General features: G+C 43.8%; 34 protein-coding genes across 34 annotated transcripts in view; 18 read left to right on the top strand and 16 right to left on the bottom strand.

Moving 5' to 3' along the window:
• The window catches only part of INS49_004881 (uncharacterized protein), a gene marked incomplete at both ends in the record, with an annotated part of 9,112 nt that extends 3,252 nt beyond the window's left edge, over positions 1-5,860 (top strand). The window contains 7 exons of the mRNA XM_043165668.1: positions 1-3,499; positions 3,562-4,453; positions 4,813-4,828; positions 4,953-4,968; positions 5,270-5,469; positions 5,547-5,669; positions 5,741-5,860. The exon at positions 1-3,499 is cut by the window's left edge and continues 1,663 nt beyond it. Coding sequence (XP_043017797.1) covers positions 1-3,499; positions 3,562-4,453; positions 4,813-4,828; positions 4,953-4,968; positions 5,270-5,469; positions 5,547-5,669; positions 5,741-5,860 — 4,866 coding nt within the window. The remainder of the gene's footprint in view (positions 3,500-3,561; positions 4,454-4,812; positions 4,829-4,952; positions 4,969-5,269; positions 5,470-5,546; positions 5,670-5,740) is intronic.
• Positions 5,861-7,895: 2,035 nt separating this feature from the next.
• On the top strand, positions 7,896-9,180 carry INS49_004880 (uncharacterized protein; the record flags this gene model as incomplete). The annotated part of the gene is made up of 3 exons (XM_043165667.1): positions 7,896-8,344; positions 8,381-9,084; positions 9,137-9,180. The coding sequence occupies 3 exons, from the start codon at positions 7,896-7,898 to the stop codon at positions 9,178-9,180; spliced, it is 1,197 nt and encodes a 398-aa protein (XP_043017796.1).
• Positions 9,181-10,037: 857 nt separating this feature from the next.
• INS49_004879 (uncharacterized protein) lies at positions 10,038-10,629 on the top strand (the record flags this gene model as incomplete). Its single annotated transcript, XM_043165666.1, has 3 exons — positions 10,038-10,223; positions 10,302-10,427; positions 10,498-10,629. 3 exons carry the CDS (start codon positions 10,038-10,040, stop codon positions 10,627-10,629), a joined length of 444 nt encoding a protein of 147 aa, XP_043017795.1.
• A 2,584-nt stretch (positions 10,630-13,213) lies between these two features.
• On the top strand, positions 13,214-13,668 carry INS49_004878 (uncharacterized protein; the record flags this gene model as incomplete). The annotated part of the gene is made up of 2 exons (XM_043165665.1): positions 13,214-13,243; positions 13,309-13,668. 2 exons carry the CDS (start codon positions 13,214-13,216, stop codon positions 13,666-13,668), a joined length of 390 nt encoding a protein of 129 aa, XP_043017794.1.
• Positions 13,669-14,456: 788 nt separating this feature from the next.
• Positions 14,457-15,050, bottom strand: INS49_004877 (uncharacterized protein; the record flags this gene model as incomplete). The annotated part of the gene is made up of 1 exon (XM_043165664.1): positions 14,457-15,050. One exon carries the CDS (start codon positions 15,048-15,050, stop codon positions 14,457-14,459), a length of 594 nt encoding a protein of 197 aa, XP_043017793.1.
• A 1,120-nt stretch (positions 15,051-16,170) lies between these two features.
• On the bottom strand, positions 16,171-17,427 carry INS49_004876 (uncharacterized protein; the record flags this gene model as incomplete). The annotated part of the gene is made up of 1 exon (XM_043165663.1): positions 16,171-17,427. The coding sequence occupies one exon, from the start codon at positions 17,425-17,427 to the stop codon at positions 16,171-16,173; it is 1,257 nt and encodes a 418-aa protein (XP_043017792.1).
• A 4,313-nt stretch (positions 17,428-21,740) lies between these two features.
• INS49_004875 (uncharacterized protein) lies at positions 21,741-23,030 on the top strand (the record flags this gene model as incomplete). The annotated part of the gene is made up of 3 exons (XM_043165662.1): positions 21,741-21,778; positions 21,973-22,816; positions 22,917-23,030. The coding sequence occupies 3 exons, from the start codon at positions 21,741-21,743 to the stop codon at positions 23,028-23,030; spliced, it is 996 nt and encodes a 331-aa protein (XP_043017791.1).
• A 1,276-nt stretch (positions 23,031-24,306) lies between these two features.
• INS49_004874 (uncharacterized protein) lies at positions 24,307-26,436 on the top strand (the record flags this gene model as incomplete). The annotated part of the gene is made up of 1 exon (XM_043165661.1): positions 24,307-26,436. The coding sequence occupies one exon, from the start codon at positions 24,307-24,309 to the stop codon at positions 26,434-26,436; it is 2,130 nt and encodes a 709-aa protein (XP_043017790.1).
• A 1,045-nt stretch (positions 26,437-27,481) lies between these two features.
• Positions 27,482-28,624, bottom strand: INS49_004873 (uncharacterized protein; the record flags this gene model as incomplete). The annotated part of the gene is made up of 2 exons (XM_043165660.1): positions 27,482-28,285; positions 28,556-28,624. The coding sequence occupies 2 exons, from the start codon at positions 28,622-28,624 to the stop codon at positions 27,482-27,484; spliced, it is 873 nt and encodes a 290-aa protein (XP_043017789.1).
• Positions 28,625-29,894: 1,270 nt separating this feature from the next.
• On the top strand, positions 29,895-31,423 carry INS49_004872 (uncharacterized protein; the record flags this gene model as incomplete). Its single annotated transcript, XM_043165659.1, has 5 exons — positions 29,895-30,148; positions 30,210-30,459; positions 30,521-30,820; positions 30,872-31,019; positions 31,086-31,423. 5 exons carry the CDS (start codon positions 29,895-29,897, stop codon positions 31,421-31,423), a joined length of 1,290 nt encoding a protein of 429 aa, XP_043017788.1.
• A 1,683-nt stretch (positions 31,424-33,106) lies between these two features.
• On the bottom strand, positions 33,107-33,814 carry INS49_004871 (uncharacterized protein; the record flags this gene model as incomplete). The annotated part of the gene is made up of 1 exon (XM_043165658.1): positions 33,107-33,814. One exon carries the CDS (start codon positions 33,812-33,814, stop codon positions 33,107-33,109), a length of 708 nt encoding a protein of 235 aa, XP_043017787.1.
• A 975-nt stretch (positions 33,815-34,789) lies between these two features.
• Positions 34,790-36,731, bottom strand: INS49_004870 (uncharacterized protein; the record flags this gene model as incomplete). The annotated part of the gene is made up of 2 exons (XM_043165657.1): positions 34,790-35,984; positions 36,229-36,731. The coding sequence occupies 2 exons, from the start codon at positions 36,729-36,731 to the stop codon at positions 34,790-34,792; spliced, it is 1,698 nt and encodes a 565-aa protein (XP_043017786.1).
• A 5,088-nt stretch (positions 36,732-41,819) lies between these two features.
• Positions 41,820-42,672, top strand: INS49_004869 (uncharacterized protein; the record flags this gene model as incomplete). The annotated part of the gene is made up of 2 exons (XM_043165656.1): positions 41,820-42,047; positions 42,112-42,672. The coding sequence occupies 2 exons, from the start codon at positions 41,820-41,822 to the stop codon at positions 42,670-42,672; spliced, it is 789 nt and encodes a 262-aa protein (XP_043017785.1).
• A 698-nt stretch (positions 42,673-43,370) lies between these two features.
• On the bottom strand, positions 43,371-44,121 carry INS49_004868 (uncharacterized protein; the record flags this gene model as incomplete). The annotated part of the gene is made up of 2 exons (XM_043165655.1): positions 43,371-43,855; positions 43,932-44,121. The coding sequence occupies 2 exons, from the start codon at positions 44,119-44,121 to the stop codon at positions 43,371-43,373; spliced, it is 675 nt and encodes a 224-aa protein (XP_043017784.1).
• A 26,412-nt stretch (positions 44,122-70,533) lies between these two features.
• On the top strand, positions 70,534-75,416 carry INS49_004867 (uncharacterized protein; the record flags this gene model as incomplete). The annotated part of the gene is made up of 7 exons (XM_043165654.1): positions 70,534-70,830; positions 70,882-72,456; positions 72,518-73,198; positions 73,406-73,498; positions 73,542-73,557; positions 73,627-74,922; positions 75,265-75,416. The coding sequence occupies 7 exons, from the start codon at positions 70,534-70,536 to the stop codon at positions 75,414-75,416; spliced, it is 4,110 nt and encodes a 1,369-aa protein (XP_043017783.1).
• Positions 75,417-76,832: 1,416 nt separating this feature from the next.
• Positions 76,833-80,726, top strand: INS49_004866 (uncharacterized protein; the record flags this gene model as incomplete). Its single annotated transcript, XM_043165653.1, has 5 exons — positions 76,833-76,849; positions 76,906-76,970; positions 77,030-77,295; positions 79,195-79,813; positions 79,867-80,726. The coding sequence occupies 5 exons, from the start codon at positions 76,833-76,835 to the stop codon at positions 80,724-80,726; spliced, it is 1,827 nt and encodes a 608-aa protein (XP_043017782.1).
• A 233-nt stretch (positions 80,727-80,959) lies between these two features.
• INS49_004865 (uncharacterized protein) lies at positions 80,960-81,750 on the bottom strand (the record flags this gene model as incomplete). Its single annotated transcript, XM_043165652.1, has 2 exons — positions 80,960-81,289; positions 81,364-81,750. The coding sequence occupies 2 exons, from the start codon at positions 81,748-81,750 to the stop codon at positions 80,960-80,962; spliced, it is 717 nt and encodes a 238-aa protein (XP_043017781.1).
• Positions 81,751-81,903: 153 nt separating this feature from the next.
• INS49_004864 (uncharacterized protein) lies at positions 81,904-82,380 on the top strand (the record flags this gene model as incomplete). Its single annotated transcript, XM_043165651.1, has 2 exons — positions 81,904-81,931; positions 82,037-82,380. 2 exons carry the CDS (start codon positions 81,904-81,906, stop codon positions 82,378-82,380), a joined length of 372 nt encoding a protein of 123 aa, XP_043017780.1.
• A 1,407-nt stretch (positions 82,381-83,787) lies between these two features.
• Positions 83,788-92,044, bottom strand: INS49_004863 (uncharacterized protein; the record flags this gene model as incomplete). Its single annotated transcript, XM_043165650.1, has 11 exons — positions 83,788-85,535; positions 85,597-86,814; positions 86,969-89,212; positions 89,264-89,571; positions 89,846-89,881; positions 89,943-90,280; positions 90,345-90,457; positions 90,513-90,636; positions 90,699-91,074; positions 91,268-91,400; positions 91,576-92,044. 11 exons carry the CDS (start codon positions 92,042-92,044, stop codon positions 83,788-83,790), a joined length of 7,107 nt encoding a protein of 2,368 aa, XP_043017779.1.
• A 2,226-nt stretch (positions 92,045-94,270) lies between these two features.
• INS49_004862 (uncharacterized protein) lies at positions 94,271-96,140 on the top strand (the record flags this gene model as incomplete). The annotated part of the gene is made up of 7 exons (XM_043165649.1): positions 94,271-94,489; positions 94,551-94,670; positions 94,729-94,819; positions 94,875-94,943; positions 95,000-95,118; positions 95,174-95,660; positions 95,716-96,140. 7 exons carry the CDS (start codon positions 94,271-94,273, stop codon positions 96,138-96,140), a joined length of 1,530 nt encoding a protein of 509 aa, XP_043017778.1.
• Positions 96,141-97,059: 919 nt separating this feature from the next.
• On the bottom strand, positions 97,060-98,750 carry INS49_004861 (uncharacterized protein; the record flags this gene model as incomplete). Its single annotated transcript, XM_043165648.1, has 4 exons — positions 97,060-97,228; positions 97,344-98,038; positions 98,250-98,498; positions 98,604-98,750. The coding sequence occupies 4 exons, from the start codon at positions 98,748-98,750 to the stop codon at positions 97,060-97,062; spliced, it is 1,260 nt and encodes a 419-aa protein (XP_043017777.1).
• Positions 98,751-100,006: 1,256 nt separating this feature from the next.
• On the bottom strand, positions 100,007-100,858 carry INS49_004860 (uncharacterized protein; the record flags this gene model as incomplete). The annotated part of the gene is made up of 3 exons (XM_043165647.1): positions 100,007-100,061; positions 100,135-100,599; positions 100,659-100,858. The coding sequence occupies 3 exons, from the start codon at positions 100,856-100,858 to the stop codon at positions 100,007-100,009; spliced, it is 720 nt and encodes a 239-aa protein (XP_043017776.1).
• Positions 100,859-102,489: 1,631 nt separating this feature from the next.
• Positions 102,490-105,011, top strand: INS49_004859 (uncharacterized protein; the record flags this gene model as incomplete). The annotated part of the gene is made up of 3 exons (XM_043165646.1): positions 102,490-102,512; positions 103,575-104,070; positions 104,124-105,011. 3 exons carry the CDS (start codon positions 102,490-102,492, stop codon positions 105,009-105,011), a joined length of 1,407 nt encoding a protein of 468 aa, XP_043017775.1.
• A 137-nt stretch (positions 105,012-105,148) lies between these two features.
• INS49_004858 (uncharacterized protein) lies at positions 105,149-105,835 on the bottom strand (the record flags this gene model as incomplete). The annotated part of the gene is made up of 1 exon (XM_043165645.1): positions 105,149-105,835. One exon carries the CDS (start codon positions 105,833-105,835, stop codon positions 105,149-105,151), a length of 687 nt encoding a protein of 228 aa, XP_043017774.1.
• Positions 105,836-107,159: 1,324 nt separating this feature from the next.
• Positions 107,160-108,416, bottom strand: INS49_004857 (uncharacterized protein; the record flags this gene model as incomplete). Its single annotated transcript, XM_043165644.1, has 1 exon — positions 107,160-108,416. The coding sequence occupies one exon, from the start codon at positions 108,414-108,416 to the stop codon at positions 107,160-107,162; it is 1,257 nt and encodes a 418-aa protein (XP_043017773.1).
• A 1,068-nt stretch (positions 108,417-109,484) lies between these two features.
• Positions 109,485-110,881, top strand: INS49_004856 (uncharacterized protein; the record flags this gene model as incomplete). Its single annotated transcript, XM_043165643.1, has 2 exons — positions 109,485-109,553; positions 109,610-110,881. 2 exons carry the CDS (start codon positions 109,485-109,487, stop codon positions 110,879-110,881), a joined length of 1,341 nt encoding a protein of 446 aa, XP_043017772.1.
• Positions 110,882-111,077: 196 nt separating this feature from the next.
• INS49_004855 (uncharacterized protein) lies at positions 111,078-111,737 on the bottom strand (the record flags this gene model as incomplete). The annotated part of the gene is made up of 1 exon (XM_043165642.1): positions 111,078-111,737. The coding sequence occupies one exon, from the start codon at positions 111,735-111,737 to the stop codon at positions 111,078-111,080; it is 660 nt and encodes a 219-aa protein (XP_043017771.1).
• A 918-nt stretch (positions 111,738-112,655) lies between these two features.
• On the top strand, positions 112,656-116,178 carry INS49_004854 (uncharacterized protein; the record flags this gene model as incomplete). Its single annotated transcript, XM_043165641.1, has 3 exons — positions 112,656-112,745; positions 112,835-114,234; positions 115,290-116,178. The coding sequence occupies 3 exons, from the start codon at positions 112,656-112,658 to the stop codon at positions 116,176-116,178; spliced, it is 2,379 nt and encodes a 792-aa protein (XP_043017770.1).
• Positions 116,179-117,721: 1,543 nt separating this feature from the next.
• INS49_004853 (uncharacterized protein) lies at positions 117,722-119,624 on the top strand (the record flags this gene model as incomplete). Its single annotated transcript, XM_043165640.1, has 2 exons — positions 117,722-118,200; positions 118,274-119,624. 2 exons carry the CDS (start codon positions 117,722-117,724, stop codon positions 119,622-119,624), a joined length of 1,830 nt encoding a protein of 609 aa, XP_043017769.1.
• A 269-nt stretch (positions 119,625-119,893) lies between these two features.
• On the bottom strand, positions 119,894-121,016 carry INS49_004852 (uncharacterized protein; the record flags this gene model as incomplete). The annotated part of the gene is made up of 3 exons (XM_043165639.1): positions 119,894-120,223; positions 120,295-120,582; positions 120,651-121,016. The coding sequence occupies 3 exons, from the start codon at positions 121,014-121,016 to the stop codon at positions 119,894-119,896; spliced, it is 984 nt and encodes a 327-aa protein (XP_043017768.1).
• A 2,226-nt stretch (positions 121,017-123,242) lies between these two features.
• Positions 123,243-125,742, top strand: INS49_004851 (uncharacterized protein; the record flags this gene model as incomplete). The annotated part of the gene is made up of 9 exons (XM_043165638.1): positions 123,243-123,500; positions 123,636-123,676; positions 123,830-123,865; positions 123,961-124,187; positions 124,282-124,305; positions 124,360-124,431; positions 124,496-125,005; positions 125,114-125,271; positions 125,356-125,742. 9 exons carry the CDS (start codon positions 123,243-123,245, stop codon positions 125,740-125,742), a joined length of 1,713 nt encoding a protein of 570 aa, XP_043017767.1.
• Positions 125,743-126,168: 426 nt separating this feature from the next.
• INS49_004850 (uncharacterized protein) lies at positions 126,169-127,579 on the top strand (the record flags this gene model as incomplete). Its single annotated transcript, XM_043165637.1, has 2 exons — positions 126,169-126,686; positions 126,769-127,579. 2 exons carry the CDS (start codon positions 126,169-126,171, stop codon positions 127,577-127,579), a joined length of 1,329 nt encoding a protein of 442 aa, XP_043017766.1.
• A 547-nt stretch (positions 127,580-128,126) lies between these two features.
• INS49_004849 (uncharacterized protein) lies at positions 128,127-128,522 on the bottom strand (the record flags this gene model as incomplete). Its single annotated transcript, XM_043165636.1, has 2 exons — positions 128,127-128,260; positions 128,393-128,522. The coding sequence occupies 2 exons, from the start codon at positions 128,520-128,522 to the stop codon at positions 128,127-128,129; spliced, it is 264 nt and encodes an 87-aa protein (XP_043017765.1).
• Positions 128,523-136,156: 7,634 nt separating this feature from the next.
• On the bottom strand, positions 136,157-137,061 carry INS49_004848 (uncharacterized protein; the record flags this gene model as incomplete). The annotated part of the gene is made up of 3 exons (XM_043165635.1): positions 136,157-136,431; positions 136,496-136,551; positions 136,628-137,061. 3 exons carry the CDS (start codon positions 137,059-137,061, stop codon positions 136,157-136,159), a joined length of 765 nt encoding a protein of 254 aa, XP_043017764.1.
• Positions 137,062-140,388: the final 3,327 nt, after the last annotated feature.

The raw sequence follows: 140,388 nt of genomic DNA, 5'->3' as shown, positions 1-140,388 counted from the left end.
AAACATTGGGGTGATGAGCCAGGAAGCATGATGTTCTTGCAGGCAGATCGCCAGACCGTCGACCAAGCGCTGCAGTCGTTGAACGACCACAATGCAGATAGCTATGCTGAGGTCGCCTGCTGCAACGGCCCAAAGAGCCACGTTGTGGTGGGCTCTTCAACAGCGATTTCTGCACTGGAACAGCACATTGCGAACACGCCTGCACTTCGGGATACAGTTCGCACCAAGAGGCTTCAAGTAACGCACGGCTTTCACTCAAGATTTACTGAGCCCATGCTACCTCACCTGAGTGATTTGGCCAAGACGTTGGCATGGAGGAGGCCAGAAATCCACCTTGAAACCTGCGATGAGGACGAAAGCATTTCGGAGCCCGACTTTAGGAGTGTTTCGGAGCACACGAGACGGCCCGTCTTCTTCAAACAGGCGGTTGAAAGACTCAGCGACCGGTTCTCACAGAGCACATGGATTGAGGTTGGCCGCGGCTCATCCGTAATACAGTTGGCAAAAGGTTCTGTGCCAAGCGTCCAGGGGCACAGCTTCTTATCACCACAGCTGACTACGCCCGACGCGCCTGGCTCTTTGACGAATGTAACGGTCGACCTCTGGAAGGCTGGATACTCCGTGCAGTACTGGCCATTCCACAGAAGCCAGAAGCAAGAGTATGCGCACCTGAGCCTCCCACCGTATCAATTCGAAAAGACTCGCCATTGGCTTCCATTCACAGGAAACCGCGCCGAGAAGAAAGTGGAGGCAGTGCCTGAAACCAAGCCAGGAGAGGCGCACGAGATTCTGTCTTTCATCCGCTTCGATGACAGCCTGCAAAAAGAGGCAGTGTTCCGGATCGATCCCGAAGCCGAGCGCTTCAAGGTCATGCTGGCCGGGCATGTCATGGCCGGGCAGGGGCTGTGTCCAGCGTCCTTGTACTATGAACTTGTCTCCCGGGCAGCCATGTTCCTCGAACCAGAAGCAGAGGTGTCAACTCATGTGCCGACTGTCAACGACCTTACCATGAAGTCCCCTATCGGCGGAGATGCCAGTGTTGAGATCAGACTCAAGCTGAAGCGTGTCGATGGGCTTCGTCCCTCGTGGCAATTCTCAATCACCACCCGATCCAGCGTCAATCCCTCGGCAGATCCCTTCGAGGTTACCACGGGCCAAGTCTCCCTCAAGAGGAGAGATGACGCCCAGGCTGTCAGCGAATTCAAGAGGTTCGAGTCTTTGACGGGCAGTCGTCGAGTCGAAGAGGTGCTTAGGCACCCGGATGCCGAGAAGATGCAAGGCAAGCACATATATCGTGCTTTCACCACTGTTGTTTACTACGGACCAGATTTCCGGGGTATCAAGCAAATAGCCAGCGTGGGCATGGAAGCCGCCGGGAAGGTCGTCATCACCCCTGACATGGACGGCCCGGCAGACCAGCGTCTCTGTGACACCCCGATGACTGACAGCTTCATGCAGTTCGCCGGGTTCCTGGTGAACTACTTTAACAACCCAAGCCTGGAAGATGTCCTCGTCTGCGGGAAGATCGAACACATCGAAATAGGCGGTAGCTTCAACCCGGACGCAGGGGAATGGGTCGTGTACGCCAACATGACGGAGGGCGGCGAGACTGACATGTCTGCTGATGCGTACATCTTCGAGGCTGAGAGCAAGAAGATGGTCATGGCAGTGTTTGGTTTGCGATTCAACAAGATGCCGCAGGCATCACTTGCACGGATCTTGCGGAGTGTCAACAAGGCCGCAGAACCAACCGCAACAGGCCCTCACAAGCGTGTGGCAACTGCGGTTGACGTGCCAGTCACGCCTACTCCGGCTGCATCGAGCAAGAAATCTTCCAGCAAGCGTTTAGAGCTATTTCAGCTCCTATCCAGTATCACCGACTTTCCGCTGGAAGAGCTGAAGGACGGCACGACGCTGGATGACCTCGGGATTGACTCGCTCATGGCCACCGAAGTGCTCAACAATATTAGATCTGTCTTCGGTGTGACCATCGACCTGACCAGCTTCCTGTTCTTCGCCGATCTTGGGGCTCTTGCCGCTCACGTCGACGAGAAGCTGGGTCTCACCGGTCAGGACGATGCCTCGGACGCCGTTCCGACGCCCGCATCCTGGGACATGGTTTCCACGCGTTCCTCGAGTCCAGAGCTGATCAAGTCGGACGAAGACACGCCCAAGACAAGCTCGACCGCCACCTCATTAGCTTCCTCGACTCCGGCCAAGTCAGGGCCAGCGATGAATGTGGAACGGCCCACCATCACTTCTGCAGCCGGTGCGTTTCAGGAGATAAGGCTCCGCTACGACCAACTTGCCGAGGGTTCCAAAGCCCTGGAATTCTGGTCTCAAGCGTACCCACACCAGGCACGCCTAGTCCTGGCGTATGTCGTGGAAGCGTTTGCGAAGCTGGGGTGCGACATGAGGAAGCTGTCTTCGGGTGATGACATTCCTGAAGTGCGGGCATTAGACAAACACAAACGGCTCATCCGCCAACTGTTCCGGGTCCTCGAGCACGGGAAGCTCATTTTCCCGTCCACGGATGAATCATTCGCACGAACAGACACACCAGTGGATCCTCTCGATGCCGAATCTATTTACCAACAGATCATTGACCTCTATCCTCAGCACGCGAGCGTGAACAAATTGGTGCGTATCGTCGGATCCAAGTTAGCTGCCTGTTTGGTCGGCGAAACGGATGGAATACAGACGGTCTTTGGTAATAAAGAGGCCAAGAAGATATTGGAAGACATATACGAATTCTGGCCGCTGTTCCGGACGCCAACTCTGGTCCTTGGGGACTTCATGACCAAGGCCTTCACCAGCGCGACTGGCAGCGGAAAATTCAAGATCCTGGAAGTTGGAGCCGGAACGGGAGGCACGACTCGATACATCATCAACCATCTCAAAAGCCATGGGATCCCATTCGAGTACGTTTTTACCGATGTGTCGTCGTCGCTCGTGGCCGCCGCGAGGCAGCAATTCAAGGGAGTTGAGGGCATGTCTTTTGAGGTCCTCGACATCGAGCAGGCACCGAAGCCAGAGCATGATGGCGCGTTCCACTGCATCCTCGCCACCAACACCATCCACGCAACCAGAAACCTCGACGTTTCCCTCCGCAACCTACGGAGCATGCTCCGTGAAGACGGGGCGCTGACGCTCGTCGAGATCACGAGGCAGGTATTCTGGCTGGACGTGGTATTCGGCCAGTTCGAAGGGTGGTGGCTGTTTGAAGACGGGAGGTCCCACGCCCTGATCGACGAGCAGTGGGAGAGCCGGATGCGGGCGGCTGGTTTCAACGAGGTGCAGTGGTCGGACGGCGCATGCCCCGAGTCAAAGACGGTGCGTCTCATCGGTGCATTTCCGTCCAAGAAGGCTGTGAAGAAGACGGCAAATATCAAGGCCGCCCTCGAGACGGTTGTCTACAAGCGGATAGGTGAGTTGGATGTCCACGCCGACGTGTACTATCCCGCCGCCGGAGAGCTCCCCAAGGGGAAAATGCCAGTTGGTACGTATGAGCCATATTACCCGTCTGCATGCTGAGCACAACTCGAGTCTGACTTTGCAAAGCCTTGATGATCCACGGTGGCAGCCACATCATGTTCACTAGGAAGGACGTACGGCCACCCCAGACACGACTCCTTCTCGAGAGGGGATTCATCCCAGTTGCCCTAGACCACAGACTTTGCCCTGAGGTTTCGCTCTCCGAAGGTCCGATGGTGGACGTCTGCGACGCCCTCGAATGGGCCCGTAACACGCTGCCTAATATCCGACTGAAAAGGGCAGGCCTGCAGGTCGACGGCGACAGGGTAGTGGTAGTGGGGTGGTCGTCTGGCGGACAGCTCGCCATGTCAACGGCATGGACAGCACCCCAGCGTGGCTTGCGCCCACCGGAGGCGATCCTTGCATTCTACTGCCCCACGAACTACGAGGATGAATGGTGGAGAAATCCGATCCAGCCCGTCGGGGCCGAAGACACGGGGATGGAGTACGACGTGCTCGAGGCCGTGCAGGACAAGCCTATTACAAACTACGGCCTCGTAGGCGCCTGGGAACCACTCTCCGATCCACGAATCTTGACAGACGCGCGCTGCCGCATCGTGCTTCATATCAACTGGAAGGCCCAGACGCTCCCCATCATCACCGGCGGGCTTCCGAGCAGGAAGGAGGCCAACAAGTCTCCCGACAAGACCAATTGGCATGCTCTCCCCCAGCCATCGCTGGAAAAGATCAGGGCTGTCAGTCCGATGGCTCACGTTCGTGCGGGGAACTACAAGACGCCTACGTTCTTGATTCATGGGACAGCCGATGATCTGATCCCTTGGCAACAGAGCCAGGGCACATACGAGGCCATGGTGGAGAAAGGAATCCCCGTCGAGCTGGCCCTTGTTGAAAGCGCTCCACACATCACCGATCTAAGCAGCAATCCCGATTCAAAGGGATGGCAGGCGGCCGTTCGGGGGTATGACTTTATTTGCTCCTACGTGTTTCCATAGACTCTACCGTTGTCAAGGCTCGTTCATGATGGGTGGACATGAATAAGACCTCTAGGCGCCTCATTTTGACTCAAAGCAATTTGGATATTTCATACATGTTCAGCCTGGTTCAAGTTGATAGAGAAGTACCGCTCTTGGGCCTACCAGGATTGGATGGAAGATGTCTGTGAGCCCTGTCCCGGACTGGTAACATAAAGTCGGTTCCTTCTTTTGTTCCAATTATTATCACCTCTACTCTCTAAACGCTATTGGATATGAATACCAAGGCCGTAAAGTAAAAAGAGTAAAGGTCAGAGGACGACTTGGATGCCGAGACAACGAACAGTTCAACCCTCGGTTCTGTACGTGTTTGTTCAGTCTTCCAAAGTCCTGAGCAAACCTTTGGCACCGGTGTGAACATAGATCAAGAAGTAGTCAGGTCGGGAGGGACTATTTCTGACGTCCAAGTGTGACCAGAGAGCACAGAGTCCCATTGACTCAGGTTAGTGACACTGAGCCTGGATTCAGAAGCGGATGTGCCTGGAGGCTCTCCATATGATAGCCGTAAACACACAAGTGTTACTAAAAGTAGTAACTGCGCCCTCATTCAATCAATACCAGTGAAGCCCACCACATTGAATGGGTGTGGGGGACATGGGGACGTCAGTTCCCAACTACTTAAGGGCCGAATCTCTCATCTCTGCAACCTGACCACAACATCATCCTGGACCAAGACAACTTTTCGAGCTCCCCAGCATCTCATCTGTACTAGCAACCAACCTTCCATTACACACCAGACACAGCAAACGCAAACATCATGCAGTTCAAGCTCTCTCCCATCGTGGCCTTGCTGCTGCTCCTCTTCGCTGGCAACGCCTTGGCCAACTACGGCTGCTATGGCGGCGGCAAGACTTGGAGTGACATTGCAAACGACGATGAGGTCAACGACGCCTTGGCTACCCTCTGCGGGAAGCTTTCTGGAAGCTACATGTTCTACGTCGAGGTAAGAGAGGCACCAGCAGCCCAAAGGTTTCAACTTCCAACATGAGAATCACATTTCTAATCCACATCACCATGCAGAACGCGCACTGCCAGAATGTCAACGGTTATGGCATCCACGGCTCCATCCTCGTTACAGATGGCCCACACGGCAAACTCGGCGCGGACGTGAGCCGGGAAGCCTGCATGGATGTGGTCAAGCAGGTATGTCCTTTTACCCGCCTGTCAGATATCTTGATTCTTCGGGGGGGTACTAATACGATGGCGTGTATCAGGTCAAGGACAAGTGCCCACACGGTGGCGATCGTGGACGACTCGTGTCCCACCCCAACAACTACGGAGGTGACTGGTTCAGGGCCAATGTCATCCTTGATCCGGATTCGGGCGGCTGTTGAGCCAAGGCAAAGGGCACAGGGCGCCATGGACATGGATGGTTTGTGGAATCTGGAATGATCAAGCAGGGCAGTTGAATGCCTAGCTAGACAAGCATGCATCAACACCCAGGGAGAGAGGGGGCATTCTTTCTCTCTCTGTAGCCAGATGATTATGAGCCTGAAGTCCATTCTCCTGAGTATGACTGTAGCCGTGCCAAAATGGGACATCTGAGACACTCTGAACCGAGCAAAATGACTTGCACAGTAGGAAAAGCACAGGACAGCATGGCCAGAGCCTGACCTAGCTAGACTTACCTGTCTCCAGCTCGAAATTTCCAAAAGATCCGAGGGAAGAGGCATGTGTCTGCCTAGAAGAGCATGACTGCCGCTCAGAGGATGTGGGTGCATCCATTTTCCCTCCGCGGCCAAGCAAGCGCTGACCACAACGCCCCAGGCATAAGTTGATCAAGAGCAGGGGATCGATATGAGAGGATAGACACGGCGGACGTACGAACGGTAAATGGTGAACGAGCAAGGCGCAGTCCTAGGCACAAACGGGCCCACGAGTGGTGAGGAAAACAAAGTTGCAAAAGCAAAGCAGGCTCCGCCTCCGTCGCCGCCACAGCGTACACTACACTCGGGCGTCGTCCTGGAGTATTCAAATGCATGTACACGCCACTGGAGCCTGTAATAGCCACATGCAGTGTCGACGATCCACAGCGGGCTCTCAAGAATTCTAGTGGAAACGTTGAAATGACTGTTAAGCAGTCCAGCCCTTCCATCTTCTTAAGCAAGCGAGCTTCAGTTGCTTAGCACAGCTTCCTCCCCAGGCCGAACTCATTGCGTACGTGGCGACGTGACCTCTCCCCTCTTTTTACGTATTGGGGAAACATTAAACACCCTTTCACATAACTGGAAAACACCCAATATCACTCATCGTGCCTCTGTCCTTATCCTCTTCATCTGCCTCCGATCACACGCCAACCCTCGGTAATTACAAATCCTCCATTTGACGCCGCCAGCAATCAAGGTCAACAGCTTCACAATGGCAAATACGATTTCATGATCTACTAACTCCTCGTCAATGCTTTCGGATAATGCTCACGGCGACATCTCTGTCCTGCGTGGCTATCAAGAGCCGTTGTTGCAGTTTGAGAGGCAGAATAAAAAAAGGTTGCTCATACAAGCTTCCCACGTTCGCGAAGCACAGGCTGCAGCAAACAACGTACGTTTCGAGAGGGACACAATCCGTGAATACTTGCGGCAGAATCCGACAGAAAAACCACCAGGGCTTGGGTGGTGGCCGCCAGATCTTCGACTTGGACGTTCGGACCTCTGCACGCCATGCCATGCTGTCGATTTCGAAGCAGCTTTCACTGCACCCAGGATTTACCCCCTTCCACGTCAGCGGTGGATACACATTCACGAGCAGGATACTCAATCGTTTACCCAGACTGTGAGAAATTCGAAGGGCATTGATTGGCCCGTCAACTCACATTGTCAATTCTGTCGGTACCTGGCAAATGCAGTGCATGCGAGTCCGAAAAAGAGCGAATACACCGTTGTGTTCCACAACGAGTTTCAATCCCATCATGACGAGGTGTTGATCGAAGTTCTTCCTTTCAACTCGCGGGACGGCTATTGGTATCTTCCAATATCTCCGGAGTTTACGTCTTCCAGTCAACCAAACCAGTTCGAAGCAACCTTCGGACATTCACCAGGCACATACAGCTTTGACATGATTCGGTCAGCCTCAAATACTATTATCTGTCATCGAAACAGGCCCGTTAGGTAGGCGGGTACTACACAGATCGTCTCACCAGTTTTCGATGGTTCACTGGCCAAGTCACGGTTTGACATGTGCGTAGAGACACACACGCCATGTCGCTTGGAGGATGGTTTACAGATACCGAAGACATGGCTGATCGACTGCCACACCCGAAGACTTGTCTCAACGGACTCTCATTCTAATCCGAAACCTAGCTTTGTTGCGCTAAGCTATGTCTGGGGGACTGGCCAGAACAATACGCCTGAGACCCTAACAGAGGATCTTTCAATGAATGTACCCCTAACCATCGAAGATGCCATCACAGTCACCAAGGCCCTCGATTTCCAATATCTTTGGGTCGATCAATATTGTATCGATCAGGGAGACCCAAAGGACAAACACGGGCAGATCCAACAGATGGATCGTACATACAAATGCGCCGCTCTGACCATTATTGCTGCCGCTGGAGATGGTTGCAACTATGGCCTGCCAGGGGTGTCAGCCTGCCGCCGGGATGTTCTGGACCTCTTTGTGGTCGATGATGTCTTTACCTTTGGGATTCATCCTCAGGAGGACCGTCAATATTGGAAGAGGGGGAGGTGGCATACCCGCGGGTGGACTTTCCAAGAGGCTCTCCTTTCAAGAAGGCGGCTGGTCTTTTCGGATACTGCCATGTACTACGAGTGCATGGGCTACACCGACGGAGCATGGCAGAGTGAACTGTTCGGAGGCGTTGAGTGCGCACAATCCGAAGATTCATAGTCACCATACAGCCGTGCTAGGGCCGACGGTGCCGGTGTTCAGTCTGTTGTCGGTTCGAATACATTGTCGAATCTGGTTGACCTTGGTGAAGACAATTTTGAGCCGGTGAGCCACAAGGGTCTTTTGGAGTCATTTCTTACCTACATCAGCCTGGTGACTCAGTACACCACGAGAAGCTTGTCACACGACAGCGACGCACTTGACGCCTTTCGTGGCGCGGCCAATGCACTGCAACATTTCGACCATCCGGTTTATAGTATCAGCGGCATTCCTTTTGTTGTGCCGGATCAGGCTGGGGCAGAAGATAGCTTGGTCGAAAACAGCTTCTTGTGCGGACTTGCGTGGCAATCGACAGCCGGTGGCGTGGCTCCCAACCCGGGATTTCCGTCCTGGAGTTGGGCCAATCCCAGTGTGTGGAATGTGACTTGGATCCGCGATGACCAGGAACACGAGCCAATCTTGACCGAAGCTATTTATCATGCGCACGGTGTGCACATTGAGTTTGATCTCAATGGCAGTAAGGAGCTACATGCATTTGCTGAATTTGCAAAAGCATGCCGGAACCCGACGCCGCTCGCTCGGTTTGATGGGACCCCAACAGCCTTGTGTTTCAAGTCTCGCATTCTCTTTTCGCGCTTCACCTCGGAGTATCTGGATTACAGCTATGAGTCGTTTATTGGAGATGCTTACACCGAAATCGGTTATGGAACGTTGCGTATAACCGCACATGTCGACGTTGCCTCCACTTACCAACAGACTGATGAGAGTGGCCGCGCACGACACGTTCATGATTCTCAACCGCGCTGCTTAACTGAGATACCTAACGAGGAACTGTGTAGGGAACTTGTATCAGAAAGATGCAGTTTAGTACTTCTCCGCTTCGACAGCGAAGAGGCGTCGGTGCTGTTGGTCGAATGGCTGGGAGGTGAGCCGGGTGGGCACCAAAGGACAGCACGCCGAGTCGGCATTTTTAAAATTGGCACGTTTTATCGTTATGGAGAAGGAAGAGAGGGCCAGACCAATAAGTTATTGCGCTGCTTTTCCATTGAGACAAATTTGAGATTAGTATAAGGGATTCGCCTTGATCTCCAAGATAGCATTCAAAAGTCTAATCGTTCAAGCCTCACCGTATTCGGCGCACTTCTTGGCCAAAGCTTGCAGCTACAGACGTTCGAAAACGTACTTGCTGTGGCCAAGGGTACTGTTATCTTGGGGGTTTCGCCGTTTGCTCTGCATCTCGGAAGGCAGAGACAGAACCACAATTCGATTCAACAGATAGATCAGAATCTTTCGAAAAGAAAGGTTCTGCTCCGAGAAACTGAATTAATATGTTTGACAAAAGCAAACCAAGTGGTATCGGATGAGCAAGAGTTGGTCTGGAAGTAGCAGCGTTTGTGCGAAGCGGGTGGGTCGCCGGGCACCACAGCTACTGCTTCAACGACAGTGACTCAGTCTTCTATCACCAACTGCCAGTGAATGTTCAACACCGTCAATGGGAAGGGAGGGGGTCTCCATCACTCAAACATTTAAGGGAAGATCTACAACAGTATTTCTTCCTGACAACATCATCTTGGATCACATCGACTCAAGCTACCCAGCAAAGAGTTTTCTCCAATATAAAGGAATAAGACAGTCTTCTATCATACTCCAGAGACACTAAGAGTCAACATGCAGTTCAACATCTCCGCCGTTCTGGCCTTGCTGCTGTTCCTTCTCACTGGCACCTCTCTGGCTGGCGATGGCTGCTACTCGCAAGGCACCACTTGGGCCGACCTAGGAGATGATGCCGCTATCTCTGATGCATTTAACCGCCTCTGCGACAGGATGGCCGGAGAATACAAACTCCACGACAACGTAAGTCAAGCCAGGCCTGTCAAGGTTATTTGAGGACTGCTTCTTAAGAGCATCTTGCTAATTAGCAAAATCATCTAGATCCGTAACTGCGTCAACGTCAATGGCCACCACATCGACGCCGCCATCTGGCCCTCATCGGGCGACACCCACAACTACAATCACGTTACGCTCTCTTCGGGGGGATGCGTTGATTACATGAACCAGGTAGTTCTCCATGCCATCGACTTAGACACCGTTATTTCCTGAGAATCACTGACAAGATTCTGTGCACCAGATCAAGAGCCGTTGCCCCGACCACGGTGGTGAGATAGACAACCTCGAAACCAACCCTGCTTCCGACGGAGGCGACTACATCAAGTCCCTGGTCATGGCTGATCCTGAGGATGGCACCAAGAACCAATGCTAGTTTGACAGCAAGGCAATGGGCGCCGGAGGCACTGATGATGCCTGGATTTTGGTCGAGACCGAGCAGTACCTGGTAGGGTAGACAGAGGCGGTGACAGCGGATTCCTGAAATGGATGAGGAAGACCCTCGAGCTCATGGCATACGGCAACCGTCAAGCATGCAGCGTCTGGCCTAAGTCTAAATACTAAACGGAACGATCTCCCTTACAATTTTTCATGTGATGAGATGGCTATGTTCATGCGCAATTGTTACCACGGTCGCACGCAGACATGTGATCAGAATGATGTCTTACTGCCATGTCTGTATTTCAGCCTCGAACTTCTTGTCACACATCTAACAGCGTTCCATCCGCATAGAGTAATAAAAAAGGTTTCTGGAGAGCAAACCAGTCCGTGGCCTGTACTAACCGATTGAAGAAACCAGCTTGATCATTGAAAGTGTATCTCTTGTCACGGCGACAGGGAGAGAGATACCAACACGTGCTTGACGAGTTTGCTACATGCTGCCACTTTACTAGCAGTGGTTGACTCATCTCCCAAACTTTGTACCTGGCGACTAAGGGGATTGCGCATCGTGGGGTATGTGCGACATGTGCTTAGCCGGACAGGTTTGGCTACCCGCCCAGAGATAGCCCCACGCATTTCGCTTCTACAGCGCGGGAAATGTATTGATTTCTGCTGAATCATGCTCGTCTACGGCCTTGAAGAGAATCCGCTGTCACGTCTCTCGCCGGAATGCGGATGGTCATGTCGGCCGCAGCAAACCAAGAAAGGTGGATGGTGGCAGATTGGATTCAGGTTCAATGGTCATCGCAAAAGATCACTAAGGAAGAGGCATACAGTATGGTGTTCTCACAAATAGATCATTCCGAACAACTGAATCCCTCACCGGATCTAGAAGCCCTTCATCTCCACACCCAGGACTGCTCCACCAACAGCAAGCAATGCCGGCCCGGCCTCATGAACGCGCCCCTCCTTCCTGACCAGAACCCGGGTAGCTGACAGCTGCCTCCAATCACACCCATATGCAAACCGTGGCGTTTTGGTTTCAACGACCTTATTCCAACTGGTGTTGGACCTGTGTGTTGTAAGCGAAACTCCGGCGACCACCGGCGCTTGGGGACAACGTACCGAGGATCCTCAAGTTGATCCGTCATATATGTACATTTGTATCCGTACAGATAATCATGCATAACTGGTTCACATGATATGACGGTACCCATAAGTTTCTGTTGAGTATCGATGACTTTATCACCGACGTAGAATTGTTGGTTGGGCTGATTCGACATGGCGCCAATGTTCCGGGGACAGTTTCGGTGTTGTGTTGTCTGGTTTGTCTATGAGGTATTAAAGAGAGCAGTTTCTGTTGGGCTGGTGAGTTCTCAAAGATGCTTTGGCAGTACAGTGTTCTGGAATAAAGTAGTTGAAAGCGGTAAGGACGGCGCTTCATATAGTTCTCTAGAGAGGCGGTGACTGTGCTTGCAGAGAGAGCCAACATCCCTTCGTGACGGACTGTGTGCTGTGGTTTCTATTGATCGGGTGTAAGTTGCTATGCTCCGGTGACTGGCTGGAAGCCGGGACGTGGTAGAATGCTGCAGCGGCTGCTCGACTTTGCTATGTTGTCAATTTTCCGGCCCGTCTTTGCGCCCGCCCACATACACAATGTCACTGGCTAGCTGCATCTATCAGTGAATATTGGTGGACACAGAAAGCTGGATGTGTTCTACAGACGCGTTTTCTCGCAATCCAAGGTTGATGTGCAATGCTGGTGGCCGCGACTACGAGTGACTTGAGAGGTATCTGTAAAGAGGACCACCACGATCCAGAAGTAACGAGATTCGAGATCAGCCTTTGACAAGGTTGGCTCTTATATTTTCCACATGCCTTGTGGGAAACAACAGGCAATGATGGCAATGAATCAAGGATTGGCAGTCCCGACCCGGCCGAGGCTAGCTCATTTATGCCTTTTCTCTTGACACTCCAGGGCCAGTAGCCGGTGTTCAACTGTGCTATCTGATAGACGTCGTCCTCGCCGTGTTCCATATCACAGAATCCGGGCTCTTGAAAAGACAGCTGGTATCGAAGCATTTGTTTGCTTCTTGAAAAGCGCCAATGAAAAAGCCCGAGACGCAAGGCGGAATATTGAAGGAAAGGTTGGTCCATGGTCATGCATCTTCTTACACTGACCTAGACATCGCTCGCGATGGGCCCAAAGGCGACGCTACAGTGGTCAGTCTGCACCAGTAGTTCAGTACTTCGTGACTGGCGGAAATTTTCTATGGAGAATGGAGATGAGCCCTTGTCACCGAATTTCAAATTTAATAGCAGACATCCAACCCAAAGTTGCCTCCCCGCCCTAGCAACGCCACCATATCCAGCCAACGAACAAGCAGCAAGGCTTCATATCTTATACGCACGTACCAACCAGAGCCAACATACTTTTCAAGATTTTCATTACTTCTGCCGCGGCGCTGCTGCCCCTCACTGGAACTTTTGAGACTGAGTGCAACGGCAAGGACAGGTCTTGGTCTGACCTAGGAGATGACACCACAGTCGAGGCTGCCCTCAAAGACGCCTGTTCCGGCATGGCCGGAGATTGCGAGATTGGTAGCATGGTGAGTATAGACTAAGCAAAGTTGAACCCGGGAGATATTCAGTACATTTCTGATCAGCTATCGAGCAAATTTGTGGGTGCATCAATGTTGGGAAGAATCACATCGAGGCCAGGACCGAGATTGCGATGGAGCCCGAGAACGGCACATCAGATGTCAAGCTGGCCGAGGAGGTGTGCCAAAGGCTTTTGGACCAGGCAAGCTCTGACGTTCAACTCAGTTCTGCCAGCTCTGAGGAGTTGGGAGCTGACCTTTGTTGCCCGTACAAGGTGAAGAGTATTTGCCCGAAGAAGGGCGGCACGATCTGGGCCGAGGCCTATGTTGGCACAGAAGGGCACGAGTACAACTACGCACAACTACATCCACGGCAACATCATGGCTTATCCGGAGAAGAATCAATGCAAGGCCTAGGGAGGGGAACACGATAACTGAGGGTGAAAATGATTGATAATTTCTGGAGTCCGACTCACGGACGGGCTAGAATCTAAGTCATCCGGTACGCAAAGTTTGGTCATGGCAGCCTTGGAACGGAAGTCATAGCGTTAGTTGATCTAGCTGCTACGCAAGAAGAGAGGGAGACAGCTGACCATTTCCTTACCCAGTACTGTCATCATGTTGCGAAAGTGAATCAGGAGAGGGCGGGGCCTGAGGAATGCCAGTTTGTGTGCTGGTCATGACATATTCTTCGTTGGATAACCTGTCGCCGACGCATTGACCGGCGCTGGTATGTGAATCACGGACGGCGTCTCGCGTACTTCAGCCGTTGTATCCCATGTCCTTTACAAAGTGAAAAGTGAGTCTCGAGCATGCACCTTGTGGCTGATGCAATGAAATTGGGCCGTTCTTAGCTAGGTTTTCCCATCAAAGCACGGGATGTTTGAGAAAGAGCGTCAGCTAAGCGCCACCCGTCATCAGGAGGCATGCTCCGTCCTCTTGAGCGTCCTCATCTTGGGCTCTGTCCACCCCGGCACCATTCAAGTAATTGTGGGTGCACAGTCAAGCTCTGACGGCATTGAGGAGATCTCACAAAACGTGTTCGGAATCGCAGACGCTGCACAATGCTGTGACAGCAAGTTGAGATTTCATCGCCTTGGGATTCAAAGCACGATGCATGGGTTCAATCTGCCAGACGCAAGGACTCTATCCGCACTCAGGTAGTCGGCCAGCCAGCCGACTGTTGGGCCCATCTTGTTACAGGTACAGTGGCCAGGTGGTATTACCCGATAGCCCCATCCAGCAATGAATCCATCATCCAGTCTTTAGTATCATTCAGCTGCTCGGGGGATATAGCGCCAGCCTCATTGAGCCTCTCCAGCGCATGGAAGACGAAGTGCGCACAGTTCCAATCAGGCTCTCCGCCGACGGGCGTGGAGGCGATCACGTCCACGAGCTTTCGCGGCTGAGACGCATCCACCGGGACCCTCCCCACGACACGTCCGTGTATGAGGTCGATGCTCATTGGGTATCTCTGTTCCTCTTTGTTCTCCGTGTATTCAAATGGCTTCTCCTCGGTGGGGCGTTGGGCATGTGCCGTGATGTGGAAGTCCTCCACGTCAGGTGAGTCGAGGTAGAAGAGCACGTGTCTTCTGTTGTAGGTGTCGTACGGATACCCTCTGAAAATGAATATCCAGACATTCTGCGTCATTTCAAGCTTCTCCGATGGCTCCTCGTCAGGTGCGGTGCTCTCCGCCGTCCCTCTTGCTGTGTTGTCCTCAAGCTTGCCGCTGGATATCGCGTTTGGCTTGGTCGCTTCAATGGAGCTTGGCCCTGCTGAGTCCTGGCCGTGGACGGGCGTTGAGTCTGTGCGCATTTGATTGGTCGAGCGCTTTAGTAAGAGGAGCATGAATGGAGAGAGAGGACAGCTTCGGCACGAAATAATGCGAACGAGGTGATCAATCAGCAGCGAAACCCACATCAAGGTGGCTGTTCTGCCTGAAGTGGGTCGACTGGCTGGCCAGTCTGCACCCTGGACGGACTGGAAACCCGAACCCTGGAAGGACAGGTGGAGGAGGGGCGCACCTTGCATGCTGGAGGTTAAGATTCAGCCAGTCACCAGGAGCCCAGCGTCTCTTGACCCCGTGCAAACACGCCAGTCTTTCGTCTGGCTTTGAACGGATCAAAGCCAGACAAATACTGTCAGGTAAATCTTAACTCGACCGCGTAACTTACAAATCATTCTCACATGCTTGTGGCAGATACTATGCAACCGCCAATGGAACAAGTCTCTCATGAAGATGGGAGTCAACTGGGCCCAGTCAAAAGGGCGAGACAGTCACTCAGTAATCTTCTGCAGAAGCCCGCCATAGTTAGAGGTGAACATTTACTCGTGGAGTTTCTAATGTAGCACCCGTGACGAAAGTTTGACCTTCTTCGTCTTCCTGGGTCAATCCACTGGCCTGTGTTTACCTGACAATTCATCAAAAATCATTTCAATCGCACGAATACGAGGACACGACCCATTTACAGCAGGAAGCCCAGGATCCCAGAAACAGTGCGGTCAGGCAGAGCTGCGTCAAAGACTGCCAGTCGTCATGCAAGTCCTTTACCAATGTCCTTGACAAAATACGGTGGACGTTTCTCGCAATCAAAGTTTCAGTAGTCCTTTTCATTGACTAACTAGAGGAGCTTGACAGAAGCCCTGATAATTCCCTAGCCTCGACCTTGTCGGGTGACACTTCTGCCTATTACCAAAGCCACTACGAATCAACTCAGCCAACACGACCTGTATAATAATAGCTACTATACCTTGAGGAACTCCTCAATCCTACCATCCTATGGACTGCTCGTTACAATCAGCGGTCCGTCTTGCTTCCCTGCGAGATTCATTGTGCGATCGATCCTGCGGTCCATGTGCTGCCCACCACTGCGACCCGCCACAACCACAACATCTGCTGCTATCCCAGTCCTACAAAGATTATTAGAAGCGTTGTCTAGTGCTTCGTGGTGAAATGCGTACCATTGCGAATCTCTCTCCACCGTGCAATCTCCTGCCCCTCCTCGAGACACTGCTCCTTCCAGTCGTCGAATGCCTCCCCAGCGACCATGTCCAAGGCCAACCGGAGCATCGACTCAGCCGCGGCAGGAGAGCCCGACAAGTATCGATGGGCCTTTGCGTTGAGGTAGTAGACACCGGACTTCTGCGCTGGAGAGGGAGCCCGCTCGGCGAGAAGGGAAGCGGCCGCTTGGATTGCACGGCTGAGGTGCCACGTGCGGTCCTCCTGCGTCCCCTCCCACTGCGCCGCGCCATGCTCGCGGCTCAGGATGTTGAAGATGTCCCGTACCGCCTTGACGTGCTCATTTGGTCGGCCGCCCGGTCCGGACTCGATCCACGCGTCTGTGTCTACGAGCCGGTTGACCTCGACGAGGGCCTTCAGGCACGACCGTGAGAACTTGGCCAACCCTCTGCCCAGTAGCTGTCGCTGGCCGGTGGCATCTTGGCGGGTATATTTATTCAGCATCTTGGTGACATCGATCGGAGGCATCTTCCGGATCTCGGCCACTACCGAAGCTGCCAAGTTGGTGTCCACATTGCCAATGATGCTGAAATGTGCGGAGCCGCTGAGATAGTCCTGATACGGCTGCAAGAACTTGGTCTGGTTCTCGACGCCCATGTACTCCGGGTTACAGGTGGTGGCGAAAGGATCATGCACAATGATCTGGTGCCGAGTCTCAGCCTTTGCGTCCAGGCTGAAAACGTGGCCGCCAGAGACAGCCCTGCAGAACATGCCCAAGTCGCGCCAGGGCAGAGCGAAGCTCCAAGGCTGCGAGGTGCTCTCGGCCTCCGGGTCTTGCTCCCCCTCGATATTGTGTGTCATGATGAAACCAGGGTAGGTCTCCATTGCCTTCTCACTCAAGGGAACGATGTGAAGCAGAGCACCGATAAGGTGCGGGCTGAGCAGAACATTATTGACATTGATCCGAATGAGCTGATGTTTCTTGAGCATTACAACGTAGGCCTCGGAGCGTATCTGGCGGCATGTTCGCAGGATGGATGTCTCGGTGATGTTCTTGGTGGTGTCATAGACGGGAGGACTGTGTACTGCGGCATGGAGATAATCCGGGTAGGGCCAACAGACCACTTTGCGAGGTAGTGGGAAGTCACAGATGACGAAGCCGTAGATGTGGTCTCGTATCTCTCTGGGGAGACCCAGGAGGGAGTGACTGGTGACTTGGCTGTCGGCCTCCATGTTTGGGTATTCTGTGAGCGTGGTGATGGTATGGAGGTTGTCGGAAGGATGTGAGAAGAGCTTGTCAACTACAGTGCAAGTTGTTAATACAGTCTGCGGACAACACAGAGACAAGACAACTGGTAGCGGGGCCTAGCGCCATATACTCTCCGGAATTTCCCTATCAATGCTGTAGACAGTGAATGTCAACATGTAAGAGTGAACAAATGAAGAGGTGCCGGTATCTGCCGATGGCACAGTTTGGCTTGAAGTAGGGACGACAAACGCGCGGTTAGTCAGCCATTTGTGCCAGTGGATTTCCAAGAGAGGGACGTGTTCTGGAAAGTGAATTGACTGAAGGTGAAGTGCCTTTAGAAGTGTCAGGTGAAGGACACCAAATGAAGTATCCAAACCCCGCTTAATTTACAAAGATGATCAACGTAGTACCTGCTGTCTTATGCGATGAGTAACGTCCTAGTCACTCAAGAAGTATTTGTTTTCCACTCGATATTCATTAACCATCAGCCATGCTCCATGCTGTTTTCCACTTCAACATCATGAGCTAGACGAATTACTATATCGGTGATCTCCTCCCTTTATAGGCACAGAATCGCTCCACATCCGTCTTTGGCAAAATCTCCGCCCTCTCCTAGTCGATTGCCTTCATCTTCATATTCTCAACGAGGCCAAGCCACCGTGATGTCTCATAACCGGGGGGGGGGGGAGGGGAGCTTCTAGGGACATTTCCTTCCGGCATCCAGTTCACAACTTGGGTTAGTAAGAGTCCATGTTTCTCTCGCATGACCTGAAAAAAAATAGAACTTTCGAGGTCACAACAAACTTTCAGGTCACGCTATTCAAGAATTCAAGCGTAGGTAGCAACTGTTCTACGCCCAAATTCGGTGGAAGCTCAGCTGCCGGGTCGCCTTTACCGAACTGAGGACTGGTCGCAGTTGGATAGTGCGATGAGGAAAGGTGCGGCGCTTGCTCCCGAGGGCTTCAAGACTTCCCAGTTGCCTAACTTCCAATCAAGGCGTCACTTTTGTGCGACAATGGCATCTGAAGGCCCATACAAGGCTCTGCGCATGAGTGTCTCTGCTGCAACGTCGTGCATTTTGAATATGGTGGGTTCTCGCCATACCTGCTATATCTTGCACAGAAGTGCTCGGGCAATTGATATTCAAGCTCTAAAGCCAAGCCCCGTCGTTGGTTAGGATATAGGTCCCTCGCTGCATCAGAAACGGAGTAATTGTCCGCTCCCGGCTCGCGTCGCCACCGTGGACATTCGCCTCATCCCCACACTAGTGATCTGTCAACACATCTCCTGCAAGCCTCATTTTAGCCAAGTTATTTCACAGGCGCAGATCTTGCCAAAAAAAAAAAAGTTTGCTGTGATGTAAAATTGTCTTCATCCAGCAGGCATGAAAACCAACGAGTTTCTAATAACTCCTATATTGGTGATGGAGGGCGAGTAGTTCAACGAAACCTCGTGTGATATATTTAGATACGTTGGCAAATCCCGCCTTGCCACGTCTTTAATCTCGCCTCCGCTGAAGATATAATTGGACTAAGCTGTGTTGTCATTCCGGGTGGGGGTCAGGGGTGGATAATCGCTGGACACGGCAACACGGGTAGACTCATTATCGATGGGTATTTTCCTGGCCAAGTCTGCATGTAGTCTTTAATGCCATCGACTTGTTCTATGCGAATGGCCAGCTGTCCGAAAACGAGTCAAGTCATTGCCCACAATGTGTTGGACAGAGTCTATTCGCCAGGGTTTGGTATATTGTCGAAGAAATGAAAGGGTAATACGTTCCAGGTACCGTGCACCACATAGAGACTAACTCATCCATACTATGTATACGCTGATTTGAATCACAGGTATCAGAAACGACTCATTGCTGTAGAAGGCTGTTGGTTTGGTAGGAATGTCTAACCTGGGGATTGCATCCCGCTGGAACTTCAGGTTGGAAATATTCAATATTATAAATAAGTGATGGGATCTTTAGAAATTTCGTGTCACATTTTCGTTCGGGGATTGTCTGTTTAAGACATGTGGCGAAATGCCCCGAGCCAATCACACCTGGGTGCAGTGTGCTCGGAGTATTAGTTGCCAGCATGGCTTAAGCGTCAGCAGAGTGTCATTGCGGCATGGCGAACCCGAGCTCTTCAAATAGGACCCGGCCGTGGAAGATTGAACTAGGAACGCTAAGTCGTATCAATGAATGAACGGTGTTCTAAAATGCGTCGTAGAGTGTTCCATAACAGAGTCAACAAAGAATGGCAAGGGGATTGGCGAAGGCGTGCATTAATGACCGCTATATGTTGCGAAGCCGCCACGAGACATCACGAGCCGCATACACCAGGCAAGGCCATTGTATTACCGAGATATATTGAAATGAGTTCGGAGTATTCGGTTCTCGAGCCAAACTGTCCGAGAGCATGTGGTTGCGATAGGCTGCATGCAGTCTGGCTACAAGTATAGATGTGGACACCACCTACCTACCAGGGGGGAGGGGGGTTTCTGACTGGGTTACGCAATACACTCATGTTTTGATATTTAATTGAAATTTCATAATTCTAGTGAAATGCTAATAAAAGGCTATTAAAACACTATTAAAATAAAATTATATTAAAGCTTTAAATTATATTAATATTAACTTTATATTACCGTTAACTATATATTAATTAATATTATTATAATTCTATATTAAAAGCTTTAATTTAAATCTTATTAACTTTAAATCTATTTCTATTTTTAAATATTTCCGTAATTCCATAAATCCTTTTATAATAAATAATTAAGCTAATAAAAAATAAATAAATAGTTAGGTTGGAAATAAGGAAAAAAAAGAGGTTTTTTTTTACCCCTATGTTAAAGAGTTAACATAATATCATAACATATTAGGAACGACTATATATTAATGACATGTAAATAATGCAATGTACACATAAAAAAAGCATATCAAAACCTTGATTGCATATCACTATTATGTCGCTATGCCATTGATATAGTAGTGCGATGTTGACGAAAACCCCCCCTCCCCCTGGTAGGTAGGGAATGGGACTCATCACCTCATCATGTATCCTCTTGTAATCCACGCGGACATCTCTTTATCAACAACTTATCGCATTGCATTTCAATGACCAGCTTCACGCCTCTATCGTTTCCGGCCGTTGGCCTGGCGTCCCAGAACGGCCAGTTTGGCGATGATGTGTTGATGAGCGTGCGCAGATTCAGCAGTTTTGTCTCCAGCACATGGAAAGCTGCTGTGGGGGACTCAGGCCATACAAAGTCGATGATGCGCAGATTGAGCAGGATTGTGTCCCGAGAAGAAGTAAACGAAGAAACTTCGTCGGCGGAACCCAGCCCTTTGGAGAGGACTTGGGCACAGCAGGCCTCGCCAGAGCCAGGCCTTCGACACAGAAGATTCTCGCTATCGCCATCCGTCAGCGACACAGAGATGCGCACAATGAGTCCTGGAAATCATCCAGACGAGTAAGATCACTCTTGAGCTGGGATTACGATGTGTTTTGGTGCATCTTTGGTGAGTGTTCTCAATATAGGCCCTTGGGCACAATCAGGATTCCAATGGACAATTCTGACATCAACTTATCCCAAGCCATCTTTTCCGGCGTTGGGTCGCGCGATTGATTATGCTGTGAATTATAAGGAATGTTCCTGGCAACGGGCAGCAGGCGGATGTCTGTATCATTGACGTATAAACGACTGAGATAAACCATGCACATCTTCCTGTATCAGAAAATCCATCCTGTGCTTGCAGAAAGGGCGATGTGCCTCAGTGATGTGCCGCATGGCCTGTTCGTGCAGACTCAATGATTCGACTGTGTTGGTCGCATTCTGTCAGAGGATTTGTTGTTCGCCAGCAGGCTGCATAATGGCCGCCCGGATGCGGCATCGTCCGTTTATCTGGAATATCTAGTGTATTCACTGACCTTAAAGCATGTGCCCGAATCAGGCTGATGAATGGCATGGCAGTGATGGTTGGCAATTGCATCGGATTGGATCGAGATAAGGGTCCTCGTATCGAGATGCTCATAGGACAGTTTAGTGGCAAGTGGCGGCATGATGTATGCATTGTGCTCTAGATGAAAGTGGGTCAGCCCGCGGGTACAGGTCGCTTCAGGCCGCATGTCGCGCCAAACGCGCGCCTTGTTGTCTCACATGCAACCCCCTCATCGACCTCATTTTTTCACCGGCGTTGCCGGTGCCTAGTCTTCAATGATTTTCGTCTCTCAACCGTGTCCAATTTATAGATTGGCCAGCAGAAGAAGCAATCCCAGGCTGAGCTACCGAGCACGAAACCGCACAAATGGCATCGAGATACCGTGACGACTCCAACAGGAGCAGGTCGCCGTCACCGCCCTTTCAAGACACACCAACAACATTATTGTCGCAGTCGCAGCATCTGCCCCCGACACCAGGGCGAAAAGTGACATGCCCCCACAGCCAGCTCCTCTACAGGAAGCCTAGAAGGTAGCGCCATGTCCCTGGCAGAAATGCGATTGACTGGAGCCTCAAATTGACGGTGAACAACCCCTTAGATGGCCGCTGGTGCTCCGCTTCGTCAAGGGCGCAATCCACAGGGACATCGCGCTCCCGGTCTTCTTCCACGCCCTGTTCACCACCGTGATCGTGACCCTGCACGTCCGGCTGCAGCACAACTACGGCCTGCCCTCGAGCGTGGTGTCGTCGCTCTCCATCGTGGTCGGCCTGATGCTCGTCTTCCGCAACCAGACGGCCTACCAGCGCTTCTGGGACGGCCGCAACAACTTCGCCACGGTGATCACCTCGGTGCGCAACCTGATGCGGTCCTTCCTCGCGTGCTCGGGCGGGCCCGGCGGCAACGGCTGCGCGCAGCTGTCCCAGGCCGAGCGGGCCGACGTCGAGCGCACCGCCCGCGTGCTCATGGCCGTGCCCGACAGCATCAAGAACACCCTGCGGGCCGAGTGGGGCTCCCTCAACACGGCGGCGGACCAGTACGGCCAGGGCCTGCTCCCGCGCGAGATGCGCGCCCACGAGGACGAGGGCCTGACGCTGCCGGTGCAGCTGACGTTCCTCGTCGAGGCCTTCATCGCGAGGGGCCATGCGAGGGGGTGGTTCCACGCGCCGCAGGCCTCGCAGCTGACGGTGCAGCTCAACACCCTCATCGATGGCTTTGGCCGGATGGAGACCATCCGGCTCACCCAGTTCCCCGTGGCCATCCTGATTCACCAGAGGCAGGTCCTGGCGCTGTTTGGGTGCGTCCTGCCGTTTGCCGTGGTGGATGAGAGCCACTGGTGGTCAGTGCTGATCGTTGCGCTGGTGATGTTTACCCTCTATGGCATCGAGGGGATCGCGTGCCAGCTCGAGGACCCGTTTGGGTATGATCGAAATGATATCAAGATGGTAAGCATATTCCACCCTCTTGGAGCTCTGAAGCTCTGAAGGTGCCTCCTGGGGTATGCACATGTCGTTTCGATGGAAAACTGACCATAACTTCTACCAGGATGTCATCGTTGAAGATGTACGCGTTGAGCTGGGAGTAATGCTTGACGAGTGGAGATCGACAGTCGCCGGGCCAGTCAAGAAGTCCATGTTCTTGGGTGATATCGAGACTTGACCTGTCGGTTCCCGCCGGACTTGCGGATATGGCGCGATGTTCATGACTTACAGATACCCGATGCACGCACGCTCTTTTTTTTCCATGGCCCTATAGACCCTATAGACCGACTTTTGAAGGGAATGCTCACACCGACAAAATCGTGGTTCTCACATCTCCCCTTCGCAGCGGATACCCGTCGATCTCGTTCGGGGTGGACCGATGAGGATACAGGGTACCAAGGTTTACGTCGAAGAGGCAAGGAACCTTCCACACAAAAAAGGTAGAGATCAACACCAGTCAGCTGTTCGGGCTTACGCGACGCGGGGACTGTGATAGATCATGTTGTGGCCCTCTCGGGCTTGTGAACACCAACCAGCACGATAACGGCCCCAGGCTCGACACGAGAAACGCGAGATCAGAGTAAGCCGGCACCGCAGCTCGCTAGCATGGTTTGGCTGTATGACGCAAGCCATCTCGACTGCGAGCCAGCCAACCGCCCGCCCTGAAGATTTCGGTTTGCCTAGGATTACCTAGAAATACATCATGGCCCGCAATTGCACAATTACATCTTACCGATGGCTTTTTTCATCTGAAGTTTCCGAACGCCACGAGCAAATCACAATCAAAAACCATACGCCAAGCTTTGCTATTTTGGCCAGTTTCCCCTGACTACACGCTGCGTCCATCCCTGCAGCCGGGTCGCAGTCGGTCGCAGTCGGCATGTTGGCTGCTCGAATGAAGTGCCGCCAAGTGCCGTGACACGACCTCAGGGGTGGACCTGTGGCTGCATGCTGCATGCCGATCCGTTGGGATCCCGAACCTTGGTCCTGGGCTCCTGGGAGAGAGGGGCTGGGCGAGTCGTGCGCGCTCGCTCTGCTGCGGCTGTCGGTACTGCCCACATGCTTGCGGCCTGCAGCCTGCAGCCTGCAGCAAAACACACACGCCCTGACCACCTCGAATCGCCCGCAGGCCCTGGCAGCAGGGCGCGTGTGGTGGAGCAACCACATGCGCCGGTCGGTTCCCTAGCAACCTAGTTGCATACTATGATGACTGCACCGCCGACCTCCCCCATTGTTTCGGCCCTTAATTAATAAAAGCCCGTTGAGACCCATGGGAGGGGGCCGAAATACCCGGAGAATAAAGTAAAATAAAATGAAAGCAGATCTGCTGCGACCCTTCGTTGTGCTTGCTTGCTTCTGACCCAGCGAGCTAGTCCCTCTTTCGCTCTCTCTCTCTTTTAGTGTTCGTAACAAGTCTGTCGCTTCCGGACCAGCGGTATTCCAAATTCCTAATTATGAAGGCAGTCTCGGGCTCCGTCAGGGGCATTGCGGTGGCTGGTGCCGTGGCCGGGCTCGGGGCTCTTCGCACGGCCGCCGCCTTCCCCCTCTCTGAAGACCCGATCCTCCCTCCACTCTCTAGCCGGGACGTGACGGCAAACGGCGATGATCTGAGCGGCAAGACCTACGACTACATCGTCGTCGGCGGTGGCCTGGCTGGCCTCACAGTAGCCGCCAGGTTATCCGAGGACCCTGATGTGACAGTCGCCGTCATCGAGGCCGGCCAGGACATCTATGGCGCACATGAGTCGAGGTTCCTCACGCCATCGGCTGTTCTGTACGATTCGTTCCTCAACACCGAGTACGACTGGAAGTATGTGACGACGGCACAGGCTGGGCTCAACCAGCGAACGACACCATGGGCCAGAGGCAAGGTGCTCGGCGGCAGCTCTTCAGTCAACAGCATGTACATGGTCCGGGCCTCTGCCCGGGAGTTCAACTCGTGGGGCTCGCTAATCGGCGCGCCAGAGACGTGGGGCTGGGACAGCATGTTCGCGGCCATGAAGAAGTCAGAGGACTTCCAGGAGCCCGTCCAGGCCGTGCGGGATGTCGTGCCCAGCCTCAAGTGGAACCCAGCCAGCCACGGCACCGGAGGCAACATCAAGACGGGGTGGCCAGGCAAGAGCTACCCTTTCGTCCAGTCATTCCTGACTGCCGTTTCCAACACGGGCACGCCCGTCAACGACGACCCTGACGCTGGTGAGAACTGGGGTGCGTACCTGGCCACCTCCGCCATCAACGCGCAGAACTGGCACAGGTCCAGCTCGAGGACGGGCTACCTGGACCCCATCGACACGGAGCGCTCCAACATCCACGTCCTGACCGGCCACCAGGCCACCAAGGTGCTGCTCGACACCTCCGACCCCAACAACGTCAAGGCCACCGGTGTCCAGTACGCCCCCGACGCCAACTCTCCACTACTGACCGTCAACGCGGCCAAGGAGGTGATCGTCTCCGGCGGCACCATCAACTCGCCGCAGCTGCTGCAGCACAGCGGCATCGGCGACGCCGGCCAGCTGGGCCAGCTCGGCATCAATTCGACCGTCGACCTCCCCGGCGTGGGCCACAACGTCCAGGACCACGTCAGCGCCGCCCTGCTCTACCCGCCCAAGGACCCCAACCAGCAGCCGCCCGCCAAGATCACCGGCGACGTCGTGACCGACTCCTTCGTGCAGTCCGCCATCGCCTACATCAACCTGACCACCCTCGTCGGGGCGGCCGAGGCCGGCGCCCTCCTCGACAGCGCCCGCGCCGACGTCAGCGCCGCCATCAACGCCGCCCCGATCCCGGACGCCGTCAAGCAGGCCTGGAAGACCACATACACCAGCCAGGTGGACAACATCTACGACTCCCCCGTGGGCTTGGTCGAGATCCTCCTCGCCGACATCTTCGGCACCGTCAACATCCAGGTGGCCCTGCAGCAGCCCCTGTCGCGCGGGTCCATCCTCGTCACGAGCGCAGACCCCTTCACCCCGCCCGCCATCAACCCCAACTACCTCACCCAGGACGTCGACCTGCGCCTCCTGCGCGAGGGCCACAAGCTCGCGCGGCGCATCGGCGAGTCCATGGCGGACGTGCTCGGCGCCGAGTCGCAGCCCGGCGCGGCCGCCGTCGCCGACGATGCGGGCTGGGACGGGTTCATCCGCCAGAACGCGGGGACAGAGTACCACCCGTCGTCGTCGTGCTCGATGCTGCCGCGCGACAAGGGGGGAGTCGTCGACAAGAACCTGCTCGTGTACGGGACGTCCAACCTGCGGGTTGTCGACGCGAGCATCGCGCCCACGAGCGTTAGCGCGCACCTCATGACCGCCACGTACGGCATCGCCGAGATCGGGGCCGACATCATCAAGGCGGCGCGCAAGGCTGCCACGGCTCCGTCTGGCAAGCTGCAGCAGACGCAGAAGGTCAGCCCTGCTGCCGAGAGCGGCGGTGAGCAGGCAGAGGAGGACAAGGACTCCAAGACGGCCGCCGTGTCTGCTGGTGCCGGGACTGCTGCCGTTGGGTCGATCGCCGCGGCTGGTCTCATCATCGGCCGCACCGTCCTGCGGAGGTGGCAGGGTCAGAAGTACGCCAAGGTCGTTGCTTGAAGAAGGGGAAGAAGTGACATGTGTGCTGATCTTATGATAATGCCTGGGCTGATGTATCATTGACGCTTGGATTCGCTCAATGATGGCGGGATCTCTGCTATGTTTCTTTTTTTTTTTTTTTCTCCATGAAAGTAATGTATCTATCTAGACGGGTTTCCCATTTATGGAGGTTGGCTGGAGTGCGCTCGCCGATACCCTTTTGGTCTTGTATTTAATGATCTTCTTGGGGCGGGGCCGGCTTGTTACCATGGGCTTCACTTGGATGAAGCATTTTACCCTTACTTTCTGTACAGTAGATACTGGACAAAGGTCCTGGATTTCGCATTCAGGTCTATATCTCGGATATCATAGTAGGGAAGAAGTCACGATTAAATATGACTTATTAATAAGCACTTGTTGTGGTTCATATTGTGATGATATTAAACCGAAAACACTCGCCCCTGCTTCGTGTTCTGAAGTCGGGTAACCGCTGCCGGGTGCAGTAAGTCGCATCACATTTCGGTGACCTTTCACATTGGATGGTGAACAGTTAGTTGGTCATCTGACTTGAAAGGGGACAGGCCAGTCCTGTGGCTGTCAATGTTAGGATCAACATGAAGGGGCCGCCCAAGACTTCTTGGTCACTTGGCGGTTCGTACCGTGTGCATTGTATACTGAAATAGTTTGACGAGTCCAAGACCCCTTGGCATTAGATACCCGACCCGAGACGCCGGCTCGCGGGGATGTGCATCGGGAACAATAAATGAGAAATGCCCGTCGAGCCGCCAGGGACTGAGACACTTATGTCACTAGCCCGAAGTAACTCGTCGGAGATTAAATCAGTAGTCTAGAAGGCACACTTTCAAGCAGGAGACTGGCTATAAAGTTGAAGATGTCTCATTATTATTGGCCCCCAATATGCCCCGGGTATGCGTACGGGGCTAAAAGTAATGTAAATTCAAGCACGAGTCCAGTCTTGTAGTTGCCGGACGCCAGATTCCTTGGTATATGCTTCATAGTATCATGCAATGCTCACGCCTTCGACAGACCGCTTTTCGGAGACCCGTCACGCCTTCTCCTCCAAAGCGTCCCTGTTCACGTGCACCTCCCCCCGGTAGATTTCCAGGACCGTCATCAGCGGCAACGCCAACATCAACAGACTGACCATGGTAGCAAAGCTCCACTGCCTCTCACCGCTGTCCGACAGGGGCGTCGTGGGCTGGCCGAACGCCTGCGACGTGTATACGACGCGGACGGTGGCACCCACGGCGATGGCCGTCATCACCGCCCACCCCGCCAGCTGGACCCACTTGAAGGCCCTCTGCCTCCTGTCGTGGAGGTACCACGTGGACGCGAGGAAGACGATGCAGTTGCCCGCGATGACGGCGATGGTGCCCACATAGGAAAGCCCGACGTTGCCCGCCTTCTCGCCCTCGACCTGCCAGGCGCAGGTGGTCGGCAGCGTCGTGGTCTCGAGGTCCTTCTGCACGACCTGCAGCATGAAGATGCCGTAGACGCAGCTCAGCACGAGGTTGACGAGCATGAGGACCTGGCGCAGCCAGCGGAGGACGGTGTCGGAGCGGAAGGAGGCGACGAGGACGAGGAGGGTCAGGTTGTGGACGCCCATTGACAGCAGGGCCAGCATCCAGATGATGAAGAAGTGGTAAGGGACTAGGGTGTTGATCTGGGCGAGCCCCACGGCCTGGATGCCGATGCCGTACAGGATCTGCTGGTCTGAGAAGCCATAGAGCAGCTTCCGCCGGATCAGGCCGAGGGCGGGCTTGTGGGCGTTGAAGAAGGACTCCTGCAGGATGAGGGAGAGGGAGAGTGCGACGGCGAGCACGGCGGGGATGACGAATCCGAGTATGACCTTGGCAATGTTAGCATCTTGACCTTGAAGAAGTACGAGTGCAGCCCTATGCCCGAGGTATGGAGCAAGGCGGCGGGGCAGGATCTTCAGAAGGGATCATGTGTAAGCCCCGTAATATTCTGGAGCTCAAGTCGATGGCCTCGTCGTAGACCTGAACGGTCACATTTCGAGCCTGCATCTTGATCTTACGGACGGGGTGGGCGTGTGGATCTCAACACGCTCGTAACCAAGAGTGGCGACGAGAGGGACGGACGGTCAGGAGTCACTTACACCAATGCCTGCTACGCCGGCGTTGGACGGCGTCTCCGCCGGAGCATTTGTGCAGTTTGCAGAACTCATTTTGCTGAGATGACTGCTAAAAGAGTGACGCTAGTGAGTTGAAATTGGAAAAAGTGTTCACGAGCAGCGGCGCGGCCGCATCGCAATGACAGTGAACAACAGTAAGAAAAAGTCAAAAGTCGATGGGTTTGACAGCCCCGAGGTTGGGCAGGAAAGGAATGAGGGCGAGCTGGAAATAAGATGACGCAGTGCTGCCTGTGGCCTTTGGCCTCTTTCTACCTGACACAAGGGATGGGTGGCCTCTGGCAGGCCTAAATAAGGAGGGGGTAGGCATTGAATGTGGCAGTGATAGGCGCGGGAGGCGTGGCCCTTGTCTGCTTCTGGTTGGCGGTTGCATGGTTCTCGACTGTTACAACTTCATGCGCGGTCGCGCCTGGCCGGCCAATCGACTCGCCCAGCCGGCAGTTCCCTTCTAGTCAGCAGAAACAAAGGCTACGAGCCGACAGGCATCTTCAAAAATAGGGTAGCGTTTCGCTTTGTCGGTTCCTTTGCCAGGCGAGACATCGACCCTTTTATTTCAACTTTGTTATTAAGCGCCTGAGCCACGGTCACTTTCACTAACGCGGAACAACAACCGCGCTGTTTCAACATTTGGGGGGCAGTGAGACATCGATCACGGGAGCTAGCCACTGGCCGGAACTCTGCTGCTGTGCTTGCGAGCGGAAATAACAACATGAAGTCTATCTCCGCCGTGGCTCGCGAAGCGCCACCGTCAAAAGCCTGACCAGGCAGAATGTCAACGCCTCGACAGTGACAGCGTAAGGATTTCTCGACCCCAGGCAAAGTAGAAACAAAAAATGGTCCAGATTGTGACCCGCCGCCGAATCCGGACATCGTTATATCGTCCTGGAAAACCAGACTCCTGGCCGCAATGTCTGAGTACCAGACGCCCGCATTCCACACTGTTGGACGATGATGTACGTAAGCAATTGAGGCAAAGCTGATTGACCAGAGTAAAGTCGCCGAGGCCAGTATCAACAAAGTCGCCATTGCTCTGGAGGTTGACGTGCTGATGCACATCTGAGTGACCTCACCACTCAGGTCGGCCAGCTGTGCCGGATCTGACCCGATTATGGGCACCTTTTCAGAAATGGCCTCATGAATTCAAGAGCACGCATCAATGCGTCCATATGACGATGCCTCCGAGGCTCTCCAGTTGCCAAATGTCTCTTAATAGAGGCTGATATTGAACTGATTTTGAATTCAGATGTGACGAATGCTAAATTATCTCACTGTCCTTGCATGAAAATCGTATCGTCAGTTCTTCCGTATGGCGATCTCAACAGATACTCCTGTAACACCCCGGCTGCGCGTCGCCATCTCAGGCGGAGGACCCGCTGGGCTTGCAGCGGCCATAGCCCTTCTGGAAAAGCCGGGCTTCGAGGTCACGATATACGAGCAAGCCACAGAGCTGCGAGAAGTCGGCGCAGGGCTCAGGGTTGGCTACAATTCTTGGAGAGTTCTTGGCCTCCTGGGAGTCGCAGACAAGGTCAAGGGCCATATCAAGGTCGACCACCAACATCGGTAAGACCCTGGTTCACGTGAAATATACCAGCTGCACGTGTACCAGACTGAAAAGAACTAGGGACGGAGTTACTGGAGAGGTGCTGTACACGTATCCGCCCTATGAGGGCGACTGGAAATACCATGATACTCGAATCAGGCGAACTGTGTTACAAGACGCACTGAAGAGCCGCGTCCCTTCTCGCATAATTCAACTGAAAAAGCGATTGGTTGACTTGGTACAACAACCTGGAGGAGGCGTAACATTACTGTTTGAGGACGGCACGTCTGCACACGCGGACCTGGTTATTGGTGCAGATGGTATTCGATCTGTTAGTATTTACGCATTGCCTCTGAATGCCACGACTGTGCTGATACTGACTGATAATCAAGGCGGTCCGAAGAGCTACATTTCCTGACCACGCGACCACTTACAACGGGACTACTATCTGGCGGTGCTTGATACCACTGGACGCTGTCGACCATTTATCAATCACCAAGTACACTGCGTTTCACCATGGCCCCAAGAGAATGTTTAAATGCTCAGTGGTATCGACGAAAGAGGAGATCGAGGCAGGAAAGGGGCTTTGGGAAATGACCCTGCGTTCATATGAAGATCCGGCGCAAGCCAGAGGCAAGAAATACAGCTGGGGCATCCCGGCGAACAACGAACGAGTGGCAAGCCATTTCACGGTAGATTCATCTTTCCCCGTGTAAATGGAAATCAGCTGACCAAGTATGTAGGCATTCTCACCCGAAATCCGTGAAGCGATTGATCGAGTACCTGAGGGCGCCTGGAGAGAGTTCTCTGCCTTTTCCGGCCCGAGGCTCCAGCAAGTCATCGCTAATGGGAATACTGCGATCATCGGGGACGCGTCCCATCCCCTGCTAGGTATTATAGATCTTGTGACGTTTCTTTTGTGATGACATGAAGAAGCCCATTCTGATCGCTTCCCAGGCGCTTTCGGCACGGGAGCAGGCTTCGCAATGGAGGACGGATGGCTGCTTGCGCAGATACTTGAGCTCTCCTTGAACCAACACAAGAAGGACAAACCCCGTGCTCTTCAAGAGACTCTTGACCTGTTCGACAATATTCGCTCTCCATACTACCACAAGATCTACGATGTGCTCGACGCAAAACCGAAGGACGGCAAGGTTGATTATGCCGCGTGGTCACCAACCCCCGGAGGGCCGTTGAACTGGGTTTACTTCCATGATATTGAGGAAGACTGGAAACGGATAAAGAAGGGATTCAAAGCCGTGAATCAAGGCAGTGTTCCCCAAAACAATACCTAAGAATACTACTTCCCCATTAGATACAGTGGAATCGTTCAAAAATGTGTGTTGTTGGCTTCGACCTGTTTGATTTCTCCATGTTCTCATGGCTTGTAGAAGGCATTGCGGTCATTTGTAAAAATTGCTCGGAATTAGTAACAACCCAGAAATGAACCGATAATTCTAAGCCAAGGTGGTGTTGAGCCAGGCAGCACATAAAGGATGGCATATGGCTTGTAACTGGATCGGAAGATGTAACAAGTTGCTCTTGCCACGAAATTAGGCTCCTCACCTATGAGCTATGGTTTCTGCAAAATTTCATCTTTGCTGAGTCTAGTCTGCAGGAGACGGAAAAGCTCACTGATGCGTAAGCAAACGGGCAGCCCGTGTAAGGCCCACACACGCGACATTGTAAAAGTTTACGAATGTAGAACACTCTTCATAAGAGATATTTAGGCTCCAGTTGTGTTAGGCATTAAAAGTACATGAAAGTTATCTTCCTGGGTGTCTCCGAACAATGAGTACGTTTAGTGACTAGGCAACCGTTCAAGCCGTACTGTCTCAGAGTCACCATGCGCGGAACATTTTGTGAGACGCGGTTCTATGAGGTTTGTTATGCCACTGAGGTAGAGGCCGAAAAACTCCAGGAAGCCTACTGGGAAACCCACCCAACAGATGTATTTTAAGTAACTAGCTGAGTGACAACCACTTTACTTCCACGCGGATGTGATCTTCCACCTTGTCTACAACTACAACAGCTACACAGCGGAAACATCCCACGACTGCTGCAACCGCAAACCGTCTCCCACGGCCTTCGTGACTTTTCAAAGCCACTACGAGCAAATCATTCTCTCAACCGAGCATGAATTAATACAAAATCGTGCCAAGAAGTCGTATGACCTCTGGAGGGAGACCCGACGTTTGCTATACGGTTTCACGCCGCCCTCGTTGCGATTGGCATCCCGAAGCTAGCAGCCTTTTGTTGACAGCATCGTCGATCTCAAGCGGCTCCAAACTTCTGCTGACGACGATGACCAAAAGGTTGAGGTTCCGCCAGCTGCCCCTGCCCACTCCTGGTATGAGCAGACATACGCTCTTGGGATCGATTGCAATAGAGGGATGATCCCGGGGAGAGGACGTTTCAGGCGAGGTTAACCATTCGATTCATCACTGCGAGTAAGGGGACTACGCCGGATAGGAATGGGTGCATGAAGAATTGTTACTTATGCTCACTTTCCTCAAAGGCTAAGCGCTGGGAAATGAACTTTTGCAATGGAGTCTGACCTGGGAGACGAGCATTTTACTACGACATTTGGAAACTGCTCACTGTTCTTCGTTCTCGACCGCCAACCGCCTGAATCAAAATCACTTTGACTGGCAGAGCCGACGCAATGTGCACAGTGAAGAAGCGTGATGTGTTAGCTGCATCCCATCCCCGGAGATGGGAGGCGAGGCGGAACAATGCTATTGGGATGAAATGCACTGGGCTCTGGTGTCAAAGACGGGACCGTTGCCATCACTTACAGCCGCAAGTAGGATGACTTATTGCCTTTTGTCTGGCAATCTTTCAACTCCAATCGTCCATCTCCAACTACCGTAGTCATTCTCTGAATGCTCCCTCATCCCTCGATCGACCCCCATGGTGCTTCTCCTCAGATCTTCTCTTTAAGCCTCGCGTTGCGGCCGTTTACTTACAAATTGTTTTCAGGCTGAGAGCTTTGGCGTCGCACGGTACGCCGCTGGCAGGATACCCCCAATCGCAGCCTTGATCTGGAGCGACAGAGTACGTGAGTGCCAGCGGTGCTGCGACGTGAAACCACCCATGACCCAAAACTTCTCAACATTGAGATGCCGCTTCCACGTGCCCCGGATCTCACCCTCAGCATCAAGTCCCCATGTGGCGTCCAGCCGGGATGCAATATCACGGGCTTCATCGTTCCCGCCCAAGATCTCAGCAGAGGTCTCCCGCACGTCCTTGTCAGCGAACCCCGTGCACCAGATCACGGCATCCGTCTCCAGCTCTGAGCCGTCACTGAGTTTTAGTCCAGACTCTGTGTACGCAACGGGCTCCACATTCGCCTTCACGCTGCTCTTGCCCTCTGCAATCAGGTTTACGCCTCCAGTATCGACGTAGTGGCCACCGGCCCGCTCCACGAGATTGTGCAGGAGGTCCGCATCCGCATGGGAGCTATCGATGACGGGGAATCCCGCCGCAGCGAGGGCCCGGTACCGCTCTGGCTCCTGCGACGCGAGCAGCCCGAAGAGACCACGTCCCAGCTGGCTGTCGACAGCCGTGGGCGTGGTCTGGAAGAGCTTATCGCCTAGTTCCACGCCCAGGTCGTACGCGCCGAGACTGCGCTTGTCGCAGATGTATTCAAGTGGTACTATGTACGTTGGCGATCGAACAACCATGGTTGTCTTCAGGCCGGCGGCATGGCAGTCCTCGAGGATGTCAAAGGCAGTATTAGCAGACCCGACAATCACGACGGACTGAGCAAATATAATTAGTAGATAAAGTCAACCATAGAAATGTAAGGCAAGGTAAATGAAGTGCCAAATGCCCTGGGAACTAACTAGTCAGAGGGGAAGCTCCGTCCACGACAATGGGAGCAGGGATGTAAAGTCCTATTGTACAACAGCACTTGGGCTGCGACAACATTGTTATCTGGTCATGCAGTGGCAGGGATTCGCGGCATTCGGAACCAGTCTTGCGCAAGTCCAATGACATGGGTCTCTGTACATCATCACATCGGTGACTACATGTGTTGTGAACCGCAGCTTTCAGTAACGCGTTACCGGGAGATCTACTACACCTACGTTGCATCCCCACTTAAATTGACGAAGTCATTGGTCTTCGTCGTTACCTGCAAGGTGGGCTGTCGGGCATGTTGGACGGGGCTGGAATACAAGACAGCAGCTTGGCTTCAAAACATTGCTATGTGGACCGTGCTAGCCAGACTCTCCGTCTGTTGGTACAGGGCCCTGTCTGCACAGGACGAATCCTTCGCCTACACTGCCACGTCGCTTAACAAATGAGTTGTGCATTCCTGGTTTCATCACCAATGTAAGGCCCAACGAGTGCAGGATTGCAGGAGCAAGCCCCTCTACGATTGGACATCCGAGACACTGGACTCCAGGATCATCACCAACCGTATATTCGTGCACACGTTGGATTTTACACCCCTGGAACTTTGATGGAGCGAAATTCTTCGGACTAGAACAACAAGACCGAATGGCGAAACATCGAGAAATCAAATCATCAGAGACAATCACCTGGATTCAGCTCGGGCAGTGGTGGGCGAGGTGATGTATTCATCCCATGGAAACCAACTTTGCAGCAAAACGGGTATCTTCGTACATAGCCATCCATCACACCAGCACGGCGCTTCACGCCTTCTCGCCGTCAATAACTTTCTTTCGCCCAATTCCGACCATCTGCACCATCTCCTTCCAGAAGCTGCTGGGCGGCTCGCGGGCGAGCAGGTGCTCCTCGTACCTGTCGAGGAGGGGCCGGTCAAAGACGAGGTCGACGTCCTTGGGCTTGATGTACTTTGTGCGCTTCACGACCTTCCAGACGATGAACAGCAGGGGCGCCACGATCTGCATGGTGTAGTTTGAGAAGAATGTGCCGACGTCGAAGGCCGGGCGGAAAGAGGACCAGCCGTAGGTGAGGACGACGATGGTCTGCAGGAAGAGGGCGACCCAGGCGCCGTAGGGCTGGAGGTAGCCGTAGTAGGGCATGGTGCGGCGGTCGACGCCCTGGGCCTTGCACGCGGCGTGGTAGTTGAGGAAGGTGATGCTCATCACGATGTAGTTGATGACGCCGCCGCCCGTGATGAGCGCCAGCAGCCACTTGAGGACCTTGGCGGAGCCGCTGCCGCACTGGAGGAAGGACAGCATGGGGAAGATCATGGTGATGCAGAAGCAGTAGATGGGGACGCCGTTCTTGGCGGTTTTCCGGAGGAAGGCCGGGGCGCGGCCGTCGCCGGCGAGGGAGTAGAGGGACCGGGTCGCGCAGTAGGTGTACGTGTTACCGGCGGAGAAGATTGTCGTGAAGAGCAGGGCATTCACCAGGTGGGGCAGGCCTTGGATCTTGAGGTTCTCCATCGCCATGACCCAGGGGGAGGCGGCGGCGGTGCCACCGCCGGAGCCGCCGCCGAGGTAGATCTTCTGGAGGACCGGGTCGTTGTGGGGCAGCACGATTCCACATGTCAAAGCAGCGCCGAAGAAGAAGAGGCCGAATCGCACGTAGACGGTCTTGAAGGCCGACTTGATGTACCGGCTGGGGTGCTTGGCCTCGGCAGCGATCATGGAGATGTAGTCCGGGCCGACGACGGTGAAGGTGGCAGTGGCCAGAGCTCCCATGAAGCCTTCCATGCGGCCCGTGTCACCGGCAGTAAGATACGTCGCAAAGGATCCGGGATTGGTAAAGTACCGGAAGCCGTAGGCATCGTGGGCCGGGTTGCCTCCGACCATAGTGATGAACGTGAACAGGAACAGGATGAAGATGAGTATCACCTTGCCGCCGGACAGCCAGAATTCCGCTTCACCAAACACGCTCACAGCAGCCACATTCATGATACTAGAAGTCACACACGAATAGTTTAGCATACACACACACACACAACAACACAACACGCACAGATACACGCGGGGCAAGAGATGGGGCAAAAAGACGGGGTCACCCGGGGAGAGAGGGCGGGCGCGGAGAGCTCTAGAGGATTCCGGACGGTCTAGTTGGCTTTCGGGCCCTGGGAGAGAAAAAGTCGGAGCAGGATTAGGGTCGACCCAAGACACGGCGCACGTGGCGCTCGGTGATGCCTTACCCATATGCGATGATGATGGCCGCGCAGATACCCGCCGTGGGACCGGGCTCGGTGACCTTGTCGCTCCAGAACGAGAGCACGAGGTTGAGCGCGGTCACCTCGAACGGGATCAGCAGCGCCTCGTAGAAGAAGTAGTTCCAGCCGACCATGAAGCCGAGGGCCTCGTCGACCCACACGCCCGCGAGGCGGATGAAGCCGCCCGACACGGGCATGTAGGTGCACATTTCCGCGATGGAGTTGTTGACGAGCGCCACGACGCAGGCGTACAGCGTGTAGGCGAGGAGCAGGTTGCCGGGCCCGCCCTTGACGAGGCCCTCGCCGATGGTCACGAACAGGCCGGTGCCGATGGTGCCGCCGATGGCGATGAGCTGGATCTGCCGGTTGTCCAGCCGCCGGTGCAGGCCGTCCGAGTTGTGCCACACGGGGCGGTCATCGCTGGAGCTGGTGGAGACGCGCTGGCTGGCGGGAGCCTCCTTGGAGGCCTTGAGGTCGGGGGAAGACATCGTGAGAGGGATACCGTAGGGATCTGATCCACTCCGTTGAACGGACGGGGTGGTTCACTCAGAATCTCCCGGCGATGGCGAAGGTAAGGACGAGGTACTGCACCACAGATTGCATGTGGGACAGCGTAGGAGAATTTTTTTTTTTTTTGCTCACGAACGGTGGGACTGAGAAAGGATGCAGGAAAAACTTGGAAGTGGCTTTTCCAAGTCGCAGCTCTGCGCAGTCTTATACCACCGCCCTGGTTTGCTGGGAAGGATACAAACACACCGTACACGAAGAGTGGGGGCTTGGGTGGGCTTCAAGAGTGGGAGGAGGCAAAAGAAAAAAAGTTCAAGTTTGGCCAAGCAGCCCACAGGTACAATCGAGTACGTATTGGTCATGGATGCGCCAGTGCGCAGCCATGTGCAAGAAGACATTAGTGCAGATTTTTGCAGTAATACTGTTAGTAATGAGTCGGTCGCTCAATTAGACGGCGTGATTATTGCATCACAGGTTCAGGCCCAGTCAGGTCTCCAGCCGTATCTGTGGACGACAGAAGTCTATGTGGGGTTGGCTGCGGGTTTAACGAGTCAGCGTACGCCCACCCAGCTTCTACAGTACGCCCACCCAGCTTCCAGCGTTGGCCCACCCAGTATAAGGAAAATTAGCTGCATCCGCATTAAAATGCAAGTACTGCGGGGTTTTTAATAAGCCAGGGTAGCTATTTTCCAATTTAAGCAATACTTTAAAAATACAAGCCTAAAAAGCCCAGAGGGCCCCAGAGCGCCCAGAGCGCCCAGAGCGCCCAAAGCGCCCAGAGCCCCCAGAGCCCCCAGAGCCCCCAGAGCCCCCAGAGCCCTCAGAGCCCCCAGAGGGCCCCAGAGCGCCCAGAGGGCCCCAGAGCGCCCAGAGCCCCCAGAGCGCCTAGAGGGCTGCAGAGCGCCCAGAGCCCCCAGAGCCCCTAGAGCGCCCAGAGGGCTGCAGAGCGCCCAAAGGGCCGTAGAGCGCTTAGAGGGCGCAGAGGGCGCAGAGGGCCGCAAAGGGCAGCAGAGGGCGGCAAAGGGTAGAAATAACTTTTAAGTTGTAAATAGAGAGGTAGCTATGGGACCCCTTTAGGGTAGCTATAGGACCTCTTTAAGATAACTATAGCTATGCTTTATTAATAACCCCGCAGTATTAATATTTTATAGCGCATGCAATCAATTTCCTTGTACTGGGTGGGTCAACGCTGGAAGCTGGGTGGGCGTACTGTAGAAGCTGGGTGGGCGTACGCTGACTCGGGTTTAACTGGGGCCGTCCCTGACCAGGCGCACGGCGATCATTCCTAAAGGCGGACCTGCAGACAAAGGGTGGGTTCGAGAAGTCGGGGCGTGTGGGCGGCGCGTGAGAGCCTTGCTAGCAGATGCTCTAACAACCATAGCCACAAACTGTTTAGATAGCCTGATGCCACCGCTCGCCTCTTACATAAAAGGCCAAGAGTGAAATATTTTGCACCTTTTGCCAAGGCATATTCGTAATCCTGGCTCGATGAAAGGATCATGAATCCTCGAACTGACTTTGCCTCGGCAAAAAGCCATAATCACGCGTGGATGCCGTACCACAGTCTCTACTCGGGTGCGATTTTCTTGGGGATGGACAAATGCCAGGCAGTTCCGTACACTGCCTCCTGATACTGCGCAGAAGCGATCGACATCGCATGTAGACTAAGCGTTGCTGCAGGAAGAGCACATGACCTGCAATCTTTTGCCTTCCACGAGCCTGTCGATCAATGATGACCATCCAAAGCTTGCACTGCCATGAGACAAGGCAAGATCCGATGTATCAGCACAGAAACGCCGGGTTTATGACGAGGCAGAATTGCCCCAGACTTTTCTCAAATTGGTCACAAATTAACTACCTCGGAAAGCTTATGCGTATCAAGGGCCGATGCCATTAGCTCCCGTGGTTGGAGTATATACGTCTAGATCGATACAAGATGCACCACCTGCAGCAGGTTCAATGTGTGGGGGCGCACAGACATTTCTACATGAACATGATCTTTCTGTGTTCCTGGAATGACAGCCTCAAATTCACTACAGCTGTACGTTGTCATCGACATGTCCTCTTGAAAGCCCTCTGATTCTCTCCCTAGTCCTCCGCCCAGTCATCGCGATGTGTGCCCTTTGAAGAAAAGCTTGGAAATCGCTTGGCTATCACTCGCCCCAGAACTTCCTCCAAGGGTGCTACGAGATGGGGATCCGGACCCGGACGCGACGTCGCTGCATGGCCGGAGCCACTTGCGCGCTGATAGCGCAGCCGGCTTTGGCGGGCCTAGACGCCCATGTCTGCCGTCCCTCAGGCTGTTGACAAGCCAGGCACGCTGGCCACGTTTTGAGCTGCAACTTGAGTGATCACCAGCTTCCTCTTTCTCAGATCCCGAATCTGTTCCGTTGGAAGAGTCCGCACCCGGTTTGGTCTGCCTTGGGATCGCGATGGTAGCACATGGGCTGTGCGGGGAATGATTAAACTCCAATCTGTCAGCCTTCGTTTCTGTGAGGGAAATTCCGATTTTCGGCGCCGACAAGCTCTTGGAACTTAATTCCAACCCCTTGGGACGACGTGCAGGCCTCTCGAACCCTGTGGTACTACGTGTATCCGCCGTGATAGGACTCTTGGCTGCCAACGGGCTGGAAGCCAACGCACTCGACGATCCCTAGAAGACCGTTCTCGGCCTGCTGCCATCCTGCTCCCCTTGGCCGACGATGAAAAAGGACGCTCCGCAGATACCACGAAAGGAAGTATCCGAGACATCGACGTCGCTCAGGACGTCAGCGGCTTAGCTGCCTTGACTTGTGGGGTATACAGGCTGGAGGATGTGCAGTAGGGCAGCCTTGCCAAGGGGCGGAGTCCGGGGAGAACGCGTATCTGTCTCGGGGTCTCGCCTTTCAGCATGCATGACCGATTTTATGCTTGTCACAGCTTTCGTGTTCGAGATACTGGCGGCTCGCTCAGCTGAACTAGCGGCGACGGCGACGGCTGGACCGCATCATCCATGTCTCCTAGTTGTGCGGGTATGATACATACCCGGAATAACAGGGAGGAATACATACTGTGGATCGAGGCAGGAGACAGCTTCAACCATGCTCTGCTGCAGCTGGGCCCCGTTGGGATGAGGCCCCTTGTCCAGTGCGCCGACGACAGGGACCGGCGATGACGAGATGAGCCGCCAATGGCGGTACAGGCTTGTATGCGCGACCAGGGCATCACCAACGGCTGTTGGGAAGCCATCGCTCCTGCTGCTTCCGATGTGTACCTTCAACGGGATTGCAATCGTCAGTGGAAGACCCACCGTCCTACGTGTTAAATTGGCGTGGGCAGCAAGCATTGGGGACGGGGAATCGCTCCGCTGCCCGGTGGCTATCGTGGTGGACCAGAAAATGAAGGATGGCGTCTACCGCCATCCTGGAGTTCCTGATTATGGCCGTCAGCGATTGAAACAGATCACTGGGAGAACCGGGCGATGAAAATCAGGTTATGGTGTGACTGCAGATCCATCGTCGCCCGGGCTTCGACGTGGATGTCGGCACCAGCATCGCCAACGAGTTGGTAACTGTACACTGCTAAGTGCTATCATAAATGGTCGAGGCTCAATCGTTGACGTCTCGACCCTCAAGGGTTTCACATGCTGCTGGGGTCGTCCGAAACCTGGAGTGGGCTCGGCAGAGGGAATCAGAACTCACCAGTGCTGCATCAAAGTCTCTTCGTTACGTGACCATTCTTCCATCTGTTGCTCCATGACCTGCGAGTCGAGATGTGCTGGTACGGTGGCGAAGTGGAGGGAAAACTGCTGGGCATCTTCACCTCAACTTTATACCTAGCATGATGTCTCTGAGCTAGGAGACCAGGCAAGCCCGACCAGGTCAACCTTCTGATTTGTGGGGCTTGGTAATGAGTGATAACAAGTGGTCCAATTTCTGTAAACAGTCATCGGCAATTAGGTCTTAAACCAGGCCATCGTGAACGAAACTAGGCCCTCGATGGCAGCCTTCAGTGGTAGGAGATCCACGGCGTCTTACTGTTGAACTTTGGCTGGTTGGAGGCCAAAATTGTTTTAGCTGTGGTGCCGTGTCTGCTTTCCTGGTTCTCGACAATGTCATGTATGTTCCGCTTTGACCATTCTGGAACTGCTTCTAATTGCTATTTGCATTGAATGCTTGAGTTGACTAATAGCACAGCCTGCACTTGTGCAAGCCTCTAACCAAGCATAATCCTCAGATAGTCTCGCTTCCACGTTACAGACGTTTGATGTCGCTCAGACCTATTATTCCATCAAACGGAGTCACAGGTGAGACGAGCTATTTATGCACCAGTGCATACTGCTTAAGAAGCATATGTGAACAGACTAAAGAAGAACGAGACCACTTACGCACCGGTGGAGGACAACTCCATGCCAGTGCCTTCATACATCACGATCACAATCATATCTTGGGCCAGGCGTCGATGAGTCGTCGTTGTTCGGATGTCCCACTGCGCACTGGTTGCCCAGAAAAGGCTCCAAACTCGCTAAGATCGTGCATTTGCTCGCCCCTGAAACTCACCTCTACTTCTCACATACCTCCTTCCTCGTTTCTATCCCTCAGAAAGATTGATAGCGCAATTACGCCGCCTTTCAATTTTTTTTTTAAAAAAAAAAATCGGTGTCTCGACCTGGCTTCTCCATGGACCGGTCGAAGTTGTTCCGGACGAGTTGCTGTCGTCATGAAGGGCTGTCCTTTCTCAGAACTGCTGGAGGCAGACCTTGACTGAAATTCTTCGAACGGAATTAAACATTCTAAGGTGAACTGTCTCACACACGTGCATTGAACCGTATCGGGAGATCGTCATTCTCAGCCTAGAAGAATCTCACGTCTTGTGGCTTGGCTTTGCCGTACTAAGCTTAGTGTGCCGAAAACTTCACGAACATTAGGCAGGGTGACAGGGGGAAGCAAGTCATCCCACCTGACTGCCTGGCCCTCTGTTATTTATTTTGCAATGGATTCTCACCTTGGACTTGACCACTATCTCTCAATTCATCACCTATCAAAAAGACCTGCGCTCTTCGTGTGGAATTTTACACATGATCCTGAAACATGTCGTCTTCCAAGCTTGAATGGTTCATCGCCCAGGGCAGCGAATTCAACTGGTCGAGCCAGCCATTCGCTCGCACAACCAAAAGCATGATAGACACAGATTTCCATGAATGGGGATTTGTCATCTACCGCTGCGCCTATGGCGACGATGAGGCATGGCAACGGTACATGAAGTATTTCGAGGAAAATGTCCTTGACGGTCTAGAGCACCATGGCGGAGACTGGGTGGTAGGTGATTCCCTCGCGCACAGCCAGCTGATGCATTAAGCTAATGGACCATTCCTGCATAAAGCTGCCGCAATACGCCAAATGGACAGTCAAAGAAGACCGCGAGGCTCTCGACGGCGCGAGCATCGACGCGGTCCGCAGCATGTTTGTCCAGTGGCGCGACGAGCACGGCGTGGAACGCAAGCCGCACTGGGCGAGGCGGCTGGTCCCTCCCATGGCGAGAGATCCACCCATGCGTCTGCCGCGTTTCACATACTGCCTCTACGTCGACCAGAAGTGTCTGAACACCGTCAATGCCTCCGCCCAGTCATTTCCGCGGCCAAATCGCTCCGCGCCAGAACCGCCACCCTTGGTTGCCGCGTTGATTGACGGTGACTTCGACGAGAGCCAGTATGTACGCGGTGGGCCTCGCGCTGCCCCGGACGAGCGAGGTCAGTTCCCCGCCGTAGACGGACGGACATGCGGTTATGTGGGATGGGAGTGTGTGGATACGAATGGGCTGGGTTGCAAGTATGAGGCCCTACATGACCTCCGCTTGGACGATCCGATGGATTACAACCGGCCGCCCAAGATCTCGCCGCTGGGGTACGAGGCCTTGACAGACAATGGCGTTCAGAGAGTTTAGAGACTTGGTCCCCATTGACCTGGTGTATCAGGTCCAAAGCTAATTACACTTTGCCTTCACGACCCAAGCGAGTGAGTAAGTCAGCTGTCAACAGGAGGTAGAATGCATTACAAGCAGTCCCTTTCGAAGTAGATTAAGCAAGCCGGTATCGGCCGACTATAGCAATGCTAGAATTCTGATGGTACTTCAAGCTCGAAGAAATTAGGGCAGACCTTTTTGCTCATACCAGTGTAAGTGGGAACAACGGTTCACAATTAGTTCAACCGCGGTGGAGGATGCGGCCATATTGAGATGGCCAACGAATGCAGGCTTGTGGTGCAATCGTTGCACTATTCCAACTGCCGATAGCGGGCTTCGGGAGCACAGGTATAGAATGACAATCTCACAACCAGCGCATAATTATTGGGCTGTAGGAATTCCCTGGCAAAATCGAACAGCACTGATTCAAGAGCCACTCGGGATGATGCCAGGGTACACGCGTATTCTCAGACTGCAGAGCCTTCTGGTTTTCTCAGTTTAGCATAGCCCGACCTCAGATGCATATGTATCGCAGATGGTACTGAAGTGGGAGTAGCTCTAGCCTTTATTCGTGTCCGGACTCGTGCACATGTCCCACAAGGCGATACTCCACAAAGTCTTGCCCAAGACCTTGATGGATGCCACCCAGTCCAGCCACTGCACAGCCCCATCTGTTTTGCTTAAGTGATCGTGTACGACAAAACCGGGATCACGACGTTCTGGCCATCGGGGATTACACAGGTGGCATTGTTCCCCGAGTCCCGAGAGCAGGCAATCTCGAAGTCCACGCTTCCACTGGCGCGGATGGTGCTGCCATTGTTGCAGTTCCACGACTGGAGAGGGCTGAAGTCGATGTGGCCGGTGCTGACGTCGGTGTTGCTGTCCCCAGCAAAGTTAATGCGGTACGCGACACCGCCGCAGAATAGCATGCCGTTGCCGACCTCGTAGCGCCGGATGCTCTGCGGGTTGGACTCGAGGCACGACCCGTACCCGGGGACGTTGGTGCCGATGGAAATCGTGTCCGGGGGCCCGAACCCGGCTGGCTGCAGCGGGAGTCCGGTGTAGCAGGCACCGACGCCGCACCTGTCGCAGGGCCCGAGGTTGCCGTCGCAGGGTACCAGGACTCCAGGTGTGGATGTTGAGTTGAAGCAGACGCCCTCGGGCGCTGGTGCGTGATGGTGTGAGCAGTCCTTTTCTTTTCTTTTATTCCGATACGGAGAAACGTTGTTTCCAAAACTTACGAGCGTTGGCCTGGGTGACACAGTCCAGGTTGCTGCTAGAGTTGAACCAATTGAACGAGGTCACCTCCCATGCTGGAATCACATCGCATTCTGCAGGTGGAGTGAGAGACTGCCTCGCGTTGAGAACGGCAGCACCCCTGGCGAGTGATAGGAAAGGAAGAAAGATGGAGATGAGCGACGTTGGCGGCATGCTGGGCAGTGGCTTTCACGATGACGTAGGACAACAGGCTGACCAAGACGTGTGAGAGACAACGGATTCTCAACAGCCCGAATTATTGGTGATAAATGAACCGGGACAAAGCCGCTTTATACATGCGTATATAGGAAAGAGCGTACGATACTGAAATTAATACCCAAAAGGCCCTCTCCTCACCTCGCATCCCCGGCGTTTTCCTCACCGAATGGAATGTAGCTGCCTAGAGAGGGGGAATACGAGGCAATTTACAGTAGCTGTAAATGCAAGACGGAATTGCGGCCCGGGAGCACAGAGCCGAAGGAATGGCGTTAAGTTTACATAATGCCTGCCGTACTCATGCACATGGGAAATGTTTGCTGTCAAGGTGAAGATTTCTAAATACTAAAGCCTCTATATACCAACCGTCGTCTACCAGGATGAACGACAGTCTACGTTTAACAGTCAGACAGAAACTCAAGTTGACATTCCTTGAGGCAGGGCTCTGGCGAAATTTGTCTGAGTTCTGACGTTAAAAAGCAGGGACCAGCACAATTCTTGTACGCCTCATAATCACAGCGATCGCCAAGCTCTAGAAATCAATGTTAGCAACCAAACAATCCGTTATTGGGCAAACCAAGATGCGAATTAGAGGTAATTCTTTATGTAAATGGAGAACACACCGGCTGGTTTCTCGGCGCCATGAGGAAGTGCGACAGCAGTGGCCAGGAGGGCAGAGGTAATAGCAGCGATGGAGAAACGCATTTTGATGAAAATACGATAGTGGTGTATTGAAAGGAAAAGGCGGGGTTGGGCTTCAGTTTATTGTTTGGGCTTGGTAGGGTCGACCTGTTAAGACATTTTTGGACGGACATTGAGACTTGAGGCTGTCTTTATAGTTTTTCTCTGAGGGTTCGCGTCAAGACTATTTTGGTCTTCGCCGTATGACCAATTGCCTGACTTTCTAGTCTATGGCGCCGCCAGAAGCGGTTCTCGCTAGCCTCATCTGTGCGGTTGTCACAAGGCTGTCACTATTTTCTAGGCCATGTGCCATGACCATGTTCAAAATCTACTGTTATCAGCATCGTTTTTGTTTTAATTGCTGGGTGTTGAAGCGTTTACCACAGTATGAAGGGATCGCATGCATGCTGCTTAAGAAGCATATATTGACCACCCACTTCTCTAAGGCGACTCGAATGGAACGCCAAGTGATCACTTACGAGGCTGGGCATCAAGTCTGTACACCTTTAAAATACCCCAAGAGACGCATAATATAGCTGGTGGCAGTGTCATATTAGATCCTGTCAATCCTAAACAACTACCCTTGTAGTTTAGAATGACCGTCCACGTGCCAGCCGCCTTTACGAAAGATGCGCACGTGCTTTCTACACATTTCAGGATGCCTGATCTCGAGAGCACCTGTCGGCCTGTACCTTTGCAAAGCCTTAGAGCAGATCCGTCGAACTACCTTCCCTCGGCTCTAGGCACGGATCGAACCTACCACTTCAGACTTACAACATAGTTTAAGTGGCATCATATTGTCCCTCAACGCCACCTAGAGCTAGGAGCTCTGGCGCCTCCGTCTCAAAGATGAGCTTACTACCCCGCTGTGTTCACTCCTGCTCATGGCCCACGATGGCGAACCGTCGCTTCTAGTGTATGGACCATAGCCGCCCCGCAGGGATCCGATGTTTACAAGCGCATGGCAGGATCCGGTCTTGCCAGTGCATGTATGTCCGGAGTGGATTTGATCAAGGGAGGAAGAGGACACTCGGACTAATTACTGAGGAGTCTCCTTGGTGCGTAGTCGCTGGGTTATTTAGCATATGGCAAGCCTATCGGGTCTGCAGCCAAAGGACCAATGTGTTGATAATCAGGAAACCGTCGAGAATTGCTGTAATTGCTGTAATTGCTGCCATGTTAATCAAAGTGCAGAATATCCGGGGGAATCTGAATAACGTAGATGCCTAGCCTTCTCAATAGATAATCAAAGTGAAGTGAGTCTTTTAAAGGCTGTTCTAGCACTGCAATATGACTGGAAGCATTAACCTACAAATATACTCAGAAATATGCCTGCCCTTTCTTCAAGTCGGACTATCGAGCTCTTTCCCGCAGGACCTGGGATTTGTCACTCCACGGAGCCTTTACACACAACAGTTCCTCGCTTGCCCAACGCGTTGCGTATAGGAATTGTCTATTTCTGTGAGGGTATCCCGGACTCATTCACCAATGCCTTTCTCATCCCGGGTTCCTGAGCTTTGCAGATCATTCATTCTTGAGTCGGGCTCCGCGCTGACGTATTTGATTTGTAAATCTGGACGCAGTGCAGGATCATCGCGGCAAATTCCACCACCAGCGCGCATCAGGAGGAGCTGCCGCTCAGCCGCTACGGGTCTCCCACAGCTCGGGCGGGTCGTCGACCCGCCGGACGCTGATCATACTCCTCTCAACAGACGGGCCGAGATCTATCCCGGCAGTAGCAACCATTCGGACTAAACTGGGGCGAGATCACGACTTAGCGGTGGCTAATGCGAGTTGTGGCCCCTACGTGGGAGACGCGACTGGGATCGACCTTCAACAGACACGTGTTCTCTTGGGATCGCTTGGCCCTCGATCCGGAGGTTGCACAAGAATAGAGAAATTTTTTCCACTTTGGCTAGATTGCTGGCGTGCCACGGGTGCTTTAACAGCCACAGAAGCGCGCATGGCGGCCTTGTACTTCCTGCAAATGCGGCAATGGCCGAGGGGCAGTGAGATTGGTGATGCGGCCACTGGTAGTTTACAGAGAGGGTGAGCGGCAGCCTCACTTGGGATGGTGGAGCTGGGATGGAAGCCCACCTATTTACGTTAGAAAATAGGGCATGCGTGCAGATCGATTCACATTGTCAGCTTCGCTCTCGAATATCGAATAATTAAAGAGCACGTTCCATTTTGTTGCCCGGCTTTTGCCTTCCATATTGGCGTAGCATGAACCCCTCCAAGGTGGTTGCACAGCATGCGTCTGCTGGGGGCTGAGGTGGGGGGCTGAGCGAGAATTAATGGCAGGTTCCGAGAGATACATACGAAATACTGGCAGCCCTATGTTCTGGATCAGGGAGGTGGAACTGACACCATGCCGTCTTGATCCTAGATGGGACCTCGGGCTAACGAAACTCATTTGTTGTCAATTGTGAAAATGATCGAGCGGTGTTAAAAAGTCCCTGATTGATTGGGTCCAGGTGGTGTGTCCATCGCGCAGAAGCAGCGAAAGGTCGGGTTTCGGGGCACACCACAATAGTGTTTCTATTGGCAAGTACGACCCTCGCACTTGGAAGGCTACTTTAGTTATCCCCTCTAGGGTACGTAGCCTCTCAGAACTTAAACAGAACAACACCAATATATAATTGCTTTCCATATAATTATTATATATACGAGAAATCTATTAATACTAATTAATAATTATAGGCATTATAAATTAATAAAATAAAAAAGGCAACCTTATAAGGATTTCCCTAACCTAAAAATTATATTCTCCTTATTAGCAAGCATTATATAGCAATGATTGCTTCTTTAGGCCTTTCTATATTATTAAACTCCCTAAGTAAACATTATAAAGATTAAATAAACTAAGTAACATTTCCTATAATATTTATATATATATTATTGGCAGGTACAGGGAATTATGTAAAAAATGGTACCGCGTTAAATTCCAGCTAGCTATAAAAAGCTAGCTTTTATGCTTATTTTAAACATTCTTTTAAGAAATTAACTCTTTTCTTTTCTTATATATTTAATGCTTTAATTAAGCTCTTCTTATTTTTAAGAATTTTTAAAATATTTATCTTTTCCCTTTTTTTAATTCCCTTTTATTTTTATTTTCCTTTTTTATTATATTAAAGCTCCTCCTTAAGTTATTCTTAAAAAGATTTAGCAAAACTTATCCCTTATTATTTAAATAGCTTATTTTCACTAATAATTTAACCTAAGCTATAATTTTAATTTTATGCATTTTTAATTAATAATAAGAAAAATAGGAAATTAATTATAAGCTAATTATTTATTAATTTTATTTTTTTTTATTTTTATATTAAATATTGCTAAAATATTTTATATATTAACTTAAAGCTTTAATTAAAGCGTATATTTATCTTTAACTTATTATAAAAAAAAGTTAAGTATAATTAAACTTATAATAATATTATAAATGCTTTAAAATTATTTTTTAATTTTAAAGTACTTTTTATATTTTTAATATTTAAATAAAATATTATCTTAATCTTATATTAATATATTATTAAGCTTTAAACTTATTTTAAATTTCTTGCTAAAAATTATGCTTAAAATATAATAATAATATAAATTTAAGATTAAAATAATAAATTTAAACTTTATAAATATTATTTAATATTAATTAAAAATACTTTAAATTCTTAATTAATATTTACTATTATTATTATAACTTTAAGTTTAAAATAAAAAAGGATATAATATAAAATTAAAGCGCTTATTTTACTTATTTATAAGTTTAATAAATAATATTATATTATATATTTTTATATTAATTAAATTATATAAAAAACTTAAACTTAAAATATAATCTTACTTAAGCTTTAATTAAACTTAAATTTAATTTATTAAATATTTAATATAATATTATTAAGTAAAGTATTAAATATAAATTTAAAAAACTTTCTTTATTATAGCTTTATAATTCTTATTTCTTAATAAAATATTTTTTTATTAAATTTATTTTATTTATTATATTTATTAATACCTTTATCTTTTAAATTTTAATTTAAGTATTTTATAATAATATTAAAAATAAATTCTTTAAAAGCAATTACTTTAATTAAAAATATTATTACTTTTAAATTTCTTTATTTTGCTATTATTTTAATAAAAATTATTATAGCATATATATTATATTTTTAAGCTTAAAGCTCTTTTAAATTTATTTTTATTTTAAAAGTATTTTTAAACCTTAAAAATTATTTATTCTTTTTTATTTAAAGCTAAAAAAAGAATTTTAAGAAACTTATTAAAGAAAAAGAAAATTTAATTTTACTTATTATTAATTAAAGCATTAGCCTTACTTTAATTAAATCCTATAATTTATTATTAATAATAAATTAAAAACTTAAATTAATATTTTAAAAGTTTTATTTTTTATTAATATAATAATTTTATTATAAATAGCTTTATTTATAATTTATAATTTAAATATCTTAAAGGTTAATAAAATTAATATTATTAAAGTTTTAAATAATCTTAAAATTATAACTTATTAATTCTCTTATTTAAATAATTAAATCTTAAAATTACTTAAATAATATTATATTATTTTAAACTTAATAAAAGTAATTAAAAGCATTATTATTAAATAATTTATTTAAAAAAATTTTAAAAAAAAGCTTTTTATCTTTTATAAATTTAATAATTAAATTTATTATATAAATTTAATTATAATTATTAAAAATATTATTTATAATAACCCTTATTATAATTTAAAAGCATAAAAAGAAAAAATTATAAAATATAATTAAGAACTTAATAATATAAATAATATTTTTTTTATTATAACTTAACCCTTTTATAAAATGCTTTTATTATATTTAAAAAAGTAGCTAATAAGGAAAGGAATTACTTATAAATTAATAAAAAATATTTTTTAACTAAATTTTAAGCATATTTTATTAAAAGTTATTAATTAAGAACTTAAATATTTTAAGTAAAATAAATATTTATTTATATAAAATAATTTTAATTAAAATCCACTTAATTTAAAAAAACTAAATTTCCTTTAAGAAAATTAAAATAATTTTAATTTTCTAAATTATTTTTAAAATAAAAACTTATAAGCTTAATAATTTTTATTTAAATTTAATTATATTAATATTATTAAAAGATATAATTAAAATTTATAAAATATAAATAAATTTATTAAAAGATTTGCAAAATTAAAACTTAACTTAATTAAATTTAAAAATAAATTTAAATTATTTTAATAAAATATTAAAGCTTTTTTTTATAATAAATAGTAAAGTAATTTTAAAATAATTAAATTAAAAGTTATAAATTTTATTTAATAATCTTTAATAAAATTTAATTAAAATAACTTTAATAATAATAAGATATAAGCTATAATTTTAATACTTTTCTTTAAAAAAAATAAGTTATTTAAAGTTTATTATAGCTATATTTTTTTAAAATTATAATATATATTAATATAATAAGCTTAAATAACTTTCCTTAAATAACTTATTAATAACTTTTAAGTTAAAAAAATTATTAATATTCTTTAGCTTATTTAAAAATACTTAAATTAGCCTTTTAAAATATTTAAATCTTATTTATATTTAATTATATTATAATTAAAATAATTATAATTTAAAAAAATATATTTATAATTAATTAAAATTCTTATTTAAGAAAAAAAGGTTTAATTTATTTTATATAATTAAATATTATAAGCTTATTAAAATAAATCTTTTATTTAAAGAAAAGGCCTTATTAAAAGCTTTAAAAATAATTTAAAAGCTTAATAATTAAAAAAAAATTAGCTTAATTTTAATATTTATAAATTTTATAAATTATATAATTTATATTAAAAAAAAGCTTATAATTATAAGCAATAATAAGCTCCTTTAAATAAATATTATTATAATTAAAAGAAAGTATATAATTAAAAATATTAAAAATTAAAATAAAGTTATAAAAATTATAAAGGTTAATTATATTTAATTTAAAAACTTTTAAAAAAATAAAAAAATAATTAATCTTAAATTATTAATAATAAATTATAGCTATAAAATAAAAAAAAAGTAAGGAAAAGAAAAAATTTATTTATTAATTAAGATTAAATTTAAAAGAAAAACATTAAGTTTTTTATAATAAAAATAAGCTTAATAAGTATAATAAACTTAAAATTAAAAAAGTATATTTAATAACTCTTATTATTTAAAGAAAAAGCAGCTTAAGTAATTTTAATTATAATTATTAAAATAAATATTATAAATATTTTAATACTTAATAATATTAATTTAACCTTAATTAAATACTTATTAATAATATAATTTAAAATATATATTTTATTAAAAATACTTTTTAAGTTAATACATTTTAAAAATTATATTAAAAACTTATTTTTTAAAGTTAATATAATTACTTTTTTAAAAAATAATATTAAAGTTAATACTTTAATTAATTTATTATAAATTATTTAATATTAAGTTAACTTTATTATTATATTTATTATAAATATAATTAATTAAAAATATTTTAATTTAATTTATTTAATAATTTATATAAAAGTAAATAATTACTTTTTATAACTTACTTTTTTAAATATTAAAGTTAAAATAAATTTCTTACCCTTATTATATTATAAATATAATAAACTTTTATATACTTTACTTAATAATATAAACTTAATAATATATAATAAAAATTCTTTATTTTTAATTAAAGTTATAAAAAAATAAATTTATATTAATTTAAATAAAATTAAAGCTATATTCTTTATTATTAATAATAAAGCCTTTAATACTTTATATTATATTTTTTTAAAAATACTCTTTTTTTTAAATATAAACTTAATATTTAAATAATTAAAAGAATATTTTTATATTTATTTTATTTTTAATAATATTAAAGTAATATATAATTTAAAATAAAAAAATTAAAAGCCTTTTAAAATAGCTTTACTTAAGAAAGCTTAAGTTTTTTAAAAATATTTATTAACTTTTAAAAGTATTTTTTTACTTTTTTTAAGCTTTAATTAAAGCTTAATCTTAATTAATATATTAATTATATTAATTTATCTTAATATTAAAATAAAAAAAAATAAAAAGATTTTTAGCATTTTTTTAAATAAAAATATAAAAAGTTTAATCTTTATATTTATAAAAAACTTTTAAATTAAAATTTAAAAGATTTATTAAGCTAAAGAAAAAAGTTAATAAATATTAATTTATATTTATAATGCTTATTTATAAAAAAAAATTATATATATTAAAAAATAAATTAATAAAATTCCTTTTATTTTAATAATTATTAAATTAATTAATAAAACCTTTTAATATTTAATTAAAACTCTTTATAAATAAATAAGCATTAAAGGATTATTTTATAAATAATTATTCTTTTAATAATATTATTCTTAAAGGCATAATTAATTAAAAACTTATTTATAAAAAAGAAATAAAATTAATTATAAATAAAAATTATAAAAATAAATATAATACTTAAATTTAGCTTAAATATTTTTTAATTAATAAAGCATTAAAATTAATACTTAATTAATTAAATACTTTTTTATAAAAAAATTATAATTCCTTTTTAAAGTAAGAAAAAGAAATATTTATTTATTTACTTTTTAATTAAAAGAAATCTTTAGCATAAAATTAATTTTATATTATTTAAATTAATATTAATATAATATTATTATAATTTATTTAAATAATTCTTTATAAAGCATATTAAGTAAAGATAATTTAGCTTTTAAAAGCTTTAAGAAAAATAATTATTAAAATACTTAAAGATTAATAAATTAATAAAGTTATTAAGAAATTTTATATTATTTATAAAAATTAATAATTTCTTATAAAAAAGAAAAACTTTAATTATTAACTTATTAATAATATTTTAAAAGCTAATAAAGTTATAATTAAAAATGCCTTTATTTTATTATTAATAAATAAATTTATTAAGGAATTTATAATATATAAAATATTATCTTTTCTTAACTTTTTTTTAAAATATAATTAAATTAAATTAAATAAAAAAAGTTAAAATATTATAATCTTTTTTATTTTAATTAAATTATTTTAATAATATAATTTATTTATAAAAGCTATAAATTTTATTACTTAATTTATATAATATATAATTTATATTTTTTATAATTTAATTTTTATAATATATAAATTCTTTTTTAATAATATTATAATTAAGAGTTTAAAGATAAATTATAAAAATAAAGAAATATTTATTTTATTAAGGGTTTAAAAATATATAATTAAGTATATTAAGAATTTTAATAATATTCTTTATAATTTTAAATTAATTAAAAAAGTAATTAATATTATTAAATTAAAATAATATAAATAATAAGTTAATATTATTAATTATATTTATAAAATACTTAATTAATTTTTATTAAATAAAAAGATTATTAAAATTAATAAGTAAAATATTTATAAAAATATAATTAAGCTTAAATTTTTTTTAAATTTATTAAATTTTTATAAAGTATAAATATTTTTTTATAAAATTATTATTAAGTTATTATTTAATTTTTTAAAAAAGAATATACTTTATTAATAAACTTTAAATTATAAAAAGCTATAAAATATTTTTAAAGCTATAATTACTTTAAAGTTATATTTAATTAATATTAATTATTTTAATAATAAAATTATTTTTATAATAAATATAAATTTTAAGAAATAAAGTATATATTTTATATAAATTAAAAATAAATTATAATACTTAATTTAATATATAAATAATATTTAAATAAAGATTAATAAGCTATATAATATAATAAAATAAAAATATAAAGCTATTTTATATATAATTAAATACTTATACTTTTATATTTATAATATTTACTTTATTTTAAAAATAAATTTAAATATCTTAATTTAATAATTAAAAAAATTTACCTTAAATATATTAAGCACTTATATTATAAAGTAATTAATTATAATTAAAATATATAATTTTATTATTTATTATATTAAAAACTTTAAAAATATTATTATAAATATATTTTTTAAAAAGTTATTAAAATTATTAAATAAGGTAAATTATAAATTTAAAAAAGATATTAAAAATTAATATAATACTTCTTTTAATTAATTATCTTAATCTTAATTATTTAATTAAAAATTATTATTACTTAATAATTATTTTTAATTAAAAAAATTACTTAAAATTACTTAATACCTTTATTATAAAATTTATTTTAAAAATTTAATATTATAATAATAATTATTCTTTTATAAAAAGATTTATTATTTCTTTATTTATAAAGAAACTTTTTAAAAATAACTTAAAAAGGATTTATTATAATAATAAGTTATTAATAATCTTAATTAAAAATAAGAAATTATTAAAAATTACTATATTTTTTTTAAGTATTATAAAAGAAATGCTATTTATTTTTAAATTTAAGCTATATATTATTAAAAAGAAATATATATTAATATTAAAAAAGCTATTATTAATTATTTTTATTATAATAAATAAAATATTTAAATTTATAATAATAAAATTATTTTAATTATATTAAATTAATTATTTATTAAGATTTATATTAATATTTAATATTTATTTTTTAATTAAAAATATAATAAGTTATTTAAAGAATAATATAATTTAATAAAATAAATTAAAGCTATATTTATTAAAATAGCTAATTTAAAAAGCATTAAAAAGTTCTTTATTTAAAAATTCCTTTTTAAATAAAGGCTTTTAATAAAAATAATAATAAATAAGGAATAAAAAAATATAAGTTAATTTACTTAATATTTTTTAATAATTAAAGTTAAAAAAATTATAATTTTAATATATAACCCTTATATTAATAATATTATTAAATATAAGTATTTTATTATTATAATTATTATTAAAAAAATATTTAATAAAGAAATTAAAGGCTAAATATAAATTTTACTTTATGCTTTTTTTGCTAATTAAACTTTACTTAAAAAGTTTTATAAAAAGAATTTTTTTTATTTTTTTTATAACTTTAAATTAATTATTTTAATTAAAATTATTATTTTTATATAATATATTTAAACTTAAACTTTAAATATATTTATTTAAAATACTTTTAATTTTTAGCTTTAATTACTTTTTAATTTTTTATAAAATATAAAGATAATAATTAAATTAATTTTAAATTATAAAAAGAAAGCTATATAATAAAATATATATTATAATTTCCCTTAACTTATTTTCTTAAAAAAGGATAATTTAATTTTGCTTATTAATAAGTAAAAGAAAATTAATTATTCTTTATTTTAAAAATTAACTTATTATTAATTTAATTCTTTTATTATTTAAAAAATTTATTATAATAATATTTATAAACTTTAAATACTTAATAATATTTATTTTTTAAATATATTTTTATTAAAATAATTAAAAAGATTTATTAATTATTTTAAGATATAAAAATTTAAACTTTATTTACTTTAAGAAATTAACTTTATAAATATTATAAATAATAACCCTTTTTTAAATATTTTAATAAATTTTAATTTATTTAACCTTAATTTAAATAACCTTAATTTTAATTATTATTAAAATTAATTAAATATATTTTTATTTATTATTTAAATATATTAATTATTTATAAGCTTAAATTTATTAAATTTTTTAAACTTTAATATTTAAGATATTAAATTTATAATATATTTATATATAAAATAAAAAAATTTAAAAAATAAACCTTTATAATTTATTAACATTCCTTTACTTTAATTAAATAACTCTTAATATTTTTAATATAATTAGCTTAGTAATATTTTTAAATCTTAACTTAAGTATTTATTTAAAGGGGGGAGGTTTATTTTCTTTTATATATATATATATATATATTTATTATAATATAAAATTTCTTTTTATATATATTTATTTACTTAATTAAATTTAGCCTTAAGTTTAAATATAAAATATTATATTTTTAAAAAATATATTATAAAATTTATTATATACTTATTTATTATTTTCTTATTAAAATTAAAAACTTTCTTTTTCTTTTAATAACTTAATTTACTTTTTCCTTTTTTTTTTACCTTAATTATTATTTATACCTTATTAAAAGCTTATTTTTATAATTAATATAATAAGAATTTTATATTATAAAATTATAATTATTAATCTTAAATAATATTAGCTTTTTTATTTTAAATAATATTAAAGCTAATTATTTTTTTAAGTTATATTATTTTATTAATAATAATTATAAAGTTAAGTATATTTTTAAACTTTACTTACTTAATTATTATAACCTTTTATATTTTCTTTATATTATTATATTTATTAAAAGTATAATTAAATTTTTTAATATAATAAATATAATTAATATAAGCATTATTATAAAAATTATATAAAAAGTAATAATTAAAGAAGGGAATTATAATAAAAATATTTTTATTTATAATTAAGGAAAAGTTATAATTTATATGCTTTAAGTAATATTTATAAAGGAAAGCGTTTTAATAATAATAATTAAAATAATTATATATTATTATTATATATTTTTTATAAAAAGCTTTATTATTTTTTTTAATAATAATAATATTTATATAACTTTTAATTAAATTCTTAATATTATTTAAAAATTATTTTTTTTATAATTTATTAAGAAACTTATTAAATAATTATTTAATTACCTTTTTAAAAATAAAATTAATAAATTATTAAGTAAGGTATTAATTTTATTTAATATTAATAATCTTATATATATAAATATTTTTTATAAAAGCATTATAAAAAATAATTTTAATAAATTAATTTTTATTAAAAATATCTTTTAATTTAAAGAAAGTATAAATATTTTTAATTAAAATTTACTTAGCTTATAAATTATAATAAATAACTTAAAAAGGAAAAAAGAAATCCTTTTATATTAAACTTCTTAACTTTAATTAAAAAAGGTTTAATAATAAAAATATTATTATAAAACAATATTAAAAAATAAAAAGATTATAATATTTTACTTTAATTTTAGCTTAATTTAAAGGCTAATTAAAGTTAAAAAGATATTAAGAAAAAGAAGGAAAAAAAAGAAACTTAAAAAAGGAAAAGAAATTTATATATATAAAGTTGCTATAATAAAAAAAAGTAAATAATGCTAATAATAAGCTATTTTATTATTAAAAAAAGTAATTTATTACCTTGCTTTTAATTAAGATTAATTTATTGCTTTAAAGAAGTTACTTATTTTTAATTCCTTATTTATAAAATATTATTTATTTTTTTATTATAAAGAAATTTTAATTAAATAACTTATTTTAATTTATATTTAATAAACTTATAAATTAAAAGGGAAGTACTTTATAATTAGCTATTATTTAAGAAAAATAAAAGATTATATATCTTTTTACTTTAATTATTAATAAAATAATAAATTAATAGTTTTTAATAATAATTTATAAGCTTTCTTATTATTCTTTTTTTTTAATTAATATAATTATTTAACTTAAAAATAATAAATTATTAACTTTTATTATTTTAATTTATATATATTATTATATTTATTTATTTATAGCTAAGCTCTCTTCCTTTTTTTCTCTTTTTCTTCTTTTTCCTACCTTTATATTATTATTAATTAAAAATTAAAGATTAATTATTATTTAGCTATTTTAATAATAATATATTTTTAATATATTAATCTTTTTTTTTATTTAATTCTTATTTAAAAATAAGTAATAATTATTTATAAAAGCTACCTTAAGTTATAATTAAATATTAATTATATCTTTTTTTTATTTTTAACTTTCTTTATCTTAATTACTTATAATAATAATTTTTAAAAATGCAAAGCTTTTTTATTATTATACTTTCCCTTTTTATTACTTAACTTTTATTATTTATTCTTTACTTTATTATTTATTTTCTTTATCTTCTTTTCTTATAATTAAAAGTTAAAATATCTTTTAATTAAAAAGATAAGGTAAAAAAATAATCTTAATTACCTTTATATTATAAAATACCTTAAAATCTTAATATTTTAATTTTAATAATTAAGCTTATTAATTTAAGAAAAAATAATTTAATATTAATAATTATAAAACTTCCTTATTTTAATAACTTTAAAAACTTATTTAATAAAGCATTATAATTTTTAAATATTATAAATATTTAAATTAATAAAACTTTACTTAAGAAGTAAATATTAACTTTTTTAAAAATTCCTTTAAAATAAAAATTATTATAAATAAAGTTTATTTAAATAATATTTAATAATTTTAAACTCTTAATTAATTATTATTCTTTAATATAAAATAAATAATATTTAATAATAAGCTTATAAAGATAATATAAAAATATTTTTTAAGCATTAATCTTTACCTTAAGTTAAAAAAATTAGCTAAGTTAATAAATTTAATAAAATAATATTAAGCCTTTTTAATTTTTAATCTTTTTAATATAAAAATAATGCTTTATAAATATAAAAAATAAAAAACTAATATATTATAACTTTTATAACTTAATAATTTCTTAATTTTTAAAATATATTTTTTATTTAAAAAACCTTTATATTATAATTATACCTTATTTAAGAAATATTAATAATATAAATTAATAAAAAATTATAAATTTATTATTATATTTATTTATATATTTAATTATTAAATAATAATAATTTTTTATAAAATAAAGAATTATTATTTATTATAAAATAATATTGCATTAAGAAATAAAAAAAGTAAGATAAATAAGGATATTAAAATATTTATTTATAAATATTTAATAGCTATCTTAAAAAATAAAATATAAGATTTTAATAAAAAGTTTATATTAAAATTAAAATAAATTAATAAAGTATTTTATAAATAATATATTATTAAGTTTATTAAAAATTACTTTAAAAAGAATTAAAGAAAAAATAATTAAAAAGTATAAAATTAAGTTAAGGCTTTTTTAATTAAAATTATATACTTTAAAATACTTAAAGTTATTATTAATATTATTACTTAAATATTTAAATATTTATATTAATTTTCCTTATTAAGATTAATAATATAAAAGTAATTAAAGTAAAAAGTAAGCTTTTATTATAAAGAAATATTATTTAATAATAGATATTTAAATTATAATATATTAAAATTACTATTAATTATAAAAAAAAATATAAGGAAAATAATATTTTTAATATAAATTAATTTAATAACTTAATTTTAAATATTTAATATATAATAAGGTATAAACTTTTAAATAATTTAAAATTAATTTAATAAAACTTTAATTAAATAAGCTTTTAACTTAAATATTATATTATAAAATATTTTAAAATTAATAAAAAATACTTACCTTAATATATATAAGGATTTTTTTTATTTATTTATCTTAATAATAAATATAAATAAAACTTAAAGTATATTAATTAATTTAAAATAATTAAAATAATAATAAAGTTTATTTAAAAATAATTTAAAAAGCTTATAATTAAGTTAATTAAGTAATTAAATATAAAATATAAATATTAAAAGCAAAAATATTATAAAAAGTAAAAGTAAAAGCAAAAGCTTTATAAAAAGCAAAAATAAAAGTTAATAAAGCTAATATATTATATTTAATATAATAATTAAAAGAAAAAATAAATTTACTTTTTATTTTATAAAAGTATTTAAATTTTTAATAGCTATGTTAATATTAATTATTAAAGCAAACTTTAATAGCTAAAAAAATATAATTAATAAATATATTACTAAGTAAATTTTAAAAATATTTAAAGCTTTTATAAAAAAGCAAAAGCTATAATAAAATAAGTAAGTAAGGAATTAAAGATAATAATAATAATTAAAATTATAATAAAATAAATTTTAAAACTTAAAGGCTTAATTAAAAATAATAAAGTTTTATTTTAATAATCTTTATAATATTTATTATAAAGTACTTAAAAAAAGGTATATTAATAAGTATAAGGAATTATATAAGAAATAATATTGCATTAAATTTTAATTAATTATAAAAAGCTAGCTTTTATGCTTATTTTAAATATTTTTTTAAGAAATTAACTCTTTTTTTTTTATATATATTTAATACTTTAATTAAGCTTTTCTTATTTTTAAGAATGTTTAAAATATTTATCTTTTTTCTTTTTTTAATTCCTTTTTATTTTTATCTTTCCTTTTTATTATATTAAAGCTCCTCCTTAAGTTATCCTTAAGAAGGTTTAGCAAAACCTATTCCTTATTATTTAAGTAGCTTATTTTTAATATTTATTACTATTTAAGAAATATATATTTATTATGCATAAGACTTTACTAAAAACAAACTTATTTTTAAATCCTCTTTAAAACTTAATAAAATCCAATAAAGCTTTATTTTATTAATAAACAAAGCTTGCAATTATTATAACTGCTAAAGCTAACGCAACGCTACATTATAAGCAAGCGCAAGTTATACATTATACTTCCAGCTAATATAAAAAGACCTAATAATAAGAGAAAGCCTTAGCTTTTAAGGCTTAAAGGAATTAATAACTTCTTCTTCTTAATAACCATAACTTGCTTATTATTAAATTATTATTATTAACTTACTCTTAAATATTACCTATTTTATTATTTTTTCTTTATTTTATTAATTTTACTTTTTATAATATTTATTATAAAAACTTATAAACATAGTTAATAATATTAAAAAGCTATTAATTCTTATTAAAAGGTATATAATTAATAAAATGCTTGCTTAAACTTTAATTAACTTAGCTTATTATAAATATATTAATTTAAAATTATAATTTATAACCCTTATATAAAAAACATTAATAAAATACTTAATTACTTACTTAATAAATACTTTAATAAGCTATATATAATAAAATCTTTATAATAATAACCTTTTTATTACTTATTATAAAAATTATATAATATAAATATAAGCAATATTTAAAGCATTACTAAATCCTTATTAATAATGCTTAAAAGTCTTTCTTTAAATACAAAATATTTATATAAAATATAATAATTAACTTATAGCATTATAATTAATTATTATAGCTTAAGTTAAAAAAAGATTAAAATAAATTAATAATAAGCTTTATAATGCTTTATTAGCCTTAAAATTAAGTATAAATAAATATTGCATATAACTTTAAAAATAATAATTATAAATATAACCCTTATAAGTATTATAAGTAAGCTTTAAATAATAATAATTATTAAGAAAATAATCCTTAAAATAACTTTTATTATTGCTATTAACTTTAAATGCATAATTATAAAACTTAAATTTAATAATGCAATTTATTAAAAACTAATATAGCTAGCAAGGCTTATTATTATTAATAAAGAAATAAAAATAAAGCTTATATTAAAAATATATATTATACTTAATATAACTTTAAGCTATCTTAAAAATACCTTTATTAAATAAAAAGTATAACTTATATAAAACTTTTTCCTTATAATATATTCTTAATAAGCGCTTAAATTTAATAAAGTTAATATAATTTATAAAAATTTTTAATAATTCTTATAAGTATATTAAGGATTTATATTACTTATTAAATAATAAAATAAAGATATTTTTTAATATTTATTATTATATTAAAATTTAGCTAAATTAATTTTATATAATTTTTCCTTAAATATTTAAAACTTAAGCTAAGACTTATTACTTTTATTTTATAAATTAAATTAATATATTTATAATAATATACCTTAAAATTAAAATATATTTTATTATAAACCTTAATTATTAATATTATTATATAAATTAAATAATAATAATATTTATAAAAATAAAAGTATAAAACTTAAATAAAAACTTATATAAAATTTTATATTTAATGCTTAATAAGTTATAACTTTGCTAATAAGCATTAAGTTAAGATTATATTAAAAAGAATAACTTAAGGATAATAATAATTAAAGCTTATAAAAAAGTTCTTAAGCTAAAAATAGCTTTTTTTAAATTAACTTAATTATATAAAGAGTTATTTTTAAACTTAAGATTTATAATAAAAACGCAACTTAATTATATAATTATAATTTATATTATAAATAAAATTTTAAATTAATATTATATTAATTATAAATATAATAATTAAAAGCTAAGAAAAGAATAATAATTATAATTTTAAGCATTTTAAGGAAATTAAAGGTTTAGCTAATTAAACTTAAGTTATTTAAGCTTTAAGTAGCTAAAATTTTATAATATTAATTATAAAGCTTAAAATAATAATATTTATAAAAAAGAAAAAGAATAACCTTAAAAGAAAAAATATTATATTTATAAAAAAAAGGAATGCTAATTAACTAAATATTTAATTAATAAGCAATATTTAATAAAAAAAAGCTACTTAATATAATATAAATATAAAGGTTATGAAAATAACTTTAATACTTTTTTAAGTAAGTTTAAGGAATATAAGATAAATAATAAAAATAAATTTTATAAATATAAAGATAAATAAAATTAAAATAATAATTATAATAATAATATTTATATTATAAAAATAAAACTTAATAAGGAAGTTTATTATATAAATATTAATTTCTTAATTAATAAAGCGTTTATATATTAAATTATAAAAGATAATATCTTTTAAATAAAGATAATTATTATAATTAATTAATTTATTTTAAAGAATAAATATAATTAAACTAATTTTTAAGGAATCTTGTTAAATATTAAAGTATTATTAATATTTATAGCTAAATATAAGTAATTTTTTACATTATAATAAAAAAACTTAAAATATTAAATTAATATAATTATTATAAGAAAAGCTAAAGTTAAATTTAATAATAAAATAATTATTAATTTACTTAATATAATGGAAATTTTTACTTTAATTAATTATATTAATTTCTATATTATTTAAGTATAAATTTTATTCTTACTTTACTTAATAAATATAAATAAGCTTTAAATATATTATAATAATATTATAAATAAAATAGTTTTTTTTAATAATGTAATTATTATATTAATACTTAGAAAATAGGGTTACTTATGGTTTTTCTTAAATTAAATTATTAATGCTATATATTTTCTTTTAAAAATAAAAATAAGGAAACTTTATTATTGCTTTAAATACTTATTAATAAATTAATTATATTAAATGCTTAAAAAAGCTAATAATTTAAATATTAATAAATAAGTAATAATAAAAATTAAAAAGATATATTATTATTATTAAATAAATAAACTTATGTTTAAGCGTTTTAAGTTTATATTATATAATAATTATAAATTTAATTATAAAATCTTAATTAATATAATATATTTAAGCAAACATTTAATTCTTTATATTATAAATTAGGTTATAGCTTTTTAAAAAGCAAAATTTTTAAAATCTATATTTATAAAGATTATATAATAAATATTATAAATGCTTTAAATTAATATATATTAAAAATTATTAAATATTATTAACATGGTTTACTAAGAAGTAGCGGATATTAGGAAGTAGCGGATTTTTGCAACTTTAGCTAACTTTAGCTAGCCATAGCACCTACTTAATATAAACAATTTAATTAAATTTAGCACCAATTAATGCTAACTATTTTAATAACCTTATTTTTAATTAATTTAATTAATTTAAAGGAATTAATATAATTATATTTAAGTTTAAAATAATTAATTTTTAATAAGGGGAACTTATTTTAATGCAAATCATATCTTAGTTTTTTATATTAATCTTGCTTTAATTCGCTTAATTAAATATTTAATATATTAAAAATTAATAATTATTAATATATCCTTTATTTAAAAAAGATAAAATCCTTTTAATTATATAAATAATTAAAAACTTAAAGAAAAACAATATAAAACTTATACCTATAATTTAAGCTATTAGCATTTTTAATATTCCTAAAATTATATTATGCTATAAGATAAATTAATAATGCTTATATAAAGAATTATATATTAATAAGCATAAACTTAATTAAATTAAAAAGTAAATACTTATTTAATATATTATTAATTAAAATATTTAAGAATTTCCCTTATAACTTTTTAATATAAAGGATATAATTAACTTTTTATTAATATTATAAAATGCTAAACCTATTAATAAATATTAAGCTTAATGCTTTATGAATTAATAACTTAACCTTAAGATTAAGTTTAATTATCCTTATAATTATTAAAGGGCTCTTTATAAAAATTTAAAAATTATTAAGAACTAATTTAAATTACTTTGCAATATAATAGTTAAGTATTAAATTATTAATAATAACCTTTATAACTTTAATAAGATTAACTTTATAATAAGTATAATTATTATATTAATAATTATTATATATATTAATAAATATAAAAAAGCTAAATTAATTTAACTTAATAATTAAAAATAACTAATTATTATTAAATGCATTAATATAAATAAATTATAAATCTTATTATTTATAATTATTTAAGGCGCTTATTATCTTATTAGCTAAGTAATAAAGTTAAATTTTTTAAATAACTAGGTTATTAAGCCTACTTTTAATAAATAAATAAATAATAAAATTAATTTAAAATAAATTTAGCACTTTAATAAGCATATTAAATTAAAAAAAGATGCTAATTATTAAATATTAATTATAAATAATTATAAAAGCTATATATTAATTAAATTTAATTAATATTATAAAGATAATAAAATTATTACTATTAGCATATCGCTATATTTATTTTACTTACTTTAGCTATTAAACATTATATTATATTTACCTTTAAAGCGCGCATATAGCAATTAAATTAACTTTTTTATTTAAGCCTTTATTAACTATATTACTAAGTTTAAGTTTCTTTTCGCATTTAAGGCAGCTTATAATAAGACTTTTATAGCAAAAAACATTAAGTTTATATTTAAAGAAGTTAAAATTTCCCCTTAAAACCTTAATTTTATAATTTCTAAGCTTAATATCCGCTTATAAACTCCTATATAATTCCTTTTTATTTCCCCTTAAAAATAAAAGTTTTAAATACCATTAAATGCTTAATAAATTATTTAATAATTAAGTTTTATTAAGAGTAAGATCTTTACTTATTAAAAAAGCTCCCTTATATTAATTATAAATATTATTAATTAATTAGCAAAGAGTGTATAAGTAATAGCGCACTTATTTATTATAATAAGTAAGCAAATTTATATACTTTAGGAGATTAACATAGCGCTTATAAAACGCTAAAGAGTTAAAAGAACTTAAGTATAGCTTAAAGAAGTACTTATTATTAAAGAATCTTATGCTTTTATTTAAGAAAAATAAAAGGGAAAGCGGTTAATTAATAAAATTAATAATAATGCTAAGGAATTAATTCACGGCAAACTAATTAAAAGATAATATAGCAATTATAATAAGATTAAGTATAATATAAAAACTTATAAAAAAAATAAAGAAGGGTTTATTTAATTAAATTTTAACTATATTATAATAAATCTAGCTTAATTAGCATTAATTAATATAAATATATAGGTATTAATAATTCGCAACGAATTAACTTTTTAAAGATATAGTTAGTATTAAATAATGCTAAATGCATATTTCCTATTAAAAGTTAACTAATTTAAATTAACATTATAATTATATTAATACCTTTAAATTAATAAAATTAATTAAAAATAAGGGTTTAATTATAATTAGCATTAATTAATGCTAAATCTTATAAATCTTTTTGCATTAAGTAAGTACTATGGCTAGCTAAAGTTGGCTAAAGTTGCAAAAATTCACTACTTTCTAATATCCACCACTTCCTAGTAAACCATGTTAAATATAATATAAAAATAAACTTTATATTTTTAAAACTTTATTTAAAGGTATAAATAATGAAAATTAAATGTAAATAAATCTTTATAAAGGCATATTAATTTATTAAGAAAGTTAAGAAATATTATTAAGTTTTTAAATAAATATATAAAATCCTATATATTAAATTATATAATAATATAAATAATAATATTATTTTATAAATAGCTATAAAAATTATTAATAATATTATTAAATTAAATAAATTAATTCTTATACTTTTAATTTTTAATATTTATTTATAAGTATTATATAAATTATTATTATTATTATTAATATAAAAATAAGTAAAAGTTATTTTAAAGGCTATAAAAATGCTATAAAAAATTATAGCTAAATAATAAATATAAAATGCATTAAATATTAAGGTTAAATTTATTTTTAATATAAAATATTTATTATAATATAAAGTTTATATATAAAAAGAAAAAAAGAAATGAAAAGATTTATATAAAGTTATTGCTATAAATAAATATAATATAACCTTAAATATATTAAATAAAGTTATAATATTTAAATTAATAATTATTTAATTATATTATTAAGATAATAATAAGAAAATGCAATCCTTATAAATAAAAAATTTAATTATAAAACCTTAAATGCAACTTATTATATAATTATTATTATTAAAAATAAAAAATTATATTATTATATTATATATTTTAAAGAAAGAAAATAAAAACTATAACTTAATAATTAAATTAAAATAAAATAAAGTTATTATAATATTAAGCTTATTATTTAAAAAATTTAATAAAATAAAAATTAATAACTTTATTATTAAAAGTATCTTTTAAATTAAAAAATAATTAATAAAGCAATATAATAAATATTATCTTTTTAAGTTTTATATAATATAAAAAGTAAAAAGTAAAATTATAAAATTATATAAGAAATTTTAATTTATTATTTAAAATTATAATAATAATAAAAAGGGATTAATTTTAATATAAAGCTTAATTATTTAAAGAATAAGCTAATAAATAATTCTTATATTTACTTCTTTATTAATTTAAAAAAAAGGCATAATTTTTATATTTTAAGATATTACTTAAGTTTACCCTTAAATAAAGTTAAAACTATATAAGATAATTTTTATAAAGCTATTAAAGGAATTAAAGAATAAATACTTTTTAAGCATAATTATTTATATTATTTAACTTTTATATAGCATAGTAAAATTTAATATTTATTAATTTAATATATATTAAAAATATTATTAATAAAAGTTTAAAATAAATTGCTTTATATATAATCCTTGCTTAATAATTATAAAGCTTATATAACTTTTTAAAATAATAAGTATATAAATAAATAATATATTAATTTTATTTATATTAAAATTTTAAGATAAGAAGGAAATTAAGATAAAAGCTATAAAATTGCAAGGAAAATTAAAATAAAAGTTAATGCTTAAAAATTTAATAAATTATAATAAGGCTTATATAATTATAAATACTATTAACTTAATTACTACTTAATAAAAGGAATAAGTTAATAAATTTACCCTTATTAATATAATAATTAAAGATACTTTTTAAAAATATTTTAAATAAAAAGCTTATAAAATATATATAGCTTTAATTTATTAATTAAAAGCTTTATATAATCTTTTAATAGCTATATAAATGCAAAACTTAAAAATAAAAAATTATAAAAGCTTAAATATATAATTACTATAATAAATAAATAACGTTATATAAGGAATTAAATATATACTTCTTAATTTTAAAATAATAAAACTTTTTATATTTATAAATAAATTATTTATAAATAATTAAAACTTAATATTTTAACTTAAATATATTATTATTTTTATAAATAAAACTTATAAGGAAATTAAGGGATTTATAATAATAAATAATATTTTTTATTAATTATTAATATAATATAAATATATTACTTAAAGCATATTAATAAGCAAAATTTATAATATAATAAATAAAGTAAATATTAAAATTTCCTTAGCTATAATAATTAAAATAGCTATAAAATAATTCTTATTATTAAATATACTTTTAATTATTTATATAAATTTATATAGCTTATATAAATACCTTATAAAGCTAAAAATAATAAAGAAAAAATACTATATAATTAATATTATATTATTATAAAAATTATATAAAATAAGAAAAATTATTAAAATAAGATAAATAAATAAAAAAAATAATTTTATTAATATAATAATAAAATTAACTTTAAATATTATATTATAAAAGCTTATTAATAATAATAAGCTTTATATATAAATAAATGAATTGGTTAAGAAACTTAAAATAGCCCCTTTTTATTAAGAAAGGAGCAACTTACCGTTAATATCTTTTTCTTTTAACCTTACCGCTATTAATTATAAAACTTTATACTTTTTAAACTTAAACCCTTAATATAAATTTTAATCTTTTATATTTTAATTAATACTTTCTTAATACTTTATTATATATAAAAATAACCTTATAATTATTAATATTATTAATAATTATTATTTTAAAGTTAACCTTATTATTATTATTAGTTTTTATTATTATTTATTAATAATAATATTAAAATTAATTTTTATTAAATTTATTTATAATTTATTAATTTTTCTTATAATTAAAAAATAAATTAATAATTATTATATATATAATAATTATAAAGTTTTATATTATAAATATTTATTTTAATTATTAAATTTTTATAAAATCTTTTTTTTTATTATAATAAAGAATATTAATAATAACTTATAAAAATTATTTAATATTTTTATTAATTTACTTTATAAAAATAATAATAATAAGTAAAATTATTTAATAAATATTATATTTACTTTTTATATTAAGGATATATTTAATATAATTATTAATATAGCTATTATTAATATAATTAATATTAAAAGTAGCCTTATTATAACTCTTAAATAAAATTAAAATTTTCTTATAAATATTATAATTATAACCTTAATTAATAAAATAAATATTATAATTATAATCTTAATTAATAAAATAAATATTATAATTATAACTTTAATTAATAAAATAAATATTATAATTATATTTTTATTAAGTAATAAAATAAAGATTAAAATTATTATTAAGGCTATAAGAAAAGTTAAAATTGCCTTAATTAATAAAGATAAAGATAAGCTTATTAATTTTATTAATTCTTATAGCAAGATTATTATTAATAATGCTTATTTAATAAATATTAATAAGAATATTAATAATAATAACCTTTATTTATTTATTTAGTTAATAAATATTAATAAGAATATTAATAATAATAATTTTTATTTATTTAATATTAATAATAATTTAATTATTATTAATAATAAAAATAATTAAAATTAAGTTAATAAAATCTTAATAAAAATTATAAAAATTGCTTTTAACTTTACTTTTATGCTAAGCATTAAAAAAAGTAAGCTGCTTATTAAGATAAACTCCTAAGGAATTATTAAAATTAATAAATTAAAAATTATAATTATAGCTTAAGCTAAAATACTTTTTTTAAATAATATTATTATAATAGTTATTATTTAAATTATTAATAACTTGTAATATTAAAATAAGTAAATATTTTTTAATAATATAGTTAAAAAGCTATATATTTATATTAAAAGCATTAAAATTTTTAATATAAAACTATATAATATTTTTAATAATAAGAATTATTAAGGTAATTATTATTTTAAATATTAAATTATTATAATTTTTATAATAAATAACTTAATAAAAGTTTTAATTTAAAATATCTTTTATATATATTAAATTAAAAAGATTTAATTATTAAAGAATTAAATTATTATATTAACTTAATTTTAAAACTTTTTATATTAAATTATTAATAAGTATATATAAAGCTTATATATAAAGGAATTTATTAAAAAATATATATTATTACTTAAATAATTTAAATAAAAGATAATTATTAAGGAAATTAAAAAAAATAATAAAAACTAAGAAAAGGAAATAATAAATAATTAAGCTATTTATAATGCTTAATTTTAAAAAAATAAAAAGTAGCTAAAGGAAATTAATTTAAAATAATATTAAATATATTTTAATAATAAAAGTAAAAATAAAAATAATAATATTTATATTATAAAGATATATAATAAAAATAAATATAAGCTAAAGAATTTAGCATTAACTTTATAAATATTAACTTTCTTTATAAAAAAGAAATTTAAAATTAAGGCTATAATATAAAAATTAATAATTTTTATAAAAAAGCAATCCTAAAAGCTAAATATTAAGAATAATAAATATAATATTTAAGGAATAATATAATAATAATAATTATAAGTTTAAAAAGTAATATAATAATAAAAGTTATTAAAATTTATTTTAAAATTTATAAGTTATAATTTTAAGCTTTTTTAATAATATTTTTTTATAATAAAGATTATATATATTTAATATATAATAAATTATAATTTTAAGGTTAATTATAATAAAAATTATTAATTATAATAAAGATTATATATACTTATTAAAAAAAGAGAAAAACTATAAGTATTGGTAAGTATAATTCTTATATTTAAAAGGCTATTTTAGTTATCCCCTCCGGGGCATATAACCTCTTAAAACTTAGACAGAATAACACTAATACATAATTGCTTCCCATACGATTATCGTACGTACGAGAGACCTCCCAACAGTTTCCGTATAGAAGAATTGACCAGGATCGTCGTGCTTGATGACCTAAAGAGGCGCAGAGCCTTAATCCTCGTCTTCAGCGCGACCTGGAACAGTTCCTCATTGGTCAACAGTGTGATGCAGGCGACCAACCGATGAGCGAAAGAGGCTACGATCGTCGTGATAGAGTCTGCCTCTGTGCCCCATAGAATGAGTCCACCTATAGCCTGTCTTTCCTTACAGATAATCAGACCTGGCAGTCCTCGTTCTCTGTCAATCTTTTTGGCCGTTGCTACCTCAGTCCTACTTTCCATCTACTTGACTACCACTATTGTTACAAAGCAATGGCGCAGCAGTCACCCGAAGCGACGAGAAAGACGGCTTTGGGCGGGGAGATAGGCATGACGGCAATATGGGACGAAGCCATCGATGGTTTCAAAGATATCTGTGGCGAGTCCCTTCTCAGAGGTGACGTGAAGTCTTTCGACGATGTGCAGAAGAAGATTGAGAGCGTCAGCAAGGTTGCAGGTGGCTTCGACCCCGAGCAGGAAGAGAAGTGGGACAAGGCGAAAAGAGTCGGACTCGACTCGCTGAAGTACTTAAAGATGCTTGTCGGAGTCGCCTCCAAAGCTTCTTCGCTTGTATGTCGCAGTGCTTATTATCTGCAGCCAGGTGGAAGCTGACGATTCTAGGGGTTTGTCCCTGCCGGGGCCGCGGACATCACCAGTAACGCGCTTTGCTTTGTGTTCGACATTCCTTTAGCCATCAAGGGCTACCACGATGCCATCAATGACGTCTTCGGAAAGGTGTCGACGTCCCTGTCTCAGTTTCGAATTTACGATTCAATGGAAAGTATCGACGCGTCTCTCGACGGTTTACTCCTCCAGGAAATTCGGACCGTCATGGTCAGCTTCGTCAAGCTGTGCGCCCACGTGGTCAAGTACCGGCAGGGGAGCAGGTGGAAAAGGTTGCGACAAGATTTCAAGTCGATCTTTGACGATGACTCCGGCCTGAATGGAGAGATGACCAAGTTCAAGGACGCCCTACAGCGGAAGCATGAAATCGAGGGAACCATCACGCTCGCTCAGGTGGTTGACACGCGGAAGGACATGGTGCAGATTCTTGAGCAGTTCATCGTCTTCAACAAGACATTTGAGGAGACACAGAAAAGACTGCAGTCCTTCAAAGATGACACCGACCGGAAAAAGGCCCTCGAAAGGATCCGTGACAGCCTCAGCGTGCCGTCCACAGTACGTCTGGACACAAAGTCCACGCAGACTTGCACCAACATATTCGCGAAGTGCTTCAATGGTACTGGATCATGGATAACAGAACATAAATCGTATAAGTGTTGGACAGAGTCGAAGGATCAGAAGGAGACCTCTCACGTCCTCATTGTGTCGGGGCCACCGTCCTCGGGCAAGTCCTCGGTCTCAGCCATAATTACCAAGCGCCTAGAGGAGTCCAAGGACCGCACATACGTCGCACACTACTTTTTCCCAGCCAGTGCGAAGAGATCAGAAGATGAGAGAGATAGCGTGCGCTATGTCTTGAAATATATGGCCTTCCAGATCGCGAGGGTCGACGACAGCGTACGGAAGGCACTGAGCAAAGCATGCGATGAGGGTTCCGTCACGCTAAGGGGAACGGCGAGCCTTGAACGCCTATGGACGGACCTGAAGATTGGAGCAACGGGGTCGGGGGCCACATACTATCTTGTATTCGACGGCCTGGAGAACCTGCCAGATCGCCAGGCTGAAATGCTGGTCAACTTGATATTCAGCTCGAAGCTGGCGGGGCAACCGATGAGGCGTGTGCGCGTGCTTTTGAGCGGGATGGACAAGTCCTTGAGCGGTCCCAGCATGGGGAACGCGCTACGGGTCCGAATGGAGCAGTACAATGGGCCAGACATGCGCATCATCATCAATGAGCAGCTCAGCATCCGAGGGCTGCTGCAGCATGCGGAGCCCGGCTCGGACCGGGAAATGGCAAGGGAGAAGGTTCTCGACAAATTACCGAAGAGCGTGGGCGGAAGTTATTCCCTATTGAAATTCGGGATGGACAACGTGATTCGTATCTTGAGCACGCGTACGGCTATCAAGGACTTGGACAAGATGCTGACAGGATCAATCAACAGTCACGAGGTGGCTATCAATCAGTTGCAACGCTCCTTGACGGGGCAAGAGATCAGTGACCTCAACGAGCTGCTGAAATGGGTTCTCTTCAGCAAGACAGCTTTGACCTTGGACCAGCTGGAGTCTGCTATGGTATGTTCTTGCTGTCAGAGAAGCCTCAACTTGCACATGCTGATCGATGACAACCGTGAAGTATCTCTCCTCAGGCATAAAGTCTCCTCTAGCGTCGCTGGAATACATAATCACCAATAAATACTCAGCCGTCCTCAAGATCGACGGTGACTGCGTCTACGGCCAGGACAATGTCGAAGGCTACGTCAGAAGGAAGGCACCCGACTCTGGCAGGTCCTCGCGGCCAACAATCAGTATGTCGATCAAGATCAATGACGTGGACCAGGAAATGTGCGGGCACTTCTTCTGGGACCTTGCACAACAGGCGATTCGGCACAACTTCAAGTTTGATTTCGACGCCGCCTCGAACACCAGCCACAACACCATCGACGTGGACGAATTTGAGGCTCACCACACCATCGTGACGCGGGCTTTGGATTACCTGACAGACGAGCCTACAGGCCAAACCAAAGTTATTGGACCGTTTCTCGTCTTCTGGCTGCCGTACCACCTGGACCGGCTCCGCCACCTTGAGGACGAAGAGAAGGGTAGCCTGATGCCTGGCCAGAGGCTGGAGATTGGACGAAGTCTGTACAACTTGTTCAAGGATGAACAAGTCTTTACACGACACATGGAAAGTTTCAAGACAACATACTGGACCGAGGAAAAAATAAGGCAGGTCAAGACGTGGTTGATGGACTCGGCGGTTCAACTGCGGAGGCTGGCGCCGAAGTGGCTCGATGAGGTACAGGAAGCGAATCCAGTGAGAGGCTTTTTGAAAGCAGTGGTGGAAACGGTTGTGAAAGGTCTTCTGAGGGGAGAGGAGTTGGGATGTGCAGAATGCGTATAATTGGATCAAAGAGTTCATGAAGGTGGTGAGTTCTGTGTGGCTCCCGTTCGAGACCACCCCTCTGATCTAGAAGCCCCCAAAATGGAACACAGAGCTCTACTGACCATTCCCTCGCACCAGGACACCAAAAACCTCTCAGATAACACCACTGATGGTGATGCAAGTTCATCTAGCTCCAGTGTCAGCTCCTCCGCCGAGATCGACTGGGGGGAAGTGAGCAAGTGGTGCCAAGACTACCTGACTCTGCCCAATTCAGCCCTCGATTCCCTCTGGTACGAGCGACTCGCCGAGGTCGCGTCCTCACAGGGAAGCAAAGCCGAAACCGTCATGTCACTCTACAGACAAGCCCTCAGACAAGGGAGCCCCAGCTGGCTGCTACCGCGGCATTGGAGAAACCTATTTTTGCCTGGACAAAATCCCGGACGCCATCGCGCAGGTAGAAATGGCGCTTGATAAAGCGGACCAAGACGGTGCCACGCCAAAGCCCGACAAGCATGACTTCGCCGATTTGCATTTAAGGCTGGGCGAGTATTCTTACAAAGCCGAGGATACGCAAAAGGCCGCGCACCATTACCAGGAAGCGTGCATGAGTGACGATGAAGGTCAGGTGATGAAAGGACAACTGGGACACGTGAAAGCCGTGTTGGACCTCCCGGACCCTGAGGTGAAAGTGACGCTTTTTCAAAGCTTACTGACTCATGAAGATGGAAAGGGGAGCATGGTCAATGTTCTCAAGATGATCGCGCGAGACGGCGATCGTGATCATATCATGTCCAAGATATTTGCGGTGCCGAGGGGTCATCGAGATCTTTTCAAAGGCATCGTTCGAGCTCTGGAAACGGCGACGGCCAATGCTGAGCTCGGTGCGTACCGGGCATCAGAGCCGCTGAGCGATGCACGCTTTGCCGAAGACGAATCCCGCGGCGTGTTGCTTTACTATAGGGCCATTGCGGCATACAAGCACGAGGTCTCACCAGGGGATATCGAACCCGTCGGCGCGGCTGTGAAGCTGTGGTTGGAATGCCGGGATCAGCTCTCTGGCGTTGGAGGTTCCAATGCCTCTGTCGTGAGACAGGATGCCACCAGGGAGCTAGCCAAGCACTATTTCCACAACATGGTGGACGGAGAGCACCGGGACGACATCGGCACGTTGTCCGAACTGGCCGGCGTCGATTCTAAGATTACCATCACCGACCCCTCGAGCTATCTTGCCGCCTTGTACGCTCTGCGTCGTGACCACGTTCAGTCCAGGGCAATTCTGGGCCCACGGATCAAATTCGCGTTATGGATTCTCTCGGATGAGGTGCCCGAGAACGACAGATTGGGATTCCAAATCATCTCCAGCACACTGCCGCAATATGGCGACCTCAAGAACGCGGCCGTTGCTGTGTCTCTATCGGGCCAGCCGGATCTTGTGACTGAAGCATTGTGTTTCGAGCCACATGACATTGCCGAAGTCGAGGGCACGGAAAAGGATCGAGGAATGGACATCCTTACCAAGCTATCCCGAGAAACTGTCAAGGCTGCCCAGGCCCAGGTTCCGGACGCCTCGCAGCAGCTACGACGGTTGGAGGCCGCCAAATTGCATATCGAATCTGTTCTCGATGACATACAGACAAAAGTCAATGCGGAAGACCGTTATGGCACAGACGACGCGACCGCCTTGATTTGCATCACCGCTATCGCGAACCGCCTGTCCGCGCTGCAGCGATCGCACGCAGCTGGTCTAGATAAGAGTCTTATTAGCGCTACGAGATTCTGTGACGGTCGCCTTCCGGATGGACGACGATGTGACTTCAAAGCTGATTTCTACGGGGAGTTCTTTCACTGCATTTACTGTGTGGATAAAGACTTTTGCGAAGGTTGTTTCGGGCGGTTGCGCGATCCCCAGGACTCTGTGGTGATCACAACGTGCAGCCCTCATCATCGATGGTTGAGAATACCACCTCTTGGACGAGATATGTATGTCGGGCCGCGAGCGAAGACTGTACGGATCCCAAATGAAGTGAGAGCCTTGGAGAGCGACGAGAAGATCCTGGAGATTTTGTACGCGGAAGAGGGGGAGGGACAGGAGACTACGGTCGAGGAGTGGAAGGCGGCCTTAGCCAAAGAATGGGATATTCGAGACTAGGCCCTCAAATCTGAACCACTACACCAGCCGAAGGAAAGATCAACGCTAGGAGGAAACCAAAGCTACATGCACGTCGCAAGCAATTTAACATGCACTGTATTTAGAAGCTCGATTGTTCGTTATCACTGGAATATTTCAAACATCTAAGCTTTCTAACTTTCGTCCTCAAGCTGGGGGGGATGGCCAGATTACGCACCCATCGCTCGATTGACTGTCCATACCGCAACATGATCTGTGCACCCCTACTTTGTCAGGAGCTAAGCCTTCGGTCCGTCAGTCGCTAGCATGCCTTACCCAGAACGCTAATTTTTAGACGCCATTTCAAGAGTGTGTAACTGAAAACGAGCTTGTCTCGCTGTGATGTCTCCAACCGGACCAACCAAATCAGATACTAAGACAGACTGGGACTCGCCATTGCCGCAAAGCCTCACGGACCGATTCAGCTACGATGGAATGTCAACATGTGACAGGTCTAGATCTCCTTTGTTCATCGATTACTAGAAGACGCTGGACGATTTCTTCGTTCCCGAGGGACTGGTCAAGCACGTCACTCTTTTTCAACCTGTCAACTACCTCGCACCCCTTGAGGGACTTCCCTTGGTCTCCCATTACTCACTTCTTGACTTGTTTTCACTGTCTTCGACGGCAACCTTGCCACGATGGATCGCTGCACCTCCATGGTATTCATATTATGGCTACTGTTTGCCATTTCGGGCGTCTTCCTTGGACTCCGAGTGTACTGCAGGTGCCGTGGAGGTGGCAGGCTATGGTGGGATGATTGGGTCATGATTTTTGCGTTTGTCCGTTATTCCTCTTGTTTTTTTTTCGTACACGAGCCCGTGTTCCACCTTCTTGCTGACATCCGGATATCACTAGATGCTTTCAGGCGCAGATCATGGTTGTGGTACGGTCCTGATCGACCTCGGTGTCGGCAAGCACATCTGGGAGATAGACCCAGCGAACCTTCCGAAAATGCACATGCTCACCCGTACAGGTACAGCTTGCGCCATACTGGCCTGTGCTTTAACGAAGACATCTTGGGCTCTTACAATGCTGAGAATTGTAAGATCGACACGAGATTGCATGAGAGTAGTGGTGTGGTGTCTACTGGTATCCGTCAACGTACTGATGGACGTGGGAATCATCCTCAGCTTCCTGGAATGTGACGGGACAGGTCTCACTGTGTCGCCGAAACAAATGTGGTGTTGGACCAACCTAATTGCAGCCAATTATAATGTTTTCTCAGCCGGTAAGTGGCTTTCAGTGCATCAAACTCGTGTAACACTTCATTGACTCGCGCCAATTACCTCCAAAGCCTGGTCTGGGGTTGCGGATATCATTCTCGCCGTGTTAGCTTGGGTCATCATTTTACCCATGCAAATGAGAACGAAGGACAAAGTTGGCGTCGCAATTGCTATGAGTCTGGGAATCGTGTAAGTGTTGGTTGATACGAGACTGAAAGGCGATAGCATCTGACGCCCCTGGACAGTTCCGGTATAATGGGGCTCGCCAAAACAGCCAACGTACTCCTCATGGCCAAAATGGATTTCACCTGTTAGTAATCTCCGCAAATATTATCCTTCTGATTGTCTACCCTTCTCTAACAAACACAGACGAGGTTAGGAATCTCATTATCTGGACGGCGGCAGAAATAGCCAGTCTCATCATGGCTGCCAGCGTGCCATTCATCCGTCTTTTTGTGAAGGGCAAGCTCGCCACGTCAAGGTCGCATAGCAGCGGAGCTCAAGGACTAAACGAGCAGCCACAAGAAAAATCAGCCATGTCCAGCATGCCCACTACGGTTGGATCTAGTCGACCGGATTGGCGAGCACAGTCTGGAGACTCTGGCTTACTGGATGATAGTCAGCCGGAGACGGCTGTGAGTCATGGCACTCTTGGCCCGTAACCTTGAACCCGGAATTTTGATGCGTCACAGTTATTGGTAATACGCTTGTGACGCGAGATAGTCGTGGAGTCTATTTTGTTATGTCATATAGAGGCCCAGAGAATGACTGCCTAGATATGTCGACCATTGGAAAAGTTGTTGTAATAATAGAACTTTATCATATTGGTTTTACTCCGTTACTAAAGGTCGAGCCCAAGATTGCCATCCTGCACTAGCCTTTGGTCAGTAAATCACTGTCAATCCAAGTCTACAAGCTTTGTTAATATAAATATCAAGATGTTGTCGTGAGTTTCAGCTGCCCAGTGGCGCGACGTCGCTCACCGTTGGGGAGCGTGTTAGAATTCTGATCTTTCCGTTAGATTATCGGAATTTGTCGTCCGGTATAGCGGAACGAGCAGAAAGAGAATACTCCACAGCAGCAGCCAAACTTCTAGAGACCCAAGGTCTAGTTTTTCTACCCGGTGGTAATTCTCTATGGGACTTCGCAGTGTGATGAGATTTTCACAGCCTATCTCGTATCTCAGATGAATCAAGTCTAGGGCAATCCGGGGAAATCTGGGGTACCCCGCAGCAACCCCAGCCGCCCAACCCACCTCCAGGCATTTGCCCTGGTTGACAAGTACGACGACGCGGTGTACAAGGAAAACGCCGCAGCGACTTGACGTCTAGCTCGTGAGGCCCTTGCCGGGTACAATTGCCGACGGATGTCTTGGATTAGCTGGCAGGCTGGGCGGTGTCTCCCCCTTCGGAAAAGCGACAGAAACGGGACGAACCAGCGCAGATCGAGCACGGAAAGCTGCGCGCAGGGTATCCCAGCGTGTTTTTTTTCGTCGGAGATTGCGCCAGAGGGACGCGATGTATCCGAGCCTAGGGGAATCCATCTTGGGATCTCCCGTGTTGAGGGGTGGTGTTGACTCACCAGATATACGGCCGGTGAGCGACTTTCAGAACCTTCTCGGGCCCGTGGTCAAACTCCTGGATCTTTGTCTGGCCTTTCTCGTTGCGTCAAGCTCCTGGACCATCAAAATGCCTTCTTCTTTCCTTGCCAGCCTTTCTCCAGCCTCAGCGGGACTCACCAATGCGCGTGCCGTTGCCTGTGATCCATCGACCTTTCAATCTCTGACTTTGCCCAATGTCGAGGTATCATCCCTGGATGTGCTCGTCAACACCACGGCCTCGTCGGAGTCCTCGGCCGGGAGTCAGCGTACGCCCACCCAGCTTCTACAGTACGCCCACCCAGCTTCCAGCGTTGGCCCACCCAGTACAAGGAAAATTAGCTGCATCCGCATTAAAATGCAAGTACTGCGGGGTTTTTAATAAGCCAGGGTAGCTATTTTCCAATTTAAGCAATACTTTAAAAATACAAGCCTAAAAAGCCCAGAGGGCCCCAGAGCGCCCAGAGCGCCCAGAGCGCCCAGAGCGCCCAGAGCGCCCAGAGCCCCCAGAGCCCCCAGAGCCCCCAGAGCCCCCAGAGCCCCCAGAGGGCCCCAGAGCGCCTAGAGGGCTGCAGAGCGCCCAGAGCCCCCAGAGCGCCCAGAGCGCCCAGAGCGCCCAGAGCCCCCAGAGCCCCCAGAGCCCCCAGAGCCCCCAGAGGGCCCCAGAGCGCCTAGAGGGCTGCAGAGCGCCCAGAGCCCCCAGAGCCCCCAGAGCGCCCAGAGGGCTGCAGAGCGCCCAAAGGGCCGTAGAGCGCTTAGAGGGCGCAGAGGGCGCAGAGGGCCGCAAAGGGCGGCAAAGGGCGGCAGAGAGTAGAAGTAACTTTTAAGTTGCAAATAAAGGGGTAGCTATGGGACCCCTTTAAGGTAGCTATAGGACCCCTTTAAGATAGCTATAGCTATGCTTTATTAATAACCCCGCAGTACTAATATTTTATAGCGCATGCAACCAATTTCCTTGTACTGGGTGGGCCAACGCTGGAAGCTGGGTGGGCGTACTGTAGAAGCTGGGTGGGCGTACGCTGACTCCTCGGCCGGCAGTGAGCTCTGCCAGGTTACGGTGCATTACACACATCCTGGCCAGAATGACACCGTCAACGTATTGATCGGCCTACCTCTGCTCGCGGCTGACTGGAACGAGCGCTTCCAGATGGTCGGCGGCGGCGGGTGGGGCACCAGCTATCCAAACAACATGTTCGCAGCGGTCGCGGAGGGCTACTCCTCGGTAGCCACAGACGGTGGCCACGACAATAACGCGCCGGTGGCTGATTGGGGTCTAGTCAGCGAAGGCAACGTCAACTGGCCATTGTTATGGAACTTCGCTGTGGACGCATTGGACGAAGGAGCATCCCTGGGCAAGCTAGCTATCGAGCTGTATTATGGCACGCCTCCAAAGTACTCTTATTATAATGGCTGTTCAACCGGTGGTCGCCAGGGACATATCATGGCTCAGCAGCACCCTGAACAATTTGACGGAATCCTGGCTGGAGCCCCTGCGATCAACTGGCAGCGCTTCATCGTACAAGAGTACTGGGGGCCCCTTATGGCAAACCTTCTTGGTAAGTCGGTTCGTTGCTCACACCTGGGTGCGGAGGCTAATGACTGCCAACAGACACCATACCTCCTGCGTGCGTGCTGGACGCCTTCACTAACGCCGCGATCAATGCATGCGATGGATTAGATGGCGTCGAAGATGGAATTATTGCATTTCCAGAACAGTGCGAATTCGACGCGGAGTCCATAGTTAACTCCACTATCAACTGCACTGAGCCAAGCGGATCCGTTGTTATCACAGCGAAGCACGCCGAGCTAGTCAACGCTATATGGCAAGGACCGACATCCGTGGAGGGTAAATTTGAGTGGTACGGAATGGCGAAAGACGCTTCTTTGCTCAGACTCCTGAACACAACGTGCGATACCGCGGATAACTGCACGGTCGTCCCTTTTCCCATCGCCGCGGACTGGCTCAAAGTGTTTGTAGCGAAGAACACGTCGCTGGATCTAAGTAGCTTAAGCAGGGCGGACTATGATAAGCTGTACCGCGCATCCGTTGCGCAGTACTCCTCCGTCATTGGAACGGACAATCCCGACTTGACTGACCTGCAAAATGCGGGAACTAAACTGCTCACCTGGCACGGCATGGCAGACCAACTCATCACTTACCACGGAACGGTCGACTATTACGACCGAGCGACAGAGTTTAATCCAAACATCACGGATTACTACCGATTCTTCCTCGCGCCCGGAGTAGAGCATTGTGGTCTGGGCCCAGGTCTCGACCCTCACCTTACCATCTTCGATGCCCTACTCGCTTGGGTTGAGAATGGCACAGCCCCTGACACCATACCCGCTACAGGACCGGCTGTTGGTGATACGAATGCCACTAGAGAAGTCGGTTTATGCCTGTATCCTCGGCAGCTCACCTTTGTCGGTTCGGACCCCAATGACGCGACCTCCTTCACGTGTCAATAACACAGTACCGCGACGACTGGCAATCACTTCAAGATCGCACTGAGAACGAGCAGGATCAATTTTAATTCTACTCACCCGCTGCTCTCTGCTGTGCTACATGCCTATATGCTAATCATCTGTGGTCTATTTTCTATGTTCTATCTTCTATGATTGAAAACGCGTGATGGTCTTTCCATTCTCGTGATTTCTTGGTGTTGTAAAAACGTTGGCCCCCAACGAAAGACCAGACTCGGCTACTCGGCGTCTATGTATTCGGCACAGATCGAGTCTCCTTTAAGGTTCATGACCTCAGCGATGGTGTGTTTGGCGATAATACCTCCCATCCAGAGCACATGGTTGAGGGTCGTGTCGTTGCCTGCGTCCCCGTCGTAGTCGAGGTAGGCAGCAGATGGGTACAGCCACCGGTTCTGCTCCATGATGGTCACAGGTGGGACAAGCTGGCCACTCATGTCCGTCAGGCGCGCTGTTAGATTTGCCTCCTGCCACTTCTGCCACAGGCGGTCGAGGCTGGCGTGATGAAGGAAGAAGACAGGGTCTCCCGGGCTCGCGTTTTGGTTCTCCATCTAGAACTCGGTCAGCCAAATCTGCGCTTTCTTACTCCCAGCATTCTCGGGTTGAAGTCTTTGGGTAAGCTTACAGTTCCACCAGTGGCCAAGTGCCCACACGAGTACGGTGAGTCCACGTAGCAAAAGTTGGCTTCGTTGTAAGTGGTCATGGCAAAGCACGTATCGACGTATGATTGGTTTGCAAACTCCCAGGCGGTCTGGTTCCACTCGCGGGCCAGGCAGTACTCATCGTAGTAGTCCACGCCCCAGACCTGGTCCATGCGGAGCGTCGTGTTGGCGAAAGCACCGTCGATAACGCAGTTGGTCCCGTTGGTGATGTTCAACCCGTTGGTTCCGAAGCTGTACTCATCAGATCCCCAGATCGGGGCCTGATCTATTGTCCCATAAACCTCGAGGTCTCTCTGCTCGTCCCAGTAGGGAAGAGCGCCACGGTAGCCGCACTCCCCCTGGGGCAGCATCTAGTGCAGGCGCAGGAATAGTCGGTGCCACGGAAGGAAGGCTCTGTTTGTAGTCGGAAATGTTAGTTGGAAACAATTTGCACGAGCGCCATACAAAGGAAAGACGGCGCATGACACGAACCCGACGCCGTGGATGAAGTTTGATTGCTCAACATGGCAAGACTGGAGTTCATCCCATCTGGTATGTGCGCCGGTAATGCCAGACTTGGCTGGGGAATTCGTCAAGCATAGTATTATCTACCCAGGGATGTTTTACTGACATAGTTTCTGTCATCCCCCACAACAGTCTCGGAAACAATCGCCGGTGCCATCCTCCTGTCTGCCGCACAGTGCGCATTCGTTAATCAGATGCTTAAGACGCTGGCCGTCACTGCACCAGACGTTGACCCGGCCAAGCTCATCGCCACGGGCGTGTCCGAGATCCATGAAGCGTTCCCCGCCGACCAGATCCCCGGGATCTTGCTCGCGTATATGGACGGCCTCCGGATCCCCTTTGCAATCGCCACGGCTACCGCTGGTGCCGCATGCGTCATCACCTGCATCGTCGTAGGCGTCCCCGCCCGTCTCCAAAAGAAGGCTGCTGGCGGCGGCTTGGATTCCAGTGATGACGGTCCGGGGGGGGGGGATTGAGGTTGATCGGCCGGCTTCGAAATCAAGTACATGACTGCCGCTGCGGATTTTCTTAACGACTGTCTACACCGGGGTGATGTCTACTATTGGAATGTACATAAACCAAGGCGCATATTCTTTTGCCTTGATAACGGGCGCAGAAGGGGGCATACCTTCCATGTATTTTAAGATTCTATGGTGCTTTCTTCTAACAGCTCGCTCAAACCATCTGTGTTGTTAGAGTCAATCAGATTATGAGGAATTTGATTACCGGTCTTAATAGAAGTGTTCAGTCAGTCCGGCCTGGAGCTATCGAGCTAGCACGAAGCACTAGCCACCATGACACCAACCGGTCATTAGACCAGCATACATAAGGTCATTGAGATTGTTTCTAGCACCAGCTGCCCCATGAAGGGGGAAAAAAGAGGATAGTACAGTGGTCAAGAATCTAAATTCAATTTAAGAAAAACATTTAAAGATCAGGGGCAGCTGGGATCTAGCCTACCATCTAGCCTGCCATCTAACCTACCTATCACCATCTAACCTACCTGCCACCCGCAACCTGGAACCGAACCTACCACCCAACCTGGAACCGAACCTTCCCCACACAAACTGGAACCGAACCTACCGCCCAACCTGGAACCGAACCTACCACACACTGGAACCTAGCCTACCACCCAACCCGGAGCCCAACCTGCTATCTAAACTGCCATATAATAGGACGTAGGCCTCAGTTGGCCGAACCTTTTGCCTCTCGTAGGTCACTAGAATTATAGAGACATCCCAGAGATGTTACCAATTAATTTGGTCTGCCGTATATTTGGCTGCAAGAATGTATGCAAAGAAGACAGACGTCCTGTGCTTCGACCCATTTGAACATATTGATATTTCTTTCTTGCTCCCGTACAGCCTGGAGCACTACAACACCTCGCCAAGGAGCCTTGGCATTTTGTCCCAGTTAGTTACCCATCCGCTGTACATGCACATGACCGTGGCGAGGGATTGCTGACCTACTATAATCCCACAACATCGGGCATCAAATAGTGCGTGCAGATCCATGGCTCCTTGGAGTTGTGCGTGAGCATTGCCGACCCGGCACGCCACATGTTCTTGTCGCCCTGCAGGAACAATAGGAGCCTTCGGTAGCATCATCAACAGCGTCGTCATTGCCAAACTAAAACTTGATCGCCGAGTGGGACACTCTTCCACACCAATGGCCTGCAGTAGTCTCAAATATTGGGTAAGGATTCGGCAGAGTCAGGACCCATGGAAGAGTATACTGTTCATTGCGCGCGAAGTCAGCAGCATAAGCCTTATTATATATGGCAGTGAAATACGTACAGATTAAAAACGAGACCACTAGGGATCTATATTCTATTAACACAGCGGATGTTGCGCAGAAAGTCTGTCACGTGTCATGTCCGTCACTCATTTATCAGAGAACCTTTCAGCCAACCTCTTCGTGGCCAGCTCTCCAAGCTGCTCAATAGTACCTCCACTCATCAACTCCAGCACCGAAACATCAATGCCGAGGTTCTGCCTCCACCAATTGCGAACTTCAATGGCCACCAGGGAGTCAACCCCAACGGCTGATAGCGTAAAGCTCAAGTCAATCTCCTCGTTTCCCTTCATGAGGAAGTTTGACACACACCTTCCGAGCTCTTGGGCTATAGTGTCGGCGGACTCTTTGTTGCTGAGCTTGCTCGGATCGGCCATCACACTGGACAAGAACTGCTTGAGGTGATCGGCAACCTCACCCCCTTCCACCATCGAAGTCTTCTGAATGTTCCGGTAGATCGACATACGAGGATCTCGTTTCCACATGCTGCCGTTCTGAGGGTCCATGATCGGGATGCGGGACTCGAGGGCCTGCACGATATGACTTGGGTTCTGGTAGCCGGCCAGCGCGGACTTGGATCTCCGAGGGGCGTACTCGGGAGACGAGCGGGCGATGACCAATTGCAAGCTGTCCAAGAAGTTCTGCTCTGTCAAGAGGGTCTCCAAGGTCTGTAGCAAGGTCTCTCGCGTGCTAGCTGTCCGGCTGACGTAGCCGACGTCGTCGACTGGGCCGATGTCCATAACGGAGGCGGCGAGACCTGACTTTTGTCTGTATTGGACAAAGGAGTCGAGAAATGTGTTGGCCGAGGCGTAGTTGGACTGGCCGTAGTAGCCGAAGGTTCCACCGACCGAAGAGAAGAGGACGAAAAAGTCCATGTCTTTTGGAAGGAGATTGTGCAGATTCCATGTGCCCTGGATCTTTGGTCGCGTGGCGGTGTTCCAGGAGTCAATGTCCATGCTTAGGACACCAACGTCCCGCAAGACCATCGCCATCTGCATGGCACCTGCGATTGGGAGTGAGGCTTGGGCGAGGGCATTTCGGACTTCGTCGTGGTCTGCAACATCGCATGGGAAATACTGAGTGGAGCATCCCATCATGTTGAGCTCCTTGAAGAATGCCTGGTCTTCTTCTGACTTTCCGGCGGATCTTGAGAGGAACATTAGATTCTTGGCACCGTACGAAGCCATCCAACCGGCGATGGCCTTTCCCAGTCCGCCCAAGCCCCCAACGAGAAGATAAGAGACATCGCCTCTGAACTTGGGCGCTGGAACAGCGGGAGTCAGGGGAAGGGTATCATCCCCAGGAAACCTGATGACAATTTTCCCGACGTGAGTTCCCTTCTGCATGAACCTGAAGGCATCCTCGGTGTGCTCTGCATCGAATGTCGTGATTGGCAGGATGGGCCGGAAGTTACCCTCCAGGTATTGGTCGACGGTGAGTTTTAGAAGACGAGCTATGATAGGCTTGTGGGTGACGAGGAGACGAGCGACTTCACCTCCGATGAAGGTCCTGTTGTCCTCGAAAGGATCCAAGGCGAGTTGCCCCCGGCCCATCATATCTCGCTTGCCAATCTCGATCATGGCGCCGTGAGGGGCAACACACTGCCATGAAGTGTGGAGCAGCTCGCCGGACAGGGAGTTCAAGACCATGTCCACACCAACACCCTTGGTGGCCTGCATAACATCGTTCAAGAAGCTGCTGTCTCGAGAGTTGAAAATGCGGTTCCTGGGAATGCCAAATTCCTTTAACAGGAAGGCAGCTTTTTCTTCCGTGCCCACTGTCGCGTAAATCTCCGCGCCGAGCCACTGCGCGACGTTGATGGCGCAGATGCCGACACCTATGATCTATTGTCAGCACACTCAGGGCATTCCTATACAAGTTTTAGGGGTATTTCTTACCTCCGGCAGCACTGTGGATCAGAATAGATTGGCCCCTCTCCAACTTCCATTTCTCCACAAGGAACATGAGAACGGTCACGTAGACGACCGGCATCGTAGCCGCCTCCTTGTCGCTGAGCTGATCCGGGATCTTGACGCAAAGGCTGGCTGGCCTCTGGACGGTAGTTGCGAGACCAACAGATTCACACCCAATCGTCATGACGCGGTCTCCAACGGCGACATTGCTGACCTGGGAGCCTACCGCAGTGATGCGCCCAGCGCCCTCGAGGCCGAGGGAACTGGATCCTTTCTTCAAGGTGTCTCCGCCAGGGATGATACCCATTGCGATCATAACATCCTTGAAGTTCAGACCCACTGCCGACATCTTAACATTGACTTCATCAGGCGCAAGAGGGTCAAGGGCCTGGCCAGTCCAGTTCAGCGTCTGTAAGAGACCCGGGGTCCCGATATTGAGGACCTTGGTCTCGGGCGTCTTTGCAGTGCCACTCAGGGACTCTTCGACAGGGATCCAGTGGAAGCGACTGACATTGAGCACGCCATTGACCCAAGAGTACTCCATGTCGGGATCCAGCTCCGTGATATCCTCTTTTGACTCCTGTAGCTTCTGAGCGACCTGGACAACAGCGCCGGCCGCCCCCTTGCCGGTGTGCTCGAGCTCCAGGGTGGCAAACGACATTGCCAGTTCAGACCTGATGGTTCTAGCCAGGCCGAGGACCTGGGCCGCCTGAGGGTCTTGGGCGTGGATCTGGGCTGGTGGCGTCAGCCACAGAACGGCTGCTTGTGGGAGTAAGTCGATCATGTCCAGAAACTGGGTGAGACCCTCTTCTGTCAGATCCTGCAGCAGCGGCTTGTTGCCCAGGTCAAGGAACGAGATCACATCTTGGTCCGCAGGCAACTGTTGGCCCCAGATGCAGTGATCGATCTCGAAGCCCTTGGAACTGAGTATGTTTGCGACGTCTTTGGGCAGCTGAGACTCCTCGGAGTTCCGAAGCAAGGTAATCTTAGTTGGGCGCGAGGGTGTTGAGGCAGGCTTGGCGATGATATTGGCATTGTAGGTGTATGGTTGCTCATTGTCTAGGGTGACTGAGTCGCACCCTGCAAAGCCGGCAGCCCGTAGTCTCCTATCCCACTCATCGGGAGAGATGAAGGGACTGCCAACTCTGCCGTCCTCTTCACTGAGCCACCAGCCGGAGAACTGTCCCATAATGAAGCTCATCGCTAAGAAATAAGTTAGAACTTTATCTTCCAGACCTGCCCTGGGCGTGGGAGAGGGTAGGTGTAGTATTGAGTTGAAGCTCCGTCCGGCACCCTGAATCGAGCTAATGGAGCTCCCATTTTAAGGAAAAACAGTGAAATCCAGGCTCTTGCTTACCTCTTGTAATGGGGCACAGTTCTTGCAAGAAAAGCTGTCCTTTCGGCTGCAGCAATGTGCGAACATTCGTGAGGGTTTCATGCAGCCATGGGGTCGCATGCAGGACGTTCGAAGCAATGATGAGATCGTACTCGCCCGCAGTGAATCCCTGCTCCAATGGGTTCTTAGATATATCGAGAGCCTTGTATTCGATTCCCTGGTAGTCCGCAAACCGATCCTTGGCCTGGACAAAGAATCCAGAGGATATATCAGTGAACGTGTACTTCAGGTAAAGACGCTCTCCGTAATCAGACTTCAGCTGCTCGAGGAATTTGGCCGTGAGACCGCCTGTCCCAGACCCAATCTCCAGGATCCGCATCTGTGGCTGGGTATGCCCGAGAACCTGCATGAAGTCCTTGAAGTCCCAGATGTCGTTGTACCAGCTGTAAATGCCGGTGAGGACTCCGTTCTGGAGCAGGAGGTCAAGGTAGTCCGTGCGGCCTTCGTAGACGTTCACGGCCTGCTCAAAGGCCCTGACGATAGCGGTCGCTGGGGCCCAGCCTCCCGAGGCTTTGCATATCTCGAAGAACTGTGCGATAAGCTCCCGGCGGAGCTCTGAGCCCATTTCGGTCATCTTCATTGATTCAGGTACCAGCGGATAGGCTGGTTGCTGAAATCGATCGAACTGTTCATCCAGCCAGGCCCTATATTTCTCCAGGTGAGGCAGCGCAGTTGATCGACCAGACAGCGCATGCTTCGTCTCTATGGCGCAGAGAACATACAGCCTTTCCAAATGTTGAATCTGCTCTTTGATGTCGTATTGCATCTTCATCAAATCTCCTGCCTGGATGAAGTCGAAGTGCGGCTTCCATTGTAGCTGAAGAGACTTCAACTCAGGTGACTTCTCCACACCCGAGTCTTCCATCGCGGTGCCCTTGAAGGATTTGAGATAGAAGACCACCTCATCCTCGGACGTGCCGTAGGAGCTTCCTTGGACCGCGCCCGGCTTGCCGACAGCAGTTGTATTGACCTGCATTGTCTTCCCGGCGGCGCCGCCGATGTAGAGTTCGCCTATGAAGGTTGGGAGAAACAGCTTTGTGAAAGTCCTGTAGATGCCCTTGCAGCTCGCTACGGTCAACGACTGAAACACGAGATCGAGTGTTGAAGGATGGATCATATATGAAGACTCGGCAGAGCCTTGCTTGTCTGTGATATCGGCTGCAGCCATAGTATCGACGACGCTGGCGCGTATGTTCTTCAGCCCAGTGAAGTGTGGTCCGTAATTCAAGCCGACTCGAGACATGGTCGTGTACCACCGAGATGACGAGACTTCCCTGTCGAGGCTTTGAGTTGTCTTTGGTGGATTGGGCGAAGCGCGACCACTGCGGACTAGACCGGAGCAGTGCTTGTTCCAGGCCCCGCCATCGTATGAGACAAGTTCGAATTGGTACCATTCGCTGTCCAATGTCGAGGTAAGTCTCTGAGGACGAAGACTGGTAACGACCTCTGTGGGCTTGTCGTTGTGAAGAACCATAGCCTTGCTCAACTCCATATTCCGGATGGTGTAGTCTCGGACATTGGTAATTTGGTAAATAGCTTCACCAGCCATGGCAATGTAGCCGGCTCCTGGGAACACAATATCGCTGCCAACACAATGATCTCTCACCCACGGAATATCATTCAGGCGCAGGAGATTTCTCCACGTGGGCGAGACATCGCTGCCCTCAAGGGTTCGAAGGCCCAGAAGGTCGTGAGGGAGGTGCTTCCGGAATCGCCAGTTCTTCATGATTCTTGTCTCAGCCCAGTAGCTCCTGTCGTAATGCCATGGGTACGTAGGGAGATCGGTGAGTACTTTGGTTGTCTCGGAGGCAAAGGGGTAAGAAATTCGAACCCCGTGAGAATGGAGCTGGCCGACCGCGTGTAGGAAGGAATCGACAGCATCAGTATCTCTGACAAGAGTCGAAACATAGTTGATCGACGCTGAAGCTTCGGTGTAATTCTGTCGCAGAGGACCGCTTAGAGCAGCGTGGGGTCCAACCTCCAGATGTACGGAACAGTCCTTCGCCTTGGAGAGCATTTGTTTCACGGCAGAGTGGAACAAGACTGGCTTTTCCATGTTATCTTGCCAATACTTGGCACCAAAGTCAGATGCCTCGTGCAGTACCTGTGATTTGACACTCGAGTAGAAGGGAATCCTTGGCGCCACGGGGGTTAGGTGTTCTGCGATGAGTCTGTAGTAGGTGTCGCCAACCAGAGTCATATGATCTACCCCTGTTAGTCAAGTGTAGACGTTGATTGAGACATGAAGAGACTTACGGGAATGATATGCCATTTCAACGTGAAGTTTTCTGGCCAAGACGTCCGGATTCTGGATTTTGATCGTGGACATTGTCTTTTCAAGAGCGTCCAAATCCCCGGAGATGGTGACGCTAGATGCGCTGTTTTCACAGGCAACTCGAACACCCGGGAGGAGGTACTTTTCAACCACAGGTCTGCCAATACCTATGGCCGCCATTCCGCCCAGTCGTTGAGCGGTCTTGCAGACGTAGCCCCGATAGAATGCCGCGATAATAGCCTCCTTGGCGGTCAAGGCACCCGCAGCGTACGCTGCGGCAATCTCACCACTGGAATGACCAACCACTGCGGATGGGGTGATCTCCCAAGTACCTAAGAGACGGACAAGCGCAACCTGTAGAGCTGTACAAATTGGCTGTGAGTATTCAGCTTTGCCAAGGATTGTTCTGTCGCTGCAGTTCAAGAGGATGTCTGTTTTATGTAAGCCAGATTTTCTGGGATCAGTTCAGGTTGGGGACGGTATTACCTTCCATCAACCACGTTGGAGAATGTTCCAAATCTTGTAGAACATCATCCATCGATCTGATGCTTTCCAGGAATGACGGGTATTCAAGCATCAGTTCTTTGCCCATGTGCACCCTGGGTAATGGCGGTCAACATTGCTGCACATCTGTAAACTAGCAGGCAGGAAGAGACATACCACTGCGCACCTTGGCCCGTGAATACAAAGGCTGCTTGGCGCGGACCCTGGGACTTGAACTGTGCCGAGACTTGAAAAGGCGTTGTGCCATCTTGAACAATACAGTAGCTCCGTAACTTCAAATGTTCTCGTCTTTGCGCAAGGGTGTATGCTAGGTCCTCAACACGATCGGGATGGTTCTTGACATACTCCTCGATGTTTATGGCGCCCTTTTTCAAGGATTCAGGGTGGTTGGCCGAAAAGAGCAGCAAGTTTTTGCGGGGCTTCTTGGCTGCAACAGAGCGCGGTGGAGACGTGGGAGCCTCTGCACTCAGCGAGGCGGCAGAATCGATGACAAACTAAGTTATGAAGGGAATCAGCCCGTTTTCAATCTCACTTGGCATAAAAAGGGGGAGATCTCACGTGTGCATTCGACCCACCGATGCCATACGAGTTTATACTGATTCGCTCCCGGCGGTTTGCAGGCCATGGAGTAGGTTCCACGGGGACGGTCAAATTGCCGCTTTTCCACGGAACTTTGAATGGTCAGCCTGACTCCATCATTGAACTTCACAGGGATTCGCAGCTTACTTCCCGGGTTTGGAGTCGTGAACTTTATGTTTGGGATGATAGTCTTGTTCTCAAGAGATAGCGCTGCTTTCATGATGCTGGTGATGGCAGCAGCGCCTTCGCTATGGCCCATGTTGGGTTTGATCTATTCTAATGTTAGCGATGTCACGTGTTGCTGCGGTAGGGAAGGGGGATGGGTATTCCTACAGCACCAATGTAGACACCCTTATCACCGAAGCAGTTCGCAATCGCCTTAGTCTCGAGAGGATCCCCTATCTTGGTCCCAGTGCCGTGAGCTTCTACCATCGTGGTCTCCGACAGAGTCAGGCCGGCATTGTGGTAAGCCTGACGGATGACGGCCTCGTGGGCATCCGGGCTAGGGACGGCCAGCCCTGGAGTCTTGCCGTCAGCATTACTAGCTGATCCTCGGATGACTGCCCGAATGGGATTCTTGTCTCTGATCGCCTCGTCTAGACGCTTCACGTAGAGTGCGGTCACAGCTTCTCCTCTGGCGTATCCGTCGGCAGACGCATCGAAAGTCTTGGATGAGCCTTCGGGAGAGAGGGCCATTTGTAGGCTCATGCTGATTGTCATTCCGGGTGCCATAATTAGATTGGTCCCACAGACCATCGCAGAAGAGATCTCGCCCTGCGAAATGGCTTGCAAGGCTTGGTGCAGACCAAGACCACCGGAAGAGCAGGCCGTCTTGATGATCATACTAGCCAATTATTAGTGATTTGATTTATCAAATACGTTTGAATATTCTGCGCCCGTACCTGGGACCCCTGAGATCATATTCGTAAGCCACGCGGTTGGGCAGAGCAAAGTCAAGACCACCCAAAACCCTGTACGGGTTATACTCAAGGGTGTCTTTGTGTTGTAGCTCCTGCCAATCCTCGCTGAACATTCCTGGGAAGAAGTAAGTATTGGGTAGAATACAGAACGTCACATACGAGAAATAATAACGGCGCATTCGAAGGTGGACAATGGGGATTGATGATTACAGAGGCGAAATGTTGATAGTGGCTGCGTGCATGAAAATACGGAGCCTCCCCAGGGAAGGCCAAAGGGAAAAAGAACTTACCGACGTAAGTACCAATGTTCTTTCCTCGCCATTCAGTCTCTCCGGCACTCTCGAAAGCTTCTCTGACTACCTCGAGCACCAATCTGTGATTCGGATCAACCTGCTCGGCCTCAGCCGCGGTGAGGGTGAACATCGACAAGTCAAACATGGAGAAATCAACGTCGCTCAAGAAGTAACCATGCTTGGTGTTGATGGTGCCGTGCTTGCCATGAGGATCGTAGTAGGCATCAACATTATAGCGATCTTCTCCGATAACAGACCGAGCATCACCTTTGTTGGCGAGGAAGTTGTACAGGTCGCTGGCATTGTGGACACCTCCAGGCAACCTCATGCCCATGCCGCAAATAGCAATTGGAACCTGATTGGGCTTTGAAGAACCTGAGTCTTCGGTGGAAGGGCTCGACCACCCATTTGCATGGCCGTTTGTATGGCCGTTTGTGCCTTCAGGATGGTAACCGTTGGTGGCCATGTTCGATGTCGGGTATGAGGATCTAATTGATTGAAAGGTATATAAGGGAAAGATTAAGCTGTGTGGGCATTACTGTGGCCGAGAAATTCAAAGGTTACTGATGTTTTATTCAAAGCCTTGGTGTTAAGTCAGCCAACACCAATGATAGAAATTCGGCTTGGTGCAAATCAAGGGGGGTAGTGGAGTCCAGAGAGTTCATGAAATAGCTGGAGGAAGTTAATCGTATGTCTCACTACATATATGAGAGCTTTATGACCGAGGGAGTGACGAGGCTAACATGGAGAATGGGCACCTTGACACAAGGAGCAGTACCATAGCCATACCGCCCACCAGGTGAAGCACACTCTGTCCTTAGGCATGACATCAAACAGTGCACCTCGGGCATGTCTCAACGACGGATTCTCACTTTCTCGACATCTGTTGCAATGACGTCGTGTGCCACCAGGTCAGCCTGCAAGAGGGACCGACTTGCATCTGGATCAGAGGGCGCTTGTGTCCAGTGGGTGCAGTGAAATCGACCTAGGTAAGAGGCTGACATAGGCCATACACCATCCACGTGGAAGTTTATTTCGTCCAGGTACAGCTCTCTGAATTGTTCCTGTTCTGGCTTAGAGAAGTTGTACCGGTTTAACTCAAATTGACACATTGACGTCAGCGTTTCTGATTCTGGGTCGTGTTTTGACAAAGTACATTACCCACAACTTGGTATGCAAACAAAGAGTACATGGTAACATGAATGATAATAAATAAATTCATTATGATATGGACCTCGAATAATTTTTTTTTTTTTTAGTTTCAGGCGATAGTATTAAAGGATAGGATAATACTTTTTTTAACATAGCATTGTTGTATTTAAGCGTTTAAGCTAGAAAGAAAATCGGGTTCACAGTTAAAGTCGCAATTAATATGTAGAAAACTGTTTTTCCCCCTCCTGGTTCTGTGCCTGAAGTCTGTTGATTTAGTGTAAATTTAATACAAAATCCTCATTCGGACTTTTACAACCCTGCATGTCTTATCATATGCAGACAGTTGGGAAGAAGTGAGCTATCACCAGCAACAAATCGGGACAACCTTTTTAGGATGCACAGTGCAAGTAGTCTCGCCCTGGGATGGCTCGCAGAAAGTAAGCCGCCCCCAAGCTGATGATGAGACGAAGCGGGATCCATCGCCGGGGCACCGGGAAAGAGAAGTCGGGACACAAGGGAAGCAAGGTGGACTGGATGTCTGCTGTGCTGCACTGTACGTACCTACTTGCGTACCTGGCCAGGTAGACTTGTCAACTTTTGAGTAGTTCGTTACTAAGATTTCCCGAATGTGAATTAGCGTTGCTCTATGAAGTGGTGTGCTGCTTGGCCGGCAGCAGTCATGTCAGACAGATATGCCTCACACATGTGGGCGGACGGTCTATGCTCTGACGGGCCCGGGACACTACTTTCGGCAAGCTGGTGGCAGATCTCGGGAAGCAGATCTCGGGAAACTCATCCGTCTTGGCTCCCACGAGGCTGACATTGCCACACTTAGGAATATCAGTGGAGACAATGCTCAGAGCACTATCCTGTTGATGAAATCTGAGTAATAAGATGACTCTAAGGAAACAAATGGAGGATGAGAATAGTGGGGTGTCGGTGTCTGCCGGCAACAGTAGGTAGCTGACTACGATCTCCCTAGGCGGAATACCGCGGGGAGCGGAGCCCTCGAAACCCGAACTGTGCAGATTGAGGCTCGCTTGGCTACACAAGAAGCAACCAGCCTGCATTTGCGAGAGAAATGGTCGGTGTACGTGACGTATGATGGACCGAGTTCCTGCAGTGCCACGCATGTAATGGAAAGAATACAAACCACATACATGCTGACAAGTGTTGAAACTCCCACTGGTCGAGGGTTCGCAGTACAGGTGACAAGGACTGTACATCGGAACTAGACAGGTAAGCTGACGAGCCATCAAACAAAGATTTCTCCGATGGTCTCGCACACTGTCTCATTTTGGAAATGCGATTGTTCCATGTGATTATGGACTCCTCGGATCCTGTAATCACTCCACACCTCATGACCCCAGGCCGTCAATGGTTCCTGGAGATAGCACCATTTCCTGGTTAGCAGAAGGTCTGCTGTGTCCCAAGGCCGTTCAGTATTCATTCACGCACGCACCGCTCTTTTTGCCATCTAAGCTTTTGTTCTCCCACGAGACTACACCACAAGGAGACCATAATCTTCACTAACTACGCAATGGATTTTGATGGGCTATCGCTGCAAATGCCGCCGGCGCTAAAGCCGTATACGGCTCTGATTGCAATTTTGATATTGCTTGCATACCGTTTCGCTTCAAAGTCTAAGGAAGGCAAATCGTTGATACCAAACTTTGTACCGGGAAAATCGGCAGCAGGCAACTTGAAGAAAAGATGGCTATACGATTCTCCTAGCCTCCTTCAAGAGGCATACAACAAGGTTCGGGACCCACGAGAGGGCTCGTTGTTTTGAGCGAGAGCGTCTGACGTGCTAGTCGTAGTTTTATGGCAAGCCCTTCAAGATCTGGACGACAGAAGGAGATCAAGTTGTGATACCTCCAGACTACGTTGATGAATTGAAGATGTTGCCCGACAACAAGTTTCCATCAGCACTTCGCAATGTATGAAAAAGCACCCAGTTTCTATGTTTTTACGCCAGGCTCTGATGAATGACTCTAGTTCTTCTTGCAAGATTATCTATGGCCCATCGATTCGTCCAAACTCGACTTCGGGCATGTCGTTATGAAAAATGATTTGAACAAAAACATGGGTAATTGCGGGGCTTGAAACTTGGATGGAGTTTGCGACTGACCCGGCAAACTCAGGTTCCATCTTTCCGGACATGAAGAATGAGGTCGATTCTGTAATTCCTCTCGAGTTCCCAGGCAGCAAAGGTATGCGTTCTTGGGAGGAACTCAAAATGAATCTTTTCACTGATGATAGTATCTAGAATGGGAGCCTATTCAAGTATACCCCAAAGTGCTACGATGCGTGGCCAGAGTCAATGCCAAGATATTTGTTGGGAGCCACCTCCATCTTAACCAGGAGTGGATTGAAATAACTTGCTCTGTAAGTTCGTTCGAAATGAGATCGAAAAGCCTATGTCCTGACACCTGGAATGCAGTATGTTAGAAACATTTTCCTCTCTTCAGCAAAACTCAGGTTTTTCCCTGCTTGGCTTCGCCCTATCGTCCAGTATTTCGTTCCCGAGCTACGCGCAGTCTGGAGATGTAATTCCAGAGCACGAGACCTCGTCGCCCCAATCCTCCGGGAGCGAGAAATCCAGGAGGAGAGGGCAGGCTACACAAAGCCCAACGATTCCATCGAGTGGCTCAGAGACTTGGTCCCAGAGCCGGATAGAAGAGATGCTCACTTCCACGGCATTTCGCAGCTAGGCATCTCGGCAGTTTCAGTAAACACGACGAGCCAACTGATCACTAACGCCATATTCAATCTTTGCACTTGGCCCGGATACATTCCTGTGTTGCGAGAGGAGATTGAATCTGTGCTCAAAGACTATGGAGGGGAATGGACCCTGGAAAGCATGGGCAAGCTGCAGAAGCTTGACAGCTTCCTTAAGGAAACCCTGCGGCACAGTGGACACCTGACCGGTATGTCCCTTCCTCGTCTTCCCACACCTAGCATTAATTAATCCTGCGTCGATAGCGACCTTCCAAAGAAAGGCACTCCAGCCTATCACCCTATCCGACGGCACGCAGATCCCGGCCGGCACCATGACATTTTCGCCTGCAAACGCTGTCAACTTCGACCCTGACATTTACCCCGACCCCAAGACCTTTGACGGGCTTCGCTTCTTCAAGTTCCGCCAAGCTTCGGAGAGCGATTCCAACAGGCACCAGCTGACCTCCATCACCAAAACGCAGCTGCAGTTTGGAAGCGGTAGACATGCTTGTCCGGGGCGATGGTTTGCCGCGCACCAGAACAAGCTGGTGGTCGCGGCTTTGATTCAGCATTATGACATCAAGTTCAAGGAAGGGAAGGGGCGGCCAAAGGGGATTTTGTTCCAGACGAATCAGTTTCCCGATCCGAAAGCGGAGGTACTGTTTAGGACGCGAAACGTTGAAGCTTAGGGCACATGAGTTGGCGAGAGCCCCTTGTACAATCTAGTCTGAGTGAAGGTATTGATACCAACATGGGGGAGCACAGAATTAGTTGGTCGTTGATGGAGTGTTCCCAAGGCAAAAGAAGCCATAGTTGTCCAATTCATTTGCGATACCTGACAAACAATGTTTTTCTCTTCTTGACTTAGTGGACTTTGATTTTGGTCTAGTGTATGATGGAGGCCGTTCCGCTGGCTTCTTCTTTTGCGTGTGTGCATAGGTGTGTGTGTTCGATCCAAATGGCACGTAGAGGCATTAAAATTACTTTTCTTTCCTCTAGACTGGGTGCTACGTGGTCTCGTATATCTCAGTTGGAAAGAAAATATGGGGATGGGATGAGGAACACTGGACGCCGACATACAAATGGCATGCACGTTCTCGCAGATGTTAATTACAGCAAAAGATAAAAGTAATTGACTTTACAGTAGCGCATTTCCAGGGAAATGACTCATGCTAAACTGTTGATGCCTTTTTGTGCGCTGGTCTCAGTGCTTCCTATTCTAAAGTTATTACATAAATGCTGTACAGCACACCGTCTTCACCGGAAACCTTCGGCTCCGGCAATGACCATTGCGTCGCAGAAGATGATGTCAAGCAAGCCCTTCCTACGAGAAACATAGCTCAACCCAAGTACTTGAACTTCAGATTCAAACGTCGTCCCTCGCATATGTACTCCTCCTTCTCAAAGCCGGGCCAAAATACCGCAAGGCAACTGTAGCTGGAATTCCCACAAATATTGCGATGAATGCGAGGAGACTGTTACCCCAGCCATAACCCAAATTGTCATAACTAGACTCGGCGTTAGGCAATAGGTTCGAACCAGATACGAATACCGAGGTCACAGTGGTTGACTTTTCTAGTTTGAGCGGTGCAATTATTCATCGGGGACTTACAGCGGGGAGGCAACGAGAGGCAAGGCAAAAGCCAAAATGCTTCGAAGGACGAGAACGGATGCCATGGCGCTTGCTGCGTATTTTGGATAGGTGTCGATCATGTAACCCATCACGCAGAGGATTTCAAGACAGGTGCCGCCTGCGAATAAAGCCGAGCCAATATTTCTGTCAATCGCGGTCAGGAAGCCCAACGCTTGAAGAACGATTGATAAGCATGCCAGGGCTTCAACCGGGACTGAAAATGACGTCTGAGAGAAAAGAAAGAAAAGAGAAAACTCACGGCACAATCCAGTGGATACTAGCCCTCGCAGTCCATCCGTAAATGAACAAACCAATGGGCACTATACAAGCTCCCAGAGTAAGGACAGGAAGACGGAATTCAGGGAGTCCCTGTCCCCCATTCCCTGCGCACTTCTTGTTGTAGTACTCATCGGCAAGGCGAGTCCCAAGTTGTGAGGCCAATCCCATGCCCACGAACTGGGAGATGTAGTTGAGTGACCCGATGGCGATGGATTCCCCGTAGATTCCGGTCCAAACTTCTGGATACGTAGCAATGATGAGGTACAAAATACCCCAGATATATGCACAGTACAAACTCCAAACCTGCACAATAGGTTGAGTTGCCAACAGCTTGAACGGTCTGATCGCACTTGTGCGCAGAAGCGTTTGAAGGGAGACACTGTCGTGCTCAGTGTACAGGTCTGGATTATTGGTGGTCTTTTTCAAACGCTTGCATTTCCTCTGGAGGAGAACAGGGGCGTAGGTCTCGTGGAAGAAGGGAAGCCCAAGGACCTGGACTGCCCCACCAGCAATCGAAATAACGTAGAAGCACCACGGCCACGATACGTATTGATCGAGGAAACCACCTGCGATGGGTCCCACGAGACCTCCAAGGAGGGGCGCCATGACATAGACCGCGATGGCCTTGCCTCTCTCGTGGGGCCGGAAGAGATCGGCATTGACACCACTTCCGATCTGGTTTGCATCTGTTAGTATTCGAAGCGGGGTATGAAAACAGAAAGGAAGAAAGAGGTATGGGACTTGCAGCAAATGGACCGGCTCCGCCCAGCCCCGCGAGGAAGCGAAAAGTAATTAGCTCGTTCGGGGTCTTCGCACTCCCGCACAGCGTATTGAAGACAATGTAGAACAGATTGCAGGACTGCAACACGATGGATCTCCCAAAGACCTCAGATAGCGGAGCCGTGAACAGTGGCACGACAGCAGTACCCAGCAGAAACACTGATAGTGACAGTATGAGGAGAGTGGTGGACTGGAAGTGCAGTTCGCGGCCGATGGTGCCCAGCGCGGGGGCCATGGTAGAGGAACTGACCGAGGCCAGGAAGTTGAACAGCGACACCGGGACGATTGACAGCCATTTCCGGCTCGCTGTCCAGTTCTTTGGATGTTCTGGATCGTCTGGGCCGTTCCATGTTACCTGTCGTTTGTTGACCACGCTTAGCCAGAGCTCTTTTGCTGTTTTTGCCAACAAGAGCGACAGCAGGATGAATGCAATTTGCATGCAGGATTAGGTATTGCTCACCAGGTTTGGCTCAGCTTGCTGCCCGCTGTGATCCAGGTTCATGGCCGAGGTTGGTTGCCCAGGCTTGAGGTTGGGTGCGACAGGGTTTGCGGCTGACGTGATGGAGCGCGTCGAACCAGTCGCGGTTGCCACTCTGTCGTCGCCCATGATGACTCAGGCGTTAAGTTTTGAGCGTTCAAGAAAAGGGAGGACCGGAGGGTCGCGCCGTTACTCATGAGCCTCGACCGATTCGCGAACGGGCAGGATGGTAGGGCGCCCTACAGCGAAAATGCAAGCCTGGAGTGCAGATTGAAGGTTCAGAAGAAACAAACAAGTTTATTGAGAGACATTGGGACGGTGGAATTCGTTCGTATTCCCGCCTAATGCCGTCCCGTCGATCAGTGATTCAGGGGCCAACTTCTGATTTGGTCAGGTTGATAAGCCTGCAAGCACGGGAGGCCACAGTAACACCTACTGCTTACTGCTTACTGCGATTCGGTACAGAGGTACAGAGGTACAGAGGTACAGAGTGACAAGTACCAGTACAGTAACAAGTACAAAGTACTTCGGTGATTCTGATCAGCTAATGCACATGAAGGCTTGCTTCGACGTTGGATCTGCACACAACATGGTCCTTTTTTGCCTTTAGACCGAAACGACCAGATTTTCTGCAGGACTTCGCCGTGGAACCCGTCAGTGCCGTCAGTGCCCGAGCCTCACAGATGCATGCAACAAACATGAACCAATAATCCGAAGTATGGTGGTCAGACTTTAATGGATGGATTGCGCCGTGAATTCCCCATCAGTAAGAACACGAAATGCGCATGCAGTGACAAAAAGTAAGGCTCGGAACAGAGCATGTTTCCGCTCCGGCTACCGCACAGCCAGGAGCACATTACCAATCCGTACAGGTGATCAACACAACGTGCTGTTTCCCTCAGAGAACAACGAGAAGTGTGGTGACTGGAGAAACAAAGCTTTGCAGTTGACAACGAAAGGAACCGTGAAAGGAAGATGTAAGTTCCGTGATGGCCTGATAGCTGCCGATGCAGCCTGACACATTAGGGGTGTTTACTGGGCACTTGATCAGGTGCATACTGGACAAAGTCTTAGTAATAACACCGTCATTTTGGAAGTCCATGACAAGTGTTTAGTGCATATTTCTTCATAGCGCCTTCTCAAAATTAATTCCAATAATCTTTGATGAAGCTTAACCCTTCCTGAATCCATTCGTCTTCCGATGTGTGCATTACCTCGAAGCCATGATCACCAGGTTGAAGACTAAGTAGCACAGGCACATGTGGTTGGCTTTTCCTCAACCCGTCCACAAAGCCAGTTGCGCAAATTGGAGGAACCTGAATATGGTCGTCCATTAGTTTACACAAAAACAGTTCCTGACTTTGATTCTGAACGACAGAAATCGCTTACCACTGAGTCATGGGTTCCTTGCACCACCCAGATAGGAGGAAGTGCTTCCACCTTCTCAAGATTTTTCATAACGTCAGTGTGGTTGCTACGCCCTGTCCTCATCCCAAGCCAGCGCGGTAAATACGCCTGTTGCAGAACGCAAGTCAAAAGCTCCCACATCTCGACCGGATCTCCACTGGTTCTAATGGTCCCAGGCTTGATACTTTTCACATAAGCCCGGACAATGCTCTCGGCCTTGTGGGGCAGCGGAGCCTTTTTGCCAAGGATAGTCTTTGGGCCTGGGATACGGTAGTACGGGATGTCGGTATACAGAGAGCCAGCAATGGAGATGATGACCTTAATTTGGGACAGGTGCGGAAAGAGGAGGGCGGACTGGACGGCTAGGTAGCCACCGGCGGAGGTTCCCGCGCACGCGAGACGTGAAAGATCGGGACGTGCTTGCCATCCTGCGGCCAGGTCGGGAAGAGTGCGAAGCCAGGTCCAGAAGTCTTCGAGGTCGGCCAAGATATCGGCAGCATTCGATTCGGGGAGAAGACGGTAGTCCGGAGTGATGAGAATGGAAGGGGTAGAGAGACTCAGATCAATGATCCTGCGATCACTATGGCATCAGTAATGTCTCATCCGCGATCCAGGGTCTGGTATACTTACCAAGGACTGAACCATTGTTCGTACAATCTGTGGCCAACGACGAAGCCACCGCCATGCCAATTGACCAGAACTGGATATTCCGTGCTTGGGTTTGCTCGCAATGCCTTGGGAACCAAGACGGTAGCTTTGAGAGGCTGGTTTTTGACAGACTTGTAAACGAAGTCGAGCTTGTCAAAGGCATCAAACTTGCTGTTTGCCATAGTAGACTTCGTTGAAAAAACTCGATCCGCTAGAATTGGAAAAATCAAAAGTGTAACCGAAATATTTCCGTATCCAGAAAGCAACCAAAATGAGAGGATAAGGTCTCGATGAAAGGAAAAGAATGAAATGTGGACGTGATGTGACGTCCGCTGGATGAATTTCTGAACTACAACACCAAACCTATGATCTATACATGGCTTACTGTCTACTGACACTTCATGTCATCACCATCTTCTATGATTTGTGCGAATTGGGCTGAGTGTGTGAATCAATGGTCACACCGCATCGAGTGCTGATATTCATTGCAAAGGGTTTTGGCAAGAAAGGCTATGACCGCCTCGGTCGGGATCAGTAGGGTTCAACACAACTAACCCTTGCATCACAACCCCGGAAAGGAATAGTGTGAGAACAGCTGTGTCTGAAGAAGGCACATAAGATGAGTCTACTAGAATACGGTAATACTCAGATATTAATAGATTAAAACGAACGTATAAGCGAAAATGAGGTATTATTTAATGGTCTTCAGAGTACAACTAAGTAACAGATACGCTAAAGGCCTGAATCTTAGGTACCCCCTTTCGGGTAAGTCTATATGTGTATCACTAAATTGATAATCTTGTGAATCAAGTTTGCTTTATTAGGGACTAACTTAAAAGAGAAAGGGAAAGACAAAAAGACAAACGACATGTCGTTTTGGACTGACGATCCCGAATCTGAGACCAAGGTCCGAGACAGCGTTCGTATACGTATTGCAGCTTCACCGATGAAAAACTAGGCGGCGACTCGATCCACTGGCGTGGAGACAGATCCCTACTATATACATATCGAGTTTAAGAGTCACCTGGTGTCTCAGTCGCCTCATGGCTTAGTAGGCTTACTGATTGTGTTCATCGCAAAGTATCTGTATTTTAGGTTCATTGCTAGATGGAGTGGAACTTGAATGAAGTGGGAAAGCAGGTCAGCACATAGAAACCAGTTCAAACTCCGTATGGGAAGTAGGACACGGCAGGTTATTCCACTTCCATCCCCGGGGGACCGGTTGGCTATCTTGAGATTCTCGGGGTTGATCTACATTGAGTCTTTCTAGCGTGCCTTGCACAAGGGTAATCTGGATATCATTCTGCTGTACAACCAGGTGACGTACTTGGTAACTAATGCGACTGAAAGGGCTTGTACATGTTGAAATTGATCAGTAATCACACCCTCAAATGACAAAATGGGCAGGCCCAGATGGGAGATCATTACGCAAAGTTGGCTTGTTCGGGAAACTCATCAAGTGACTACTAAAGCTTACGCAAAGTGCAGAATTAACCTGAAGACGTCAGAAAAGGCAATCGCCGAGAGGTGTCACTGGCGCATTCGGCAAACGATGTCCAAGTCAAAGCCCGAAACACACTCGAAGCGGAAATCGTTGCAGCTCGAAGCAGAAATAATTCCAGGTACTTTACTTCAAGTACTTCCAGTCTGGACCAACAAGATAACAGTTTCCTGCCAGCCTTCCGAAGGATCCGTGACGATCTTTGCAGAAGGACCAACGCAAGGAGGCATGCCGTCAGACCATCGGCAAGGAATAGCCTTATTGAGCCGTCTGAAAAGAGCATTTTTGGGCCAAGCACCAACATGTGAAAACATGATTGCATTAGTAGACACACAGTACGTGATCGAGCGTGTCGATCAATCCTGTGTACTCATCAGCCAAGGGCATGAAAGCTTGTATGTAGATGTACTTGAGGCTCTGCGTAAGACCGAATAACCTGTCACGCCTTGGTGCGTCCACTAGAAACCAAGTGTGTCAGTAGGTGAGATTTACTGTCTTCCTCATTAAGCGATGAGAAACCGTTTCGGGTCAATCGTGTCTGACTGTTTCCTGTTAGCGTGGCTGACAACCGGGCCGAGATAGTGACACAGTATTCCATCTTTCGGCTGATCTTCATCTCTGCATACCACGATTAAGTTCTTTTGTTGTCCGGGACATCCGCATATTACAGCCGTTGAGAGCACATGCCCCTTCAAATCATGATGTACCTGATACGTACCTCGCCCGGGGACCAGTTGGGAGGGGAAGTGATGGCTGCGGGTCAAACGTCAGCTTAGGAATTATAGTGGTTGGGATCCATGACCACCCCAACACCTCATCAATACTGTATTGGTGGGGTCCGGTGTCAGATTGCATACGTAAAGTTCAGACGATCGTCTGCCATTTTAGTGAGGAGAATCGGTGTAACCAAGTGACGCAGCTTCGGGGCTTTCTCGTTGGCAGAACGACATTGACACAAAATATCGGGGTCGTGGGACAAACTCGTAGTTTTCAGCTCTCCTATATTCAACACGTAACAACTGCCAGTAATTTCTGTTCTTGTTCATACGGACAACTTGTACTGTTGACAGCGAAAACGACGGCACAATACCAAAAGGCTTCTTTTTCCAAATCAATATGGCTTTGGAGACTTTTTACCCTACCACTGTTCGAGATGGCATCTCGTGGTTAACTTGGATAGTTTTAATTGTGCCAACACTATACGTAAGTTGGGTAGTTCTGTCCACACTCGCTAATGGACTTCACTAATGTCCCCGTCCATAGGTGTTTTGCAAATGTGTTTATCAAATTACATTTCACCCTCTTGCACGTTACCCCGGCCCATTTTTGGCCAAATTTACCAACCTATACTCTGTTTACCATGCCTGGATTGGTGACAGACACTTGGACATCCACAGATGCCACGAGCGCTACGGTGAGATTGAGAAGTCCAGGACACCCCTGCCACTATTTTCTAACCAGTCTGCAGGTCCCATCGTCCGCTTTGCCCCCAATGGATTGTCTTTCAACTCAAGCACCGCATACCACACGATCTATGGATTCAAGGCAAACAATCGGAAATCCGACTTCTATTTACTTTTCGCCCCACCTGGCCACCCCAGCGTCTTCAGCGACACTAACAAGGATTCCCACGCCAAGAAAAGGAAGGTCTTATCGTATGCCTTCGCGGACAAGGCTATGAGGAATATGGAGGAGTACATGTTGCAACATGTCAGAACCTTCTGCTCGAAAATTGGCACCTCCAAGGCAGTCAATGTTGCCCAATGGACCGAATACCTATCATTTGATGTCATGGGCGAATTAGCCTTCGGCCAAAGCCTAGGCATGCTTTTGGGTTCTTCAAACACTTATGTGCTCGACCTCATCGTCAACTCTGCACACTATTGCCAGATGGTAAACGTTTCGAACATCCCGGTGTGCAGAATGAAACTAACGAAAAACCTTAGAGTGGCCTTGGCCGAGCATTTCACAACTTGGGCCTTGGCATGTTGATGTTTCCCAAATTGATGCAAGACAAGGTCAAGTTCAGGGGATTCTCGCACAAGTACGCCGGCGATCGCGTCAAGGTTGCTGGGGATCGGAAAGATTTTTATCATTATCTTCTCAAAGCCACAGACAAGGAGACGGGAGAGAAGTTTGGAACTCCTGAGCTGGTGGCGCAGGCAAATGTGATCATCATTGGCGGCGCCGAGACCACCGCGACCGCAATGGCTGCTCTGCTCTTCTACCTCGGCCACGACGCCCAAGCGCTCGCCAAGGTAACGAAAGAAGTGCGGGAGGCCTTTGCCAGCCAGGGTGTCGAAGCTATCCGCTCCGGGGCGGCTCTCAGCTCATGCCAGTACCTCCGGGCCTGCATTGACGAGGCCATGCGCTGCACCCCGCCGATCTCTGGTATTCTTCCACGCAAAGTGCTGCCTGGTGGGATGGTCATTGATGGGAACAAGATCCCCGCCGGGGTCGATGTTGGTGTCTCGGCATACGCTCTTCACCATAACCCCGACATCTACCCTGAGCCGTTCGAATACCGGCCGGAGCGCTGGATTGCATCTGACGACAACTCGAAACAAGACGTCGATGCGGCCAAGTCCAATTTTGCAGGATTTAGTACTGGGCCCAGGTCTTGTGTTGGTATGCCTTTGGGCTATCTCGAGATGATGATCACCACCGCCAGGGTCCTCTTCCAGTTTGATTTGAAGCTTGAGTCACCCCTGGGTGGAGGTTCCCCAGAATTACCCGTGGGAAGACGGCGGAAGGACGAATTCCAGATTCAAGATAACTTTGTGGCAGCCCACGACGGGCCGCTTATTCAGTTCACCCCTGCACAGGCTAGTTAGGTAAAGAGCACACAGTTTTAATATTCCTATCTGCCAATTCCACCCTTTGGCATTGCAAGCGCTGTGAAAAGATTCGATAGTACGATAGCCTTATACTGGTGCAAAGAATCGTCACCTGTTGCCCCAGGCTCAATTAGCTACTGGAGGGTGATGCTCGATGCACCACTGCTCCCGTTTCCTCCCGCCGCCGTATACCCTTCCGTCGCAAGGATCATGTAGTTGTGACCTCCCAACCTCAGTCCCACCTTTGCCCATTCGTCGAAGTGTCGTTGCATCGACACCGATCCTCCAACTCGCTTCTCCTGCCTTACAGACCAGTACTGCTGGAAGGTTCTCGTCCCCTCGATAGAAGGCTTGTTAACCCGCGTGCTCTGGAAGATCTCGTACGTGCCCTCCTCAAAGGTGAAGTTTCCCTTCGAAGTCCATGGCTCGTTCGGGGCCAGGTCGCCGTGAGACTCTATCACGTAATACTCGATCAATGGGTTTTGGGTCCACCCATACACGGCTAGATACCCCGGCCCGGTCGGGGTGTAGGTCCCGGTGTAGGTGACGACCCTTCCACTGCCTCGGCTCCATCCTTTTCCGCAGACAAACCCGCCTGTGCCTGACCATTGAGTTGAGTAGGATCCGCCATTCTCGTTGTTGCATCGGAGGTTGATGCCACCTTCAGACCAGTTGGACCAGTACCAGCCTTGGCGCTTAGCGAGGTGTCGTTCGACAACGATATCGGGCTCGTCGTTGTCAAGGGGCAGTGGCGATGACGATGTCGGTGAACAGATCGCCAACAATGGTCCAAGAATTCCAATCAAAGATGAGAAGAACATGGTGGCTGGAATAGTATGTTTGAAATTGTGGGCTAGTGACCGCAAGACAGATTTGGAATCAGCAATCCTGCTGGTGGCTCAGACACATCACGGAAGAGTTTGCATTGCTCTTTTAAATCGCAACGACTAAATAACGATGACAAAAACAGAATAAATCGGGGTTTGATCTCCGTCAATCGAACAAGAAGTATCATAACGTTGTGATCTCGGGATCCAGAACAGCGCCGCAAATATAGTGGGCACTCTATGGCTATTTTAACCGGCTTGGCCTTGTGCTCGACCGCATTTCCTGATTGCGACCGTAGAAGTATTTTACACCCCCCGCAGCCTTGACAATCCATTTGTATGGACTTTGTGCCGTTTCTAAGTTTAAAAAATGCTTGGCTGTCTTGTAAGGTGGTGTATTGGACGATGTAGCAGCCCATAATGGCTGACCTACAGCGCTCCAGGTTGTAAAGTTTTAGAAAGCTCGTGACCTTTCCCCACTACGCTTATATGCCAATCAACGGGTGGAGCCTTGTGTGATAGGGTCGGACTAACCTGTTGTTGATGCTTTTCCAAGGTGGATAGACCGCCGGCCACATGTTCTGACCGACTTCATTACGTGCGGAGAGGGATCTGGGAGAAACACTTGCCACCTGCAATTTCGCTCGTGCCAATCATTTTAGACCCGTTCGGCCGCAGAGGCCAAAAGGCCCAACACGCCAACCACGTCAACCATGCCAAGAGAGTGTGCATTCCTCAGGATTCCCGTTTGATGAGTTCCCTTCCCTTGCTGCCGGCAGATGTAATGTTCGAGGACCGGGGACCAATCGACGAGCGTGGCCAGAATGTTCAAGTCTTTTGGCTCGGTGGCTAGATAAGTAACACAACTACTCTAAAGCTAAAAAAAATAAAAAATAAAAATGCAACTTAACGGAGGCCTTCATTGCTGGTAACCGAAGCTCGTGGACATTAGGAGTAATAACAGGCCACAGAGCGATCAGACGCAACTAGAGCCAAGAGACCTGCTGTTTGGTATCTTAGCTCACTAATGGGGACATAGTCAACCTCTCGTTGGAGGCTGACAACCTTGGCTGTGAAGCAGACCAAGTGTTTTCTATTTTTCCGTTGCTTTTCGAATTGTAGCGGAGGGAACTGAACATACCTTCGGATCTTGAATATATACCTTAAACCCTCTCTCCATATTCCTATCCATTTCTTGCAGATTCAACGCAAATACACTAGCAGTGAAGTCCACCAATTAACTTGAAAAGAAAAAGAAATACTTTTGTAATACTCAGCACACCGTAAAGGTTAAAGTCTAATAGAACGATAAATATAGTCACGTAAATTGCATCTCCTGTAGGAAAGCTGTTATAACTCTTACTACCCATCTCTGTCCTCCTAGTTCAAACCAGCCTATATGGCCGCCTCGCTCCGTAATACATAGCACAGCGTACTCTGAAGCCTCAAATTCCTTCCTTGGCACAGCATCAATAACGGCGATCGGATCATCTTCTGAACAAATCGCGAAGTACGGGATTCTGATATCACGAAGAGAGTCAACGCTTGAGGTACCTCTATAATACGACCCGACCGTCGAGTATCCCCACATCTGCAATTGCACTGCTTTGTCGAATTCGTGTAGATACCTCGCTTTATGGACTTGATCGATGTCGATGGCTTTGTCGAGCGAGAGTTGGGAGACGTGCTTGAGGAACAGCGTTTTAAGCGACGAGCCAAGCACGCGGAGGTAGAGGCGACCGATCCAAGACCGCTGTAGGAGAATATTGCCGGTGTGAAGGTCGAAAGGATTCGAGATGGAGATCGCGGCGCGCAGGGGACACGACGTGCCTTGTTCGCCGAGGTATCTTGTGAGAATGTTGGCGCCTAATGAGAAACCGATTGCGTATAAGGGGCGATTGGGAAATGTGCGGGAGAGCCAGGACATGAACTGGCCAAGGTCATGTGTTGATGCGGGGGAGTAGAAGAGGTCGCTGGTGAGCTTGTGGCCGGAGCAGCCGCGGGAGATGAGCACACAGGCTTTCCAATTTCTGAGAGAATTGCCACTGGGCTGGCGTATGAGGGACACGATGAGGTCAAGAATGTAGGGTTCAGAGGAGCCGCCGGCGAGGCCGTGTATGATGATAAGGAGAGGGTTGCAATCAACGGAAGGGAGGCTTTGGAATTCCTTGGGTGTGAAATCTCGATGCTGTGGTTCTGGGTCCTCGACAACAAAGTCGACAGCGAAGGTTCCAGGGTATCTGGCATCTTGCTGTTCGAAGATGTGGCGTCTGTATGATATTAGGGCGGAGCGGCGAGAATACAGGTTCCCGGCTGTCTGGAGGTGCCCGTTGAAGAGGAAGGAGCTAAGATGACATGGCGATATTATGGATTTGCAGAGGTCTGCAAAGGTCCTCTGCGGCTCATGATCGCCCTGGAGTGCGATGCTGCTTTTGCTGTGGTAGAACGTGACTTTGCTTGATTTCAAAGCTCTCCAGACGAGATAGATGATCGTGGCAGCAGTTATCAAAAGATTGAGAAGTAAAGATCCACTCAGGCCTCGACACCTGTTTCTTTGGGTGCCTTGGTAGTCCATCAAGTCCGTCATTCAACAGCACGCAGGGACAGATTCCCCGTGTTTGTTACATTGAGATGAACTCATCAATAGAGCGCAAAACTCTCATCATCCAGATGTCGCGCAACACTTATCCCGAACTGAAAGTGCGTGTCGAAAAGCTGGTGATGGGCGGTATCAAAGGCGTACAAGGCCCCCTGGCCTTTTGGAGGAGGACATGTATTAGGTTTGGTTTGGTAGGAAGGCATTAGAAAATACGCGTATTGACTGACACAAGTCAGGGTCCCGCGCAGAAATATGAACTCCAGCGCATTATCCGATGCGGCATTCGACTCGTGAATCTGCCCACTACGTTGCTTAGCAGCCATCGCATCGGCTATCCATTCACCCGGATCCCAGATTCGCGATGCTGATGCCGTTACTCAGCGACAACGGCGGTGTAGACACAACCCGCGTGCGATAGTTCGGACGACCACTCCTTCGGGAATCCTTCGGAAATCCTTCGCGCCAGAAGCAGTAATCCCTCTGTGACCGTTACCTAGTTAGCAACTAGTTTACATGCCCGGCGCAGATCTTGTCCCACCCCTGTTCTATACCATCTCACACCCCCATTCATAACTATATTTATTCCTCTTCAGGCTCTGAATAAACTGAATTATTTCTTCATAAAAAGATATTAATGTAAGAATTATTATGTAAAGATTAAGACATAATCTTTTAAATTAATAATTATAATTATTTTTAATAGAATTTAAATCACGGATAAAATAATATTTAATAATGATAATTATAAAACAAAAGATAAGGAATTTAGCAATAAAACTATAAATTATATTATTTGAAGTAGTAGTGACGACATTAAGGTCTTTATACACGTGATGTCTGTGGAGGAGGGTGGCTGAGAGCGGGTGTGGGCCGAGATCTGGGCCGGGCACGTTACACACTCCGTGGGCTTATGCAATGCCTAGTCAATTATAAAACAAGCAATCGCTCATAACGGTGACGACTTTCTCTAAATCTTTGACAATTACTCTTTTGTAAGGCTTTCCATAGGCTTTCCATATTAGTACGAACCTACCACTAGCCGCGATGGAGACAGAGAGAACGGGATTTCAAACGAAGTATGAACCTCACCCATCACAGCTGGTTGAAGGAGGCGTAAGTAATGATTAACCTGTTGGAGTTACGTACTGTGGACTGAAAGCCTGGTACAGCATGTCAGCAAAAAGGCGGGCATCCGAGAGCTTCGTGATGCGATACCCGACTATTGCTTCAACCCGAACCTTTTCTGGTCCTTCTTCTATCTGATACGGGACCTAACTTATTCGGCCATCCTCCTCGTCACCCTTCACAAACTTCTAAACATTCACGCGGTCGTTTCATCCACTCCCCTCTACTATCTTGTCGTCAACATCTATGGTTTCTGTCAAGGCATAGTCTGGACAGGTCTCTGGGTCTTGGCCCATGATGCTGGCCACTCCGGTTTCAGCAACTCATCCACTCTCAACGACGCAGTCGGCTTCATCCTGCATTCATTCCTTCTTGCACCCTACTTCTCCTGGAAGTCGACGCATCGCCGACATCACATTTACGCCAACCACATCGACAAGGATCTCAACTACGTTCCTCCGCGACGCAAAGAATATGCCCGTAAGATCGGGGTCGCGGTAGAGTTTCTCGATGAAGTGGGTGAGGATGCCCCGGTGGTGTTGTTTCTGAGGATCTTGCTACAGCAACTGATTGGCTGGAACTGGTACATCCTTTCAAACATCACTTGCCCTCCTTCCGCCGTGATAAAGAAGAATATGAGCGTCTGGCGCCACTCGCACTTCGACCCGTGGGGCGCCCTTTTCCGGTCTTCTGAAGTCCTCTCCATTATTTTGAGCGACATTGGCTGTCTTGCCACCATTACTGGACTCTATTACCTCTATCTGCGCCTCGGCTCCTTCGAGACCGTGTTCTGGATCTACATAGTTCCGTGGACGTGGGTGAACCATTGGATCGTTATGATCACCTATTTGCATCACACCCACCCCTCAGTACCAAAGTACACCAGTGATTCCTGGACATTTATCCGCGGTGCCACAGCAACAATAGACAGAGACTTCGGTTTCATTGGCACCCATTTCTTCCACCACATCAGCAGCGATCATGTCACGCACCATCTCTTTTCCAAGATCCCGCATTACTATTCACCGATCGCCAGCAAAGCTATTATTCCGCTACTAGGTAATCATTACCATGGGAAAGGCACGTTTGGATATGATGATTTGAAGGTGGCTTTCTCATACTGTCAGTGGGTGGAGACGGACAGGGAAAAGGATGTGAGCCTTGGGCTGAGGAGCGAAGGGGAGCTTGGAGAGGAGGAGGAAGCCAAGAATGGGGCGTTGTGGTACAGAAAGGGGATCAGTCCAGGACCCGAATATAAGCAACGAGAGGCGAGGCTGTTTAGTCAAGGTGACGTGGACAAGACGGAGGCCATATGATTGGATGCGGTCTGCCGCATATGCTTTTAGCCACAGGTACAGTAGTTGAATCATGGAGTGCCAATGAACACCACCAGCATTCTGATGTACAAACTCAAATTTAATATCCTCAAATCCTGGGCGAGACAAATCAAGTCCGACTTGGGCGTCACCGAGAATTCGCAACCCCTAAAACTCCTGTATTGAAACGTCACCGCTATTTCATAAGCTCTTCAACTAACTTCAATATCTTGGCCTCCAACTCAGCCACTTTCAGCCTCAATGTCTCCCCTTCCGTTCCACTTGTCTCTTCATTCCTGTCTCTGTCGATCAGGCCCCCCGGCATCATCACAACCATCTTCGTCCCCCTAACGTTGTTCTCTCCCGTCTCAACAAACATACACTCAACCGGGACGTGGAGGCCCGCCTCGACGTCTTCTCTCAGGATATCGGCGGCGATCAGCGGGTTCCCGAAGATAAAACGTATAAGACCGCGTCCCCGATGCAGCACATTTTCGGCCGAGGGGTATTTTGATAACTCTCCAACAGTGTGGGATAACAAGGTGGACGCGTTGGGTTCGGTGTTGAAGTGGCGGATCCAGTGCGAATGATTCAATTCGTAAAACAAGACGAATTGTTTTTGATACTCGGCAAAATGTGCATCCGATTGTTGGAGTGTGGACTCGATGACGTTCCTGATCCCCTCGGCGCTCGTTTGCGACCTGAGATTCCTCAGGTCGACCTGGGGGACGAGGGTGCGGAAGCGCTGGATCACGGTTGCAATGGGCGTGGTCGTGTACGACGTCAGGCGGTGGGCTGTGATTGGTTCTGTTGTGGTGCCTGGCGGCAAGTTGGAAGGTGGTGGGATTGGCGCCATTGGCGTTCAGTGGCTGGCGGTGAGGGCGTAGCTGGGATTGTTAGTTGAGAGAATTGTTAGACTTTCTGCGTGGAGATTATTCTTGAAAGAAAGTTACGCGTGTTGGAGATTAAATTTCGGTCTTGCTTTTAAAGTGGGCAATTACCCGACTCTCTAATGTCTCATATATTCTAAATTACATACTAGGTCACTTTAAAGTACCACTGGCACCTAACTAATAGTAATGTCTCTATAGTATTTGTTATAATAAACCTAAATATTATATCTTAGATATTATAATTAATTATTAAAATGATGCATATGATTATATATTTTTTAATTTAATAAGAAAAAATTAAAGTGCTTAAGTGAGGGTTTCTTAATGCATTACCGTTTTTAAATAGTTTAATTTGTTAAGGCTATATAATAATGAAAATTTAAATTGCGTATATATGTGTTCTCTAGCGTATTTATATTCCATGGAATCTTGTTTCAAGTAGATATCTTGTTACTGCTGACACGTTGATGTAAGCTCATCCAGGATTTCGCCTTACAAAAACCAACCTGGAGGCGGCATCCGTGCGGGGAGCATGTCTCCACTGCTCGTAGTACGAAGCCTGGGTAGCGCGATCCTTCGACGACACGTTGCCGAGGTAGATCGGCGACATTCATTCTCTTCAAGCATTACGACCTCAGACTCTCGGCCGTTTCGCTGTAGCGTGAATTAAACTTCGGTCAACTTGGGAGAATCTTTACCCAAGTACTAGCAGCGGCCCAGTTACGATAAGGACCACGCTGGACTGGCCAGGAGCGAGTTCACACCCGCAAGAGCCGTGCTAACCGCAAATCGCAAAACGCAAACCGCTTGCTAGTATTTTGGTAGTGAATCTCAGGGTACAACCCAGCATTCGGAGTCATCGACAGACGCCGATGACGAGGATGAGCTCACTGTCGATGCACTTCTTCCTTGTCAAGGCCAACTTCCTCGACGCTCGCCCGGTTGGACTTCTCACCTTGGTCATTCTCCCTGTGAGTCAAGTCGGGAACTCTTCTTTGTCGAACCTGTTACCTTACTGTACTGTAACACTTTTGGAAATCCTGCTGAATGGCTTCTCAAGGTCCTCACCTTCTTGATCTATCGATTGTACCTCCATCCACTTGCAAGCCACCCAGGACGCATACTAAGTAGATTGAGTGCCTGGCCAAACTGGTATCATGCCGCAAAAGGGGACCGACATACTTGGCTTCATGATCTCCACGCCAGATATGGTCCCGTCGTCCGTTTTAGTCCCAACTCCCTATCTTTCAACACCGTCTCCGCGATAGATTTGATCTACAGGTCTCGCAAGGCCAACTCCCGCAAGTCGGACTGGTACCAATGTGTTCGAGACTCAGCTGGAGGCTTTGAGAGCACATTCACCGCCATGGATAAAGCAAGGCACGGTGTCAAGAGGCGTTTGCTGTCATATGCCTTCTCAGAGAAAGCCCTGAAGGACTACGAACCGGTGATCAATAAGACTGTTGGGACGTGGCTCAGCCAGCTGGAGCAGGAAGCCAACAGCACCGGAGGAGGAGCAGTCGACCTTGGGAGGTGGAGCGAATACCTCATCTTTGATATCCTTGGCGAGCTTTGCTTCTCCAAGTCCTTTGGATTGCTGGAATCATCAGAGGGACGATATATCACAAAACTGGTTCCGCAGGCCACGAGATGCTGGTACACGCTTGGCTACCACCCCCTCACTCACCCCCTTCGCTACCTCCTTTTCAAGACACGCCTTGGACCCTATCTCGGAGGTCAATCCTACCGGGACAATCAGAGATTTCGCGATTATTGTCTCAGCGCCCTGAAAGAGCGGAGAAGAAGAGACCAGGCACACCAAACAATGGTGGATAACGATATGTTTCACCACCTACTGAATGGTAGCGATCCGGAGACTGGGCAAGCATACAGCATCGCAGATCTAGCCTGTGAGAGCGTGCTGCTCATGGTAGCGGGATCCCAGTCAACATCAGGTGCTCTAGCAGCTACCATTCATTATCTGGTGAATCGGCCTGAGACTCTGGCGAGGTTACAGGGTGAGGTGCGAAATGCCTTCCGTGGGGATCAAGCGGTTCGCTACGAGCCCGGCGGCCAGCTCGCGCAACTTCCATACCTCAGAGCTTGCGTTGACGAGAGTCTACGGCTGACGCCTCCGACGCCGGGACATCTCCCTCGCGAGGTTCTCACCCACGGTCTGGAGGTCGACGGCGTATGGGTTCCGCCTGGAACTAGCGTAGGAGTTTCAGCATACGCGATTCATCGAAATGAGACATACTTCTCGGAACCCTACGACTTCCGCCCAGAGCGATGGCTCAATGATGATGGTAGCTATCACGCGGCGAGCACGGCATTCAATGCGTTCAGCGCCGGCGCAACGGGGTGTATCGGAAAGCAGCTTGCATACATGGAGATTTCCGTTGCGGTTGCTATGCTGATCCGTCGCTTTGATATACAAGTCGACCATCCCGGCGGGGCTAAGTATGAGTATCGAGTGAGGGATGTGTTTGTAGGAGAAGGAAATGGGCCCCACGTACAACTCAAAAAAGTGTAGAGTAAGTTGGGGGTGTGGCTATGCTATGGTTAAACCGTAGATAAACGAAGCACTCGGCGACGCTGCGGGTTAAGTTATGGGCTTGATAGAAGGGCGAGAGAATGTCAATTTGCCTGGCGCGGGGTTAGAGCTTGCGGTACTTGGCCGTCGGTGTACTTGGCGACGTGTTTTGCTGTGCGTCTCCCCAACTGAAAACAATGACAACCCGCGGGGTGGTCCGGAGACAGTTCCGCACCTACTGCCAGCTCTTCGGCCTCGCGGACGAAATTTGGTCGTTGAGGGCTGTGAAGCCCGGGAACGGGGCGGGTTTCGGGGCCATTGTTCAGCTCGATGGGGGTGTACGCAAGAAAGATGTGGATGAGTCAAGCCAAGTGTCACTGTAAGAGTCAACGGGTTAGAGTTGATATAAATGACAGTTATCTGTGTGTCCGGCAGGCTTCGGGAGATAGGCTTATCATGTCCTTGACAATGTGAAGAGGGGATTTCCGGATGACTGATATTGCATCCAGCTCAGCGATATGTTATTGGGAACCGACTCGCCGCGCCGTTCGTGGGACTTGGAGGATCCGAACCCCTGTGTCTTGGGTGGAACTTCCCCGGGTTCCAGCAGCGTGGGATGCATGCACTTGAGACTTGCCACAGATTCAATCGATGCCGTCTTGCTCCTTCGTGTTCGATTGCATCTGAGACTGAGGATATCCACCTGCCGGTTCCTATCGCTCTTGGACTGTCCAAGAACGGGTGGCCCAATTTGATCCTTGTCCCAATCCGACCCGCGACTTGCGCTCCGGAGCACTCTCTCCCCCTTTGGACATGGCGGCTCCCTTGTCTGAAGACCTGGTACCGTTGGCCGAGGCAGCAAAGATTACAAGACTAGATTCCAATGTCTATGGTGCCAATCTAGTGTCAGCCTGGTGCATAGGCTCAGGTCGGTGCATGACATTGCCGTGCGTCTCCAAGTTGCGAACCCGAGTTAACCCAGAGCTGGCACAGTCCCCAACGGCGGTTATGTCGCCTCCGTGATCCTGCGCGCGGTGTCGCTCCACCTCGCAGAGCGTGGGCAGCCAGACACCATCTCCGCCCACTTCGAATACGTGAAACGCACGGAAATCGGCCCCGCGGTCCTCGTCATCGACGAGGTGAAGCTCGGCCAGACCATGTCCACGGTACACGTCACCCTCCACCAGCACGATGTCCAGCTGGCGGCGGCCCCGTGGTTCACCGCCCGCTCGTGCAGGAACGTGCTCGCCTACGTCACCAACACCCGCCTCAGCTTCGAGAAGGGCCTCACGCTCGCCAGCGGGTGGTCCGCGACGCCCCCGCCCAGGCCCGTGAGCGACTTTGGCCTCCTCGCGCTGGACCGCGACCCCCACTGGGTCCGGAGGATGGCTCCCCTCGGCGCGCGCTTCACCTCGTTCGTCCGCACCCACAACAACCTCGAGCACTACGTCCCGCGCGAGGGCACAGGCACCCCACGGCGCGGCATGGTGGACCTGTGGCTGCGCCTCAAAGGGACGGGCCAGAGGTTCACGACCCACGACCTTGGTTACGTCGCGGACGCCTATCCCATGGTCGTCGAAGGGTGGAGGCCCCGCCGCGACGAGGAGCAGAGCCCCTTCCGGTACGACGAGACTTTTTGGTACCCGACGCTGTCGCTGAACCTCGACGTCAAGCGGGCGTTGCCGGAGGAGGGGGCCGAGTGGCTCTTTGTCCGGTCCTCGGCCAAGGTGATCCAGAACGGTAGGCTAGATTTGGAGGTCATCATCTTGGACCAGCACCAGAACGTAGTGGCGCTTAGCAGTCACGTCAACATTATCGTGTCGGCCGAGCGGAGTTTGAAGGAGCGGAGTCATGCCAAGGGGAATATTTAGATGCACGGAGAAGAGTAGATTAGAGAAATCACTTCTGACTCGAGGGTTAGCCTGGCGCCATTACATGAGCGTCAAGTCGTAGAACTATAGTTCCTTATGGAAGAAAACTACGTTTTGAGCTCAGATGCAGCCATTGTATACCCTGAGTTCTATTCGCTATAAGGAATATATATGGCAGGCCATTACTCTTACAACAATATAATCTCTAGAGTTAGAGTTGTGACTTGCTAGGCCAGAAGTGGCGGGCCGAGGGTGACGACTTGCGGGACATCCCGTTGATATAAATATACGAAGTGTCACAACATCCAGAACCCAACTACAATGAACCATCCCTTGAATTTCTCGTACAAAAGAATACAGCGATGTGCAATGTAGCTCCGAAGCATTCTCAAGGACTCAAGCACAATGTAGCAGTTATGGGTCGGTAGGTCAGCTTGCCAGCGAATTATGAGTGGCTTCACTGATAATCCAGGCTTCGTAGCTCAATTATGACCTGATCTCCCTGCCGCGTTTTCTGTAAATTTACGTGAGTTTTGATTTATGATTTTATGATAGAAAATCAATCAGGAAGAAATCATCCATTGCGCATCCATCTTGCAGCATACCCAGGCCTCCCTCATCTCTCCAATAGGCACCAAATAACACCACTCAATCGTGGCAGCAGTACATACCACTTCTCCATGCTGACCACTGCATGTTTCATCGGATGATTCAGGATAAGTGAGCGAGGACACTTCTCGTTCAGGCGTGATGCCCGTGTGCACATATTCAAAGCCGGGCTTAATTTCAATATCGACCGACCTCTTATAAGGTGGTCGGATTTCATTGCTGAACCAGGTTTCGGTCTTTCAAACAGCTTCCCAGGGAGTCCACAAGACTTGCGCCTAAAGGTGCACAACAACAGATATAGTACTACCATGTACTTCAGTGAAACGGTATAAACAATCTACCAGCTGTATTGGGCTAGCCTTTGAAATCCAGGAACAATGTCGATGCTACCCCTCTTGAAACTTCTTCGGCCCAGGTGCTCTATTGGGTAGGTCGAATGATACTACAGTGAATTGTACGGGTCGCCAAGACGAGATTACCCGGCAAGATATGAATTGTGTCGGCAATTGTTCGGCCCTACGACAGACTGCGGGACATTTGCGCTCATTCTGTGGGCGCGTGATTACTTTGGGGAATTGATCTGTCATTATCGGAAGACCGCTGGGCGCAGCAATGTGGGTTCCCACGAGGTATGCCGCATCGGAGCGCCACCGCGAGTGGAGGCCCCGGATGGTCAGGTCCGCCAATAGCGAGCATGTCGAATGCTGTAATTTGGGCCAAGAGCTGCTGTTTCACATTCTAGGGAATTGTACCGACGAACTTCCTAAAGCGTGCAGGAAAACCAGATACTCGCATGCGGGCGGGGTCAGTGGTGCGGTAGTACTGGAGGAAGATAGATCGAGTATAGAAGAGTAATGTCCGCTCTACCCGTCCACTGAAAACTGAAGTTCAACGGTTTGGAATTTCAGGATCCTACTCTAAAGCCATCCTCGGTATGTTGTTTCGCACTGTTGCACTTCTTCTGGGCCTGGGGGCCGTCTCAGATGCTCTCAGCACTCGTCAAGCCGGCGATGAATATGACTACATCGTCATAGGCTCTGGACCTGGAGGAGGAACCGTCGCCTCCAATGTGGCCAGGGCTGGCTATTCCGTTCTCCTGCTCGAGGCTGGCGACAATGCGGCAGAAGAACCCTTTGGCAACTACCCGGCATCATCAACATGGGACTTCTTCGTGAAGCACCACGAAGAGGAGGCCAAGACGATGAAATTCAGGTTCCTCACCTGGAAAACGACGGCTGGGCAGTACTGGGTCGGGAACACAGGCCAGCCATCGGGCGCGAAACTGCTCGGTGTCTACTACCCTCGCGGTGCTACTGTCGGCGGCTCGTCCATGATCAACGCGATGGTGACCTACCTGCCTCCTGACAGCGACTGGAACTACATTGCCAACTTGACTGGGGATACTTCATGGAGGTAAGCAGGACAGAACGTGCCTTCTCTGATTTCATGCCCGCGTTCGACATACTTACACATGATCCACTTGCAGTGGCTCCTCCATGAGGACCCTCTTCCAGAATATCGAGAAGAACAACTACCTCACCAAGGGAACAGCAGGCCATGGCTTCGACGGCTGGTTCCAGACCAACATGCAGGCTGGCTTTGCCCAGGACCTGGCACTATCGCGTGCAGAAGCAGCCGCACTCGGAAAAGACGCAAGCCAGGTGCAGACCATGATCAATGCCGACCCGAACTTCCTTGCCGCCGACCGTGACACGCAAGTTGGGATCTGGGGGCTTGCGATGCACCAGAACGGCCAGGGCCAACGCTTCAGCTCTCGCACTCGTGTACAAGAAACCTTGAACAACAAACAGTGGCCTCTGACGCTCCGCACAAACGCCCTGGCTACCAAGATCCTCTTCGACACCAATTCCACCAGCTGCGGCGGCGTTCCCAAGGCGACGGGGGTGGAGTATCTCACCGGTCAGTCCGTCTACAAGGCTGACCCGCGGAACAGCGGCGCTGCCGGGACCAAGGCTACCGCGCGCGCCCGCAAGGAGGTCATCGTGGCGGGCGGGACGTTCAACACCCCACAGCTCTTGCAACTCTCCGGCATTGGGCCAGCCTCGCTGCTCGACTCGCTCAAGATCCCCGTGCTCGTCGACTCTCCCGGCGTCGGCGCGAACCTGCAGGACAATCAGGAAATGCCCGTTGTCGGGGTCTCCAAGAATGGTCAGGGGTCCGGCGCAGGCTACACCTTCATCAAGACCAACCACTCGGTGACCGGCGAGCGCGACCTCTGGATGATGCACGGCGGCCCCTTCCGCGGCTTCTGGCCACCCTCCACGCGCCTGAGCAACCGCCCCGGCCCGCAGGACGCAGCCGGCACCCTAAGCATGAGCATGGTCAAGCAGCACGTCGCCAACCGCGCCGGGAGCGTCAAGATCACCAGCACCGACCCCAGGGACCCGCCCGAGATCAACTTCCGCCTGTACACGCAGGGCCGCGAGACGGACATGGGCGCCGTCAAGGACTTTGTCGCGTGGGCCCGGCGCGTCCACAATGCGACCGCGGCGCCCGTGGGGCCCATCTCGACCATCGAGCCGCCCTGCCCCAACGCCCAGGACGCGGACGGGAGCTGTGGCCAGGCGGACGAGGACTGGATCGAGGGGCAGACGTTTGGGCACCACTGCACCAGCACGGCGGCCATCGGGGCCGAGGGAGACGCGAACGCCGTGCTTGACTCCAAGTTTAGGGTCAGGGGCGTCAGCGGGCTGAGGGTTGCTGATGCTAGCGTGTTCCCCAAGATCCCCGGCATCTTCCCTGCTGTGGCGACGTTCATGGTTGGGCAGAAGGCTGGCGAGGCTGTGATTGCGGATGCTACTGGCGGCCAGTGCTGAGTGGGTGGGACTGGGTTTGAGAGCAGTTTGCTAGGCTGGATCTGAGTGTTTCCCGGGGGCGGCCGGGGGGGCATATCATCTAGGAGTACATACGTATGTGCAAGAAGAAACAATAATAGCGCAACTATTGATCATTCTGTCCGCTATCTCGATGTAATGATTTGTAGGGCCGCTATGATTTGGCTTCCAGCTCCCAATGGGAACCCATTTCTTTCAGTGGTCGTTGATCCCTACTATGATGTACCAAGCACAACAGCAATTCGTTCGTCTCAGAAAAGGTCCTCGTTATCATCACTGTAGGGATAATGAATCTCCTCGTCGACACACATGCCACTTTGCGCGAACTCCCAGTTACTGCGAGTAGCAAACCTCATCTTGCGCTCCCATCGATCCCGGTAGATATTGTGCTCGGGGATGCAATTATCAGAGTCCATTCGTCGCTTGTTGGTCTTTTCCAGCACAAGTGGGAGCGGACAATCTGATGTGTCTTGCTCCTCTGACTCAAGGAAGCTCAAGAGTTTCGCCAATTGATCATCCGACACAGCCCACACACGACGGGTTGTGTTGTTTCTGAAAGAGTGCAACCACACATCCTTGCACTATTGTTGTTGGTCAGCCAGCCATGAATGGAAATCTCGGGGGCCCGAGGCGCACGGAAAGCTCAACTCACCTCGACTCCACTCCCGCCTCGGCTGAAGACCACGACACCGCCAAAAATCCAGTTCTCGGCCCAATACCCGGTGATGTCGGCTACGCCCTCCGGGTACCGTCCCGGGTCGGCGTATTCGTGCAGGCAGAATGGCGGTGGGTGGTAGTGACGATTAGGCCCATCTGCCCTGTTAGAACAGAGACGATCCTCCTCGACTGGGAGCCCGGTTTCCTTGTGCATGCTGCCCTGCTTGTAGAGGAGGACGGCAATCCGGTGGATGGCGACGGCGATCAACTCGACAAAGGGCAGCTTCGACGCCCGTGAGCCAGCTGGTATGCCCGTGAGCCAGCTGGTATGCCCTGGTATCGTTGCAAAACCGCGATGGGCAGATCAAGACTGGCAGGGTCCAAGTCGTCACGCAATTTCTTTGCTCGGTCTAGCGCGCCTGGGCATAGTGTCTCGTGTTCATCAACGACATTGTGGAACAGGACTCCTCTCGTGGAATGGGCGATTTTCTTCAAGGGCAGTCCGTCTGCGAGCTGGGCGAATGCCATCTCTGCAGCTTTCGAGTGAAGAACATTGCGAATCGCTCGGCTGAACAGGGTCTGATGTGGCTGGTCCAGAACGTCGTCGACGCGCGATCTTTCGATAAAAGAGGGTGGTGGAATCGTTGTGTACTCGCAATCGGAGTCCGATTCCCAGTCATGATAGCCAGGGGTTGATTGCGACTGTGGCAAAGGCATTTCTGCAACGTGATTGAGTGACCTTGATTTCGAGTTTGAGAAATGTGAAGTGGTGTGGGCTTCTCTTGAGGAAGCAGGTCGGGAAAGCTCCAGAAGCTGATCACGGATGAAAGAAAGTCGCTTGGTTTCTCTTGTAGCAGCCCAGGACGCTTACGTTATAATGCCCCCCCAAGAAGCCACGCTGGGTCCACAATATTGCGTTGCCTCTCTGTTCAATACATTCGAGGGTTCTGGTGACAGAAGTACCCCTCTGTTCCACTGTAGCGGTGACCTGCATCAATTCGCAGGACATATTCCACTTTCTGCTACAATTCAATTATCTGGTGTCCAACCATGTCTCCGTAGACCTTGTACTTCAGACAGTCAATTCACAGTGTATCTCGAATATCATATCTCCTCTTCCTCTGGAATTCATATCCTGGGAGAAACCTCGTCACTTTGAAATCAATCAGTTCAATGTGATATAAATATCTCAGGACTCCACTATGGGGCGTCGATGCGAGTCCACACATGGCGATAGCAACGAGATGGGTCCGTTCCCCACTCATACGGCATGTTGGTTCGAAGATAGCCTACCTCATGGGTTAGCGAAAATCCTGAGGCAACTTCATATTCTATGTATAGGCTACTATACTACGTAGCTTAGTCGTCTTTGACCGTGAGCAGGTCTTTGACCACTCGACCACCTTTCGGAGAGTGCCCGGGCGTCACGTCTAATTTCCTCCCGCCCTCCGCTGAGCGAACTCGGATCTATTTGGAGACATTATCGAGATGTTAGGTGCGGACCATGTTTGGGCCTTCTTTCCAGCGGCCTCATGCGGCCTGTATAAAAATACTCGCCTGTCAATAAGGCCTGGTGAATGTGGAGCGATTCCAACTGTGTCCAGTGCGTGGACGAAGTGATGCCCGGGCTCCATCGTGAACAAGATGATTGTTATTAAAGCGACAGTCCGCTCATCTACATCTCAAATTGCCCGTACACAGAAAACAAAATTGAAACATTAAATCTCCAACACCTCAAAACTTCCCATCATCAGTCTTTGCCTCTACTTTGCACCACCGAATAATTTGCTTCTGATCTCGTTTTGTCTGTAAACCTCTTCTCGAAGCTCAGCCAGCGGAATTATTATCGTACACCTGACATAGAATACTACCCCATACACAGAAAATTTAAAGCACAAATATGGGAGGATCTAACCACGCCACCGGGTCCGATAAATCCGCCGACGGCGCCGGGTCCAGCAAGCCTGCAAAGACTGCAAGTTCCGGTCAGCCTCCTGCAAAGGCTGCAGGCTCTGTTCAACCTCCTGCAAAGGCAGCGGGCGCCGGTCAGCCTCCTGCGAAATGGTGGAAAGCCAAGACTTGCAGGGCATTGTAAAGTTGTAGAATCTTATATTGCTTGTACATTTCCGACGATAAGACAGCTGACGCATGGCTTCCATGGAGAGGGCGGCTTCAGCGCGGGAAAACGTCACCGGAGTACGCTATCTTGTAATTGTGCCCAGGCCTGGAACGCTTAAAGGATTCCGGGGGCAGTAGGTGCAAGTACAATTATTATCCCCTACTGTACTCAAATGTACACACATGTCTCTGAGTAACTGGAGGGAAGTTCAGTCTAGTATCCGAACGCAGGGATTGGGAGCAGGCCCTTGGAGTCTTGGCTGAGGTGTGTGACTCACAGCGATAATCACGACAGAAATAATCGAGACGATGAAAGCCATTCGCTTGCTGCTGAAGCAACGCAGTGAGACCCCTGAATAGCCGCCGGTACCCGCCCGATACCTGGGGAAGGGCAGAGTGTGTTGGAGTCGGCGTAATCCTGGTCCGGGACCCTGGTCACCGCCGTCCGACCTGTGAACCTGTTTGTTTGTTTCCCTCATGAGACGGTTTTGAGGTCTTGCGAATGGTGGCATTCACTTGAGCCTCTAGCCACAGACCCCTCAGACAGTTATTTATACCTTAGATTGCGGGCCATCTGGCGTCTTCCATTCTCTTGTCCACGCTAGTTGCAATACAGCCAATGATTGCCTGACTGACCAGCTCACCACAGAATTTGCAACACCTGTGTGCGGAGAATGACGGCAATCACATCCGAAAAAGATGACAAGAGAATCAGCGCGGCACTCAAAGCAAGGAGATGCACGATCTTCGTCACCGCCGACTTCACCTCGTGACAAGATACAGCCAAGTCAAGCTGAAGAGGCAGAGGGTGCAGCAGAGATAACCATGACTTCACCAGACAAGGGGGGCCCAGACCCAGAGAAAGCTGTGCAGCCGCACAACCGTGTTCAAGAGGGAATCCTGCGGACGACCGCTTCGAAGACCGCCCCAGACGCAACAGAACCCGCTGCGAATCCTGCCTCGCGGAATCACTTCGGCGATGAAGACAACGAGTATATCACAGGATATAAGCTCTACGCCGCCCTCTTTGGCATTGTCTGTGTCTTCTTCCTCGTCCTCTTAGATTTCAGCATAACCGCCACGGTGAGTCAAAATAGCCTCTGGAATCACTCAGCTTCCAGTGTCCTTTATCGTTACCCCAGACGACGGATACGATTGTACCTTAGGTCCTAGCCAGACGGCTGATGACCTTTCTACCTCCTCGGTCTCTTGCTTCAGGCTATCCCGTACATCACGACTGATTTTCAAAGGCTGCAAGAGTGTGTATTTTCAACAAGAGCCCCTTCTCCTGCAGTCCCCATTTTGTATCGTCGTCGGGAGCTAGGAGGCCGCTCGATGCCTGATTGTTGACTCGGGGTTTCTCAAACAGTGTAATCAGAAAGAGATGGACTGCTAACATGGACATCAAACAGTATCGGATGGTACGGAAGCGCCTATGTGCTTTCGAAGTAGGTCTTCCCTTTTGATTCAAAATGCAATGAGAACCACAATGAGTGGGCTCTCTCTTACTGCTGAACTGAGACTGATCCAATCCCGACACCAGCGCAGCTTTGCAACCTCTTACCGGAAAACTCTACACCTACCTCAGCGCGAAGCACACGTTTCTATTCTTCTCAATGATTTTTGAGATCGGCTCCTTGCTTTGCGCTGTCTCAACCTCATCCATGTTCTTCATTCTCGGTCGTACCGTCGCTGGCCTGGGAAGCTCGGGCTTGGAGAATGGGGCCCTGACCCTCATCGCAGGAGCGGTGCCTTTGCAAAAACGGCCTTGTAAGTTGCGGACGACATAGCTGAGCTTTCGCCACCTCCTTATGGAATCACCGTTCGTACAATTTCGAAACTAATCTTTAATCGTCATAAACAGTCTACAACGGTATAGTATTTGCAGGTGAGTGAATCCAATCGAATCTACTTAGAACTGTGAGCTGACCATGTACCCAAGTGTGCCAGACGGGTATAGTTGTCGGGCCGCTGATCGGTGGCGCCTCGACACAATACGTGAGCTGGCGATGGTGTCAGTATTTACCTTGACTGTAGCCTTTCGGTGCACTTCCCATTTCTCGGCTCACAAGTTGCAGGCTTCTACATCAATCTCCCCATCGGCGCGGTCTCCTTCCTGCTGCTGTTTTTCACGCACGTCCCAGACGAGACGCTCAAGCCACCCTTCTCGTTCGAGCTGCTCCGCAACATCGTCCCAAACCTCGACCTTACAGGCTTTGCGTTGTTCGCCCCGACCACTGTCATGTTTCTCCTAGCGCTGGAGTGGGGGTCGTCTGAGTACGGTTGGAGCTCTCCCATCGTCATCGGCTTGTTCGCCGGCTCTGGCGCGATGTTGATCTTGTTCTGCCTCTGGGAATGGCATGTTGGCGGTGAGAGGGCCCTCATACCATTTCACGTAGTGAAGAGACGGGTCATCTGGGCGAGCACCATACAAACCACGTCGCTGTTCGTCAACAACTTTGTCGGGGTGAACTACGTTCCCATCTACTTCCAGGCTGTCAGGGGTGTCGGTCCCTCGCTGAGCGGCGTCTACACACTGCCCTCAATCCTGACGCAGTTGCTGACTCTAGTTGCCACTGGTGCTCTTGGTAAGTCGATTGCGTCTATTCCCTTGATTTGGAAAGCCACATAGCAGAATCTATGATCTCACAGTCGAACAAGGGGGAAACCTCCAAAGCTGACTAGGATGTATTTAGTGAGAAGGCTTGGTTACTATATCCCGTTCAGCATTCTTGCAGGAGCAACAACTGCCGTCGCCTGCGGTCTCATATCGACCTGGAGTCCAGATACGTCCACAGCAGATTGGATCGGACACCAAATACTTTTCGGTTTACGCGGGATGGGACTGCAAATGGTGAGTCTCTCTCCCCGACTTGGCAGCCCTCCATCTCGGAGTGCAATTTGCGCCTGCTACATCGACTTTTGCTGATAGGAATAGTGTATTATTGCGGTGCAAAATGCCGTCACACCAGCCCAGAGCCCGTCCGTGATCGCATTCATGGTATTTGTCGAGAACCTGGTGGCGGCCATCTTCACCATCGTAGGCAACGTGGTCTTCACAAAGACCCTGACGCGGCAAGTCTCGGTTTTGGCACCGTCGGTGAGCCCCGAGGCGGCGCTCGCGGTGGGCGGAGGCGCGGAGGCCGTGCGGGCCCTGCTGCCGCCCGGGAGTCCGGAGCTCGACGGGCTGTTGCTCGCATTCTCAGACAGCGTCAACGCCGTGTTCTATCTGCTGACGGCGCTCGCCGTCGTGTCTTTTACCGCGGCGTGGGGAACGGGCTGGGTGAACATACGGAAGAAGGCGCCGGTGGAGGACGAGTCGTGAGAGGTCGCAAAGACTTTCGGTGGTCATGCATTCCCTCAAGAAGCACAGCCAATCCTTGATGTTAAAGTGGACAGTGGACAGTGAGTGGAAAATAAGGACCTCCACAGAGACACAGAGGGTTCATAGCAACATCGCAGATACTTCTATAACTGAAATTCCCTGCATGCAATACTCAAGCTTCCACAGCATTTGGCCCATATGAAGGGTACGTTCCCACAACAAAGCTGTCCGTCAGCAAAAAGCCCAGACCGTTACAGGGGACCTGTCTTGGCATTGCCCCCACTGATCTGCAAGCATGCATCATCATTCGGGCCCAAGCTCCTGGGACGCGGGCAGCTGACAAGGACCTCTTATCTACCTCGATCCTTTGAAACATTCGCCTCGTCAGCTTCCTCACTCACGAACAAACACAGCAAAGCTGTCGAGATGGATCAGACCTCATCAATACCGAGGAGCAGTTGCGTCAAGGCAACGCTCGACCGTGTCTGGAATCTCGAATTCAAGTCCCAAGTCCCCACCCAAGACTATCCACCCGTCTCGAGCATCCCCCGGACATCCCCAGATCGGCTCCAGCGGGCAACACCCAAGAAGTCCCCCGCCGATCACATCCCATCATCGTCGCCATCAGCGAACGACTATCTCTGCGACCATACTGCCTCCGTACCAACAGTCCTCTACCTCGCATACGGTTCGAATCTCTGCGCCCAGACCTTCCTCGGCCAGCGCGGAATCCGTCCTGTTTCCGCGATCAACGTTTCCGCCCCGTCTCTACGGCTGACGTTTGATCTTCCTGGCATCCCCTACAAGGAGCCATGCTTCGCGAACACAGCTCTGAGAAAGGTGCCGAAGCACCCGCCGATCCCGGATCCGCCGGGGAAGGTGCCTGACCTTCCTCATCCGCCGCCGTACACGTTCCCTCCAAAGTCCGAGGAGGCCGAGGAGATGTCTCGCAGGGACCAGAGCACGACTCCGATCTCCCGCGGGGTGCATCAAGACGTGCGCAAGAATGCATACGGTGATCCGGAGTTGGGACAAGGGCCTTATCGGCGTGGTCTACGAGGTCACACCCGAGGACTACGCGGAGATCATCAAGACCGAAGGCGGCGGCTCCGCATATCAGGATATTCTGGTGCCGTGCATCGGCATCCCGAACAGGGTCGGGATCCCGGAGGACCCGCCCACCCCGGAGCTTCCGAAGCCCTTCTTCGCGCACACGCTCTACGCGCCCCGGATACCGAAGAAGCCGGATGACGGCGATGGTGATGACGGCGGTGGTGACGATAAGCCTGTAAAAAGAGCCAGAGACGGAGATGATGGTGGTGATGGGGATGATGGAGACGACAAGAGCCCGCTCGACAGGCTCAAGGACTGGTGGCAGGACATGCTGCTGCGGCCCATCCGGCCCGACCCGGAGTACGCGCAGCCCTCCGCGCGGTACCTGAAGCTGATCACCGACGGCGCGGCGGAGCACGGGCTGCCTGACGAGTACCAAGAGTGGCTGGCCAAGCTGCAGCCGTACACGATCACGTCCAGGCGGCAGACCATCGGGCAGTATCTCTTTCTCGGCCTGGCCATGCCTATCATGGGGCTGTTCCTCGGGCTGAGCAAGTGGTTGGCTGATGACAGGGGAAAGATCCCGCTGTGGTTGGGGCTGTTCATGGAGACCCTTTTCCATGCGGTGTGGCTTGGTTATGATAGGGTCTTCAAGCCGGTATTTGGAGATGGTGAAAGGACTGAGGACGAGGAAGAAAGGCGAAGGCTTCACGGGACGAGGAGGATGCTAAGGAAATCCACTGTCATTAGGGATGAAGAAAAGCTGGGACTGCTGGACGAGTAATCTGGTTTTGCGTTTCACGAGAGGGTTGAATGGGACGCTATCAAGGATTTAAAGCGCAACAAAGATTTAGGTAGATTGCCAATTGGTATAGCGAGCGGGTGTGAAAAGGAATTCCCTTATTTCGTTCAGGCCAAATGCGAATTAAGCTGCGCATAATTCGTTTCTACTCAACTTGAACTAACTTCCTAGGCAATTCGAGACCAAGTCTTGGGTGAGACTCTCCACCTGGCACCTCAAGGTGCAATCCGGAGCATTTCGGGGTGTTCCGTGTGACGGCAAGTCCAAATGATATGATTGTAACAAAGGTTTACATTAAGCGAGTGTGAGAGATACCGAAGTATAGCGCTTCCAACGAAAGACTGCTTCTATAACCACGTCAGATCTCGCCAGCGAGACCATTCTTTGCCCCACACGCCCGACAGCCCAAACCAGCGGGAACATGCCCAAACACGATCTTGTACCACCGGGGACCTGACTTCTATCCCCAACACCAAATCCAAATGTAGTCACCTTCACTCATACAGCCACTAATGCTGTACAGCCAAATCTAAGCGTACTTGCACCTGTAGTTGCCACGGGACGAGGAGCTGCTCAGGCGGAGGATTCTGTGCGGCGCGACGTTATTCCTCGCCGCCCTGAAACACATGCGGATAAGGGAGTTCTGATCAGCCGTTCCCGGGTCTGGAAGTATCAAAGAGTTAGCCTGGTGATCTGGAAATCTTCATGGTGTTGGGTGGTCCAACCCTGTTGAGGGGTGGGGGGGGGGGGGGAGGGGGATAATGAATGGATGAGCCGGCCCAGCGCCTTACTCACCGGGCATGTTGATCTCGAAGACGCTGCTGGAGCCGTAGCTGTCCTCGTACACTGAGCTTCCCCATGCCTGTCGCAGGTAGTGGCGGACGGTAGGGGCGCAAGAGGAGCAGCACTTGTAGCGGAATACCATTTTTGCTTTGGGCTGTATGGGAGTTGTTGGAGTTGTTGATTTTGAAGGGCTTAACGAAGCGGATCTTGACCGGCAAGTATGAAAAGGAATTATGCTTGATGAAAGGGGGTTGGTAGAATCGGACAAGTTGATGATGATGATAGAAGGAGAGACACCGATTTGCTGAGCTCTGCCTCGCCTTTTGTATTCGGCTCTCTGGCAGGCTTTGTTATGAAGGCTTCGCAGTCTTTACTGCATGATGGTCCTTGTCATCAAGTTTTCGAGGCGACAAGACGGCCGTCAGGAGGGAAGGCCATCTTCCATCAAGGCCGCGATGAGTCGAGGATTATGTTTCGAATCCTGTATCTCACCAGCAACCATCTGGTATCTTGGTTGCCAGCCCTCATCGTGAGAGCCTGTGGCGGCCCTCGGCCGTCTGAACTGGTTGTTATTCTTCCCCGAGGACATGATAGCTCCAGAGGCTCTGTTACGGATCCTGATCCTGACGACCATATCCTGCCTAAATAAGGTGTAGCCAGGTGGTGTACAGACGAACAACATAGAGGAGGAGAGACGGCATCAGCATCTGGCCGAGGGGCCTGCTCGAGGGACAAAGTAAGAGCAACGTGTCAAGGCATCTCAATGGTCTGGAGCGACGAAAATGATGCTATGTTTGTGAGCATGACCTTCTCATTGGCCTGCCCATTGGCCTGCCCAAGTACTCCAGGAGCGTGGTGGCAATCCTGATATCGTGGGCCTAGTATTTCTAGCACGGAACGAATAATCCTCAAGCCAGTTGTGACCAGGGATTGGACCGTTGAGACTGGCTGCCATGTCTGGAGGCACCAGAATTCGTTACAGACCACGCTAGTGATCGACGTTCAGCTATCTGGATGCGTCAAAGACAATCAATAGACCGCATCCAAGGAGGCCGTTGCCAGATGGATCAATAACAGACACGATCGCAAACCGACGGCCTGGACCACTTGCAGACCGACCTTACGGGGCTGGTGTAGACCCGAATCACGACTCTAGCGCTTCAGGGTGGTCAACGGATAAGTTGCCGAAAATAGACGGCAGCTGGGCTAAGCTCGAGAAGAACAGCTGAGAGCTTTGCGCGTAGCCGACGCGTGGGGTGATGTGCTCAAGTGATGCAACTCGTCTCCTTGCAGCCTAGCCCGTTCGTTTCAGGGTACTTCCTTTCTGCGGGTTCTCTAGCATCGCGCCACGTCCTAGAAGACCGACTAAAGGATGCCTATTTATTCACGTGCAGGGACATGGTCATTTCAATCATAGTCGAGTTCGAAGGCTTCCTTCCCATACGATCAAGCGACGTGACGGCTTGTGTGGCACACACACGAAAGGCGTGTTTTGATGGAAGAAATTGGGATCAGCCACCGGGAGCAAATAGACATTTTTTGATTCGCATCCCGGACCACCATGATCGTATCTAGCCCAGCTAAATCACGGGACAAGGTGATTAGTTTGCCGTCCGGGTACAGCACAGGAGCGTGCAAACTAATTCCACTTATGCCTACAGGAGGTGTGTCTATGACAGCTTAACATCATCCTTGTTTCAAAACGCAGGAAGGCAAGAATGAGTCCTTATCCCTGAAGGGCTTAGTTTTAGGCTGACCCAAGCTGTTGGAAGGTGCGAGGGTCGTATGCCCATACGCTAGCGCTAGCCTATAAATAGGCTCCTTCTAAGCGTTTAATAGCGAGGAGATTTCTCTCCTTAACACCTTATAATTAACTATTATTTACTTTATTACTTCATTAAGTTATAAGCTTAGCATTACTTAAAATATCTTAAAATATTAGGAAATATTAATACCCTTATTTTTATAATTATTTTTATATTTAAATTATTAAGATTTTAATATTATTAATCTTTGCCTATATATTATTATTATATCTTATAATAGCTATTATAATTAATAATAACTTATAATAATTTAACACTCCTACCTTATTTAATATTTTAATTACTTACTTTTTTTTATTTATTTATTTATATTAATTAATGCTAATTATTATAAATAAATAAAAATATATAAATATTATTTAAAATATATTTAAAAATATATAAATATTATTTAAAAGATATTAAATATACTTAACTTTAAACTTAACTTATTATTTCTTTTAAAGTTAAACTTAAAAGGGAAGAACTTTTTAAATTAAAGAGTAATATAAAGTTATAGCTTTTAATTTATTAACCTTAATAAATATATTATAAGTATTAAGAAATAATTAAATAAGGATATAGCTTTTATAAAATAAGAAAAGCTTAATAATTAAGCCTTTATTATGCTTTTAAGCTTAATATATTTAAGCCTTATAATATTTATTATATTATATAGAAAATCTTTTAATGCTTAAAAAATATTAATTAATTAATTTAATTATAATATTAATAACTTAATTATTTATTTCTTTTATTAATTAATAAACTTATAATATAAGAATGGCTTTAATTTATAAAGCTATTTAAATACTTTTTAAAACCTTTAAATAAAACTTTATATTAAAATCTTAATATTAAAATAATTAATTAGGAAGTTAATAAAATTACTTTTTAAAAGTAATAAGGTTAAAGGCTTTTTTTTTAATAATATTATTAAATATTATAAATAATATTATTAATAATTTAAATAATTAAAGCCTTATAATATTTTTTAAATTTAAACTTAAAATAATAAATATTATTTTCTATATAAAGGTTAAATAATTTAAAGCTTACTTTATCTTTATTTAAAAAAAGTTAGCATTAAAGAATATAAAAAAGGCTATAAAGTTTATATTAATAAGTATTAACTTTATATTAAATAATAAAAAATATACTTAATATTATATATAAAACTTTACATTTATTAATCATTTATATATTAATTATATAAAGCTTATTAAATATAAAGCTAATTAAAAATAAAAAAAGAGTAAGAAATGAATTATTATAAATTAAGCTATAAATAAAGAAGTTATTAAAATTTCCAATAATAATAAGGAAAATATAATAACGCTATATATTAATATTTTAATATATATAATAAAGCTATTAATAATTATAAATACTTTAATATTATAAATTTTTAATTTTAATACTTTAAAGTATATAATAAAATATATAAAAAACTTTAGCTCTTTATAATTATATTTAAGTATAATTATTATTATAAATAATAATTAACTTATTATAAAAGATATTAACTTTATAAAAATCTTTTTATAATTATTAAATAAATTAATTATTAAGAATATCTTTATTAATATTTTATATAATTATATATTAAGTAATACTTATTTATTTAGCTAAATTATAATTTAAAAAAGATTTTAATTAAATATATAAGGAAATAATATCTTTTTATTATTAAAAGATAATAAATTTCGCAAGATATTATAGGTAAAGTTTTAATATAAAAATTTTAAAATTTAAATAATAAAAAATAACTTTATAATATTTGCAATATATAGTAAATTTTATAAAGTTTTTAGCTATAATAATTTATTAAAATTAATTACTTAATATTTATATAAAAATAAAAATATTATATTAAATAAATTAATGGATTTTTATTGCAAACTATATTAATTTATAAAGTTTATTAAAAAACGCCTATAATTATTATTAAAATAATAATCCATATAGTTATTTAAGTATATTTAATTTAATTTATTAAGCAAATTTTTAATAAAATTATTAAAAGATTCTTAATACTTTATTTTATTTATAAATAATTAAACTTAATTTTATTAAATTTACTTTATTATTTAAAAAAATAATATTTTAAATATTATTAAGGAATTTTTAAATATAATTAAAACTTAATTTAGTATAAAAGTTAAGATATTTAGTTTAAATAATAAGGGTAAATATATAAATAAGATAATTATTATAATATTTTAAAAATATAAAATTATTTATAAGAAATTACTTCCTTATCATTATAAGTTAAATAATATACTTAAAAGATTTATATATATTATTATTATTAATATTTATATAATAATTTATAATAAAAACTATTTATTCTTATAGCTTAAAGTAATTTCCTATATAATATATTTATAAAATTAAAAATTATACTTAATCTTATTATGCTAAATAACGTTATTTAAGGTGCTTTATAAATAAAAGCTTAATATTAAATAATTTTAACTATACTTTTACCTTATATACCTTTATATACTTATTAAGGTTTATAAATTAAAAATGAAATTATTAAATAAGGTTAAAAAGGCATACTTTATGAAATTTAAGGTTAAAGGTAAAATTATTTTTTATTTATTTATATTACTTTAAAAAGTTATTATAATTGTAATATTAAGCTATATTACTTAGTTTAATTTAGTAATAAAGATTATATAAATAATTAGCTAATTAAATAAAAACATGCTACTTAAGATAAAGGTATTATTAATATTTTAGCTAATAAAACTTATTAATAATACGGAATTTATAAATAAACCTATAAATAAACCGCTTAAACCTATAAAACCTATTAATAAACCGCTTAAACCTATAAAATTTATTAATAAACTACTTAAATCCGCGAAACCCATATAGTTATATAGTTTTTAAGAATGATGGATTTAGCCTTTATAAAAAGCAAAAGAAAATATAAATATTATTATAAAATATTTTAAAAATTTTAATAACTTAGCATTAATTAATATAAACTTTATACTAAATCTTATTTAATTAGCATTAATTAATATTAACTACCCTAATTAAATCTTTATTTAAGCATTATTTATTAATATAGTAAATATTAATAACATTCTTAATATATATATATAAGCTATAAAAAGTAATAAAAGGAATGCTTAGTAATAAGCTATTAAAAGAGAATTTAAATTACTTTTAAATATAAATATATAAGTTAAAGTACTTATTATTGTAAATTAATATATTATTAATTCTTGCTAAGTATATATAAAGAAATTTAATGCTTTTAATAAGCTTATTTATTATAAAACTTAATTTATTACTTATAAATATATATAAATCCATAGTATAAATTATAATAATACTTATAACCCTATAGCATATTATAATAATTTAAGATTAATTATTGCTATTATTGCTATAATAAGCTAATAGCTTTAATAATTTAATATTAAAATAATATATTTATATAGTTATTTAAAATATAATATTTATATATAATTATTATAAAGATATTAAATATTATTTAATAATTAGCAAGTTATTTTAAAACTTCTTAATGCCTTATATAAATTTAAATAATTAAGCTATAAATAATTTAATATTTTTAAAAAGAAATTAATTAAATATTTAATAAAAATAATATTTAACTTTTGCGTTTTTATTAAAAATTAAATTATTATTGCTATTTATATTAATAATATTTTTATTATTAAAAATCCCTCTTAAGTTAATAAATTTTATACTAAGTTTATATAACGTTTTAAATATAAAGATCTTAATTTTTATAAATACTTGCTTAAATTAAAAATTATATAAATTAATAATAAAATTTATATTTTTTAAAAAAAATATACTTAATAAATTTTAAAATACTTTAATATATTTAATTATAATTAAAAATAAACTCTTATAAATTTAAATTTATTTTTATAATAAAAGAAACTTAATAATATTATAATAAATATAATAATATATTAATTATTTACTAAATTCATTAATTTTCTTATTATTAAAATAAAACTTAATTTCGCATTTTTATATATAATACTCTTAATATTTAATATAAAGCTTATAATTTATTATTTAAATATTATAAAGAAAGTGCTTTAATATATTTAATATATATTAAATTATGCCTTGTAATTTTTAAAATAAATATTATTATTTTAATTTATTATACTTAATATATATATTAATGTTTTTTATAATATTAATTTAAATAATTTAAAAGCATTTAATAAATATATATAATTTCTTAATAATAGCTTAATTGCTTAATTATTAAAGCGTTAATTTATTATTATAAAATCTATTTATAAAGCGAAATATATAATATATTTATTAATATTATTATATCTTTATTAAATAATTTAAATATTAAAAGATTTAAATATTAAGTATATTAAATATTTATTTATTTTATATATTAATAATTAGCTAATATTAAACCTTATTTAAAATTATAAAATTAATACTTAATTAAAATATATCGTTATTTATTATTACTTTATTTATAAAAAAATTAAAAAAATATATAATATTTATTATATTATATTTAAATATAATTTTATTAATATTTATATAAAAACATTACCTTGCCTTACCCTTAAAAAGACTTATATAAAATTAAGATTAAAATAAGTATAAGGTTTATATTATTAAGGGGGCATTTAAATAATTAACTAAAAATAATATAAGTAAAATATATAAATATTAAGTAATGTTTATATAGTAGTTTTAATATAAATTATAGCAAAATATTTAAATTATATTTTTAGCTATTAAAATAAAATATCTTTTATTATTATTAAAATAATAATATTTGCAATAAGGAGTGTGTTAAAAGGTATGAAAATTATATGCCTATATATTAACGCTAGCCTATAAATAGGCTTCTTCTAAGCGTTTAATAGCGGGGAGATTTCTCTCCTCAACACCCTACAATTAACTATCATTTGCTTCATTGCTTCATCACAAGCGACGACGGTCGTCCTAATCTGGGACCTGCTTTAGCCAACCCAATAAGCCGGCAGAGATGACAATAAGAAGCCAATCTTGCGCCAAGGTCCGCCTTAAATCCTGCCAGGATTTCAAGCATCGACGCTACTGAGCACTTGGAGGGAAGTTTCCACTCCTTCGAGGCCTAGCGGACACCAGATCCTTCAGGATAACGAGGTGCCGGACCAGTATTGGTGTGTTCAGCTTACAGGCATCATCCCTGAAGCCTGGATTACTGGAATATTGCAACCAGCAGTAACATTGGCCATTGGCCGATTCGTCTTGACAAGTAAACACCGTTTTGGGGCACAAGCAGTGATCAGGGATCTATCTGCAGCGCATCGCCTCAGGGCGAATTGTCTGGCTCACCTCGATTCTTTGTTTATACGCATTTTGATCATCCACGTGTAGTTCTCATGGCGTGAGGGAAGACGGAGAACTTGACGAGATGTATTAGACAAGCACTGGAAGGACTCATAGTACGATGCATTCCCCAAGGGTTTGCAGCTTCGCTTCCAAGTCGACCAAGTAAATGTCGTTCAAACTTCGCCTGGGAAAATACTGGTTTACCTCCTTCACATGCAACGAAGCGGTATCCGAACTCAAGCTCAGTAATTTTGCTACGTGCCCAATCGACAGCCTGCTCGACACTGGCGTCCATGAGTCTCAATCTCCCGCATCCAGCGCGCTTCAGTCCGGTAACAGATCAATCTTCCCATTGGTGCCCCTTCTGTCCCGTAGTCCTTCCTTCGTACTGATACCGCTCTTCCAGTGCGAAGTATTTATTAAAGCCAACCCCTTCGCAGACCTCAGCATAAGACAAGACAGTCGGAGGCTTTCCAACGGTGAAAGACCCTTTGATCGCTTCCAAAGTCTCGCGAATGCTCCTCAGTTTGGCCGCGACAAGCGTCCAGGGGTAAGCTACTGCGCTGTAGCCTAACTCGCCCAGCTCTTGTGCCGAGAGATTGTCCGTCTTGCCGCCCTAGATGATGTTCGCGAGCGACGGGAAATCCAGGTCCTTCCTCAGACGTGCCATGGTCTCCCGGTCTGGTAAGGCTTCCACGAAAACAGCGTCCGCGCCGATCTCGATTGCCTTTCTAGCTCTTGCGAGTGCCTCGTCGTATCCTAGAATGAGGCTGTCGGTTCGTGCCAGAATCCAAATATCCTGGCCTTCGTCCCTGGCATCGACTGCAGCTTGCCAACGCGCGTACGCCTCACTCCTGGAAACGACGCTCTTTCCTGCTGTGTGGCCGCATCCTAGACACCACTGGTCAGTAATCGGTTCTCGCGGAGGATAGCTGGCCTTATCTGCCTGCCTTACTTTTTGGCCAAGTCTGGTCTTCAATCATGATGCCGGCAGCACCAGCAGCCGCCAGTCTATTACGCCTCAAGTCAGACACCGTCATTTGAAGAAGAGCTGTGCAACAGTCAAAAGGGTGACTAAAATACGCACCCTGCCACTGTCCTTCGCACATTCATAGGACTTCCATACCCAGTATCGCCGTCTACAATCACTGGGGCAGTAGTCTCCCTGACAACTTCTTGTATCTTAGCGGCGACTTCTTGGAAGGCGATGTAACCCGTGTCGGGAAGGGCCAAAGCAGAGGACATCGCATAGCCGGCAAGGAAAATGATAGGAAACCCAGCCTCCTCACAGAGCCGCGAGCTGAGTGCGTCGTAGCTGCACACAAGGGCGAGGATCTTGGAAGGGTCCTTGTGTGCCTCCTGCATCAAGGCTCGGACTTTTGAGGCCTGCAGAGACGGGATCCGTCCGCGGGAGTGGTCCAGACTGATCGTCACATGCTGACCGTCTCTTTTGATCGGCGGGGGCTTACTCGCTTCGAATTGGAACGGGTACGGATTCGTATTGACGATGGACTTGGACATGATCGCAACAAGTGAAGACAAGACGTCCTGCGTATAGGGGCTGGTTTGTCTCAAAACCCAAGTGTTTGAAAAATGTGCTAATGGGAAGTAATCCGTAACTCTACAAGATGATGTGGAGCAATTAAATATGTACACAACTCCACACGCCTGGTCTCATCGCACCCCAACATCAACGTCCGGTATTCGGAGTATGAGTGTCAATGAGAGCACATGTGAAATTGAACTGCGAAGCTCGGCGCCGTCAACGTAAGCACCTGCGGTGCTGAGCAGAGTGCGATGAGACACATCAGAGGATGAAAGGGCGGACTGAAGCGGGTAGTCATGGACAGACACGGACCGGTGCGGGGATCCCGGCGGCGGCAGGTCGTTTTCCCCTCTCAACACGACATTAGCAAGTAGTAAGGGCCCCTAGTCCATCGACGAGAGTAACGTAGTGTAGGCGCGAATGTACCTTATTGTTACGAGGCCGGGTCGAATTTGGGCTGAAGATCTCTATGGCCGGTGACATCGTCGTCACAAACTTCTGAGCAGCGTGCGGAAGGAAAAGGGTCCACCATGGACTCGGTATCAACCCGAGCTCCCCGATCCAGACGAACATACGTTGCCTACGACTCCTGTCGGTCCCGTAAAGTGAGATGTGCGGTGGGCGACAAACCGCCCTGCGCAAAGTGCCGACGGGAACATCAGGACTGCCGGTGTGACCGCCAACCAACGGCTTCCAAGCACAGAGACCGGCCGACTTGGGCGAAGGCAACCCCGTCCCAGCCGTTACAATCTGACCCGGTATCCGTTGCCAGCGCATCACCAGATGGCCCCGTCACACAGCCTCCAGAGGAAAGCGCACGGCCCCATGAAGCAGCTCCGTCAAACCTTCCGGGTGACGGCGGCTCGGAGCGGCGCCGAGGCTCTCTACATGGTAATCCTTCGCTATCTGACCGAGTAATGACAAGCCTTGTGAAGGGCTCCACCGATGCTCTGGACGTACTGTCTGAAGTGGCGGGTGTGCTGCATGTAAGAAATAAAAAGCGCTGCCAGTGTGCAGCTTAGAGAGTTTATATATTCTAACATCCCCCCTTAAGCTATACATTGGGTTTATGGGTATTAGGTTAGAATTATTAATTGCTTAGGGACTTAAATGCATAACCTTATGTAATCTTAATATTAAAGTAAAAACCCTGGGTTGCCAAGCTAGGTAAAAACCTTTATATTATTAATTAATTAAAGTTTATTGCTTTTCTTAATAAGCTATTTAAGCTTATAACCTATAAAAATAATAGCGTTAAATGCTTAGTTTATTAGGCTAGCTAATATTTATTTTACAAGAGAGAAGGCCCTTATTTATAGTTATTATCCTTTATATAATAGCAAATATATGGGGAAAAGGATATTTTATATTAATAATAGCCTAAATATTTAGAATATTTTAATAGCCCCTCTTAAATTAATTCCCTTTTATTTATTTTATTTTATATATAAGGAATTTAGTTTATAAAAAAGGAATATTTAATTATATAATAAGAAAACCTTATAAAAAGAAAAAAAACTTATTTATTAAGTATTATATATTTAGGCAAAAAACTTAAAAATTTATTATTACTTAGATTTAAATTTATAATTAATAAGGTATTATATATTAAATTATGGTTTTATATAAGATTTATTAATTATCTTATAATAGCTATAATATATTACAGCATTTTTATATATTAAAGTTATACATTATTTTATTTATATTATATATATTATAGAAATATATTTTCTATATAAAATTAAATGTATATAAATGCAATATAGGTATATTATAATTATGTATATATATGGTATATATGGGCTGTATAAGTAATGCTTATTTTTTAAGAAAAACTCTTATTATTTTAATTATTTCTTTTAAGGGAAAACCTTTAGTATTTAGGGTAATATTATATATATATATAATTAAGTTTACTTTATTTATTTATATATTTTATAAGTAAAGGAAAAAATCTTAACCCTAATTATTAAAAAGTAAATACCTTAATTTATTTTATATATATTATAATATAAGTAGAAAATCTCTTTATTTTTTAGCTTAATATTTTTATATTATTTTTTTATTAAATTATACTTTTCTTTAAACCTTTTATAATGTAATTTATTTATTAATTTTATAAGTTAATTTACTAAATTTTACTTAAAATCTATATATTTTAATATTACTTTATTATTTTTTATTACTTCTTTTATATAATAATATGCAATATTTATATATTTAGTTTTTTTATAAAATAAGGTATTTTTAGCTAATTTCTTAGCCCTATTATTATCTATATATATAATAAAGGGCTTAAGATTAAAGCCCATATTTAAATTATTATTAAAATATTTAAGTAAATTATATAAATATTTAGTTCTTTTTATAGCTTTTCTTAAAGCTATATATTTTGCTTTTATAAAGGAAAGTATTAATATTTTTTACAGCTAAGAATTCTAGCTTATGGGATTTATTTTATTATTATTATTATTAATATTATATAGGCTAAATATATAATTAAAGGTGCTTTTTTTAATAAATATATCGTTACCCTAGTTTAAATCTATATAGCCTATTAATTATAAATTATTTTTAAAGCAATTATATACTTTAAATATATATAGGAATTTATATATATATTCCTATATTTTATTTAATTCTTTTATATGCTTTAATCTTAAGTTTGCTATATATTTAGCTAACTTATTTATAAAATAAGTTAAATTTAACCTTGTTTTTAAGTTAGCATATAATATAAACCTTATTTATTATTAATATAATTCTATAATATTTTTATTAACTTAGTTAGTATATTTTTTTAATTTTCTATTAAGGGTATATAGTATAAGTTAAGGGATTATTTCCTTTTTCTTAACCTTTTCTTTTATATTAAATCTTTTTAATATTTTATCTATATATTTATTTTAATTTATAATTATTTATTTATCATCTTTATTTATATATATATTGCTTTTAAGGAAATTTATTAAATCTCCTTAGAAATCTAGTTTTATATTCTTATATAATTTATTAATTATTAAATTTATATCATTATTATTAAGTTTTATAACGATAATATTATTTATATAATATATAAATATAATTTATTTATTATAATATATAAATACCCCTTTATTATATAGGTAAATAATAAATCCTAGCTTGGTTAATATATTTTTTAAGTATTTATATTAAAGTATAAATAATTATTCTAGCTTATATAAAGCTTTATTTAATTTTATAACTTTATTTTTATATTTTGGTTTATTATATATATATATATAAGTAATTTTATATATATTTTAAAATTAATATTA

Source organism: Diaporthe citri, assembly GCF_014595645.1.
Source record: "Diaporthe citri strain NFHF-8-4 chromosome Unknown scaffold_13, whole genome shotgun sequence".
Taxonomy (NCBI): domain Eukaryota; kingdom Fungi; phylum Ascomycota; class Sordariomycetes; order Diaporthales; family Diaporthaceae; genus Diaporthe; species Diaporthe citri.
This window is presented reverse-complemented; position numbering and strand designations above follow the sequence as displayed.